Source organism: Miniopterus natalensis, chromosome 1, assembly GCF_054644295.1.
Source record: "Miniopterus natalensis isolate mMinNat1 chromosome 1, mMinNat1.hap1, whole genome shotgun sequence".
Taxonomy (NCBI): Eukaryota; Metazoa; Chordata; class Mammalia; order Chiroptera; family Miniopteridae; genus Miniopterus; species Miniopterus natalensis.
Window position 1 is genome coordinate 4,821,220 of NC_142081.1, and position 141,523 is coordinate 4,962,742.

The 141,523-nt window shown below is 52.8% G+C and overlaps 1 protein-coding gene across 1 annotated transcript; it reads left to right on the forward strand.

Annotated features, from left to right (window-relative positions):
• Nucleotides 1-938: 938 nt before the first annotated feature.
• BCL11B (BCL11 transcription factor B) lies at nt 939-89,218 on the forward strand. Its single transcript, XM_087818330.1, has 4 exons — nt 939-1,067; nt 14,224-14,592; nt 38,639-38,854; nt 86,581-89,218. The coding sequence occupies exons 1-4, from the start codon at nt 1,010-1,012 to the stop codon at nt 88,629-88,631; spliced, it is 2,694 nt and encodes an 897-aa protein (XP_087674456.1). The 5' UTR covers nt 939-1,009; the 3' UTR covers nt 88,632-89,218.
• The last annotated feature ends 52,305 nt before the right edge of the window (nt 89,219-141,523 follow it).

Consider the following 141,523-nt stretch of genomic DNA (forward strand, 5'->3'; position numbering starts at 1 on the left):
TTGAATTTTATCCCATTGTACAGAGGCAGCCCCAGCCATAGAGAGACCGAGAGCTCCCAGAGAACCCGGACTCCGCCATCTTCACGTTGCAATCTATAGCTCCCAGTCCGCGCCCGCACCGACCCAGGCGCACTGGGCGAGCCGCCCCTCGGCCCCGCTCCCCCCGGGCCCGCGGCGCCAGGGGAGCGCGGGGAGCGCTCGCGGGGACCCGGCCGCCGCTCCCGCCGGCGCCAGCCTGCCAGGTGAACTGGGAAGGAGCCGCTCCTGGAGTCCCCCCGAGCCTCGGAAGGGTCAGTCTCCGAGAAAAAGCAGGCAGCCCGCAGAGCGCCCGGCAGCCACCGAACCCGGGCAGTTTTGCATTGCTTTGGGTTTTTGGAGGGGGCGGGGTGAGGGGGTACGCGACAAGTCCCCAAGTTTTCTTTGCTTTTTTTTTCTCCCCCCCCGTTTCTTTTTCTTCTTTTATTTTTTTTTATTTGTTTGCTTTTTTTATTTTTATTTTTATTTTTTTTCCTTCCCCTCTCTCCTGGTAGAAGTGCGCTTTCCACCTACCAGAGCCTGAAAGAAAGTGTCAGGAGCCGGTGCAAAATCCGGTGTAAGTCCAAGAAGACGTCTGGAAGTCCAGGAGGCCAAGCAGTTTGAAGAAGTGCACAGGATTTTTTTTTTTTTTCCTTCTAAAGAATATATTTTTAAAGAAACCAGCCAGTCCGCGGCAAGCAACAGCATATATAAATATATATTTTTGGCCTCTTTCTCCGATTTTAGATCGAGGTTTTTCTTCTCTTTTTCTTTTTGCAAACAAAACAAAAAACAGCATAGAAGAAACTGCAAAATAAAGAAGAGGAGGAGGAAGAGAGGGCAAGAGAGGAAGGGGGGAAAAAAAGCAAAACACCAACCCGGGCGGAGGAGGAGGCGCGGCGGCGGCGGCGGCGGCGACGGCGGCTCGGACCCCCTCCCCCGGCTCCCCCATCAGAGCCTCTCTCCGGGCAATGCCAGAATAGATGCCGGGGCAATGTCCCGCCGCAAACAGGGCAACCCGCAGCACTTGTCCCAGAGGGAGCTCATCACCCGTAAGTGTCTGCGGCGTGCGTTCGAGGGGCCGGAGGATGGGGCTCCGGGCGCCCGGGGCTGGGGACACCGAGCCGGGCGCAGCCGGGCCGGGCACCGGGGAGGCCCGCGAGCTCTCAGAGGCGGCGGCGTCGGCCCAGAGCCTGGTGGTGGTGGGGAGGTTGGGGGCCATAGGAAAGTTTCTTTGCAGCCCCGGGAGTCGGGGCGCTGCGCGGTCAGCCGGGCCCCGGGCTCAGGGGCCTGCGGAGCGGGTGCCGGGCCGGGCAGGGGGCGCGCAGGCTGGAGGAGGCGCGTGTGTGCGCGCGGAGCCGGGCTGGACGCTCGCCCCTCCGAGCGGCGTGTGTGGCGGCGGCGGCGCTGGTGGCGGGGTTTGGAGAGGAGGGGGAGGGGGCTGGGGGAGAGAAGGGGGAGGGGGGAGCCGGGAAGTGGGGAAAAGTTGGCGAGCGCGTGGGTCCGCTCTGCTGGCGCGGGCGGAGGAGAGCGGGGTGCGCTCGGGACTGGGGGAGACGCTAGTCGCTGGGCGGCCGCCGGCTCCGAGTCCCCGGTCGCTGCGCTCGGCCGGGCCGGGCTCGGGCCACGCCGGGCTTGGGATTGCGCGGCCGCCTCTCTCACCCCTCCTCTCGCTATTTGCAAAAGAATCCAGCTGCGCGCCTGTGTGCCGGGCTCCTGCACCCCCCATCTCCCCACCTCCGCTGTCTCCTGGGATGATCTTCTCTTCTTCTTCCCCCCACTCCAAAAAAAAAAGGTGGGGGGTTTGGGGGTTGATGAAAAATCCCCGCCACGGGGGAGGGGGGTTGTCAGCTAGGAGTGGGGATCGAGGGATGTGCTTGTAAGATAGTAGTAAAAAAAAAAAAAAAAAGGAAGAAAGGAAAAAAGAAGAAAAGGAGAGAGACCTCTCAGCCTCTTACCCATCCCTCTATCTCAGCATCTTTCATCTGCTCCGTCTAAATAAACAAGGCAGGTCGCGGTGGAGATGCCTCGGCCGAAGCCGTGCGGGTGTGGAGCCCACGGCGGGCGGGCCAGGCGGGCGGCGGGCGGAGCGGCGGCAGCTCCCCGCGCCCGAGTCGGGCGCCCGCGGCAGGTACGGGCTTGGCCGCGGAGCTGCCCCGCCGCCCGCGCGGCCGCCCGGGAAGGTCGGCTCGCGGCGCTGCCCGCCCGCCCGGCCCGCGCTGCTCGCGGCGCCAACATCTATCTCCCTGCCGTCCTTTCCGCTCGCGGTTGCCTGGGTCGCTGTTGATTTTTTTTTTTAATTTTCTTTATTACCATAGAAATAAAACATCCTCTGGGTGCCATCGAGAGCGCGGGCAGGTTGTGTTCCTGCAGTGCTCCGGGCACCTCGCCGCGCTGGGTCCCGGCTGCCCGCGCGGCGCTGGAGAGGGCTGCGCGCCCAGCCGCTGCCGAGGACTGGCAGCGGGGCGGCCGAGAGCCGAATATTTATGTTATATTTTAAAAAATTTAAATAAATAAATAAATAAATATATAAATATATAAAGGGGTTCTCCCCTCCCCTGAATACCCAGCATAGGAGCCATCTGCTTGGAGCAGTTGCCGCTGCCATCTCTCCTTTGTTACAGCAGACACCTTAGTAAGAATTTGTGGATTTATTATTATTTGGGGGGGGGGAAGGAAATAGATGTTAAAGTGGGGTTCGCCTTGGGAGAGGGATGCCTTTGGAGGGAGGGCCGAGGACTTCTCTTTTATTTTGCACCATTCTAACGTGCCGGAGGACTCGCCGGTCACATTTATAACAAAATGTTTGGCAACCACGTTTGAGCCTGCTTTGACCCAGGTCCTCCTTTTTGCCAGTTGACCTTTCGCCCTTTACCAATAATCAATCGCTTATCTCCCTCACCCCCCACCTTTAGATGGTGGACTGGTTGTTAGAATGTCTGTACTTGCAGCCGCCTAATTTCTCCAGGAGGCAATTTGCCCCACGTAGCTTCTGTGTAATTGCAAGAGTTGTTTTTGAGGAGGGGAAAGTTGGGGGGGGGGGCGTTGAGGAAAGGGGAGTTGTGGGGGGTGCACTGCTAAGCTGGCAGCCTCAAAAAAGCAGCCAGGCGTGTTTGCAGTTGTGTGTCGGGGGGAAGAAGCAGGTAGGTTTGCTTGGCTTTGCTCTCTCCTTTTCTGGCATTCCTGGGACATCAGGAGAAAGCCCCGACCAGAAGGACTGGTGGCAGCTGGGTGTGGGGGTTGTGGGGTGCCTGGTGCGACATCCTCCCCTGTTTCATTTGTTCTGAGTCTCTCTCAGCCTTGCTCATTGCTCAGAGCGGTGTTGGGGAAAGCCAGCTCTGGAGCAGAGGCAGGGAGGGAAAGGAGAGCCAGAGGAGAAGGGAGGTGGGGGCAAGGAGACACAGGGCAAAGGGTATCCAGCCTGTCTCTCAGGGCACGGGGAGTCCAAAGCATGTGCAGGGCTTTAAGCGGGGAGAGTGGTCCAACCAGTTTCCAGACAAGGCTATTTATTATCAAAAAGCAGCTGGCTCTTCTGTCTGTCCTGTGTCACCCGGGAGGTGGGAGTGCAGGCAGGGGAAGGGCGAGATCTGGGTGCAGTGTAGGCTGCATGGCCTGTGGATGTGTCCCTCCAGGATGATGAGGGAGGTGTGGGTTGAAGGTGCTGTGGAGCCCTGGCCAGCAAAATGGGTGCTGTCACAGCCCCCACCTGGAGTTCACATTTTAGATTTTAAATGTGAAAGGAACCACCTACAACGTGGTACAGCTTCAGTTGGGTGGCAGCCCGCCGGCTGGGGAGCAGCAGCCTCGGGTTCTTTAGGGCTGATGCAACCTAGGATAACTGATGGTCTGGGAAACACCAAGAGCACAGAAATAGCCTGGACCATCTTGGGGCGAGGGGGGGGAGTCGAAGGGCTCCATAATGAGCTAGTTAAATTTACAGACGGGGCCAGTGAGAAGAAGAGGCAAGTATGAGAGTGTGGGAGACAGCTGGGGATGAAAACCTGGGCTTCTGGTTTGTTTCAAAATGTTTGACCCAGATGGATATGGCTTTTCAAACCGGAGGACAGACATAGCTATTAATAAAAACAAACACAAAACAACACGGTGACAGTAGCGAAGAGGGGAGGCAGAGGGGCAGTGATGACCAGGCAGAGGGAAGGGCCTTGAGCCCGCTGTGCCACATGGGGATGAGTGGAGAGGGGCAAGACACCAGTCGGCGAAGGAGTTGAGGCTTTCCGAAGAAAATGAGAGGTCCGTGGTAAATTACACCACCCCAATAAAGGTGATCTTTCAACAACCCACCAACAGTTTTCTTTGGAAGATGAACAGTTTCCCGGATGAATTCACGATTTTGCAAAACAACCAGAGACCCAAGGTTTGACTCCGGAGTTAGGCTGTGTTAATTCCACGGTTGCCTTTAAATTAGGTTTTGCTGTAGCTGTATGTTTTGAAGGTGGCTGTGCTCACAATTATCTTAACTCCCCAGGGTCTAGTAGTGTATCTCTAGTTGTCTACAGATCTTCCAAAATTGGGCCTCCGATAAATTTCATAAGATACAGGCCCCTCTTTTTTTTGGTAGTTGGTGAGGGGAGTGAAGCTTGTCTCCCTTCTGCACAGAAGGAAACCCCATATCATTAGAAGTGTGATATAAGTCAGCTGCTCTGATTCCACGGGAGAATAGAATGTGTTCACCAAAGGTGTTATGCCAGGCTGATTTTATTCATCTGTAATTCACACCTGAGAGAAAACAGCCGTGAGCATATTTTAACAACCCCTAATATTTTTAAAGGGTATTTTTTCCTTCCTGACTATTATGTACAGATGCATATTTCTTTTTTTCTTTTTCGAGGGGGACAGGTTGCTATCTGACCTTGGTCATTTTTGTCTGGTCTTCAAAATATTTCATAGCAGAAAACAAGTCATTTCTCAAGTGTGGGGGTGAATGCAGTTGCTTTGGTGAAACAGGCCTCGGGAACAGAGAGGGAGGCTGAGGCCAGGGCTGGATGTGCTGCTTTGCTGACCACTGTGCGGGACCCAATGGGCCCTCCTGACCGAGGCGACGGCCAGCTTTGGGTGCATTTGACAATGGTTAGCGTTGTGTCTCAGTGAGATGGGGCGAGCAACAGAACGGTCCCTTCACAGATGTCAGTCTCCGACTGCGGGGAGCGCGGGTTTCCAGCGTCTTATCAGAACCGAGCTCTTGGCGCTGTCTTTTCGCTTAGAACATGGCTCGCGCTGGCCGTCCCTCTTTCCTTTTCATCTCCCTTCTCCATCGCTTTGCAATCGCTGTTGCTTGTTGTGATAAAAGACTTTCCAAAATAAACTTTCAGTTGCATTGGCTTCTGGTGGATGGCGAGCCCGAAGCGCGGCGCCTGGCCCGCTTGGCAGCTAGGGGGCGCTCGGCGCCCGTGTCATGGCTCGGCGCCTTGGCCACAGTGGGCTAGGAGGGGGCTTCCTGGGCAGCTCAGGCCCTTTAAGGTGCTGCAAAATGTCTTAAGTGTGAAGTTGTAATATTGATTTTCCTGCAGAGATTCGAGCAGGACAGAATGAGAATATAAGTTTGAGAAATCTATTTTCAAGCTATCAGCATTGATTTACAAAGCCCTCCCTTGGCAGATGGGGGGCATTTTTCTTTTCTTTCTCTTAAAAAACGCACACAAACAATTAAAATGGTTAGTTGTGAATGGTGTGTTTCTCCCCCGATTAGCCTGTGGCCTGGACTTTCTGAAGATTCCTTTAGGCTGCTGAGGCACTCCTGACCCCGCCGGCGAGGGGGTCTGGGAAGAGCGTGCGTCGTTTTATCGCGTTCTGGGCTGCGTGTCACAGAGGCAGGGAACAGCCGAGGACCACTGCTTTGGGGAGTCGCGCACCTAAAACGGCTTCATGAATGGAAATCCTTTTAGCTCAGGTTTTATAACACTTGGATTCTCAAACTCCATTTATTAGGTAATGTTCCCACTGTCCTAAGGGAAATAGCATCCTTCCCCAAAGATATAAAGTGCCAACTCAAATAACGTGTGAAACTTTGTTTGGAAGGAGGGTAGCCTTGCCAGACCCAGTGCTGCGAATACGGTTCACCCCAAAGAGGCTCGCGATGGATGGCTTTTAACGAGACGATTTCTCCCTCACACGTGCAGCCGAGTGCTGGGGAATGCATGTGCTTTTGATCACAGCGTTTCTGGATCTACAGCGTCTTCTTCAAGTTCGAGAAATCTGGAGACAGCGCAGTTAGCCCTGAGTCTTGTGCTTGAGTTCAATGTATGGACAGAAGAGGCTGCCCTGCGACAGGAAAGTGCGCTTTTTTCTAACCTGAAAGAGAAATAAATTAGGTCAGACAAAAGCCGAGCGCTGCCATCAGCCGGAGGAGCCTTCCCTCTTCAGTGCAGAGGGCCGGCGATTTATCTGATGATTTCTCTACTTCATTTAATGTTTGAATCGAGCCAGTTGTAAGCATAGCTCTGCAGCTGGCTCATTTGACAACTCAGAGATGAAGTGACACTGTCACCTGGCCACCCTGAGCTGGGCAGTGGCCTCTGGCCTACAGAAAACCGTTAAAAACATCCACTTTAGAAATCCCCAATCCTCTGCCTTGGAACTTGGGGGAGTTTCACAAGCTGTAACTAAAACACAGACCACAGATATGACAAAGCTTGAAAAAAAATATATATGTATGGGGGAGGGTAAATAGGAGGTTCTTGACCTTTGGGGACTGTCTCCTGCATCTCCTGTGGCTCAAGGAAGGAGCCTCTGGCTGTCCGGTTAGGTCCTGCCTTTAGCTGAAACTCTCCAAGGACTTTTTGGCTCCTAGGTTTAATGCTGTGTCACATTTGGGAGAACAAGGGAAAATAAATGCTCTGTGGGGACTGTGCCCTGCTCCGCACGGTCAAGTTGTTGACGCCGGCTGAGCATCTTTCTCTGAAGGCGGTGTTAGCTGTAGGGACACTGACATGTTTTTTAATGGGGAGAGGGCACAGAAGAATACAGGGAATGACTGTTTGTGTCATCCAGCTGCCCTGGGGATGGCTTTGTCACTTCGAAGCATTTTTTATTTCCTGACGATTGGGCCTGGAGTCCTGTGTGTTCTGTGCACCCCCCCCTTCGCCCCCCTGCCCCCCTGCCCCTATGCCCCCTGCTCCCACAAATCTCTCTTTCCCAGGGAGCCAAACGTCATTGAGATCGGCTCCCGGTCTTCCCCTCCCCAAGAAGAGCCGTGTGTTGACTGCCTCCCCTGAGCAGGAGTTTTCCCAAGGCGTGTATAAAAAGTGCCGAGGCCGGGCTATTTGGAGACACATGAAAGCCGAGGGACACACTTCTTGCACGAGCCAGTGAGGGGGGCGAGGGGAACAGCATCGTTTTTACTGGCAAAAGTGACACCAGATCGGAGGTTTGATTAATGGTGCTACCTTCTCGGGGACTTTTCGTCCAGCATTTTGACATATGCAAGTCTTTTGTGTCGTTGGTGAAATTCAAGAAATTCATTTTTTTTTTTCTCTTTTTCTGAGGCAGCCGATAATCTGCTTGGGTGTTGAATTAGGGAGGCCGAGCTATTTTACTACAATGAAAGCCCAGACCACACAAAATTAGGTAACTTCAAAGTTAAAAAAAAAAAAATCTTGTTTTATATAACTTTTTTATGACCCCCTTCCACTGAACTGAAATACAGATACAGTTGTTCTAATGAGTTCTCTGCTAAAACGACACAGAAAAAACGGCGGCAGAAAGTCGAATGCTGGTGTTATTGCGATTCACGTGGGCTTCAGAAATGGAGGTGCTGCTAAGGAAAAAGGTGGGGTGGCCTGTAAGTGGACCTTGGACATGAGCTTTGGAAAGCAGCCCTGCCCCTGCGATTTCGGCGTCACCCTCAGAAGGTCCTCCTGCTGTGGGCTTGCGGTCCCTGTCCTGGATGGAGGGCCCTTCTTTCCCCCTGCCGAGCGCCTTTGAGAGAGCACAGCATCCAATAAAACAAACCTCTTCATTTGGCCGCAAACGATGCTTTTATATCGCATCCTTGTGAGCCCCGTTGTCGCTCTGAAGGTTTCAGGCATGTGCAGTTTTATAGGGTCTTCTGAATGTGTTTAGAGGGATTCCTACACATGGTGGTAAATCTTTTTTTTCTTTTTCTTAATAAATTAAATTGACTTTTATTTATTTATGAAAACGTAGGTCACTCCATTCTTTGGTATCGTGGATTTGGCTTTTTTTTTTAGTAACCTTTTAGTGATGAACAGGGCCTGTGAAGAACCCTGGGTGCTGTTTTCCTTACTCATTTGGTCCTTTTGAATGTGTGGGACCTGGCCTCCTGGGCCCCGTTTTGGGGGTTCTGGAGAGGCATATGTGCGGGGGGAGGGGAAAGGTTGGACTGAGTCTGTAGAGCAGGCGGGGGGGACTTCCCAGGGAGCTGCTTTGGACCCGCGGAAGTGTCCTGGCACCAGGGGGGGGGTATGTGGGGCCATGTGTGTATCTGGGGCTCCTCCCCATATCCTCACACTAGCCCATCTGGACCTGCCCTCGGGCTGTGAGGCTGAGGTTCTTCCTGCACCCCAAACCTCTTCTTGGATGGGGAATCCTGACTTCTGGAATGCAGGCCAGGCCCAGCCCCCCCCCCCCCCAGGGCCAGTCAGCCAGACCCTGGGTCTTCTTCCTGGGAAGGGAAACCCACATGGCAGATGAGGCTGTCTGTGGACTCGGTCTTCTGCCCAGATGTCAGAATTTTGAAAATTCCAGTTGGAGATTTGGTCGACATGGAGCAGATAGGGCCTCGTGGGGGGTAGTGGTCCGGTGTGTGCTGGTCTGGTCCCTCCAGTAATTTGAGGGTGGGAGGGAGGTGGCCTTTGGTGGGTCTCAGAGAGGCAAAGGGCCTGGACCACTAGTCCTGTGACACCTGGAACAGGTGGACACTGCAGAGCTTTTTGCAACAGGTCAGGTGGTCAGGGGACAGAGTCCATCGGTATGACATGTCCTGCTTCTGACCTGGCAAGCTGTGCTCTCCCAGGGTCCAGCAACAGCCCCAAGCCTTGCTGGCGGCAGGAGTTTGGTGGGCAAATGGGCTGGGTCCCGGGTTCCGGCCCCCACCCTCGGATGTCTCCTAACCTTCCGTGGCCGGCCCTGTGAGGACAGGCCTCCTAACGGGGTCCTGGCTGCGCCCACGGTCCCCTCTGATGCCCGTCTGCTCTGCCGGGCACTTTATCAAGCCTCTTGTTGTGCCTTAAAGCGTCATCTAGTCATAGATTATTTTCTTTACCCAGAATTGATTCCTCCTCTCTCCCCTCCCCCTCCCCACGGTTGTTATTTTCTCTTGGATCCAATAAATTAAAAATTGATGGCAGCTCAGAAAGTGTCGTGCTCTGTCGCGTGCGCCTGTTGGTTGCGTCTGGCATCGCCTGGAGCCCCGGCCCCTCCCCGAGTGTCCCCGGGAGGGAACGAAGGGGTCCCTGTGCAGATCCCGGGAGGCACAGCGGGCGAGGGGCGTCTTCGCAGGAAGCAGGTGTAACGTCTCCGGTAGGATGCGGAGCTCGCTGCATGGATGCCGCCGGCCCTCGTAAACACGCATCCACATCATGGTGGCGTCTGTGACGTTGGTGCCGCAGGATTTTAAGATCCCGGCACCCCTCCCCCTGCATTCTTCCCTACTCCTCCCCCCCGTCACTGAAACAATAATTTGTGTATGCGTCTCCCGGACTGTGGCTTTGCCGTGGAAGATAGAGATTTGGGTTTGAATCACTGCAGGGGACGCAGGGACTGTGTACCATGTGTGCGGCCGTGCTCCGGGGACAGCAGGCGCCCGCTTCGGGGCTGGAATTCCCCGGAGGGCAGGTGCAGGGGCAGTTGTTAGCGATGGACCCCGCGGGCAGGGGCTGCGGAGGGCAGGGGGTGCGCGTGTGGGCGCACGCAGGGTGGCGGGGGGCACTGGCCAGGTAAGGCCCTGCTAAGCCTGTGCAGCTGCTGGGGGCCTGTAGGCTGCCTGGCTGGGCCCGTGTTAACCATGTCTTTTCATTTCTGTCTTCTGCCCAAATTCCTTGGCAGCGGAGCTGAGGCATGGGAGAGTTTGTCTAGGGATCAAGTGTTTCTCCCCGCACTTAGCAACAATGTCCATTATTATTTGAGAATCCTGATTTCATTGCTTCTAAATGCATTCACCAGCTGGGAGGAGGCCCAGCCTTGTAAATAAAATGTGGTTTTGTTGTAAAAGAAAATGAACGTGTGCGTGTGTGTAAATATATATTTGTCCGAGCAGTTGAGGATTTAGCATTTCAGGACCCACCCCCGTCTGATGTGCGACTTTGGGACAAGTGGCCTGTACATTCATTCTGCCTCCTCCTAATGAATCAGACGGCGTAGCAACCTCGCCACCTTATTGGGCCCATAATAGTTACAGCAGCAGTATTTTCTAGGGCCCCCAGACACGGGGCGCTTTCCACTAGAGCACACAGCACCTCAGAGGGAGAACCTCCTCTCTGCCTTCTTGTCGCGAGGCCCGAGTTTGCCGGACAGGGCAGGGGGCTGGTGTGTAGGGCCTGGGAATTGGAAAGGCCGATGCTTTCTCGTCTCTGGGTGGCAGTTGGGACCGCTCTGCCTGCCACGCACAGGCTGCTTCTCTGCGGCTGTGCCGAGCTGCGCCGCACGGTGCCCGCAGGACAGAGGACGGGAAGCAGGCTTCTAAGGGGGCCAGACACGGCCTCGCCTCGCCCTCCCCTGAGCGTGGCCAAGTGGCGCTCTCTCCTTTGATTTCTTCCATCAGTGATACAGTTCTAAGAAGGGACACACACATGCACTCCACACACCCAGCTTGGTATCCGCCTGCCAGCGGAAATGAAACCACAGCCTGACTTTGGGGGTGTCTCCCAAGGCCTTGGGTGTGAGCTTTTTAAGGCTCAGTAAACTGTCTTGGTCCACGGGCCCTGACCCGGACGTTTGACGGTTTGGGGATTGGGGGTGCCGCCTCTGCTGCCTGAAGGTTGGGGGGTACCGTTGCCAGCGTCCTGGGAAGCCTCTCCTGCAGCAGGCCCCACACCCCAGGAGGGGGGGAGAGGAAACCCCATTCTTGGGGATGAGCGAATGCCCTCTTCATCTGGAGTTTTACTTTCAACACAACGTGGGGGGAGGGAGATTTCCTGGTGGATGTTTCCTTGCCTCCTGGCCTCCCTTGGAGGTAGTGAGCTGGGTCCTGAGTCAGGAGGCGGAGAGCCCAGTGGGGGGCTGGCTGGGGCAAGGCGGCGGGCCCGGCTGCCCAGGTGGGTTGGCTGGGGGAGCACTGGGGGCGGAACCCCGAACTGCAGCTCCGCCAGCGGCGTGGGATACTTTCAGACCCGGCTACTGGGGCTCTCGGGGCTGGCGGCAGGGAGCCTGTTCGATCAGGGACAGCTTACCAGATGTTACCAAAAAGAAAAAGATAAAAAGAGAGGGGCAGGGAAGACAGAGCTGGTGCGGAGTCCTCAGCCAGAGACGGGAGGGCAAGGGAGGCAGGTGAGCAGGGCGTGTGTGTGTGACCCTCGCTGAAGTTTAACTCTAGCTGGCGTTCCTTTTGAATCACAAGATGCATTTGAAATTGTGTAGCTGCAGACACCCCAGCAGGCAGGAGCCGCTCAGGCTTCCTAGAATCCGGCTCAGGAGAGCCAGCGACCGGGCTGCAAAAGTTCGTGGAAAGCAAAGCAACGCCGGACAAGCAAAGGGAAAGCGGAGGGGACACTGAACAGCAGGAGACGTCGCCTCGCCCTCGGAAACGATAACCGGGTCTGGAATGTGGACCGTCAGCCGTTGTCGCTGTTTATTTTTATCAAACGGCCTTACTGACCCGGCGGCGTGCCGGGCCCGCTGGGGGCGTGGGGGGGGGGCTGTTAGCGCGGTCCCGGGACCGCCTGCCCCTCCCGCCACGGGACTCACCCGTTTCATTTGAATTCTCAATTTTGTTCTGTCCTTTGTATGTTTTTTAAGCTCATTTCCTTTGTGCCTCCCTCTCTTTCTCTCTTTTTTAACAAAACAATATTTTGACACCCTCCCCCCATGTATGAGGTTCCTTCTCTGGAAAAGGCGCACAATACGTCCTTACATTTCTAAAGAGCTGTTTTCACAGCCCTCTCCTTTGGCTCTGAAATTATGTATATGTAATTGGTAATTAAAGGTGTGAGCTTTTCAATATAAACAGTATTGCTCAATGTTAGATCATTAAAGGGAAAAGAGGCTCCGAATAATTACCTTTTCCATCCCGACGAACGGTTCGCGGGAATCCGGTCCCCCCTAGAACCGCTGTTCCGCGCTGGCGGGAGGGCGGTGATTACGTTTTAACCATAGCAGAGCATCTTTTCATAAAATAAATTGGTAAATTAATTACGTAGCATTGTCTCCCAACTCCTTTTTAAGTAAACTCCGGTTTCTTCTTCAAGTATAATAAATGGTTTCTGGGGGCGGTGTTGTGAAAACCGTTTCCAGTACCTTCCAGGTTCTTTTTGTTGGAGGGAAGCAGGCCGCGGGGTTAGGATTTCCTCACCTGCGGGGTGTCTTTGTATGACCACGTTTCAAATGCATGTAACCCATCGAAGGCTCTCTCTGCTTTTCTGGAACCCCAGGCAGGATCTGAAACGCTCATCTCCCTTCTCACCTACACGTGGCCCCACACACTCATGTTCATACGTGTTCTCACGTGTTCTGTGTTGTGTACCGACGACCGTAGATTCAGCCCTGCTCTGGGACTGCGGACTCGCGCAGGCCCTGAAGAAGCCCGTGTTCAGAAAAGACAGAGCCGTGATTTATGTTCAGGATGAAAGATGCCACAGAATTTTTTCCCTAAATTATCTGTTCTTTGGCTCTGGCCCGCCAATAACTTCACTGCCACGGAATGTGTTTTTCCCTTGCCTTCCTTCGCTCTCTTCTGTGGTTCTCACCATCCTTTCCTAAACATCACACCACTCACCATTTACCTGCCGCCTCGGGTTCCCGACTCCTGACCCCGATGCCCCCGCCGTCTACCCGACCGCCGACATTTGCTCTCAAGAAATTCCCCCCGAATTCGCTCAGACCCTGAGGGAAGACGCGGACTCCTTGTCCACCTCCCTGATTTATGACACTTTCTGCTGCCGAGTCTAACAGTCTCCCCCGAGGGGTTGCTGCTTTTTGAGGTATTTATTGGTGTCAAAATATTTGGGTCCCCTGCCCCTTACAAAAAAAAAAAAAAAAGGAAGTGTGTGTATTGTTGCTAAAGAAATATGAAAACGTACAGCCCATTGAAAGTGTGGTTTGTCATCTGCCAAGAAATGCTTCTGGAGTCTGAAGGGTTTTTTCCCTTTTATTTTTCTGGGAGTGAGAGTAAAACCAACAAGCCCGAACGGACGGGACGGGTTGTGGCCGAGGGCTGGGAAGCCTGCGAGGCGGCGGGGCCTGCCAGGTGCGCCTTTCCGCCCGCAGACCGCGGGCCCCTTCCCGCGCTTTCTTCCTCTCGCTGTTTCTCTTGGAACCAGCGCTCACTTGTCGCTTTCTGAGCACGTGGGCTTCTTCCTCTCGGAAGGCCTGGCCCTCTGACGGCCGCCCGGGTTTCTGTTTCAGTGTCTGGTGTCCGGCCAGGTCTCAGGTGGAGGAGCGCACGTCGGACTCGCATGAGTGGGGGAGCCATGAGTGAGAGGTGGAGGCGAGGGGGACGGCAGAGAGAGCCCCAGCGGGGCCAGCCGGCTCCGGCTCCTGGCTCTCAGCCGTGGCTGCCCATTGGCATCACCTGGGAGGCTAACAACAGCCACCTGCTGTTTGGATCCCAGAGTCACTGGCCTGGGCATGGGAGGTTTTCCAAACTCCCCAGGTGATCCTCGGATGTTGCAGAGTTTGAGCGATGGGTCTCTAGCAGATACTGCCATGTCCCGGGTGGCTGAGTCACCTGTGAAACCAGGACGTGTGATGTACATGTGGACACGTGTGTGTTCCTATGCTACGGGTGGTGGGGGGATTGGCAGAGAATAAACCCAGAAAGCAGTAAGGTCAGCCCAGCGTAAGCCACAACCTCAGGGAGCTGTGACGTTGCTCCTGGAGTCTCAGTTTGCCCATCTGTCGCCCACTCGGGGCGTGGGGGGTGCAGCCCCTGCCTCCAGGAGTCCTGGGGAGGACTCGGTGACCAGCGCCTGGCCGTGGAGGGGCCTGCCTCTAGGTGGGGGAGGGTGGAGCGCTCGCTGGGTGCTCGAGACTGCCTAAGCCCATCTCTGTCTTCTCTGCCCCCTTCTCTCTCTGCAGCGGAGGCTGACCATGTGGAGGCTGCCATCCTTGAAGAAGACGAGGGTCTGGAGATAGAGGAGCCCAGCGGCCTGGGGCTGTTGGTGGGTGGCCCCGACCCTGACCTGCTCACCTGTGGACAGTGTCAGATGAACTTCCCCCTGGGGGACATCCTGGTTTTTATAGAGCACAAGAAGAAGCAGTGTGGTGGCAGCCTGAGTGCCTGCTATGACAAAGGCCTGGACAAGGGCAGCCCCCCGCCCTCCTCACGCTCCGAGCTCAGGAAAGTGTCCGAGCCGGTGGAGATCGGGATCCAAGTCACCCCCGACGAAGATGACCACCTGCTCTCGCCCACGAAAGGCATTTGCCCCAAGCAGGAGAACATTGCAGGTATGGAACGTGTCACTCGCCTGGCCCTGCAGAAGCCACCTCCTGCGCTCCACCCCTCGCTGTGTTGGGTGTTGGTGCTGGGATGGCCCGGGAGCTACCCGCTGGGCTCGTCCTTTCCGAGGGCCCGCTGTCCAGGTGACCCGCAGGAGGAGACAGGCTGGGGTTCGGGGCGGCTGGACTGGCTGATGATGGTTGCTTTGCTTTTGTCAATGGGATACCGCACAGATGTGGCCTAATGCACAGGGGCCGGAGCACAGAATGGGAATTTGGAGGTCTGGTTGGCCCTCACTCTGCTGGGGTTCATGGCTTAGTCTCTGGTTTTGGAGCCTGATAGTCTTGGGTTAGAATCTCTTCTTCACAGCTTGGCCTAGTCAGTTTCCCCACCTGCGAAATGGAGCCGTGACGCCTCTTTCGTTAGGGTTGTTGTGAGCTTGTGGGACTGCGTGTGGGTGGTCCTGGAAGGCACTTATGAATGGGGTCACTCATTTTCTCCCCCTACTCTCTCTGGCCTCAGTTTCCCACCTGTGCAAAGAGGCCCCTTCTGACACTGCCTTGTCCCTGTGGGTAGGCCTGGGGGAGGGCTTGTGGGCACTTGCTGGAGCACTGTGCCCCTTGGGGAGGTTGGATATGCCCTTTGACATGCCCACTCGGCTGGCCACCTGGATCACAGGTTCTTGCCACCTGGATAATAGGTGTGGGCTTGCGGCCTGCAGCCAGTCTGCTCACCACAGTGGGTTTGCACAGAGTCCCTCTCGCCATGGCCATGGCCAGTTCCTCTTCCACGGAGCCCAGGCTCCGTGCGAGCCAGAGTGTTTGCTTCGGTTTCATCCTTCTGAGCCCAGGAGGCCTTGGGGACAAAGGAGGGCTCTGGCCAGCCTGTGTCCCCTAGAGCGGCAGCCTGTCCTACAGCAGGACAGCATCAGTGTGCGTGCAGATGACGGTTTGAATCCTAATGGTTGACTTTGGACAAGTTGCTCGCTCCTGGGCCCTGCCTCAGTTCCCCCACCTGTCAGCAGGGAGTGATGACACCGGCAAGCCTGAGTGCTTTGCCAGAGGAAATTTTCTCTCTTGGGAGGTCCCCTCTGTGCCGCGGCGTGCACGGAGGTGTAGGTGGCCGGCTGGGAAAATGTGCGGAGACATCTCCACTGTGTTTTGGTCATGGAAGCTAGCGGGGATGTTGGAGGGACTGAGGCTTTGGTGCCCTTTGGAGGGTGAGCCTGGTGAACCAGGGTCCCCCACTCCCACAGGTGAGATGATGGGCGTATGCAGAGACCCCCGCCCCACCAGGGGGCAGTGGGTAGGGTAATACAGCAGCCAGGCTTCTCTGTGGCAGCCACGTGGCAGCTCTGTGATTGCGGGCCTCAGTTTGCCCATCTGTAAAATGGGATCAATGAATGAGATGTCTTCTGTGGAGAGGCTGTGGTGGTTTGCACTGGGGACGCTGGCCTGTGGCCTTGAACTTCTGGTGTGTGTCCCCAGCATGAGAGCTCTCAGGCTCCTAAGGTACCAAGGGCATTGAGAAAAATGACTCACGCAAACCCTGGTTTCTGAGTTTCTCGCAGATCTGAGTGACACTTCCTTCGTTGAGGCTAAAGCCTTCAGGCGAGAAAGGTGCTGGGTCCCTTTTGTCTGTATTGCTGGGGTCCCCACCCTTTCTTTCCTTCATCAGACTCACCGCACGAAGATTGTTTTCCTGGCAGTGTCAGCACCTGGCACCGGTGCACACAGACCCTTAGGGCAGCTCTGCAGTGGAGGGGCTTTCTGCTTTCCCAGAAACCCATCTGAGCCCTCATTTCCCATGGAAGGTATTTCCCAGTGAGAGGCTGCAGATCACAGAGGGTAGGTTTGTTTAAGAAAGCGACTAAATATGATTTCATAAAAGGCAAAGTGAAGCTCCAAGGCGCTTTGTCTCCCTCCCCCGCCCCCCTTTTGGTTGTAAGACTGCAAGAGCCTCCAGTATTTTTATTTTATGTGTGACGAAAGATATTCTTGGCCTTTTCTGTTCAGCCACAGGACGAATGGATTTCTTCATTCTTGAAGAAATATGTAAAATAATCCCTTAGAAGTCGAAAGAGATATGTTTGTTCAAAGCATTTAAAATGTTATTTTAATCAAAGGCACAGAGCGGTCTCCGCACCATGTCAGCTGAAGACAGTGTCCCGTTCGACAGCCCATCACGCTCTCCTCTCTCTCCTCCCCCCTTTTTCCCTTTTCCCTCCCTACTTTGGCACCAACTTTTTTTTTTTTTTTATTTAATAAAAAGGAAAGATTAGAGAATAAAACTTCAGGGGCTCACATGTATAAAGTAATTTAATATGGTGGGAGCATTAATTATTTTAGCTTAATTGAATTCTGAGGACTGCAGCGGTTGCATTTTTGTAGACAAGCCCTGTTTATTATTTCTCTGTGTAGATTAACAGTAAAGGAAACACAGATAACTTTCAGTTATTTATTGTAAAATAAATGTGTCAATTCATGTGTAAAGCAAGCTGCTCAAAGATAATTGAGTCTTTATATTTTAAGAGGGGACTAGGAATCACAGGCGATGTTCCGCCCGGGCTTCCGGAACCCGCACAGCTGCTGCCCACGCCGCTGGCACCACTGGCACCGCTGGCCGCGCCCAGGCCTCTCCCGTCCTGCTTCCCAGCCACGGCTGGGAGGGGATGCTCCAGCCCTTCTATGTCCTGCTGTCCCCAAGGCCGGTGGCTGTTAATTCTTGGGTCGCTGCCTCTGGCTTGGCTGTCCGAGGTGAGGTGCCTGTGGTGGCCAGAGGGCCATGCCTTACCTGGGGGGGCAGTCTGTGTGTCGTCCCCCTCGCTGCCAGGTGCTCCAGAAATGCATGGGCAGGGCTGGCCTGTAAATATTTGGGGTCACTCTACCCTGTGAGCATCCCCAACGAGAACTGAGTTGGGATTCTGTCAGTCATCACACCACACAGGGTGGGACCCCCGATCGACCGTTTCCTTGGGACAGTAATTCTGGAGATGGGTGTGGAAGGAGTAGTTACTATTCCTTTTTTTTTTTTTTTTTAATCGTAGAGGAATAGGAGAATGGAAGGAGGAAATTTCTGAAGCTTTGTCTCCTGAAGGGCATTCATTCATTCATTCATTCATTCAGCACCTGAGCAGCACTGCCCTTCCTGCGCCCCAGGCGTCCCCACCTGGCCCTCCCGGGTGATGGAGTCCTAGGTGCCGGGAGCGTGTGGCAGGATGGCCATCAGGGATGCTGTTCTGTCCCCCCTGGGGAACGTCGCCAGAGTGTGGGTGGGTAGTGTCCCTGCCCTTGATGTGTGTAGCTATAGGCCCAGGCTCTGCTCCCCGAGCATCCACTGTGGGCAAGGAGGTCCGTGGAGCCTGTGTCCCATCTGGGGACAGAGAGGTGGGGTTGGTCACAGGTAAGGGCCTTGGCTTAGAGGTCTGAGTCAGAAGTAGGCATCTGATTTGTTACATGTCCACCTATGTAGGAGTTCTTTCCATTCCTTAAGATCCCTTCCTATGGCCTCTCCCTGCTTCTGTGAGGTTTCTGATGGGGCTCAGAGCCCAACCATTGAGGGGAGAGGGGAGACCCCGGGAGAGGCCGCCAGGGGGTCCCAGGGTTTGCACAGAGCAGCAGTCTCCGCCGTTGTCTGGGGCAGGTGTTTGGAGGAGGGGCGAGGAGACTGAGGCTTCAGGGGGGTGTGGGGTTTGTGGCCTGCTGCCTCGAAAGGACCCAGCCCAGAATGTGCCACCCTGCTGCCCGCCAGCCCCGGACGGCGAGACTGGACCTGCTAAGCCGCAGTCGCCCCGTCTGGGGACATACCTAACAGTAATCGTGACGTCGTATGAGGTGTGCTGCGAATGTGAGCGCCCTCCCCGTTCCCTAGCTCCGTCATTTCCTGGTGTCACAGCGGGTCGCCCTGGAGTATCCCACCATGGGAAACAACTTCAGAACCACCTTGGTGCTGTCCTGTGTGTCCCCACCCTGCCAGCCCCCCTCTCGGTCGCATTACTGTCCTGTGGTGAAGCTCCCATGGCAGGTTGCCCTGGGGAGGGTCTTGGGGGGGCTGTCGAAGGAGACAGGGCTTGGGCGTTGGCTGGTCCCAGGCAGGTAGAGTCACTTTTCTGGGCCTCAGTTTCCGTGTCTGCACCTACTTCCCAGCATTAACGCCAAGTTCAGGCACAGGGTCCGGCGGGAAGTAGAGGACAGAGAAGTGGCAGCTTCGAAAAAGCCGAGCTTGGGCGGGCGTGGGCCCGCTCGGTACCATGAGGTGCATGCTCTCCTCGGCGAACATCCTGAAGGCGTGCCTTGGGTCTCCCAGCCATTTCCCCGAGATCCCTCCTTAGAATTCCCATTTTATAGCCACGGGAGGGGCGGCTCTGGATCACAGGTAGCTCGTTCTCCTGTGTTATCGCCTCTTCCATAACCAAACGGAGCTATAACGGGAGGAATGAGCCATCAGCTGTCACTCAGAGGTTTGCCTTTTGCCTTTCCTCCCTCCTCCCCCCAAACCCCAAATGTCAGATTTCTGGAGAAATGTAGGAGACAGGCAGCGGGTGACAGGAGGTGGCAGATCCCTCCGGGCTGGAGGTGGCAGGCAGTTCCTGGCTGCGATGGCTCCACCCGCCTAAAGTCTTCATCTGGAACCCCGAAGGGCCAGGGGTGCGCCTGGGGTGGAGGGTGGCTCATGTGGCAGGTGGGGCGCAGACGGGGCGGGGGGCGGTTTGGTTTAGGGTCCCGGTGACCCATGGCTGGACAAAATGCGTTGGAGAAAAAAGCACTCATCAGCTGAAGGATTTACACACTGCTCTGAGGCTGTTCGTTTCAGTCTTTAAAAAATAAACAAAGTAAATGGGAGAAAAAGAATATTAGCTTGGCCAGTGGCAGAAACGAAATAACTTGCTTGTGCTGGAGACTCGAGATAAACTCACTTGCAGGTCGTCTCGAGAAACTTGTATTTGATATATTTAGAGTTGCTATTTTCCCTCCAAATGAAGATTGGTTAAATCCATGTGTGCTGTGGCATGGATTATCTTTTTCTATTATTAAATCGTGACAGCTAATTATTAGCTCTGTCTACACCAAGGAAGAGTGGAGTGTTCCGTCTGAAGGATGTGGCCCTGGGCTCAGGCTGGGGTGCTGCTGGGTGTTGCAGGGCTGACCCCAGAGCTTGGGCAGGGCTGATGGGTGGTGGGGAAAAGGGGGGGCCTGTCTGGTCACCCACTTTTCTTGGGTCGTCTCACCTTGAAATAGATAGCAACATTGAAATGACACCTCTAACCCTCCTTTGAAATAGACATTTTTAACCCTACTTTAAACTGAGGTTCAGAGAGGTTAAGGGACTTGCCCAAGGTCACATGGCAAAGTGGAGTTAGACCGGGTCTGCTTGGCTTCCTGGGCTCACACAAGGTATGGAGACTTTTAGGGAGAGGCCGCAGAGCCATTGGAAGCAGGCACTATCTCTAGACTCCATCCAAGGTAGTCCTGGAGGCTGGTCCCAGCGGTGACCCTTGCCACTATGGCCAGGAGCCTGCTGGCTCCCAGAGACCTCCGCCCACACACAGTCTGCGTACTTCTGGTGAAAGTTTTGGAGAGACGGGGGCAGGATGGAGAGCGATAGAATGTGAATTCAGACGGACCTGCGCTGGGGTTTTGGTTTTGCCAGTAACTTGTCTGCCCTTCAGCTCTCCCAGTCTCGGTTTCCTGTAAAATGGAGAGAATCTCTCTCATCTCTCAGGCCTGTCACAAGATTTGATTTAGACAGCGTGTTCGTATACTAGGTCCCTGCGGATCGCCGGTGGTGAATAACACAGTCACCATGGGTTGCAGTGTGGGGTCCGGGCCTCCTGACCGGGGCTGGGAGGATCTCATCGCCACCCCTCCCATTCTTCCCTGTGAAAGGACTTGTCTGAGCTTGTGTCACTGTCACGAGCAGGGCCGAGCCCAGACCCCAGTGATGTTGAGTCAGGACGGCGACATTTTGCCACACGAGGCTGCCCACCCCTGTGGCTTGAGACAGGGCATTTCCCTTGGCAGGGTTCCTGGTTTCCTCACCTGTAACCGGGAGAGAAATGGATGTGCTGCCGGCCTCCCAGGGAGGCAGGCGACTGTTGCTGAGTGGCATGTGCAAACAGTGTCAGCAGCCACCGAAGGCGACTGTCACACCCAGTTGCATGAAAACAAAGACAAAGGTGTTGGTCAGCTAAAGGGTACTTTTTTACTTTTTAGGTTTGGGGCCTTAGGACCTGTGATGTAGGCAGGTGGCTGCAATTCCAGCTCAGGAAAGAGGAAGGGGAGAAGGGAGGAGAGAGAAAGGCACCTGGGCCCCCGTGCCCGGAACCTAACTGACAGTCAGCCTAGTTACTATTATTATTATTAGGGATTTTATTTGACAGTAAATAGTTAGCAGTTGACTTAGGTTTTTTATTAGGCATTGACAGCTGTTTTTTTCTTTGCTAATTTTCATGCCTGACTAATGCATACCCGCCAGCTCTAGACTCCGTTAGGAGTGGGCTCCGTGTCAGTAAGCCCGGCTGTCACCCCTGCACCCTTGGGCTCATCTTTTCACTGAGGAAACAGAAAGATTTTTTCATGTTAGGATTTTTCATTTTAACACATGCTTTTAGGGCCAGTCACTGTTTGAAGGGCTTCACGAATCTTAACGAATTGAATCCTCCTAAGAGCCCATGAGGTGGGTACTGGTATCAGCCCCACTTCGCAGAATGGGAAACTGAAGCACAGAGATGTTAAGTCACTCGCCCAAGGTCACACTGGTGAGTAGGGGCCCAGGGTGTCAACTCTGTAGTCACGCTCTTCTCTGCGGTGAGGCAGTGCTGCCCCGGTCCTGGTTCATCCTCTGTTCCCATCCTCTGTCTCTGCCCCACAAAGGTGGTAAATCAGATATGACTTTCATTTCACAGACGAGGAAACCGAGTCACAGAGAGCTTGAACACCTGTACCATCACGCTGTGACGGGCTCCTTCTGCTCCCAGCCAGGCAATGAGTGGTTTCAAGCTCCGTGATGGGACTTGGGGACTAGTGTGGGGTGAAAGAATCAGGACAGTGGCCTCCATCTGTCCTCCAGGCATCTGTGGATTGGCGTCCACGGCCGGTGCCAAGCCCATCTTGGTAGGAGCTGACTCCCGCTCAGCCCAGTCCGCAGTAACAGGCGGGCGGGCACATTGGGTGCCCAGTGGTGGTGGGGAGGGGCAGGCAATGTGGACTCGTGGACTCGCGCTCAAGACTTGGGCAGGGGTCCTTGCTCTTTGGCTGACATGCTGTGACCTTGAGCGGAACCTCCCCCTCTCTGAGCCCCAGCCTGCTGAGCGGAAGTGTGAGAAGGTGCTACCAGTGGTTTCCAATAGCTGGGAGAGCCTGGCAGGGCGTGGGGCCTCGGATTCCAGCTTCCCACCTAAATCCCCTTCCCACCCCGCAGCCCTGGCCACTCCTCATTTGTGACACATCGGGCCTAGGAAGTAAGTTTTCTTTGAAGGAATCTGGCTAGAAATGAAAGCTACTGTGCTAGAGGATACACAGCATCTCTTCCTGCTCCAGGCTGTGGAGATTCTTCTGGGAGGATTTGGTACACGGACCATGAGGTTGAGAGTTCAGGATCGGGGCCCCTCCTGTGCCCGGGCCCTTCCCACGCATCCCCCTAATATTGTAGGTGTGGTTCAGTATTTCATTTTTTTTGTTAAGAGGGCCCTCAAGTTCTGTAAACCTCAGCTCCCACGAAATCTACACCCACCCTGGTGCTAGGTGGCGGCCAGTGACCTAAGGGGGCAGGGGTGTCAGCCTTCCCTAATTGAACCCAGGAAGGAGCCCCAGATGGCAGGTGTGGTCAGGGCATAGAGGCCCCAGCTGGACCCAGGGCAACGGGAAAGGCCTTTAGGCCTCGTTTTGTTTTTTTCAGTGGGTTTCCTTAGGGCCCTCTGGCTGGTCTGCTGGTTTTGATGCGGAAGCCTTACCGGCTCAGGAAGGAGGAGTCTGTGCCAGGCAGGGAGTGGGGGTGGGTGGGTGGGTGGTGGGGCTAGGGGAGGGGTGTGAGAGGGGGAGGCCTGGGAAGAAGAGCTGAGACCCTTTGATGAGAGATGGGTCTGGGAAAGCAGCTGCCTACTGCTGCTCAGACAGCATGGAAACTGGGACTCTGGGCTCCTTTGGGTGGAAAATTGCAGCAAAATGGCCTTTCCTTGGAGGTGAGAAGTCAGAGTCCCCCCTCCTGGTGCAGAGACAGGGGAGCTATTCAGACGGACCACAAAGGCAGGTGAACTAAGTGGCCAGCCCAGGATAGCATTGTTCCAGTGGGGCTGTTGAGCCCCTGGGGCTGAGTCCTGGACAGCTTCCAGAGCCTTCAGGTTGCAGGTGTGGACATAGCCTTGGGCAGATGAACCGAGACTCAAACATGCAAACCCACCATGCAGAGTCCTTGGCCTGGCATCCCTAGTGCCCAGACTGCTGTGGGGCTCGAGTGAGGTTAGCTGTCCAACCCCTCAGTGTCCAGAACACGCAATACCACTTTTCTGACTTCAAAGAACCAAAAGGTCCTTGAAGGCAGTGGAGAAAGCACTTGCTTTGCTTCAAAGGCTTTTGGGGGCAGATTATGGCATCTGGAGAGTATAGCCCCCACCCCAGGGATTCCAGGGGCCCTCCCTCCCTTGGAACTGGGGGCCAGGGACTGCCTGTCTGGGGCTCGGTGTGCTGTCTGGGTCTTCCTCTCCTTTAGGGAGAAACAGGACAGACCTATGATGACCCCTTTCTACCCCAGTGGCTGGCTAAATCGGCTGAGGTTGGTAGACCCCACAAAACTAAGTTCTCCAAGGAAGCCGGAGCCGATCCCTTCCCTCTCCCACTGCGAGTTCAAAGCCGGCCAATTAAGTAACCTAAACAGTGTGGTCTTCTCCCTGCATCATTGACATCACTGGCTTGTAAAACTTTCCCTGCGAAGCAGGCCACTTGATGCTCTGGGAAAAAGAAGCCTGTAATTTTCCTGACCTGGCCTTTGCTTTGGAGAGAAGAGGAAGGAGAGAGAGAACTCATTTCCAGAAACAAAAGGGCCCAAGAGAGCAAACAAGGTCCATCCAGTGTGGGGCCCTGCGGTCTGGAGTGCCGAGGTCTGGTCCAGGGCACCGAAACCACGTGCTGTGCAGACAGAGGCTTGGAGGCTGCGGAGGGCTGGGGCCTGGGTCGGCTCCTTCTAAGACCCGGAGGGCGGGGTGGGGGTGGGGAGATGGACATCAAAATCCTCCCGACGCTGAGACTGAACCTCTCCTCCCGCTCCCATGAAACCACCTGCCTCACCACTAACGCGGTTTCCCCAGCGCTCCGACGGTTGCAACTTGCAAGACTCGTTTTGCCCCTGTCTGGTCTGGATCTCTAGCGACCCCTCCCCCTGCCGCCCGGCCCCCTCTTTTCCCCCCGACCTGGCCCACGTCCTGCAAATCAGCCCCCCCCTCCGCGGGAGGGGGCCGGGACTGAGCCCCTCCTTCATCTCTGGCGGGGGACTGAAGGCCCCGCCCTCTGGGGGCTCCAAGCTTGGGGTCCATTAGTCTCTCTCCGCTGCCAAGTCCAGGCACACAATGGCCTTTTCTGAGGCGGGTGGAGCAGAGCTCGGGCAGGGGCGCGGGGGCGGCCCGCGCCTCTCGGACCCCACGCGGGAAACGGGCAGACACCCTGGAAAACTTCGTGATTGCGCCGGGGCCTCCCCTGCGGTCCGTGCCCCTCCCCTGCCCGCCGGGTACCGCCGGGGCCTTTGGGCGCGCCCCGCACTCTGCGGGCTGCCGGCCTCGCCAGCCTGCGCCCAGGGCGCGCGGCTCTGCGGCCATCAGCCAGCTCCTTCCTGCCCTCCCGGCCCGACCCGTGCGCTGGATGATTGTGTCTCCCCGGGGCGGGAGGGCCGAGGGGGCCCCAGGCCCATGCATAATTCGGGGGCTTAATGGGCCAGCTGCCGGAGCGGGGCGGCGAGGGCGGGCGGAGGCGCAGCTGACCCTGCCGGCGTCTGGCCTCGCCGGGGAGGCGCGCTCCTTTCTTCCTCCCTGACAGCTCCCCTCCCCCTCGGCCCGGTCTGAGGACGGCTAAGGGGAGGGGGCCTCCTTCGTGCATCCGTGCAACTTTGGCTTCGGGGGGGTCGGAGGCGTGCAGTGAGTCGGGCCCGCCCCCGGAATGCAGGTTTCCTGGGAGCACTCCGCTGCCCCTGAGTTTTTAACCCCCGAGTCCCTTCCCCCCGGCGGCCCCCTGTCGGCCCCCAGCCCGGCTGCGGCCCCCCGAGCTCGCCCCTGGCCCCGGGCCAGCCCCCTTCCTCTGCCGCGGCGGAGATGGATGGAGGCGGAGACCCAAGGTCAAGGGCGGGGAGCCCGCCGTCCTGGGGCCCCTTTGTGCGCCCGAGGCCGCCCCTCCTCCCCCGCCGCCCCCTCCCGGGCTCCTGGGCGAGCGCCCGGGCTGAGTGACCGTCGCAGGCCTGGGGAATTGCATTTCAGGACCCTGCAGACTGCTGCCAGGGGCCCCCTCCCCGACCGCGCCGCCACGAGGGGCGGGGCTCCTCCTCGCTGGAGTGGCGTTCCCGGGTCCTGGGGCCGCGGGGGAGCCCCTCTGCTCCCGCACTGCAAGGTCGTGCCTGTGCCCCCCCTCTCCCCCAGCTCCCTTTGGCCCAGCAGAGCCCCGCAGGTCCCTGGATCCAGGTGAGGCCCGGTTGGAAGGAGCCTGAGAGTCCCCTTGAACATTGTGTCCATTCAGGGCAACAGTCAGCCCTGTCCAGAAGCAGTTTTCTTTGGAGTTGTCCCCCCCTCCCTCCTGCAGGAGAGGGAGGCTGCTTTTCTAGAGGGAATTCCTGGGGCTGGGATTTTAAAATACTCAGGAATATAAGTGTTTTCCCAATTGTGTGGGAATGGAACCCTCCACTAGAGTGCGACCCAAAACCTCTTGGGATTACAGGACATTAAAGTCAGTCCTTCCTCCAGCGATTTCTTTTACAGTGCCCTCCCTCCAAGAGAATTTGTATGCAAATGACCAAGTCTTTAAGAGTCTCTATTTTTGCTTCTTAAAAATTGGCCTCCAATTGTTTAAAGCACTCCAGCCAGCCCTTAAAGACCCAGAAAAGCAGGGGTTGGACGCCCGATGTATTTACTACAAAGCTCTGAAGGAAATGTTCAAACATTTTCCCAAAGCTGTTACTCTGGAAATAAAAATGTATGCTATTTGGCTATAGAAGATTAAAAGTTTACCTTCACTGTGACAGCTTTTCTAGGCTAGAATTGGAACCACGTCTCTATTTTTTCATTTTTCAGAAATTTGCTGTAACAAGAGTCAAGGTAATTTTAAAAAATATGCATGTACATATCTATTTATGATTTGGACTGACCCAAATCATAACAGGATCCTGCACTTTATGTGCTCTCAAAGGTATAGTGTTTTGTAACCAATGCCTTCGTGGCATTTTGAGTAAGAGTTGACCTTAAAAAAAATTTTCCGATTTAGTTAACCCGAACTTTGAGCAGCTGGCTTTTCTGCTGGAGGACTGAAGGTATTTGTCAATTTACTTTTTTGAAAGGCCTGTGGAAAAGGTAACAGATTCAACACTTGGGAACTCAAAGCTGCTGGCAGCCCTGGACAGGAAGGTTTTCCTATCTGCCTGGACTTGCTGGTTGGTTTCTCAGATGTCCATTTATAACAGTTCTAACAAGATAGAATCTGCCTCTGAATATCTGTAAATATGGGTAAAGATCACAATCCAGCTCTCATAATGGTCCAAGACTGAAAAGGCAGATCCCCGTGTTTGATTAATATTTATGTTACCGGATTCCTGTAGAGAAAGGAAGATAAAACACTGGTCACGTGTGCGTTCCAGGGGCCCCATCTTAGGTCCCTGCGGTTCCTTTAGAAGGATGTACGTTTTAGGATTTGGGGAGACAAGGTGTGTGTGGGGGGGTAATTGTGCAGGTTTTGCCTGGAAGTAGGTAACGTGTGGCTGGCTGACTTAATGGCTGTTACACGGCGGAGTAGGCCAACTTATCTCTGTTTTCTTTATTTTGATGATTCAACGGTGATAAAAATTACTGGTGATTTCTCCCTCTAGTTTTAGGTTAAGGCTGGGAGCAGAGTGGGGGAAGCCCCCCTCCCCCTTCTCTTGTTTCTTGGGCGGCACACACCTGGGTGTCCACGTGGCAGGGTGGGCTGCCTTGCGTGTGTTGTTCTGAGCCGTGACGAATCTGCAGGGCACAGGTGACTTGCTTTGTTCAGGAGCCACGTGTGGGAGATATCCTTGGGAATGGGGGATTTTGTCAGCTGCATCATGTTGAAATGAATACCAGTGGACTTGGTAGTCAGAGGGATCTCAGGGAGGCCTCCTTCGGAGGCGTGCGTAAGCATCTTCAGTTTTATTACTTTGAGAAATCTAGATGTTCTTATAGGGCTTTCTAGAAGCCTGGCCTCTCGGAGCAGCACCTGAGGCCTGGTGACGCCTTCTATCAGTACTTGTCGCTGGAGCAGGAGGGGCCCCTCGGTGCTGAAGCACCCATTCGAGATGTGGCCGCGCGCTGCCAGTCTCCAATGTGTTTGTTCCTAAACTGCCCAGGGCGGACCAGCTCATCTCTTAGCTTCTTCATCTGTCACATGGGGATAGTCAGTTGTGTACGCTCCTGCCAGCGTCCAGGTGCCAGAACAAACCCTTCCCTAGGAGTCGGGTAATTGCTGATTTCAAAGACATAAAAGAGTAGACTGTCATTGTTCAGTCCCCGGGGGCAGGGTGACTGGTTTGCAAAAGGGCATGGAGTCACGTAGCTACTTGTGTAGCAGTCATGTTCAGGGTAAGGGGTAAAAATAGGGGATTTAGGGGGTGTATAAGGGGGAGGACTTGGAATTTCGTTTTAGTGACCTAGTACCAATAGGAAACGCTTCTCCCCCATGCCCATTCATTTTAGGGGACTGCCTGCCCCCCAGCTTCTTGATTGGGGACTGTCATGTGACTCAGAACCCTAACACAGGCTGGGGTTGCTGTTGCCCTTGACCTGAATAGCCCATGAAAGTTATCTTTCCTGACATTTGGTGACTGGCTCCAGAAAGAGAGGACATGGGCAGAGGGAGTGCAGGCTTGGGCTCGAGAGGAATGCATACAGCAGGCAGCCTTTAAGTGCACAGTCTTGCTCATTGCAGGCGAGGAAGCAACTCGGTACAGACGGGTAGGAAATCCTTGTTTCGCTTTGCCGCCGCCTGTCGAAGCTAACAGAATTGGCATTTGTGCCCACAGAGCACACAGCTGGCTGCTCTGAAATGGTCCCTTCACTGGGGAAATGAGAGGCCCCCAGTGTCCTGCTGGGGCTCCGTCTTACTGTTTTGTTGTGTTTTTTTTCTTTCGAAGAGGCTTGGAGTCTTTTTTTCCAGCGAATGCTGAGTGACCTGAATTGGAGTTTTAATAGGAGTCACCTGTGGCGGGGCCCAGACCCTGTGGTTTAGACTTGCTACTTAGAAAATACAGATGCTTGCTTTATGTGTTGCGTTGGTTTCCCCTGGCAGGGCCAAGACCTCAGGCTTGAGTTTGGGGGTGGGGGTGGGGAAGTGTGGCCCTCCGCCTTCTCCGCGGGGGACTTGAGGGAGCCCTCGTTCCCTGGCATGGAGCTGGAGTGGGGTGGGGGGCACGGCAGATCCCCGTAGCCTGCATGGGTGCAGGCACGGAGCCAGAGGCTGTCTGGTGTTCCTTAATTGAATACAGATCTCCGCCAGTTCCATGTGGGCATGCCAGGATGGGCAGGGAAGGCAGGGGTAGTCCTCCCTCTCCCTCAGGTCCCGACTTAGAAGCTCAGACCCCCCACCTGAGAGGCCTCCATGCCTGTCCCCACACCCAGCCAACGTGGTTTGCAAAAAAAAAAAAAAAAAAAAAGGAAGGGAGGTGATGGGTGCCACGGTCGTGCAACGCCCATGTAAACACTGTTTGTATGAACTGGGTCTTCTCTCTTTTGTTAGTGGCAGCTCGTTAATTAACCAGCAGATTAGTGCAGCCTTCTTGGACACATGCGTGTATTTGGGGGCAGAAGATTGTCGTGCTCCCAAAACTCTGAGCAGAGCCGCTGAGAAAGCCCTCGGAGCGGCTGGGGTCCTCCCTGCTGTCCTTCCCGCCCCCTCCTCCCAGCCTTCCCCTACCCCGAGTGGGCTCCTACTTGGGTGGAGTTCAGGCTGCTAAATAAATCATGTTTACGCTTGGCGTTCTTGGTACTGAGGAATCTGTTGGCTGTTTTTACTTCCTTATTTCTCGGCATTTGCTTCCTACCTGTTTTTGAGCTCATGCCCAGAAATAGTAGTTTTGTCAAATGAGGGTATAATGCCAGCCAGCCTCTCTTGCTGCCAAGGAAGCTGCTGGATTTTGCAAAACAGAGTGACGTTTTTTTAGTGACACTGATGTTTTCTTCCCCCGAAAGAAATTAGGATGTACAATAAGGGTATGAAAATGCACGTAGGGAAGAAAAAAAAAACCCCCCACCCGTTTGCCCCGAGGCCCAGGGACGCGCAGGGAGCAGGTCTGGAGACGGGTCTCACTTCTGTCTGCACTTGGCAGCTCCGAGGGCAGGAGGCAGCCGCAGACCAGGAGACGCTGCTTCTGCCTCGGCCGAGAGCTGAGTCAGGTTCCTTCCTCTCGGCCCCGACACTTAAAATCCTCTGCCATCTTGGATGATTTTTTTTCTTCTTGCTGGTTGGTTTTGCGTCTGTTTAGTTTCTGAGGCCTCCGGAACAGTGCTCGCTGGATTCTTTCTCTGAGGATACAGATTCTGGTCCCAGCCGGGGCTTGGAGCACGTGGGGATCCAGCTACACGATCGTTGTTTATACGCAGAGCAGCCGGGGAGGTGTCGTTTTCCCTGCCTTTTTTATCCGTCACATTGTTTTGGGGTGTCTGAAAAGTCATTGTCATGATGGGGTGCTGGGCAGAGAATTACAGCCCAGTAGGGCCTGCAGGTTTAAACATTTTTTTTTTTAATGGTTTCAAAAACAAATAAGCGGCCCATGAAGGCGGGGCGGGTGCTCCTGCCAGGAGGCGAGGCCTGACTTCTCTGGAGCGTTTGCAGGGAGCAGCCGGCTTCCCGAGCGAATTCAGCCTGAGGTCGGGCGAGCACATCAGCTCCGTCTCGAAGGCAGCCGAGGTGAAAACTGACGGCGGGGCCCACGTCGGCGTGCTGTGACTCCCCCCGGTTTCTAAGGGGAACACTCTGCAGTGACACGTTTCCACGAGGACCCTGCTCCCGGTTTCTTTAATTACCCTAAACAGCGGTGTAAAAAGCTCAGCTGAATGCAACCTCTGTGCAGCGGCCGGGAGCTGGGCTAGACGGAATCGAAGAGCAGTGTTACTGGTGTTAATGTGCCGGCAATCTTTATTGAATTAATCCCGCGAAGTGTTAATTTTTACAAATTTTGTTGTGCACACACCGTGCGTCACCGTGGGTGCGTTAGGAGATGGAAATGGGTTTCACGTCAGAAAATAAGCCAGGAGGTGCCCATCAGACTGCAGCTCCCTTGGAAGAAAATTTGTGATTTTCGTCGTCAAGTGCTACCTGTGCTGAAAGGAAGGCTCACAATATGTGTATTAAATGCCATCTATGTGCAGAAAACTCAGAGAGAGTAGCTACTTAGCTGGGGGTGATTACAGGCCTGCTCAGGGCGTCAGTCAGTGACATTTCAGACCTGGCTTGGGAACAGAGAGACCACAGAAAGATTTTGTTCTTACGTGATGTAGAGCGTTGAGCCTCAATATCCTATATGTCTATTATAAAAGGTAAAAAGAAATGAAAAGGGGAAAAAAAGTCAACAAAATCCAGGGGAGAGTTGGATTTTTTTTTATTATAGTAGGAGACCAACTGCATATAACTCTACTAAATGTAACTAAAAACAAATAAGTGCATTTAAATTATAGCAGGGTCCCCTTTTCTGCAATTTGATTTTCTTTCTTTTTTTCCCACCTTCTACTGACCAAGTTAGAATTTTTTTCCATCTACAGCAAGGAGCCCTGCTGGCCCTGGGGTTGCGTGTTCCCCGACTGCCCAGGTACAACTTTATCGTCTGATCTCCGCAGAAGGGGGTGATGCTGGTGCTCCTCACATCCCTCCCTCCACCCGCACCTGGAATTGTAGTCACTTTTCCTGGCTGCTCCCGGCTTGAGTCACGGCAGTAACCTCCTTGCAGGGCACTGTTTCTTGGAGTTCTTTTTATTGGCCGGGCTGCGTTGTTTTCACTGAATTCTCCGAGGTTCTCCGAGTTCAGACTTCCTCCCTCTGTGTATGCTCCCTGCGTGCAGGGCGGCTGAGCCAAAGCCCTGTTGGGGTCTGTGGGACCTGAGGGCCACAGCTTCCTGAACTCACCCGATTTGAAACATGTTCTATAGAGAACCCGATTTTTAACTCAGCATCTCCAGGTCCCCCATTCCTCAGACGTCAGGCACTGTGGATGCTCGTGGGAAAGAAAAACGTGTCGTTAGTTGGAGTCATCTCCTGGTTTATTTCCCTCATGTGACATGTGACTTCAGCCTTGACTGTGGTCCCTCCCCAGTCCCCACCCCCACCCCCAACAACTATGGGGAAATGGGAACGTGTCTAAGGGATGCCCGGCCAAGCTGGTCATTGGAGTCTGGCCACTAAGTTCCATCTAGAAAGGGGCCCTAGGTTCCTGACCCCAAGTCCCAAATTCTTCACGCCTGGAACCCAAATGACTTATCCAGCTTTTTACTTCAGTTTCTAGGCTGCGCTTTTCGTGTAGGGGTGGGCCATGAAGACGCTTGTAGCCTAGTGATTGTGGGTCTTGATGCAGCCTAAGAAAAAATGATCGGAGGAGCTCGGATAAGTTTTCTTAGGGCAGAAACTCTGAAGGTCGAAGCAGATAAGAAGGCCTGAGTCAGAAAAGGGGCAATTTCTCTGCTAGGTTTTTGCTGGTGACATTCAGAGACTCTGTCACCTCCAGTTTGTCCTTGGCCTCTGGAGCTTTCTGGGGATGCAAGCAGACACTGACATGTCCATGTTGCTGATACATGTGTATGGGTTTCACCTTTGGCTTTCCCCAGCCTGCCCGTCCCAGGATCGGGGGCCCCAGAGGACTCATGTGTTTCCTGTGTGTGTCCGTCCCGAAGCCAGGGTGCAGAGGCCTCCGCAAGTATGAGGGGTTCTGTTTATTTGCATATAGTAGTTCAGAGACCTCCAGGGATTTCCCTGAGAGCCCAGCACAAGAAGAGAGTGGAAGCTTCATGTTTTCCCTGTAGGTGTCGGCTTGGAATGGTCAGCTTCCTCCACCCTCCCCTGGGTGGTTCACAGAGGAGGGTCCAGACACACTCTTCCTCCCAGCATTGCCTGAAAAGCTCTCTGCCACCTCCCTGGGACTGGCCTCAGGGGGTTGGGGATTTGGGATATAACCTCACCCGTCCTAGGCTCAGGGTGCAGAAAGGGCACCTGCTGCCCCAGAGTAGCTCAGCGACTTGCATCTTGAGGAAATTAGGGTTGGCAGCCACCGACCGAGGTGCTTTGGACCTCATGGAGGGGTGACCTGCCCTCCTGTTTCTAGTTGCAAGACGGAGCTGCTGGTGGGACATTCCCTTTTCAGCCCTGGTGGAGGGAGGAAGGCAGGTTTTGGTGGTGGTGTTGGGGGGCATGGTTGTTCTTGGGCCTCGCCTCTCCCTTTTCTGGGATGCAGTAAATGACAGCATGCTGGGGAGCAAAAATAGTGGAGATGGTGATTCACCCCTGACAGATCTCAGAGCGTGGGAGGGGAGGTGCCCAGAGGAGGGGGCCTGGCACAGGGTGCCTGGAGGGATGAGCTTCATGCCTCCTCTCGGTGGCCAAGGCTTCTCAAGAAGATGAGCTGTGCGTATCATATGGGCTCTCTGGGTGGTCATGGTGGAAGCCCACCTATCCCCTGCCCCTCCCTCTGTGCCCTCACCCCGAGTGGGCCTCTCTAAGCCCAGCCAGGCCAGGTGGTGAGGGCAGCCCAGCAGCTCCTTCGCCTGCATTGGAATCCCCATTCCCGGCCACCCGGACGGCTGTTTTCAGCAGGCAGTCCCAGCAAAGGCTCAGTGTGGATCTGAACTTTGTTTCCACATCTCCCCTGTAATGACCCTGAAGGAGATCTTTAAACATAGCCGTGCAAACCCCGTGAGACCCCACTTCCCCTTCCCATTGCTCTTCTGTTAAAGGACCCTTACACATGCACCCCCAAACTCGAACCCTTGGCAGCCAGGGCCCTGGAGACCGGTGATGGCGCCTGACTTGGAATGAGAATTGCAAAGTGAAAAGTAGACTTGGGGAGCCGCTCCCCTCAGAGGGCTTCTTGATTCCCCAAATGCTCTGCTGCCAGGAGCTGAGCCATACGGCATCCATGTGCCCTCTGGGCCTGCCCTGGGCCCTGTCCTGGGTCCTGGGCTTGCAGGTTTCCACGGTGACTTCAGGTGTTCACTCAAATGCTTGCATTCCTTGTTTGCTTTGTTTTATTATACATATTTTTATAATAGAATGAAAAACAAGTTCTAGTCTTTGCTGGTTCCCAGACCTTGGCAATTAAAAACGAAGGAAAAGACATGAAATAAGACCTGGGTAGTGAAGGAATTTATTATTTGAGTACCGCCTCCCCCTCCCCCCAAGACCTGTGTGGCTCTGAAATTGAGTAACAAAGAAGGTGCTTTAGACTCCTCCTCTGTTCCTGCTGCCTCGGCCACACCCCTGCCCCTGTCCCCGCCCTCCCCCCACAAAAAATTAAAAAGGGCAAGAGACAGATGATGGGTTAGGGCAGGACCTGTCTGGTGAGTACCTGTGCTGGCTCATTTAAGGTGGCACTCCACTTCTTTCAAATAGGAAATTGCCAAAATGGATGTCATCGGCTGCTAATTAGATGTATTTTAACTGTGGGATCATTTTACCAGCTAATACTATTATTATGTGCTTCCATGTGAGCCATGCTGGAGCTGCTAAAATAGGAGCCTGCAGCCCTAGCAGACAGCTCATGGAGCTGGAAGCCGGCGGAGGCTCCTTTCCTTGGTGGCAGCTGGTCCCCGTGTGTGGTTGGCCCTGAGATGGTCAGGCCAAGGTCCTCTCAGCTTCTTGACACACACCTTTTCCCATTCGACCGTCTTCTTTATGTGTCTCCACCAGGGCCTGAGTCCAGAGGGGGTGCTGAGCTCTCCAGATTGGGGACCCCCCAAATCACACCCCTCTCCAACAGTCACCATCCCCCCTAGAAGCAACACATGCCCACGGGCTGTGCATGTGCCCACCTCAGACACGCCGGCCCTGGGTTTCCAAGCCTGAGCTGGCTTTCCTCCCTCCTCTCTCTCTAGCAAACCGGAAAAGAGTCCCGATTTCCCGTCAGGTGCGGGGTGTGGGCTGGAAGGAGGGTAATGATCCTTAAATGTGAGCAGAGCCTGTGACTTCCCGTGATCTCTCTCTCCCCCCTCTACTGCCCCACCCCCTTAATACATAGCATTTTTATCACCCTTAAGACAAAGTAGCTGGCAAAATATTGAAGCCATCCGAAAGAAATGTTTTTATTTGCCCGCGTGCGAATTGGGTTATCTGCCTATCTTGTTTATAAATTTGAGGCTGCCTTTCCTGCGGTCTGCTCGACTCTCAAATCTTTCCCGGCTCCTATTTCCATATTTCTGCGTGCATGTTCTTTGTTAATCACTTGGCAAGCGCTTATTTGAATATTAAAAATTTCTTTAATCATCAAAGGCAGGAGCACAGCCTCATGAATATTCATATTTTTCCCCCTCCTCATTACCCTGCAGTAAAAGCCAAACAGCCATCAATCGCCCTCATTACGGGCTCTGGCGTTTTGATTGGCTGCCGGCTGCCCAGAGCTTTTTATTTTTTTATTTTTTCTCTTCTATGAGCTGTCTTGTACCTGCCAACAACCAAAAAAAAAAAAAAAAAAAAAAAATCAACAATGCAAGAATAAATTTCTCTGGTTGAAAAACAACTTTGCAAACTTGTCAAACAGTCCTGCCGCCAGAGTGGCCACCAGCGCTACCTGTGCCCCTAAAAAAAAAAAAGACCCAGGGAAAAAAAGGGGGGGAGGGAGAGGAAAAATTAAATAAATAAATAAAGAGGGAGAAACTTGAGCCTCGGCGATGAATATTTGTCAAGAGAGTTGACGTAAGTTTCATTTGCATAATGACTTTGTACTTCTGCATTAATAAAATTTGCATATGAAGCCATGTTAATTACTCCTGATCATGCTTTTTGCATTCATGCATAGTAATTTTCTCCGACTTGTGAGAATTAATGTCTTGGCATGGGGGGAGGGGGCGCGGGATTGTCAGGTTTCCTTGCCAGTGGCCCTCACTCCCGGGCGCTGGCTCCCTGTCTGTCTGTCGCCCTCCAGGATCTATGACTCATTTTTGCACTATCAGTAGGAGTTCTTGGCTTTAAAAAATGTATCAATTGAAAGGCACCGGTAGGGAGAAAAAAATATACATCTGCACAGTGTATTCCAGAGTCTGCAGCCCTCCCACGTGGGAGGGGACACCCGAGAATTCAGCCTTGGAGAGGCTCGCGATCCCCTCCGAACCAGGCCGGGCTCTTCCAGCGGGTTTTTGTGTCTACACGCCGGTGGGTGCGCGCGTTTGCCGGGGAAGTGCGCATGTGCCGGGAAGGAAGCGGCCCATCTGCGGGCCCCTCCCGCAGGGAGGCAGGTTAGAGACCCCCTCGGAGTGGATGCGCTGAAAATGACCTTACACCCTGACTGGGAGCTCAAGAAACGTTTTGGGGGTCTTCTGCTTGTGCTTTTTTGTGCCTCTTTGTACGGATGCACACAGCGAGGTTCTGGCCCCCGTGAGCCGTGAGGTCCTGGGCACCCGGCCTCAGTTTCCTCATCTGGGAGAGACAGTGCCTGTTACCTCCTAAGAAGGCTGCTGGGCTTAAATGAGATGGTATATGTATCCATTGTTTATTTCTTTCCCTAATGAAAGTGAGTTTCCACCATAAGCAATCCCGCCAGCCAGGGGTTTATTTTTAAGCCACCTGGATCCCGGTAAAGCTGGAATGGCGTCTCGGCGTCCCTCTGCCACATACCGCGGCACACGTGCGTCTGTCTGTTCCCGAGGGGACCCCCCTGAGACGGCCAGAGAAAGTGGTTTTTGCAGGAGTGCACTGCAGGGCTTCTGAGGGTGCCTTTCTGTGTGTGTGTGTGGGGGGGGAGGAACAATTCCAGAATGGAAAATAAATGAGTGATGGTGACCAGTTATTGAGTGTTTACTAGAAGCTCGGCTCTGGCCAGGCGTGTCCTGACTGTCCTTTAAAGGTGGGGCTCTGAGAAAGTGACTCACCCTGGGTCACGGCCAGGAAATGGCAGAAGAGAAATTGGAACCCGGGCTGCGGGCTCCGAGGCCTCGCTGTCTGAGCTCCCAGCTTCCCGTGCATGTGTCAGTCTCTTGTCACAGTGTCTCAGGCGCTCTGTCAGGTGTCCTGGGTTCCTTGGCTGCACTTTTGAAGGCAGACACCCTTTCCTTGAGAAGGAGGGAGAGCTGGGAGGTGGCCTGGGACAGGCACTGAGGCCAGAGACAGCCCTCACCTTGGCTTTAAAAAAAAAAAAAAAAAAATTGAGATAAGATTCATATAACATAAAATTCACCATTTTAACCATTTCAACGTATACGAGCAATGGTTTTGAGTATATTCATGATGTTTGAGTATATTCACAAGGCAGCCATCATCACTATCTAATGCCAGACCTTTTCATCACCCTGAAAGAAACCCCTCCCGCCCAAGAGCCCTCTCACTCCCCTCACCCAGCCCCTCAGTTACTCTGTCTCTTCGGGACTTGCCTGTTCTGGACTCTCCCTACATATGCATCATACGATAGGTGGCTTCTCTCAGGCCCTTGGGCTCTGGCACTAGCTTCAGACGAGGGTTTCTGGAGCTCCACCCTTGGGCAGGCTTAAGCTGCTCCAGCATGAATCCCCCGCCCCCCAGGATCCTTTGCAGATGGCCCCTCACCCTTGCTGGCCCCTCCCCTGCCTCCATTGAGCCCCCCTCTGGAGTAGGTGGACTTCAGCAAGGTGAGAATTCTTAATGAGGTGTGGAAGCCCCTACCCCTCCCTGTCCTAAGCCCCACTTTCCAGAAGGAGAGAGTGGCTGGACCTAGTCTGTGGTTCTTCCTTCCAACCATGGAGATACAGGTTCTGCTCGCTTCCGGCTTGGACTGTCACCAGGCCCAGGGGCTCTGTTGGTTTTCTCAGCCCTGGTCAATGCTGGTGGCTGTGTTGTGGCCTCACCCAGGACCTGGGGACCCACTCGAATTTGCTCTTTTGCTACCTCTGATGGCCTGACTGAGCCCACAGACCCTCAGGCCCCCTGCCCCACGGCCCTCCTCCTCAGGATCCTGGGGTGTCCTGGTCACTCCACCCCAGCTGCAGCCTGAGGGGGAAGCAGGGCACATCTAGGCTTTGGAGACACAACTGAGTTCAGGTTCCATACCTCCCTGAGCCTCAGTATCTCCGCTGTGGAGTGGGGATGATCTTCCCTGCTGAGTGGGGTGGTTGTGCTAGGTGTTCACACAAAGCCACTGTCACAGTAACGGCTGATCCCAAGCCTCCCAGGGTCTGTAGGCAAGGCCCCTGTAGTGGACAGGGTCACACGTGCAGTGCCCAGGGGTTTTCAGGCAAGGACTGGCCAGGACAGGCTTCCAGGAGGAGGCAGGTGGCACTGGCCTCAAATGCTGACCTTCCTTGGGGCCTGCCTTATATCTGGGGCATGGCCTTCTGCTTGGCATCTGTGGCTGGAACTGCTTATGGGGTCCTTGGCCGTGCCATTCCTGGGCTTTGGGCTTAGAAACATCTCAGGCCCTGGGCCTAGCCTAATAGGAGGTCTTCCTTGGCCCAGAGGGGCCCAAGTGGTTGGTGTTAGCTCTGGCATCCTGGCAGGACATTTGTAGGTCTTCTCAAATGCCCTGATGCCCTCAACCCTGGGTAACAGACAAAGAACCTCGGTTCTGGAGCCAGGCAGCCAGGGTTTTGGTGCGGCTGGCTCCTGGTGTGTGCAGCTTTCTGTGGCCACGTCATCAGTTTCCTGGTCTGTGCAATGGGCATTGTTAGCCCCACCCCATGGCTTATTGGGAAACTCACTGGAGGTGAACACTGTGGCTCCTGGCTCTCAGTGGGTTTGCATGGCCCTGTGGCTCTTCTGGATGGAGGATCCCGAGTGGGGCCGTGGAGTGGGCAGACCCCCCCCCCGAGACCTGTGTGGGGCGGTGAGCAGTGTCGGGTGGCCTCCCTGGCAGAGCCGGCCCAGGGCCCAGCTGCCTGTCGTCTTGTTGATGTTTTCTTTTTGTCTCTCTGATGCTTCCCTGCTCAATTATTTACCCAGGGAATTTGGGCTTCTTCACTTGTGGTTTTGGCAAGGGCTTCACACAAATGTTTTGCCCTGGTGGTCTCTTAGCCATTTAAGATAAACGGCCAAATCAAATGCAGGCTGTGCTGGGGAGCTGAGGCGAGGCAGGCCCCTGGCCCTGTGTCGTGGCCACCAGACCGGGAGGCGTTAGGAGTGGTGCTGGGCAGTGCCAGGGTTCTCTTGGGGAGTGTCCAAAGCCTTCTGAAAGGCCTGGGGGCTTGGGTTGCTGAGGAGGACCGTGGGCTGGAGAGAGGCACCGGCTGGCTGTTCGCCAGGCTGGAGGTTACCCAGTGCCCTGTGCCCCGAGGTGGACTGGAGGTGTCCCAGGCCTGTACAAACAGGTCGTCCCAATAGAGCAAGTGGTGGTGGCCTGGAGTTTCCTAGGGTGGGTGGCCCAGATTTTTGGGAAAGATGCCCAAATGGAGCCTGTTCCACAACACTTCAGAAGCCCCCGCGTGGGGGGACCTACCTGGGAGTGGGCACCCTGAGAGCTCCCTGCATTAGGCCCCCAGGGATGGGAGTCTGGCCCCAGGACAGCCCAACCTGGCAGCTGTGGAAGTGGCACCCCTCCGGCCTCTGCCTGTGCCCCAGTGGTCTTCCCTGCAGCGCCTGGCACCCTGGAAGGGTGGCCCGCAGCCCTCCGCCCCGGGCCCCTGCTCCGCGCCCCGAGCCCCGAGCCCCGTGTCCGGTCCAGGGCCCGACTGACCAGTCTTTTCTATTGTTTTTTCTCCAGGGCCGTGCAGGCCTGCCCAGCTGCCCGCGATGGCCCCCATAGCTGCCTCCTCCTCCCACCCTCACACATCCGTCATCACCTCACCTCTGCGCGCCCTGGGCACCCTGCCGCCCTGCTTCCCCCTGCCGTGCTGCAGCGCGCGCCCGGGCTCGGGTGACGGCGCTCAGGGTGAGGGGCACACGGAGGCTCCCTTTGGATGTCAGTGTCAGTTGTCAGGTAACAGACGCCGCGGTGGGGGGGCGGGCTCCCGGGGGTGGCGGGGTGCACCCCGGCAGAGCCAGCAGCTGCCTCTCACAGGTGGGCTGGGGCAAGGTGGGGACCCAGGGAGGCCAGGCAGCCCCTGCCCCAACAGGCGTTTTTGGGGGGGTCCCAGGGGAAGCGGTGAAGGATGCCCTCAGAATTGAGCACCAGTGTCAGGAGGTCCCTCACGCCTCCGCCCGTTCTGAGAGTCCCCCGGAATGCACCCCAGCCTTCAAATTCCATCTCTTTGGGCTGTTTAGCTAAAGCTTAATTGGATAACGCTTAACATCTGAGGTTTTCTTGTGCCCTCTCCCCTGCCACCCCCTCCCCCGCTCCTGCCCCAGCCACTGCCCCTTCCTCCCCTAAGTCGTAGCCAGGAGAAGATTCTGTGGTTGCCATCTGTGTACATTGCCAAGCCATCCCAAATGCGTTTCTCTTTGTGAGAATGTGTTGCCCATTAAGTTGGAGGGGGAAAAAAACACTCTAAAGGAGACTTTCAGGGGTATGTGAAACCTTGGGAGGTGTTGGGGGGCTGGGGCGGGGCCATACATTTACCTGAGGGGCTGAGCACCTACTGTGCGGCTGGCTTTCGGTTGGCGTGGCTTCCCATTTTACAGATGTGCACACACGGGCAGTGAGGTCGTTCAACCTGGCTACCATTACATCCCCTCCACCCCCAGGTCCCCAAACAGAACCCTAACCCCTGCTCTGGCCTGGGGCCCCTGGAATTTGCTGGCAGGGTCGTCTCATCCCGGCCTCTCCTGCCTGGGTTCTTGGCCAGGCCTGCCTGGTGTGAAGCACAGTGAGGCCACAGGAGCCAGGATGCCGACGCGCCAGGTGGTGGGAGCACCTGTCGTCTGGTTTCCAGGCAGGAGAGGAGAGGGTGGGTGCAGTGAGGACACATGGATTTTTCTTGACTTGGGTGGTGAAGGGAAAATGACTTTTATTGGGCAGAGTTTGCGTTTAGTTGTAGCTGTCCCTAGGGAGGGTCCCTGCTGGAGCCACAGCTCGGAAGAGGGCCACAGGCAGCCCCAGCTCCAGGGTCAGGAGCCCCCTGGGCCTTGCTGCCGGTGGCGTAGCCTGCAGCCTTCAGCATCTCTCTGTGACAGATGGCGTCATAGGTCCTGGGCTTATGCCTTGAATGCACAAAGCATAGATGAAATCGCCTGGGAGGGGGTTGCAAAGAAGCTCGGTGGCCTGGTGTCCAGGGTGACTGGGGCTCTTGTCCAGGCTCTATAGGTCTGTGCTGTGGTCCCTGCTGGCTGAGCGGCGGGTGCCTGCTTCTCTGGGTGGCTGCCCCGTTCTCAGGGCTTCCTGCAATTAGTGCTGCAGCCCCGGCAGGCCCTGGGCAGGGGGCTCAAGCTATCAAAGATCAGCTTGAGGGTTTATGACTCAAATCGGACAATTTATGTGGAGCAGAAACTTGATCTCCCTGGTGCTCCGGGCTTTGCTTAACCTTCGGCTGGCTCTGGCTCTGCCTAGAAGCCACTGTGCCATGTGGGAGCTGTTCCATCCCCATTTGGCAGATGGGGAAGTAAAGGCTCCAGCAGGGTGAGTGCCTGGGCCAAGGTTGGGGACCTGGAATTTGTTGTCAGGGTGCCTCCTGACAAGGCCACCCTCTTCCCCCTGAGCCAAATGCCGCTACCTACATCCAGGGGCGTTCTTCACACGCCTGCTCTCAGCCACAGTGCCACCTGCTTCCTTCTAGGGGCTGTGTTGAGGACCTACTGTGTGCTGCCTTGTGCTAGGCATTTTGTGTGCATGCGTGAATTTAATCCTCACAGCAACCTTAGGAGGTAGGTTCACTCCCCACTTTACAGAGGAGAGGATGAGGCTCAGAGACGTTGAGGCCTCTCAGTTCTCATTCATTCATTCATTCATTCATTCACTCACTCATTCATTCACTTGTCCATCTGTCCACGAAAAGCCATTTCTTGGGCACCTAGTTTGTAGACACTGTGCAAACAAGGCAGAGTCAGGCACGCAGGTCCCTCCCTGCCTTCCTGCAGCTTGCAGTCTGGTGGTAGGGTGGAGGGGAGGGAAGGGGGACCTGTACACCTATAAGGAAGGCCCTTCAAAAGGGGTGGGGGGAGCAGAGGTGGGATTTGTTCCTGGGCTGCTCTTCCAGCACCTCTTTCATCTGTGGCGTTGGCTCCTCTGTTTGGAGGCCTTCTTGGGTTTTATAACTTGATGCTATCAGAGCCTAGGAGCAGTCCCCACCCTTGATGTCAGTGAAGTGTCTGTGCCTGGGGTTCCTGGGACCTCTCCCCCTGACCGTCCAGGGGCCTGCTCTCAGCCTCCAGCGCTCCACCCCGATTCTCAGCACTGTCCCCTTTCATCGCTGGGTCCCCATTAATCAGCCTGCGCTGCGTAGCACCACCATATTTTCCGATCAGTTTCAACCTGGAAATATCCTATTCCGGTGGTGTTTGTCCCTTGTAGCTGCTGTCCCTGGCACCGGGCTGTTTGCATAAGTGTGTTAGTGCCTGTTTAATTAGTAGTTGGAATGGAGTCATTACATTCCCCGTTACCCATTAGGAGGAAGCAGGCTCTGTGCAGGTGGGAAGGGGCTGCCGTCCTTGCTTTGTCTTGTCCCTTTTTGGATCAGGATGCACTGACCCTATCTCTTCAAATTAATATGGAAAACCCTGGTGTAACCGCATTTTGCACAGGTTAATTGCATGCCCGGGACGCACTCGCAGTTATTTATAGAAGGGTGTGATTTCTTGGGGGAGAAAACACACAGGTACGTGTGCTGTGTGCCTCTCGGGCTGGCAGCACTCCAAACAGCCCCGCCTCCCGAGACCCCAACCCAGGCCTCCTGATGGTCCTGGTGGGAGAAGGGACTTCTTTGACCCCTGCTCATCAGCGCTTTTTGACTCGGCTGAAATAATGGGCAGCTGAGTCCAGGTGTTCCTAGGAAATGAAGTTTTATCCTGAGAAATTCCATGTAGGGACTTCTCCAGGCCGCCCATGGAGTCAAGAGGTTTGGGCTGTGGTCCTGGCCCTTACTGTACCTGGCCGGTGACCTTGAACAAGTCATTTCCCCCCCTCTCTGGGCCTCAATTTTCTCTTCTATAAAAGTACACACATATACATACACATATATCTGTGATATATACATAACACTTGAAAACGGAGCTCCTTGCATTGATCTCTGAAATAGATTGTATTGGTCTGTTTCAGTTATGGAGTTACTGGATGACTGGGTATGAGGCTTGGTGAGGGTCCCCACGGCAGGGCTGGGCTGTTCAGAGAAGAGTTTGAAAACCATTGGGCTTTGGCCTGAACCCTTCCCTGTTCTGAGGCTTCTGTGATTCAGAGGCAGACATCAGAGTGTAAGAGTCTGGGGTGAAGGCTGCTTTGTCCTGTATGACCTTGGAGGAGTCATTTTCCTCCCTCTTCCTCAGTTTCCCCACCTGTAACATGGAGTAATGCTAGTGCATGCTTTGAAGAGTTGTTTTGAGGATCAAATGATGTCATAGGTCAGGGGTGAGAACCATGCCAGGTGCCGAGCCCTGCAGACACCATGAGTGGGTGGATGGGTTTCTGAACATCACATCCTCCATGTCCAGCACCGTGTGGACTCGGATTTCAGGCTGGATCCTGAGTTTCCGACCTGAAAGCCATTTAACCTCTCGGCCGGCTCAGATCCTGTACCAGCATCAGGAGGTCCAAAAGGAAGCAGGAGACTTCGCCGCATATCTAAAAACCGCAAATGGTCACCCGCCGCGTTGATTAATACACGAACTCGGTGAAGCTCAAGGTCTCCCGCAAGATCGCGCAGGACCCCAGCTCGGGGAAGTGGAAGTGTTTGGGTTTAATAGGAGGAGTCAGCTGCTGCCATTAGTATCTGCTGAAGTCACAGGTCAACCCTGCGAAGTTAAAGCCCGTTGACTTTCCTCCTGAGGTTGTGCTTGCTGTGTTACTTAACCTGTCTGGGGCTTCTCGGCCTGGCTTAGAGGGAAAGTAATGATAAAAGAATACCTGTAAGTAAATAGCAGGGTTTAACGGTAGGATCTGTCGTCTTCTCCGTCAGTTATATCCCAGTGTTCATTGTGTGTTGGTTTTTATAACCGGAGCCGTCCAATGGGACGCCGTGGATTAGACCACCCGAGCTGTGGAAGCTTGGTGCAATTAATACAGTCTGTCTGGAAAGTGGCCTTATTTCTGGAAGTTTTATGTTAATGATATGGTCTGTGCTTTGCACATTTCATACCAGAACAAGAAGCAGGCTGCAGTTTCACTCCAGACTGGGTTTGATTAACACCGGAGGATCAGTGGGAAGCCGAGGGGTGCTGCAGGCCGAGATGGCAGTGCCCGCCCAGCCCCCGCTGCGCGCCGCCTGGATTCTGGTGCAGGGGCGCAGAGGCGCCCTGGTGGGGTGTGAGAGCCTCCATGGAGACTCTGGAGGGAGGGGTGAGTCCAGGGTGAAGGGGACGAGAGGTGAGTGGGTGAGCGTGTGTGGACAGAAGCGCTCCGGCGGGGGCAGGCTCAAGACATGCTCTCGTGCCTCCCTTTGCAAAGTCGCGTTTGTAGTTGGGTCTTCCTGGGCCAGCCAGGTCCCAGGGTCAATGGGGGTTGGCTCAGTGTAGAAAAAGGGCTCTCGGGGGAGTTATTAAAAATTTAGTCATCTGTACGCCTTGTGATTTCTGCATCGCCCAAAGGGCCGGAGGCCCAGCACATACCACTCGGCGGGGACTTCTGCACGCCAGTCCCTGGATTCTGCTCCGATGTCCGTCTGCTTCTGGGATCACACCGCCCTGGACCACCTGCCTTTAGAGCCCATAATTGGAGAAGGTGCTGGGAGGAGCCATGGAGAGCCGCAAGGCCCCCAGGGTGGAGGGAGCCATCTCTCCAGGCTGGTGGAAGTGGCTGAGGGCTTCAGGGCGTGGGTGAGCTCCAGAGAAGTCCCCTGTCTGATGACAGAGCCTGGGAGCCCCATCTCCAGCACCAGTGGGGGCTGACATTGCTGGGGAGTGGGGGAGGGGCGCTAGGAGAAGGGTCGACGCTGCCCAGTGGGGGGCAGGGGCACCTACCAGTGTGACTGTCCTTAGATAAAAGGGTTCCCGGCGACGTCCAGACAGAGACCTGCAGCCGGGCCGGATTCCATCCCGCTCGCAAGCCGGCCCTTCAGACGTTCTGAAAGCACAGCTAAATCAAAGAATTCTGTTCAAATCCGTACAAGATGTTGCTGTTTTTCCTGCTCTGACAGGAGAGGCATTTGGAAGTGCAGTTTCTTTCTTTTTTTCTTCTGTTTTTTTATAGCTGTCTTAAAAAGGAGTTTGGCTGTTTAGCACAGCTGGTGCTCATTACATTATGCACCGGCAGTAAAATAGCATGTGTAATTAATTTTTAATGCAGCCTGCATGCCGCACTTTAAAGCAGTTAGTGGATGTGAGTAACCGGCACTGGCCACCGACACCAGGATCTCCGAGCGCGGCCGCCATGCTCTGCGGCTTGAAGGGGGATCCGAAAGCAGCTCCACGCGGAGCCCAGTGGCCCGGGACCGCTTCACCTTGATGGCCTGAGGCTTGAATTAATAAGCTTTAATGATCTAGGATCGGGGTCCCCAAGGGATCATCTCATCCAGCCCCTTCATTATCTAGACGGGGAGACTGAGGCAGAGAGTGGGGAAGAGGCTGCAGGACATTTGTGGCCGAGCTGACCACACCCCTCAGGCCCTGCCCGCTAGACAGCACTGCCCCACTGAGTTCATATGGAAAACGGGAGGAGGAGACTCGTTGTCCCCCTGGGGCTGCGTGACGTGCAGTTGGATTGGGCAGCAGATAGTATTTGGATTGAGGAGCCCCCCATGTTCACCTTGGACACTGCTGGCACATAGTAGGCCCTCAGTTTTACCGCTGCCATTGGGACACGCTTTGATGTGGCCTCGACACGAGACGTTCTGTGGCCGCCCCGTCTCCTCTCCAGGCTCCGTGGCATGGATTCCTGTTGGGCGTGGAATGTCGTGCACACACGTTGGCGGAGGAGCTGCAGGCATCACGGGAGGCTGCAGAGACGGGACCGCGCGTGGTTCCCCTTCTCAGGGGGCATGGGCATGGGCATGGGCATGGGCATGGGCATGGGCATGGGCATGACTCTGTGGCCCTGGCTGGCCACTTCCTTTCTTCGGCCTCAGTTCCTCACCTGTGAAACCAGGACGCTGGAACTCCCTGTCATTATCCCAGCGTTGGGGGGCCCACTCGTCACCTGCCAGCTTGGGGTGGCCACAGCCTGTCACCAGCACGTGGGGCAGCAAAGGTGAAGGGAGGTGTGAGGGGCAGAAAGGAGGAAGCTGGTGTTGGAAAGCCTTGAGTGCCGCGTGCTCCGACGGTGACTTGGCATGCTGCCCCTCGTGAATGAAGGGGGAGGAAGGCCCAGGGCCATCACGGCTCCTGTGGTTTGCTGCTGTCTTCTACAGGGCCTACTATGTGCCCGCAGTGGCCGGGGCACCCTTCACACTTTGCTCAGGCACCTCATTCTCATGACACCCCTAAGAAGATGTAGCCCCCCACCTTTTGCTCATGAGGATTCTAGGGCTCAGAGAGGCCAACAACATGCCTGGTGTCACACAGCACACAAGTAGCAGAACTGAGGCTGGGACTCGGGTCTGGCTGGGCCTAGGGTCACACTCACAAGCTCTCCCCTTCCCCTTCCCGTTGGCCTGCAGGCGGCTCAGAGGCGGGCAACAGAAATGCAGCTTGTGCTTGGAAACCAGGCCAAGTTCCGACATGGGCCTGGGCGGGTCCCCAGGTCTTCCTTCATTCGCCTGGTGCCTGATCCTGGGCTAGACGCAGGGGCCCAGAAATGAGCTCAGGGGGTCCTTGCCCTAGAGGAGCTCACGGTGGTGGGGGCTGCACATCCACCGTGAGTTACACATCCCATGATGCTGTCCTTGACTACGACAAATGGAAGGACTGGGCTTATGGGTCTGGGGGGACCCGGGACATATGGGGATTTTCCTGCTGGGGAAGGAGAGGCTGGAGGGGGGGACAGTCTTCTTCCAGTGACAGATACGGATGTGGTGCCTTCTAGGAGGCGTCCCGCTGACCCACCCAGCTTCCACCAGCCCTGGCTGGCCCCTGAAGGGTCCGAGGAGTTAGAGACTTAAGGGGACACAGAGTAAATGACCCTCAGACCACGAGAGGGAAGGTGTGACAATGAAGAAGAGGCTGGGGTGTGGGAAAATAGTTTCTCATATTGCCCTAAAATTGGATTTTGGGGGTCTGGCCGGGAGGCAGGGACTCGGCAGCTGGCCCCACTCCAGCCTTCACCAGGTCCACCTGTGTCCCTGTCTCGGGCTTCCCGGCGCCCAGGCAGCCCGTCCCTGCAGGTGCCCAGGAGACGCGGGTGGACAGTGAGGACCCGGAAAGGTTGTGTTCACGTCTGCGAGGGAAAGCAGGACAGGCACACAGAATGCACTCGCGCCGCCTCATTTTTGTGCCCCGTCCCCCAGAAACAGTTCCTCTTTGCTTGAAAGAAACCAGCTGTCATTGTCCCTAAAGCTTGAGGTGTCCTCTGTCTTATTTTGGTGGGGGAACAAAATGTACTTGTCTTTTCCACCCCGAGGGCCGGGCAGGGCGGAGGGGCTGTGGACAGTGCATATTTCACAATCAAGCCCAAATAGTCTAAACCATGAAATATCGTTTATCCAAACATAATCAAGGCTGGCCAATTTAATCCAAAAAGCAGAGGAGAAACCTCTGGTGGGCAGGGGTCCCGCTGTGTGGGTTCCAGGTGCAGCCCACCCTGACACCTGAGGGGAACACAGCCTGCCTGTCATTTCAGTCCCCTCTCTGAGGGTTATTTAATGATAACCAAGAGCTGGGGGGCGACGTGTGACCACGGTGTGTGGTCAGTGGGGGCGGAAGCATCTACCATGGTTTCCTCTCCTGTCAGGGTCCTCCTTCTACATGGCAATGAAGCCACCCAGGCCACGGTCAGGTGACTATTTCTGTGCCCCCGCTGTGCGTCAGGCCTTCTGCAGGGGCCTTTTCAGACATTTAAGCTTCCCAGCAGCTTCTCTCTCAGGAAGGTAACCTTCTGTAGTTCACAGGTGAGCAGACTGAGACCAGAGAGGTGATGTGACTTCCCTGAAATTGCACAGCACGTAGATGGCAGAGGTGGGATTCGAACTCAGGTCTCTTTGGGTCGGGGCGGGGGCATAGCCTGCTCCTTCTTGCTTTCTGGCTCCCAGCTGCCCTCCCGCTGACCTCCCTGGCAGGTGTGAGTGGGAGCAGCTGAGATAGAGGAGTGAGCTAATAGATCACAGAGCTGCAGTGTGCTGGCCAAGCCAGGATAGTAAGAAGGCCTGTGTTTTATGATTTCAGCGAAAGGGATTAGAGGGCTGCACTTCTCTAAGGAGGTTAATGCAAAAATGGAGCGACTACCTGCAGAGATAGGGGCAATTAGAATCTTTTCATAAATCTGGACATTTTAAATTATTGCCTTTGTTAATAAAAGGTGAGGACTGGGTGGTGGGAGGAAGCCCCCTGGGCCACGAGCCGGGCCTGGGAGCCACGTTTAGCCAGTTCTTTCTGATGTGGGCTCCCTTCCTCATAATTCCTTGCATTTTATTAACAAGCACCTCACTTTATTCTTGATTTCATAGCAAAAGGAGCCATTGCTTGAGGGCCCACTGAGTGCCACAGCCTCTGTACGTGTCATCTCCACTGAATCTCACAGTGGCACGAGGAAATGCCGCTGGAATTGTTTTCTTTCTTGTGGCCAACTGCACAAAACATAAACTGACCATTTTGACAATTCTTCAGCGTACAGTTCAGTGGCATTGTGTACATTCACACTGTTCTGGTCCCATCACCTCCATCCATCTTCAGAACCAACTCTCTCCCCTTTAAGCACGAACTTCCCCTCTCCCTCCCCGCCAGCCCACAACCACCATCTACTTTCCATCTCTGTGAGTTTGACCCCTCTGGGCACCTCGTAGAAGTGGAATTATACAGTATTTGTCCTTTTGAGTCTGGCTTATCTCACCCAGCAGGTCCTCAAAGTCCATGCCTATTGTAGCGTGTGACAGAATCTCCTTCCTTTTCGGGGCTGAGTAATATTCCGCCACGTGAATGGACCGCATCCTGTTTGCCTGTTCACGTCGTGATGGACACTTGGCTGCGTCCAGCTTTTGGTGGTTCTGCATCATGTGCTGTGAGCATGTGTGCTCAGTGGTTTGTGATCCTGCTCTCAGCTCTCTGGGGTTTATACCCAGAGGAGAAATTGCCGGATCGTATCGCCGTTCTGTGTGTAACTAACTGAGGAACTGCGCCGTCTCCCGCCGTGGCTGCTCCGTGTTCCATTCCCACCAGCAGTGCCCAAGGGTCCCAGTTTGTCCACAGCCTCACCTGACCGTGGAGTTTGTTCTTAAGGACCTGAGTCTTAGGAATGTGGACAACAGTTGGCCCAAGTTAAGCGGTGATACTCCTGAGGGTCTGGATTCGAGGCGTTTGGTTACGGACATTTCATTTTGGGGCTACCCTTCAGCTCATGACATCCCTCTTGCTGGATTGTAGGCCCCTGCAGGGCAGGAACCCCAGTTTGGTGTTCTGTGTGAACTCCAGAGGCCTGGGGCAGGTTCAGGCACATGCGGGGCTCTCCCGAATGTGAACTGGGTTGAACCTGGAGATGGTGGCCGCGGGTTCCCTCCCCCAGGAACCCTGTGAGCCTCAGATGCTGCCTCCTCGGGGGAGCGCCCGGACCACCATGGCTCATGGAAGGTTGTGTGGCCCCCGGTCCTGCCCTGTGCCAAGTCAGAACACAATTTATTCACAGAGTGGGGTGGCTTTAAAAAAGCCTGTGATGATTATTATGAGAAAAAATTAGCAGAGTTGAGTAGGAGCTAAATATAGCTGGACACATACTTGCCTATAATTTTTTTTTTTAAGAAAATGTAATTATTTTTGTAAACCAGCTCTGAGAAGCAGGAGTATTTTTAGTCTGCATCTTCCAAGATGTGCATCTTTTCAGGAAGCAGCGTGGGGCCCACTGGAGTGATGCTCCCAAGTCAGGCTGCACAGGCCTGCGAGTGGGGTTGGGGTCAGGAGCCCAGCCCTGCACCCATCTCGCTGAGCATGGATTCGATGGGAGGATAGTCCATGAACAGCCTGACCGTGGCCTCTGTGGGTGCTGGTGGCCTGGGATGTCCTGGCCACGCCTGGTCAGGTGGTTGGTAGCATTGGGAGGGCTGCAGCTGCTTCAAGAGCTAGGAAGGCTGGGCCTCCCCCCCCCCTCCGCCCCGGTGAACCTGGCCAGACCCCATCCCCGCGATGAGCCGGGTCTGAGTGGACCTGTACGAAACAACCAGGATTTGAGGGAAAGCATTCCATGGCTTTTTCACTGGGAGCCAAACATTGCCTCATGTAATTTTCTCCCTGGTTTTTCCCATTGCCTCTGCCAGGGGCCTGGGGTCTGGCACAGACCCCATAATGAAAGGCCTTGTGGTTTGTGTGTTTATATGTGAGTGAGTGTATTTGTGTGTTCGTGCATATATGTGTACGTATGTGTGTGCATATGTATGTGTATTTGCATGTGTTTGTAGGTGATGTTTGTGTTTATATGTGAGTGTATATATTTGCGTGCATATGCATATGTGTATGTGAGTGTGTATATGTATATATGTGTGCACGTGTATGTGTGTACATTCATTTGTGTGCATGTGTGTGTATGAGTGTGTATATGTGTACTTATGCCTGTGTGTGCATGCACAGGCATGTGCGTAGTTGACATGGGGGAACATCAGCACAGAACGCCCCCACGCCCACGCCCACGCCCACGCCAACCATTGGGCATTTAAGGCAGAGGCACTTTTGGTGATTTTTCTCTGGGAACTTTGCTATTCTTCCTGCATTTCAGTGCGCGCCATCCTGTTTCCACGCCCAGGCCCCGGAGGCCCTTGAGGGCGCTTCTCTCTCTGGAGGTGAATTTACCTTCTCATTTTCTGGGGGAGACTTTGTCCCCCACCTTGCCACTGTCTCATAGGCCAGTCCTGTGTGTCATCCCCCCTCCACCCCCCAGGAATGTGTGCTGGGGAAACTCCAGCTTTGGAGGTCGACGACTGTGTTCAAATCCCAGCTCTGACATCTGTGAGCTCTTTGACCTTGGCGAGTGACCTCGTCTTTAGGAGCCTCAGTTTCCTCATCTGTCAATGAGGATGGCAGCAGCTAAGTGGGATGGGTAGCAATGAGGACAGGGAGCTTTATCAAATGTGGGCTTCAGTCTCAAAATCCCTCACCCTGAGTCTGTGAGGAAGGCACTGTTATCTGCATTGTACAGGTGTGGAAACTGAGGCAGTCTGAGTTCAGAGCCCTAAGCTGCTTTACTGTGCCACCTTCAGCAGCAGCTGGCATGAGGCAGGCGGTGAAGAGTAGCCAGGTATTACTGTAATATTTTCATTGTTGGTGTAATGATAATTATTATCATCACGATCATCGTCATTGCTGTTTCCCTGGGCGGAGGTGTCTGAGCGTCCACGTGGCTTTCCCCGCTGCGGCCGAGGCCTGCCCTGTGACCTCTCTGGTTTCCGGGCCCTTCATCCTTGTGATGGGACAGGCATTCTCACCTGCATCCTTGCCCCCTCTGCCTCACCTTCCCTCCTCCCTTTGGGTTGTGTATGTTTGAGGCCTCACATGGTCTTTCTGTCCTAATTGAGATAATGAACACAGTATTTCCAGAACCGCTGCACTAAAAGTCAAGTGCAAAGTGATGGTTTTCATTTGTTGTCCCCCCCCCTTAATATGCACCTCTTTACGGAGGGATTGGCTGAAAGCAAACAGCTAATAACCTATGGATTTATGGAGCCAGCGCGAGCAGGCTTAATAAGCTTTTGTACCTGGAACCAGCATTCTGTGCCTTTAAGTTGAAATTGCAACTCGCTCGGCATTTTACAGTGCCTGGTTTCATTTACGCTGGAGCCAGACTTACTATGTGAGAGCCGTCCGCATGCTGGAATTAGTCTTAAGCTTGCTTCTGTGGCGTTGCCAAATTCCATGTTTGTGTTTTATTTAGAATTCTTTTCACGGCCAGCCGATTCTGTTCCGGCGCACACAGGCGCTGCTGCGCCCCACGGAGAAAATAGGCAAGCTTGCGTTTTCTTTGGCAGGGGCCGCGGCCACAATAGACTGCGGTCTCCGAAACATTTTTTAAAAGCTATTTTAACCCATAACAGATGCATAAAGTCGGCACAGGCATGCCAGTTTTCTTAGTTTTAATTAAAAAATAATTACAGTCTAATGGGATGTTAGTGACACATTTGGATGAATGGTGGGTGACATTATCTGCAACTTATAAATGAGAGCCTCTCCCTTGGCCGGAGCAGGGGTGGGGGCAGAGCCTGGATGCCTGTTCTTCCCTGCAGGGTGGGGGCGGGGTGGCGGGCGCCGGCCTGGGCACGGTGGGGTCCTGTGGAGGCCTTGGCGAATGGCCTGCAGCACTCAGAAGGGACATCCCACTGTGGCCGGCCAGGTGTCATAGCTGCCGGGATGCAGCCGTGGTGTCCTAGAGCATCCCCCGCCCCGCGTGCTCATGGGAAATTCTCACCTGCGGGGGCGCGTCAGTGGAGGGATGGTGGTACCCAGATGCCATGGCCTCAAGCCAGCACCTGCTTCTTGGCCCCATGGCTCCTCCGCCCCTTCAGGAGCCACCCATTGGCTGGACGCCCAGGGGACCTGCCGGGGCTGTGTTAACACCTTGCTGACCGGCTCTTTCGAGCCAGAACTTGCCCGTGCTGCCGGCTCCTTTCAGTCACGTCTGGTCAGCAAGGTGTTTAAAATGACTTAAATTAATGTAAGTGCAGAGACGAGTTATCTCGTGGCCGGTCAGCAGCGTTTGGACACAGAAACACATGTATGCTCGTGAGCAGTCAGCAGGACGTTTAATAAGAGGGTGCCGCGGCCACGGTGAGGAGGCGGGGAACGCGCTGGCCAGCTGCTGCCGCTTGCGGGAAGCCTGCACCCCAGATGCGCCCCCTGGGATCAGTTTTTATGTAAAACTTGACACTCCTTGGGATTCAAGGTGGGCTGGGCTGGAGAGGGGACATGGACATGGGCATGGCGCCCTGCCTGTGCCAGGAGGGAGGGGTCCGGTTAGGGTCAGGCATTCCCGGAGCTTCTGTGATGTCTCCTCATGGAGGTAGGAACGGTGCCTCCACTAATTAGGCCGTTGGGAGTCGTGACAGCTTGTTGTGACCTTTGAACCCTGGTTCTGTCGGCCCTTCCTGGGGTGAGGACTGGACCTGGGCACAGGGAGGACTCAGTGTCTGGGGCTCAGTCTCCCAGGGGCCAGTCCTGCTAGGAGGCAGATGCCATAGGGTAGGGAAGCTGAGGCCGTCCCTGTGTAAGAGGTGCTGGGAGCTACGTCATCCAGAGCCTTCAGGGATCATGAGGAAGGTGCCCAGTCCAGCCTCATGTCCTGCCCGCACAGCATCCCCCGCCCAGGTCCCCATGCAGTGGTGCCCATGTGCTTCTAGGTGGGCACGGCCCCCCAGCAGGGCCCCAGAGACCAGAGAGACTGGCCCCAGGCCACTGGCTGAGTTAGGACCTGCCTGGTTGGCCTCAGACCCCGCGCTTTCTGCTGAGGCCTCGTGCTGAGGCCTGTGGAGGACCCATCCTGTGGACAAGGGGCAGGCCGGGGGGCCTTTATTTTCCCTTTGGGGGGGTGGTCCTCATTGTCGGCAGAGTGAAACGAGTGTTTCTCAGACAATGTTTCCCTGAGCCCCAATTCCTCAGAAGTGAAAATTAAGTTCCTCCATTAAGAACATGAGTCATACCAGCCCAGAGGAGAGTCGTTTTGGCGTTCCTCGAATTTTTGGAAGGGAAACATGGCATTCATGCTAATCCTTTCAATTATACCTTATTGCTGAATAATCCACTGGGCGCTTTGCGTGGCAACCCTCTGCAGTTGGATTCCAGGGCGGGCTCTGCGCTCGGCACCGAGGGGCGAACTCGGGCCCGAGCTTGTCTCCCTGGGCTCACCTGGGTCGGCAGAGCCTCGCTGTTGAGCGCCTCGGGGCTCCCGTCCTTCCCGGGGCTAATCGGATTCCCTCCGCGAGGTCTCGGATATCTAATTGCTGCAAATGATTAATGTCCAGTTGAAAAGGTTCCATGTCTGTCTTCTCATGTGAATTGGAAGCAGATGGGAGTGGGGTGGGGTGGGGTGGGTTCTCCACGGTGAGCTTCTCGCTTAGGTGAGGGTGCAGACAGCGAGGTGCCACTCCCTCAAAGAAACTGCTCTGTAGATTTGCTGTTACTATATCCCTCCCAGAAGCCTCCCATGACGAAGATGGGGGCCGTGCAGGGAGGCGTCCCTGGGGGAGGGGCAGACCCAGAGACTGCTGCCTGCAGGCCATGCGTCCTGCTTTGGGGGACAGCACCCGGGCAGGAGGGGGAGGCCGGAAAGCACAGTGAGGCAGGGCCAGTCCCTTGGCTGTGGTGTCCATACCTCACACTGTGGGCCCCACAGGGCCTGGGCCACCCATAAGCTGACCTTTGGCCCCAGATGCAGCTTGCAGGGCAGAGGGCAGCGAGGGAGGGATGTCCCCTGGGAAGTTTCTGCTGGGACCAGGGGGAGCTGCAGGTCTGCATGTTTAAGAAATGTGAGACTTGAGGCTCTGCAGGACGCAGCTGTCTGACCAACCTGGAATCTGGCACTCTGGCCTTGGGCATGCCACTGGATTGTTTGAAGTTTAGTCTTTTGGGGGCCGGGGGGGTCCCATTTTTCTTTCACTTCTCTGATTCGGCGGATGCTCCAGCCTGCCTGCCGCATCCAGAGGGTGAACCCTCTGGTGGGAGGAGCAGTGCCTTGGGATTAGGTCTGAGAGGGCAGAGGTGGGGGGCCCCTCTCGGGTGGAGGCCGGGAGAATGGAGGAAGCTCTCCTCTTTGGAATTGGACACTGAGAGTGGTTTCTGAGTTTGGAACTCTCATGTGGTTTTGGGGAGGTGTTTGGGGGAGTGGGGTGAGCAGGGGTTCAGGTCACTTACTTTGGTTAAGCTGAAGTTTCCCCTTTTTACGAGGAAGAAAAGCCCGTGCGGATGAGGAGGAGCCCAGGCTCGACAAGCTGGGTTTTTCTCCTCAGTAAACAAACAAGGGTTTAGAATGGAAGGACCGGCAGGGGGCCTCTGCAGGGTGGGGAGAACCTCTGGGTGGGAGATGCGGGAGTCAGAGCCGTTGGACCCCTGCATCTGCAGGTGCATTTGTGTTAAGGAGGTCAGATGTCGCCCTGGGGAGTAAGGGTGACAGACTCGACTGTGTGGAAGGAGGGGTATGTGTATGTGCATGTGTGCACATGCATTATGTGTATGCGTGTATCCCACGTGTGCATGCATCTATGGACACATGCATGTGTACGCATGTACCCCATGTGTGTATCTGTGTGAATATGTTTGCAAGCATGTGCATATGTTTGCAAGCATGTGCATGTCCCCATGTGTGCATGTACCTGTGTGCATATGTTTGCATGCATGTGTATGTGCATACATGTGCATGAGAGCGCTCCCACTGTCCGTTCAGAGGACCAGGCTCCATGGCCAGCTGCTCGGTGATGCTTTGTGAAGGGCCAGGAAGCAGGTGCACAGGACAGGGAGGGAGTGAGGGACCATGACTGCAGGCTCTCCTGAGGATCCGGTCCTTACTCTCCTGGGCGCACCATGGCCGCCTGATGCTACTTTCAGAGGCAGAGCTGGGCGGGCAGGGAATCGTCCTGGGAGCCGGTGCCCTGGCTCTGTCCCATCCTAACTGGGTGACCGTGGCCCTTCACCTCCATCTCAGGGCCTGGGCTGCTCACTCACTGAAAGGAGGTGATGGTGTTACATAGGTTCCAGGGTGTGCCCGGTAGTTAGTCCAGGGCCTGACACATGGAGGCCCCAGCAAACAGAGCTCTTACTGTTTGTAAGCAGAAGGGAAGGAGTCTTCTCCACCGTGCCCCAGGGGTCTGCAGCACCATGTGAGCTGAGGGGGTGGGGATGAGGGCTGTGTTCCCCAGTCAGGATCCTCCTGAGTCCTAAGTGTGAGTCCTCGGGCTGGGAGTGTCTCAGTCACCCTGTTACATAGTGCGAGCTGCTCTGTGGGGCTGCGCCCCTGGATCCAGCTTCTGGAGACCCCCTTGTCCCCAGTGGGACGTTCTGCCCTCAATCCCTCTCCTAGAGGGAGCCCCTGCCCTGTGCCTGCTCCCTGATTTTGCTGGACTGCCTCTCTCTCTCTGAGTGGCCCTCTGTACCTCGCCAGGGATCCAAACCTCAGGATGTTGGTTTCTTGGTCCTTGGGTGTGAGCTGCTTGGGTTCCTTTGGGAGCCTGTTTCAGACTCAGAACAAAGAGGCTAGAGCCTGAGAGGTGGCTAGCTGAGTAGAGATCTCTTCTTAGTTATTTCTCTCTGGAGAAAACCTTCTCGGTAAACACCTCTGTAGTCAGGATGGACTGGAAACTCGTGGCTAATAAGGCCCAGAGATTTATGAAATTCTGGGCAACTCTTCTTCCTCTCTGCCCTGGTTTTGACCATTCTGAGGACCAGCTGTCCGAGCTTTCTTATTTTCTACAATTCGGGTTCCATCTTTTTGTTTCTCCTAGAAGGAATGGGATGCTGTTGTCCAGAGGTGGGTTAGGGTCCTACACATGTGTAGCGCAGGTGGGCAGCCCCATCGCTCCTCCCTGTGCCTGTGGCACACATCACCAGTCGATCACAGCACCTGTCTTCTGGGCCCAGGCCTGGACACCTCAAGCTGAGGCAGCCACTAGGAATCAGCCACGCAGGCCCAGAAGCTGGAATTTCATTTCCATCCTGGCATTGCTTTCCTCTGGGGAAATGGTAGGAAAGGAGGCACCACATTGCACCATTTCCCTGCCACTAGGGAGGGCGCCTGGGGGCTTGTGAGTCTTTCTAGGTCACTGGACCACTGGGGGGAGTTAGTTGAGAGGCCTCGACTTTACTCCTTTGGTGTTGAGTTGTAAAGGTGATGGTTGTCCCGTGAGGGCCTGCGTATGCCAGAACCAGCCCGACCCTCTGGGGTCACTGGCATGTGTGTAGTTTTGAGGTTGAAGTGCAGAGAAAGTGAGGCCCCGGCCTGAGGTCACAGACTTGGAAAGAGGCAGACAGGATGGCTGGCCTGGTCCTTCTGCCCCAGGGGTCTCACCTCCGCTGAGCATCGCTCTTTGGGGCCTGCCAGCCTCATGGCAGTCTTGCTCTGGCTTGGCTACCTGGAGTGTGGGCCTGGCCCAGCCCAAGGCTGAGGCTCTCCTGGCGCCTGGTGATCTCTGTGGGTCGTGAAGGGCGGTATGGGATTGTGGCCGCCCGCTTCTCTCCTCTGCTGTCCCAGGTGCCACGGGCAGCTGTGGGCTGGGAGCCCTCGCACCGCCCCAGTCCTGGCCCTGACCTGGCCTGAGCCCAGCTCGTTCCATCACGTGGCCCATGTGGCCTCCGTGGTTTCCACCCCGGGGCCGCGGCTGCTCTCCGGCTGCCTGAGAATTCCCGCTGATGTCAGTGGAGCCTGTGTTTTGATCAACAAGCGCCGGAGTTTCGGGTCCAGTAGGACTGAGCTCTCCTGGAGAGAGACAGGGAGGGAGCTCGCCCCCTTCCCCCCATGGGCCCCGTCTTTACCGCCTCATCACACTCCCTGAGGTGGGATGGCCCCTCCCACCACGCCGATGAGGAAACTGAGGCTCAGAAGGGTCCAGGTTCTCCCACAGAACCTCACGGCTACGAAGTGGCAGAGGGAGGACTGTGCTGCGTCTCCGAGGCCCTGGCCCTGCTTTTCTCTCTGGACACGGTTTGAAGAGCAGTGCCTCCATCCCGTGCAGGGCCCTGTCCGCTGTCACCGTCCGCTGTCACAGTGCCCTGCCCCCTTCCCTGCAGCCACTCCCTCCCTGCTTTCCGGTGCTTGCTGTCCCCATGTTCCTGTGGGCTGCAGTGTATGTGCCTGTCTCTGTGTCCCCTGACGAGCCTGGACCTTCGCCGAGGTGGGGACTGGGTCTTGTGACCTGTTTCCCTAATGTGAGCTTCTGCCCTGCCCACCAAAGGGGCTGGTGTCTGGGGGATGGATGGGTGGGCACTAAAGTGATTCTTGCATCGAATATATCTTCATGCCCACCTTCTTGTGCCCTGGGGGACATTAAAGCCTCACAGGGGTGCCTGGCCGACTTCTGGGAAGGGGCTCTGCTCCTGCCTCCCTGGACCCGACGGAGGCAGCCAGCACCATGAAGTCGTGAGCCAAAGGCCACCTGGACCCCCTTTTCTCTTGTTACGGGCAAGCCCACGCTTGGTTCTGCGTCATTGAGTTTCCTGTCTGCAGTGGGTGGAAAGGTGTTCGGGAGTCCTCGGGAGAGCGAGGTGTAGGTGGTAGAGCCCACCAGGGGCCTGTGGGGGCAACTGCCTGATACACTTCAAGCAAATCATGCAGTGACTCGGGGTGGCAGCCTCTGTGGGGGCCGGGCCTTGTGCACACCTGGAATGAGGGCTCAGTGAAGTCCCAGGGCCTGTGGCTGTGGCCTGGCTGACATCCGGGTTTTTCCGAAGAGGGAGCAGATGGCAGGTCTAAGTGAGCTCTCGGTCAGACTGCAAGACAGAGTGGCAGGGGCTGGATGTCCAGCCCCCAGGTACCCTTTGGAAAGTAGCTCCTCGCTGCCGCATGCATGGCCTTGGGGCCTCTGGGCATCTCCCAGAGCTGCCCAGTGCTCCACTGCCAACCAGGCTGCCTGTCTTAGCTTCCACTGAGAAAATACCGCTTTGAGCCGGGCCTGTTATCACGTCCCCTTAAAGACAGCTGTTGCAATGTGGGTGTGAGGAGACGGAGACTCAGGGAGCCTCCGTAAGTCACTCCGGGTCACCCAGCCAGGACGCGCCTCATTTCCAGGTGCAGCTGTGGGACACGGCCAGGCCAGAGCCCCTGTAGCTCGGTCATCTCATGGGCTCCTTCCCGGGGCCCTGGGTATCTCTGCTCTTCGGAACCTGGCTGGCTCTGACCAGCAAGTCCCTCAGTCTCTCTGGGCAGCAGGGGTCCTATTTGCTCCCAAGGACCCAGCCCTCTGCAACATCTTCAGGAAACTCCCTCAGGCAGCGCTCATGCACACCCTGGGCAGAGCTGATCATGGGGTAGCCTTCCCTTGTTCAGTGGGAGGGCCCCTGGGCATAGATCGTGTTTTGCGTGGGTCTCTGGGTCTCAACATCCAGTGTAGGACTCAGTGCCTGGGAGGGTCTGGGTGAATGAGGGGTGTCTTTCTTGCCCACCAGAAGCAGGTGGGGCACTGGAAGTGACCAGAGCGAGTGCCTGAAGCTCGCCCAGCTTCATGTCGGAATTCCTAGTCTAGAGGACTCAGCTGGAGGGAGTTTCAATTGGGCAGGAAGGAATGGAGAGGTCTGTGCCCCGAGGAAATTCTGAGAGTGTGGTCTGCAAAGGCTCACCAGATGCAGAGGGACCTTTGGGCTGGAGTGTTGTCCTGTCCTGATGCTCTTTTTAAAAATTATTTAGGCCATAACTGCTTCCATAATAAAGGAGTCTGAAGTCTCTTACTTTAAGTAAATCGGTAACAGAAGCATTAAAACAATGGCGAAAGAATGGGAGTCAGACAGTTAAGGGATGGGAAAGGTCGTTCCAGTGACCTACACTGCAGTGGAGTACAGAAGTTAGCTCTGAGCTTCCTGGTAGCCTTGGCAAAAAGGGAAATATGGTGGATTCTGATTTGCTTATAAAAGAAAGAGTAGTGGGTTCAGGATAGAGATTTTTGCATCAACCTCAAGCCTGAGAGACTTCATGATTTTTCAGATAAGATAAGGCCTTTACCTAAGACGATGGTCCAGACAGTAAATATTTTAGGCTCTGTGGGACAAATGAGTCCCGTGGCAACTACTCAACTCTGCCATTGCCAGGCAAGGAGCATGCATGGACAATATATACCAAATGGGTGTGGCTGGTGTTTCACGAAAACTATTTACAGAAACAGGCAGCCATGGCTGACGGATCATTACAACATTGCTTCACAAAAACGCAGTCTTACATTGACCCTGGTAGAAGCTGAAGGTGGAGGGTCTGGTCCTCTTATTCTGCACCCCAGACCTCATTCTGCCCATTTGTCTCTGGAGAAAGAGAGAGTCTGGTCAAGGGGGCCATTAGGTCCAGGTGTTCCCGTCCCCAAACCTCAGCCTTTGGGGGGAGAGACAGCGTTGGCCCTGTGGGCTCCCTTCCTGCGAGACCTCCCGATACAGGGCTGTCCCTTTGGGTTGACCTTCCCTCAACAACTTGTTTCTGCAAAGGAAAGGTATTTGAAGCAAGGCCTAGGCTGGTTTTATGGCCCCACAATGGTTAAGAACTGAACTGTTCTTGGGAAGAGATATGTGTGCTGGTATTTCCTTTTAATTTTTGGAGGCAAAATATGGGAATGAGGAATTTTGTGAATGTTGCTCATTACCTTATTTTTAATATTTTTCTGTACTTACTCCCGACCTCATTCCACAAAGACTGGGGGAGGGGGAGAGCACAAAGATATGTGTGTGAGCTTCCTTCTAGTCCTCGCGGTGTGTGCGAGGCGGGCCCAGCACCCAGGAGCCGCAGGGGATCCGCCTTCTTCCCTCAGCCGCCAGTGTAGCCAACGCCTTGCAGTGTGGCCGCTTTGAACTAGCTGTCGGCAGAAGTGGGGTGCACAGCCTCTGGGAGAGTTCCCGGCTGTATAAAATGTAGGCGAGGGCTGCAAAGTGGGTGGGTTCTCCGCAGGCCCAGCTGGCCCTGGCATCTCAGTTCGAGGTGTCCCTGGATGCTTATTTTCAGGGTCTGGGGAACCTCTGGCCATGCCACCGTGAAGAAATGGCCAAGCACAAAAGCACCATCTCCACCAACCCCTGAATTTCCTCACCTGCCCTGGGTGGTCCTCTTGTTCCTTCAAGGACCTGTTTCACTTTACTCCCCCACCCACTGCTGTGAAAGGGCATGTTCCCGTTAGGTAGTGGTCCCTCTGTCCTTCCTTTAAAAGTCATTTCACTAGAGGCTCATGCTCTCAACACCTGCTCACAGGTGATCTGGAACCTGGCTACCTGTCCTATCTCAGATACCCCTTGAAAAGGGAGTGGCAGGTACGGGGTTGTCACACCAAGTGGGCTTAAATTAAAGTCCAAGCCAAGCAACTGTGTGTTCCTTCACCCATGTGGCCTCACCGAGGACAAGCTCATGAATTTCTTTAGGTTTTTAACATTTTTAACATTTTTGAACAAGGAATGCCCTTTGTGATGACCTTCAGAGACCCAAGGATGGGACTAAGATGCTGGTGCTCGGTTTTGTCTGACATTCCTTCCACCCCTCGGGCTCAAGCTCCACCTGCCTGCGCACAGGGAAGGAGGGCAGTTACTGGTAAAGGAGAGGGTTCTAGACCCCTGTCAGGCACATCTTGGTGCCCGGCTCCCAGCTGCTCAGCACTGGCCCGGCACTAAGCACACATTCAGTGACTGTGGGGTCGCTGTTGGGCATTGGCAGGGAGCCTGTGGAGCGGGGAGGGGCTGCTGAGTCCCCCACCCACCTATCTGTGCACTGACTGCTGGGGTGAAAGGCCAGGGCCGGGCAACAATCGTTCTGAGCCCAGCATCTGCCTCCCTGCCCCGGGCCCACCCCGCCTCCTCGCTGCGCTGTCAGGTGAAGTGCCCCTAGTTGGTGCAGACAGGAGGAGCTCAGGGCTCAGGCACAGGCCGGGGGTGCCTCAGCCTCTGTGCCCATGCCAGGGACAGAGACACCTTCATCCCAGACTCCTGGGAAGTGACCAGTCCCCAAGTTCACCAGGGGCCCACCATGTGCACTGTCTGCAACAGCCACCCGGACAGTCACTGTCCGCCTTCAGCTGCCTGGGCAGAGCCTGGGAGCCCGGGGCAGGGGCAGTGGCTGCGAGACCACAGGGAGGAAGCCTTTACAAGGCGCCCGGGACTCTCTGCGGCGCCCGTTGACTGGAGGGGGGGTGAGAGGGGCTGGGGTGGGCATGCTGCACAGGGGCTTGTTGGGCCCCGAAAGGCAGAGGTGGTTGCCTCCTGCTGTGCAGGTCCGATGATGCCTCCATGTGTGTGTGAGGGGGGGTCCCCTTCATAACTGCACCCTCCCCTGGCACAGAGCCTGGCACGGGAGAGCCGTGCAGTAGACCCATTCATGAGATCAAAGAGCAAAGAATAAGTGAGTGAGTGAGTGAATGAATGAATGAATGGGCGAATGAATTAGCTCCTCGAAGGCAGGGAACCTTGCCAGGATCCACATGGCACCCGGCACATAGTAGGTGCTTAGGAAATGCTGTTGAACAAATGAATACACAGAACCCATTTTGAACCCACCTTTATGAAATTAAAGCCACAGTGCAGTGCTCTGTTCTGCCCGCTGCAGACACGCAGGCCAGCGTCCCTGCTGCTTGAAAGGTGTCTGCGGGCAAGTGAGATCTTCGGATCACAGGAGTGTCTCTTGTCCTGAGGATGTGCCTGCAAAGGCGGAATTTACAGTCAGGGACCTGAGCCGGGTGGGGACCCTCGGGCTGGTGCCACTCTCGTAGCTGGCGAGGCCTGTTCTGCCCTCCAAGGCTGCAGGGAGGAGAAGGGGCCTGGTGGGCTGTGCAGTGGCCGCTGCCTCCTGCTCTGTGGCTGGGGAAGCTCCCTCTTGACTCCCAGCCTCAGTTTCTTTCTCCGGAAAGTGGGAGCTCATTGAGATAACATGTAGAAGGGCCCAGCTGGGTGCCCCGACATGCTGGGGGCTCGGAGGAGCCCCTGCCATGTGTCTGTCCAAGTCGGCTGTGGGTATTGAGCAGCTGAGGACAAGGACCCGGGGGCCTCTCCCAGGTCTCCGTGGGCTTGGCTTTTCAGTGGTCGCCCCTGCCCCAGAGCACCTGGCTATGAGGCCCTGGATTCCCGGGGGTGGGCAGGAAGCTCTCTGGCCTGACTCCCTCCCCACCCAGAGACCCAGGCCCAGTGCGGGGAAGGCTCTTACTCAGGTCACTCAGCAGGGGTGGAGCTGAGTTAGACCCCAGGCTTGTTCGGTCCAGCTGCCTCACCGTCCCCATTGTGACCTGGCCTGACCGATGCTGGGGCCAAGTTAGATTGCCCTGCAACCATGAGGGCCGTCGGACATGGGTTCCAGTGGCCAAGAGGTGGCCTTTCCTGTGCCCCCAGGGCTGTAGAGGGATGTAGACCCTGCATTGGCTGGGGGCAGCCTGCTGTGGGGCTCTTGCTTCTCCTAGGCCCTTGAGCTGTCGCAGAGTGCTGTGGTTTGAATGTTTGTGTTCTCCCCCCCCCAAGTTTATGTGTTCAATCCTAACCCCCAAGGTGATGGTGTTAGGAGGTGGGCCTTTGGGAAGTGGGTAGGTCATGAGGGTTAGGGCTTCCTGTCCCCAAGTCAGCATCCATGAACTAGGTAGGGAGTCCTCACCTGAATCTGCAGGCACCTTGACCGTGGCCTCCCAGCCTCTGGAATGGTGAACGTGTCTGTGGTCTATAGGTACCCAGCCTATTCTGTTACAGTAGCCTGAGCAGATTGACACATGGCTTCAGGAGGGAGCTGCCTGGCCTTTCTCTGTTACTCCAAAGCACATTTTCAGCAAATTACTGCGTGGCCACTCCTCTGATCAGCACACAGCTGACTGGTGAGCTGAGAAGGGGAGTGTCCGATCCTTCTCCTGGAATGGATCAGAGAAGAACTCCCAGGCTCCCACCAAATGTAAAGCTCTCACAAGAAAAAACAAGCGACTGTGGGCGTCCTATCAAAGGGTAGTGTGTCTGACTGATGCTGTGGATCCAGTCCTGCTGGTGCTTGAGAACCCCCTTGGCGCCCAGCCCTGTTCTAGGCACCAGGTTATAGAGACACAGGTCAGTCCCTAGAGGTCACCAGGTAACAGACGCATCCAGGGACAGTCAGGGGAGGCCAGGAGCTCTGGAAGGGGTTCTGAGCCTGGGTGCGAAGGAGGCAAAGACATTCCCTGGGGTACAGAGGTTGGAGGGTCAGTAATGTTGGGGCACCTAGGAGAGGGTGGAGCAGGCCACTGGCAACAGAGCAAGGTGAGCACAGGTGCCAGGCTGGAGCAGGGGGGAGGTCTGCTGTTTCCCCAGGGGCAGCCCTGTAACAGGAGACTGAGGGCTCCGAGCTGTGTGACCTTGGGTAAATCACTTCACCTCTCTGAACCTTAGTCATCTGTAAACTGGAGGCAGCACCCAGTGGGATGCTGCTGATGGTGATGTCTCCTCAGGTTGTTGCAAGGCTTAACTCAAGGTCTGGATTTGAACGTGCCCAATACAGGGGAGGGTAGCTGTCACCGTTTGCATGCCCCTACCCCCTTTCCACAAAACCCCTCTAGTGTTTGATGTGTTAATTGTATGTGACAGCTTTTCAACTACCGATCAGTTTTAGGCAGTTGCTGGACAGCTGGTTTTCCAGGCATTCTTTGCACTGTCTCGGTTTGGCTTCCAGGGAGAGGAATCCCTGGCTAGAGCTGCTTTTTCCTCGGTGGAAATATTTACACAGGCCAATGGCCACTTCTCCTGGGAAACTGGATGCTCTGTGGTGTAGATCCTGCCTTTAGGAAGAGGCTGGGGGCCTGGAAGGTTGGGGTACAGAGGGTGGAGGGCCATTAATGTCGATGAGTATCCACTCTCCAACCTGCTACAATGTCCCCACCACACTTGGCCTGGCTGTGCCCACTTCCCCATGACAGCTAAGGCTGGTCCTGGAGAAAAATGTCCGAGGGCTGTCCAGGCCTCTGGCTCTGGCTGGCAGACTCTGGGAGGCCTCTTCATATTCACTTTGGGTCAGCAAATATTGACTGAGGGCTGCACTGTGCCAGGCCTGGGGGGAGGGCCCGGGGCCCTAGTGTGAACTGCGCGCAGGCCCAGCCCTGGAGGAGTTCCCAGCCCAGGACACCCTGCTCTGATTCCATTCTGGGTTTGCCCAGAAGCGGCTGTGCCAGTCTCCTGCCCCATGCCAAGGGCATATAACCCGGGCGAGTGTGGCCTAGGCCCTGGGGCTGGCATTTACCGGAGAGTCCAGAGCCCTGGCTGGAGGGGTGACTATAGATGCCCCCCACCCCAGTGTCACGGGCAAGGTGGCTTCCCTGGGCCCGGGTAGGGAATCCTCCATCTCTTGGGGGAGCAGACAAAAGCACCAAGGCCTCCAGAGAATGTCATGGTTGGGGGCTTCCAGAGGTGGGGGCCCCAGCAGAGTGCTTTGAGTAGCCCTCTTGCCCCGATGGCTGATGTGCCCAGATCAGTCACCGCCTGCGTTTCCCTCTCTGACCGTGGCACTGGCCTTTCAGTGCTGGTCCCTTTCTCAGCTGCGGACTCTCTGAGCAGGGATGACAAAGGTCCACATGGGATTTCAGCCAGGCCACCTCCCCTGCCCACCGGGCCTGGGCTTGGGGCCAGGGAGGAGGGTGGGCTCTGTTCTCTGTGGCGTGGACCCCTTGGCACCCCGCGTTGCTAAACACTCGAGGGCGGGCCTCACGGGGTCTGGCCGCTGCCCCGCGCTGCGTGTTAGTGCGTTAGAGAGGCAGCCGAGCATCCGCACCGTGGAATCTGGCGCCTTCGGAAGCTGAGGATGGGGAAGTCAGGGGGAGCTCTTTCCCAAGAAATAGGCTCATGTCTTGGGATTTGGGAAAAGAACAGGCGAGGGTTTTTTTTCCTTCCCAGGCTCTCCGTATTATTAAGACACTCTGTCTTATAAGGGGTGTTGGATAATTAATCCTGTGCGAGGCAATAGCAACACGCCTCTGAATATATTTAAATAATGAGGAGGCGCTGCGACGTGGACCCGGGAAATCATCGCGGGCTGGTGGCGTGACGGAGAGAGGACCTGCATTATTGAAATGCACGTTTCCCCCCCAGAGGATGGGGCTTTTACACACGCACAGGCACGCACACACACACGCACACACGCACACACGCGCACACGCGCACACGTACACACGGAGCATTTAGCCAGGACCCTGCCATGTCCCTTCCCTTTTCAGTCGAAAATAATTATGCTGTGTGGTCGCTTTCCAAAAACCACTTTTGATGGTGTGATTTTGTTTCCGTCGAGGGTGCTCCAATCAGCCCCTCGGAAGCAAGCGGGGGGCAGGGGCGCCCCTCGCCAGCTCTCTGGGCGCCGCGCAGGCCCTCGGCAATTGAGAACATCGACAGCAATCAGGATCCCGCCGCTGTTGAAACTTCGCCTCTAATTGAACTGGGAAAGGTAAACCCAGATTCAGGGCTCTGCACGCCGTAATTGCAATAATTTAATTTAGCTATTTAACCTGTAATTCAGTGGTATTTATTAAGAAGCATGGGAGAAAATGAGGCCATTAGGAGCCAGAGATGAATACATTGAAATGAAAATGAACACTTCTAACTGCCAGTTGACCTCCGGTTTGTAGCAGTTTTTATTAGGCTGGTCACGGTAATTACCAGGACATGAATCAGGGGGGAAAGTGAATAATTCCGTAATGAACATTTTTATTCATTATCTCGCATTTTCAGGAAGCGGACAAGTATCTCGAGAAAGTATTGGCGGCGTGCTCTTTCTGTTTGTTTTTTAAAAAAATGATTGTTTGTGGACAGTGGCCCCATGCAGCGCATCGTCTCACGGGGAGGGACTTGGCATCCAGGGAGCGGGAGAGAGGAGAGCGGGTGTGTCATCGGCACTGGGCGCGCTCCTGGGTGCACTGGGAGACACCTGTCCAGACTCGGTAGGCGTCATCAGGTGGCCAGCCCAGCTGGGGAGGTTCTCCCCAAATCACCCATTAGATGGAAAGCTTGCTTGCTGTGTGCTGACCAAGGGTGGGGTCAGCCGGGTGCTCAGCCCGTTAGGTGAGCTGTGTATGGTACAGTGTTTGGAGGGTGGGGACACAGCAGGGAACATGTAGCCGGGTCCTTCCCACCCTCAGACCCTGCAGACTAACCAGGGACACGCAGAAACACATGCACCCTGGCTGGCGTGGCTCAGTGGGTAGAGCGTCGGCCTGTGCACCGAAGGGTCGCAGATTCAATCCCTAGTCAAGGGCACGTACCTGGGTTGCAGGTTCAGTCCCCATCCTGGGTGGGCTGCGTGTGGGAGGTAACCAGTCGATGTGTCTTTCACATTGCTATTTCTCTCCCTCTTCCCCTACCCTTTCCACTCTAAAAATCAATGGGAAAAATATGCTTAGGTATGCTGAGGATTCACAAAACAAACAAAACCGCGTGCACACGTGTACAGTGTCCTTGCACCAGTGGAAAGTTTGGGAGGCAAGCAGATCCCAACAGGAGAATGGTCCTGCCGTACGATGGAATTAAAATAAAAATCTCGTGGCGTGAAAGGATGTGGGGAAATGCTCCCAGTTAATATCAAGAGAGAAAAGCCCGAACCAAAGCTAGACAGTCAGAGCTCAGTCAGCAGATGCCTGTGTGTGTGCGTGGAAGTCCACAGCAGGGGGACCGGGCCCAAACACCGAAATTGTAACGCAGGCGACTTGGCTGGTTTCTAGTTCCTTCGTATCCTGGTCTGTTATCTGTAAAGTTTTCTACAAGAAGAAAGTGTTCCTTTAAAAAAATCAGAAGACGCAGCAATATTGATTTCAAAAGTTGTGACTCTTGCTGATTGGAGAGAGAAGTTTCTGGCCGGCCACCCTCCGGCGGGCTCTGCCAAGCTTGTGGTTTCATTAGCTCCTCCTTACGTTTCCCAGAAAACCATTCAGACCTGAGATGCAGCAGGGGATACGAGCTGAAAACACTGCCGTCAGCCCGGCCGTGATGGATGGCTTCCCAACACGGGGAGCCGGCACCCTGTGCCTCTCAGAGGCATCTTTTCATTGGCTTTATTTCCATTCCCTGCCTGTTGGTGCACATGAGGAGTCAGGGCTCGGATGGGGCCCAGACCTTCCTCCTCTGGGGCTGGGGGACGCATGGTCCAGAAGTGGGGACATCTGTTGAGTTGATGGCTCCAGTTTCTGTGTCTCCTCCATGCCAGCAGTCCACCCTGCCTCTAGTTGCCATCTTTCCATTCAGATAGAGACATAGAAAGAATTTTCTATTCATGCCGCTGGAAAGAGCGAGTGGGGTGTGTGTGTGTGTGTGTGTGTGTGTGCGCGCGCGCGTGCGTGTGTCAGAAGAACCTTATTAGATACTCAGATGCTATCCCCCCGCCCCAACAGGGTCTTCATTTCCTCCCTGGCGTGCCCCTCCCTCGCCCTCTGACACCCACAGGGGCGGCCTAGAGGACTGCCTCCTGGAAAAAAGATTACTCTCGTTCCAGTTTTTAATTTTCCAACCCCCCCCCTTTCTCTTTATTAAGTGCACTATGGTTATTGGGGAGAGAGGAATAAAATGACAGCTCTGCCCTGAAGATAGAGTCTGTGCCTGCTTTGCATGCCGACCTCGGCTGGCGGGCACGAAGGGGCAGGGGGTTCTTTAGGCCCCGGGGTGGAGCCTGGCACACGCGCCGGGCCCTCTGCAGATGTGCCCGTCTGCCAGGGCCCTCTTTTCACTTGTCTGCTCTCGTGTCTGACCTGCTGCCACCAACTGTAATCCTATCCAGTGCCTTAAAATGAGAGAATAGCTAGCAAAAGGCTGTTATTTAGCCTAAGAAGGGCCAGACCAGGGGGTCAGAGAGGCACTCATTTGACCTCTGGTTCAGAACCCAGGGCCTAGGTGTGCATCCAGATGTGAGAATCAAGTTCATGAGGTCATGTAGGCGAAACCTTTGGCCAAGTTCCTCGCACATAGTGGGCTCTTGGTAAATGGTCCTTCTGCCGCCTCCAGCCCCCAGAGCCAGCATCGATCTTAAGCGATCAGCATGAAAATCACAACACCCTCCTAACCACGAGGACTCGGTGTCACCTTGGGTATGGAGACACCTGGCTTATACCCAGTGCCCAGTGCAAGAGCTCAGCTCTCGGGGTGGCTGATGTGGCCTCAAAAGTGCTTTGATTTTTTTTTAGAGCGAATGCGTGCACATGCTCACGGCACACAGAGCTCCTGTTTCCTCGGCAAGAACCCCAAGAGCCTTTTTCTGTGCCCCCCCCCCCCAGATCCAAGGCATTCTCTTTGCTTAGACACAGTTCCCCAGCATTGCAGCTGACCCCACAGAAGCTCTGAGGCTTTAGTTCCCTGGTGTTTTGGGAGCATTTGTCAAAACAGCTGCAGGTGGCGACTGCTCAAGGGGGATGGATGGGCTTCTGCACAGAGAGGGCCTTTCTAGAAGGGCTGTGGTCTGGGACCTTTTGCTGCGGGCCTGCGGGTGGCCAGGGTTGTTGGAGACGACAGGGAGCTGTGTCCCTGTGTCCCTGCCAAGCTGGCTGGCCAGTGTGGCTGGGGCAGGGAAGGCAGGTGCCAGGGCACTTAGGTCTTCATGTTGGGTGAGCATCTAGGGTACCCCACCCCGTTTTTTGAGGCCTAGAAGAGGGTGTCGCATCGCCGTGACCCAGTAGCTACCGGGAGCAGGATGCAGCCGCCTGGCTCCTGTGGAGGAACTCGGGAACCTTTCCTCTGCCTGGTTGCCTGGTTACAAGATCTTCTGTCAACAGCTCAAGAGCGGGGGGCTTGGCTGGGAGGCATGGGCGGGGGTGGGGGGAGTTGGGGATAGTGTCTGCTGTTGGGAACGCAGTGAGTACATTTGATCATATCTAATTCCCATTTATATTAAGCCGGACAGCCCCACTGCCCAGCTGCCCTCTTGAAGACTCGGACCGCTGGGGTTTTTTTGATGCATGAATGAAGACTGGGAAGTGGGCCAGGTCTTGGCTCATGGGCTTCTTCATCATTTATTAGCTTCTAGTTTTAATTGTTTCCCGACTTCTTTCCAGATATTTATCTAGGAAGAATTGTCAGTTCTCGCTGCGCCGAGCAGACGCGCGGGGCAGGCGCCGACTGCAGAATTTCAACGGCTCTTCTGGGTGGCAGGCGGGGGGTGTATTTCAGTTCAGTACAGCAGGTGCTGGTAGAGGACCTACTATGTGTTGGATGGTAGTGCATGGGGAAGGGCTATGGGGATGGATGGAGCAAGGCTCCTGCTCTGGAGAGGCCTGTCATCCCTGGGGGTTGGGGCATGCTATCACATGGAAACTTATTTACATTCATTTTGAGCACCATCTGGGCTGCAGGCCCTGGATGGGTCTGAGCTGTGTGGCCTTAGGCAGGTTGCTTTACCTCTCTGAGCCATGGATTCTCCCTTTGGAATCAACGGTTAGTGAAGACAAGGTTAGACCCTCAGCAAGTGCTTGATGAGGGCAGGCCATTGTTTTTTGGGTTCCGTATCCCACGGAAGTGTTCTGGGTCTTGAGGTGAGGGGAATTGGGGGTGGGGGAAATGAGGACAAGACACCGGGCTGGAAACTGTAGGCTATGGGTGTATCATTTGCCTTCTGTGTTCCGGTCTCATCTATAAAATGGGGGTCCTACGAGGACCCCCATGGAGGACACATGGGCACTGTCAGGGGAGCCACTGGTGGCTTCTCTTCCTTTCCTTCAGGAACTATCCCGGGTCCCAGTGGACCAGCTGGGTTGGTGCCTGTGGTGTGTTTGGCAAGGGGGGCTTGGAAGGCTGGGTCAGGAACCAGGGCTTGGCTCACTCAACATGTGTGTGCCTTGGGAAGTCTTTCTTCGTGCTGGGTAGCCTCAGTTTCCCCATCTGGCTCTGTGGGAGGGCTGGATGACCTTGCTTGTTGCCGGCCCTTTGCTTCACCATTTGGGTGGCATCCTCAGCTGCAGGTTCATGCAGCTGTGGGATCGCCATAGGATGAGATGTTGCCCTGCTGACCGGTGCCATGGGGCGGGTCTGGTGGCTTCCCAGGGTTTGCTGACATTGAGGGCAGTCCCCTTGTGGTTAAGACAATGGGCTCTTGAGCCAAATCATCCAGGCCTGGGTCTCAGCTCCCTCACCTCACAGGCCCTCGGGCCAGCCACACAAACCTTCTGAATCTCACTTTTCTCGCTGAAAGACACACAGTAATTAGCTTCCTCTTGGCATCACTGTGCAGAGGAGGAATGTCACACTGAAGGACAGATGCAGAGAAGTTGAGCGTCCTGCCCTGATCACCCAGCTGAGAACTGGCAAGTCGGTGCTAGTTTGGAGTAGAAACCCAAAGTGTCTGGACCGTTGCTCAGGTGCATGGGGCCAGCTGGGCAGTGTCCTGAGTGGCCCAGAGGACAGAAGGTTGGAGCGTGACCCTGCTCGCTGGCCTCTGGGCTGGAGCAATTGTCCAGAAGGCCCTGCTCCCTCGCAGGCCCAGCCCACCAGACCTGGGCGAATTTTCAGAGCCCGTGCAGCCTGGTGGGGTTTCAGCCATTCACTGTCACTTCTGCTGCTGGGGACAGTCTGGGGCCTGGAGCATTTGCATTGTTTTCATGTTTGAAGGTTGGAGAACAGGTGACTGGTGCAGCAGCCCTGCCACTGGCCCTGAGCTTCCCTGATTTTGCTTCTCCATCGTGTTTGGGGGAATTATGATGAAGACCCGATGCTTCGTGTCCAGGGACATACACATGTCTTGTAGACTTCCCATTTTCTTGGGAACTCGTATTTATAGTTGGTGGGGCCACAGTGATTGGTGAAACCATCAAGGACCGTAGCACCCTCATTCTCATTGACAAGCATGGTGGCCAATGAAATGGCCGGATCTCATTGGCATAAAGAATGGATTTGGGTGCTCTAGCTGGTTTTGCTCAGTGGTTAGAGCATTGGCCTGCAGCCTGAAGGGTCCAGGGTTCGATTCCATCCAAGGGCACATACGTCGGTTGCAGGCTTGGCCCCAAGCGGGCACAAGCAGGAGGCAACCACTCGAAGTGTCTCTCTCACATCGATGTTTCTCTCTCTCTCCCTTCCACTCTCTGAAAAAGCAATGTGAAAAATATCCTCAGGTGAGGATTTTAAAAAAGAATGGATTTGGGGTGGCTGCCGGGAAGGCGGAAGTAACAAAATGCTCTGATTTGTCAGCGAGTGTCTTGAGCGTGAGGTTAAAAACCCGTTTCAGATCCCTTCTGAAATTTGGCCAAAATGATTGGAAACAAAATAATGCCAGGCTTGATTAGAAAGTGGTGATACCTAACTCTCTTCCCTGTCTGGACTGGATCTTCGGTGAACAGTGGGGTTTGTAAATGCGCATGTTTGACTATTGTTTCTTCCCTCAGTTACGCTCATTATGTTAGATTTGGGCTTAATCATTTATTTTATTTTATTTTTTAAAGGGAAATGTTTTTACAGAAGAGAGTGGGGACAGGGTTGCGGGGAGGCCGCCCCTCCGCAGCCGGAATCTGCCTGCTCCAGCACGTGCGCCAAGTCCGTGGTTGTTATTCCCCAGAAAATAATGTTCTGTGTTTTTTTGTTTTTTTTTTTTACTTGCTTTTAACATTCTGCCCTTGGCATCTGCTCAGGCATTGTGGACGAGCAGAGCCTGTGTTCTGACAATGGGTTAAAGCAAGCACTCATTGAAAAGCATTCTCTACTTAATTACATTTCCTTCTTCTGGAAGCTATTTTAATTTTTTTTTTATAATCACATGTTAATTGTGTATTAGCGGGGCCTTTCTGATTAGTTGAAAACATAATGAAACCTTTGTAAACAACACAGAGAGAAAGAAAGGAGAGCGTGTGAAGCAGAGACAGTGGGGATGAGCCAGTTCTCCAAGAGGCCGAAAAAACTACATTTCTCTTCACCGAGAAGGGGCGGAAATTGTACCTGGAAGTCCTTTTTTTTTTGAGTGACAACTCCTCTAATGGGGAGGGCGGGAGGACAGCTACAAATCAGTGAAGGAGAGGGGTGGGCTGTGAGTGGTCCCTCTCCTCCTTCCTAGCCCCACCCTGCTGTCATTCATTCACTCACCCACCCACCTACCTACCCACCCACCCACTCACTCACCCACTCACTCACCCATTCACTCACCCATTCATTCACTCACCCACCCACCCACCCACTCATTCATTCATTCACTCACTCACCCACTCACTCACCCATTCATTCATTCATTCACTCACCCACCCACCCACTCATTCATTCGTTCACTCACCCACCCACCCACCCACCCACTCATTCATTCATTCACTCACCCACTCACCCATTCATTCATTCATTCATTCACTCACCCACCCACTCATTCATTCATTCACTCACTCACTTTTTCACATTCTCAACAATAAATAGCTTCCTCTGTTGAATAAATAGCTTGTCTGGATGCAAGGCTCTTTACATGCTTGCTGTAGACCCTCTGTATAGGTGTTAAGCCCATTTGCTCAGAGTTGAGCGCACCCGTTCCTACTCAGCCAAGGCTAGGAGCAGGAGAATCAGCTGTCAGGCCCTGGGACTCAGCCGCACTGTGGTTCTGCAGCCCCCTTGTCCCTTCCCCTCCAAACTTCAGCGGGTTCTGGCAGAAGGAAGGTAGGCGGGGCCGCGGGGCTGGGCCTGTGAGTGTGCTGTGGGGTCGGCAGGCGAGCCCGCTGCTGTCCCCAGAACGTGCCGGCATTGTTTTATTTTCCGCCTTTTAACAGCTTTACTGAAAGCAGCAGCCCCGGTTTACAATCCCTATTGTGGGGAGAAGGCCCCCGAAAGCCCCGCTCTGTTCCCCATTCACAGGGCTGGCCTGACAGGAGCTCGCAGCTTCCAGGCGGTTATTAGGGAAGCGTGGCCGGGGCGCTCAGAATGAAAGTGCTACTGTGTGCAGAGCGCCAGGCTCACCGCGCGCTCCAAGGCAACGCCGCCAAGCAGCGCTGTGAACGGCCGCCAAGCCAAACACACGCACCCGGCCAGTGGAGCCAGCTCACTTCTGCAAATAGGGGAAAAATTGACTTTCTGATTTGGAGTGTTTCTACAACTAAGAAGAATCGCTCCAGTGATTGTTCTAAAAATATTCTGGAGGAGGCACGTTCTCGAAGGCCTCGGGATGCTGAGCGGTCCTTAAGTGTACTTTTTATGTAATCTCTCCGGATCGTGTTCAAAAAAGAATTTACTAAGGCTTGCGTGGTCACTCCCCCCCCCCCCATGAGTGTCGCTGCCGCAGAAGAGTGGCGTACGCAGCAGAATTCGTGTTTTTATCTTTCTGACTTCAGGAAGTACATTTGGGTTTTCGTCTCCTGCAGCCGCTGTTGCGAGGCTCACAGCTGAGCAGCCGAATCTAGGGCGGCCCCTACCCTCCCTGCATTGGCCGCTGAGCCCACTTCTGGAGGGAGGTGTCCTTCGCGGGTGTTTGGTGGTGGGCCCGAGAGGGGGCGTGGCCACAGCTCCTGCTCTCCGTGCCTGCTCAGGCTGGCATCCCCTGCTCAGGCTGGCATCCCCTGCAGAAGGCTCAGCTCCCTCGGAGCCCCAGTTCCACAGCTCCAGGCAACTCTGGAATTCACATGATTTCTATAATGATGAAATTGACGGGGATTCCACAATTCGTTCATTGCCAGAAGTAAATGATGTCAGCCCCTCCTCCCCTGTCTCTCAGTTTCTCTCCACCCTCCGTCTCCACTCTGGCTCCTCCCCTTCTTGCTCTCTGCCTTACCCCAGATTCCGAACTTTTCTCTCGCAGTCTGTTCTGCAGGTTCAAGCTGAAGCACCCACAGGAGAGCCCAGCATTGGGCAACCCCGGCACTCGACACTGGGGCTGGATAGTTCTTTGTGGTAGGATATCTAACAGCGTCCCTGCCGCTACCCAGTAGATGCCAGTAGCACCCCCTCCCAGGCATGGCAATCAAAAATGTCTTCAGACAGGGCCAAGAGTCCCCAGGAGGGGCAAAACAGTCCTCAGTTGAGAACCACTGGTCTAGCCTTTCCCTTCTCCCAACTTAAAACCAGAAAAAGGCCCAGAGAATATTAATATTAGCCTCTGTTTTTCGGCTGATGAATAACCAATAATATAGGGTGGAATCAAAGGACTTGGAAATTGAGAATGAATCCTCAGTGTTGAATTTTGCCCCCAAAATGTATTTTAATAATTTAAAAAAAAATTTAAAATTGATTTTAGAGAGACAAAGAAGGGAGAGGGAGAGAGAAACATCAATGAGAGAGAAACATCAATTGGCTGCCTCCTGCATGGCCCCCCATTGGGGATCGAGCCACAAACACTGGCATGTGCTCCGGCCGGTGTGTTTTAAAAAGCAGTCGCAGGACCATCCTGGTTGGAGAGTTGACCAGGTGTGGCCAGTGGGGGGTGGTGACCTGTCTGTCACAGTCGTACCTGTAAGAGTTGGAATGGCCAGGCAGGGCTGTGGCCAGAGCCTGCACCTTCCAATGATCAAGCAGTTTTCCTCGAAAACATTTCCTATGCTGAGCTTATGAGACAAATCTGCTAGAATTAGGCAAGTGATCTTATGGGTGAAGGGACAATTTTGAGGGATTTGCCAGTGTTTTTGGCCACGTATTTTTATCAGTTTTATTGCCATTCCTCCCTCCCTTCCCTTCCTCCTCCCCCCTCTCTCTCTCCTTCCCTCCCTCCCTTTCGCTTCTTGTCCCTTAGAGACTTTTTACCCCGTGTTAGGAACTGGACCTAGCCCGCTCACAGGCAGGCACCCTGTTTTGATGACATACGCTGTCCCCATTTACTAGAACCATGTTCTGTGGCTTTAAATGTTAACTCATCACTGGGGCACCCAAAAGGGTCAGGTGCCAGGTGTCATTTCACCCATCAGCAGACCCATCTTCGAGAAATCTAGAACAGGGTAGTCAGCGGGTTCTGTGCTGGGCTTTCTTGGAACGCCGTGTGGCCAAGTGTGTGCGTGATGGCGTGAGCGTGATTTCCTGGGCTCGGCCCAAAGCCCTGCTTCCGCTGGCTCCTCTCCGCCAGCTGGCCGGCTGCGCCAGCCTTGAGGTGCTGCAGCCGTTTGGAGCCCGCAGGACGCTGCCTCCCCTGGGGCCTGCCTGCGCCTCTCGGTGTCAGGTTCTCCAACTCAAACCGGGTAGCATGGTCCTGGGAGCCTCCCTGGTCCGGATCCTACAGCCAGTTTGGGCTGTGGCTCCCCATCTTTCATCCCCCACCCCCCTCTCCTCCTTGAGCTGTGCCCTCCTCTTTTGTTACCAGCTCAGCCTCCTGCCCTTTGGGGTCGCTGCTGCTTTCCTCTGCCCTCTGGGGTGGGTGGGCAGTGCCATGAGAACCAGCTGGCGCAGTCTCTGTGGGCCGTGGGCAGGAGCCCTTGGGCTAACCCGGACACCATGCTGAGCCCACTGGTGTTTGGAGGGGGGACCATGTTGTGAGCATGGGTGTGATTCTCTCCCCATCATCTGGTGTGTGTGTGTGCATGCGTGCATTAGCACACCCATGCACACACGCACCCCCCCCCGCCTTTTTGTGTGAACCGGGGCGGGGGTGGGGGGGTGCTAGGTTTCTGTTTCCTGTAACCTCCCATGGCTGCTGGTACATCTCCAAACGCTCCGATTTTCTAATCGCTGGGCCGCTTGGCCACGCGTCGGGCCCCGGAAGCCCAGGTGCTGTAACCGAGCCTGGCGAGGGTGACCATCTCCGGGCCGCCGGCGGCTGGAGGAAGCTGGCACCGCGGCAGAGGCGCAGCGCGGCGAGTGCCGCAGGTTTTTCATATGGAAATGTGAAATAATGGGGTGATTAAATAGAGCTGTATATTAAAGTACATCTGACATTAGAATTACCATAATGTGCTGTAGCCTTAGGCTGAGTACTTTATTTGCCATCTGCGTAGGCCCAAAATCCCCTGGGGAAGCGCTAAAATATTCTGAATAAACTCAGCTCGAGTTCTTATTGAGAGTAAAATACCATTTGTGGCACGTCGTATTGATTCGTCTTAATTGTGGTGCAGAAAAGAACATTCACTCGCTGATGACTTTTGTGCTTGGTGACAAGCTGGCTGGAGTTACTCTAGTGCTGCAGTTGGTTAACCTGGGCGTGCAGGCGGGCACCTCGGCTCTGATCGGGAGACGTGCCACTGTGGGCACAGCTGGGGCTCACTGCCAGCCCCCTGCTCTCCCCCGGGGGGTTGCCCATTGGGGGCATAGGAGGGACATGCTGTGCCTGCAGGCCCCTCCCTGCCTGGTCTCATCTCCCCACCACTGACCAGCTGGGGATGTCGAGGGGCCATGGCCTCTGTCTTAGCACTTGCAATTTTAAGAAAACCACACTAAAAAATGAAAAGGTAAACGGAAAAAATCCCACCCAGCCCAGCAAACCTAGGCTCAGTTGATTTCTGGTTAGTGGCAGTGGGACCTAGGAATGGTCCCTGCAGCCCTTTGGGGGGGATAGTGCTCGTGCAGTGCGTTAAAGATAAATGAGTCATCGGTGGGAAAACACTTGGCGATCCAGACCGCGTTCCCCCATTCACCAGGTCCAGTTTTCACCCTGTAATTGCCTATCATTATCCACAATTTAAATATTCAAACATTCTCCACAAAGCTTGGGCTAGCATGTTTTTATTACAAATTCAGAACAAGGGAATAACCTTTAACTTCAGAGACAAATGAGACAAATTTACAAGTGCATGTCTGCTGTTTTCTTGTGTTTTATCAATCCCCGCGGACCGGAACACTTTGGCTGTAATGCCACTCAGAACAATATACATATATTACTACTTGTTTGTGGTGCGTCAGTAACGAGTCCCCTTTGCATTAGCAAACCTATGGCGCTCGGGCGGAGCTCTCCATAACGTCAATTATCTCCTCCCAGCTAAACGTGCACTCCATTAATGCGAGATTTACTGCCCCTGCAGTACTTCTTGGGGTGGAATGGGGAGATTTGTGTGGATTTAAGAAAGGGAAGGGCGGAGGCCTGCCCGGGAAGGGAGTTGTGAGTGATGGGGGAGGCAGACTTCCTGTGTCAGCCGACAGGCATGCATGAGACCCACGGGAGGCGAGCACACGCATGCACATGCTTGCACATGCAGGTGCTTGCATGCACTGCAGCGCAGCCCTCTCCTAGCTTCTTTTCCCTGTTTATTTCTTATTTTACTCTGTTTTCCACTAAATGATAAGGGTGCGTGTCTCTGTGCTTCCTTTCATGTTCTCTGCTAAATTTCAGTCCCCAGAGTCCTAGAATCTGCCTTTCAGAAAACCCCATATTTGGGGGGGTGTTGGGGTGAGGGGGACAGAACCTCCAAAACCCACTGGAAAAGGTAGGCCCTTTATAGGGATGTCAGCAGATAGCAGGTTCCGGGGACTCTGAGGACGCATTCCTCTATTTCCAGCAGCTCTGAGTGTCTTATGCAGAGCGGGAGATTCTATGAAGATGATCTGGAGAAATGGGCCTAGTTTTCCGAGAATGTCTCGAGTTACCACATTTAAAGCTACTCCTTGCGTCCTGCCCCCGGCTCTCCCATCTCAGTGGCAAACACGGCTGTTCTCACCCCACCCCCTGAAGTGAGCCCGCGGTCAGCGATATTGCTTCGTTTCAGCCTGAGCTGCACACCTGGTCTGACCACAGAACCGAGCAGTTGACATCGAGACCGGGGAGACCTCGGGTGAATGCCGCCTGCAGCTGTAGTTCGGTTTTAACACTTATCTGTTTCACTAAGAAGCTGGACCGCCCTGCTCCTGAAGGTGGCTTCCTCGGTGATAGGACGAGAGGCTGGGTGGAATAGCTGAACTGACAAAGGGTAACTTAGAAGCCACCCTGGAGGGCAGGGATCCCTGTGGACTGGATTTTAAGGTCCCTCTGTGTGCTTTCCGCCCCCCAGTTTCATTTCTTCAGACGTTATGGTTTTGCAGTCTGGGAAGAGTGGATCTGGTCTGAAACAAAGCTCTCCATGGGGCTCACCTACCTCCTTCTGTTGGACTGAGATTTTGTTATACTGAATAGTCGATGACTCAAGTAGTCTTGAGTGTGGGCTTGAGAACCTTCATTTTTTTCCCCCCACTGTGCTACAATTGACAGCATTGGAATTTGATCTGTTTCCAGCCGAGTCTCTTCGCATGATTCCAGAGCCTCCGCAGACTAATCCCAACCCCCCTTTTCAATCCCTCCTCCAGTTCCTGCCCCCTGTGACTCTGGGACCCCACCTCTATGCCTCTGTTCATGCGGGTTCCCCTGCCAGGCTTCTTTCTGAACTCCGTCGCAGGGTCTCCTCCTGGTCCTCCCAGGCTGTTGGTCTCTCCTTCCTCTGGGTCCTAGGCCATGTGGCACACCCCGTACTAGTGACTGGTGGCCTGAGCTCTCACTGGATGTTTGTGGACTCACTAGGCTCTTGCCCTAGACCGCAGGCTCCATGAGGGCAGGTGCTCCCTCTGTGTCCCTGCGCTCAGCACAGGGCCTGGCCCAGAGCAGACGCTTCGTGGGTTTGTGGAGTCAAGGACAGAAAGGAGGAAGGAGCATATTTGTGACTGCGGTTGAGGAGGTCCTTCCACCTTTTGCTACAATGTTGCAATGGTTTCTGGGCGCCAGGATAGTGTGACCTCGGCTGTTGTCCTGGTTCGCTTCCTGGAATTTCTAGAAGTGTAAGGGCCCAGAGAGCCTGGCGGGTTCTTCACTTGGATGGTTAGCCCTGGGTTCAGGGATGTGCGTGGGGGTGAGAGGACAGCCCTGTGCTGGGAACCCGGGGAGTGAGCAGAGGCTGCATCGGGTGGAAACACCCCTCGTGAGTTGTTCCAGATGCCTCTGCTCGCACCTCCTATTCCCCTCGCCGGCCTCTTCCTGCCGCAAACAGAACTTGCTCTTCTGTGCAGCCCAGGTGTGCCGGCACCGTAAGTGTGCTTAGCCGGTCCCTCCACCCCGCCTTTCCTCCCTGATCGGGGCAGGTGCCATTGTTCTGTGTCTGTGTCCGGCTTGACCTCACTCCACCCTGCCTGCCTCCTGCCGGGTGCTCTGAAGTCACTCAGCAGGTTCTGCTCTGCCTTAGAATCCTCTGTATCCACAGCTAAACCTGCCCCCACTCCCAACCCCACCTGTGGCCTCCTGGAGGGGGCAGGGTCACGGCCCGCCCCTCTGCTGCAGCTAGTCCCCAGTACACGGTGACTGCATGGGTGAGTGAGTGAATGAATGAATGAATGAGGAAGGCATGTCCCTGGAGCATGTGGGACAAGATTAGCTCTCCTTGGGTCCACTCACTTCCAGGAATGTTTTTTTGGCTGGAAGCAGAATTCATCGTTGATTTTTGCGCACAGCTGGCAGTCTGGGGGGTGACAGGGCTTTCGGGTGAGGCTTCAATCAGGGCTCCCGCCCGAGTGGACTCCAGACACCTGAAGCATAAAGCTCACCTCTGCACACAGACACTGTTGGGTAAATGGACTGTCCACAAACACTGCGGCTAAGTGAGGTTTCTTCACTGTAAGGCCCCTTTATTCTCAGCTGAGGGACACATGGCGTTTCCTGCAAAGCCTGCAGCTGCCATCACTGGCTCGCTGGCTCGCTGGTGTTCACGGTGCACCTGGAACGATTTGCCGAGACTGGTTCAGGTCCTCCTTGGTGCCCGCTGTGGCAGTTTGCTGTCCCAGTGGAAGGTACCGCCAGGTGTGTGTCTGGACTCAGACCTGGCCTTGGGCTCAGGCCGGGTTGCGTGACCTTGGGCCCCTCACTTAACTGTGATGAGCCTTCGTTTCCTTTTTCCACAAAATTTGGATTCAAACCTGTTTCCCAAAGTCACTGTGAGTGTCCAGCTGACGTGCCAACACTGGCACGTGCAGGTTGGATGCGAGCTGAACACACCAACGTCCAGGGCAGAGTTGACGGTGCGTGTGGTGATCAGTACCCGGCCGCATCCCCAGAGTGCTGTGGGAGGAGAGGGGCTACACCCGGTCTGGGTCTAAGAAGATGTTTTGCAGGGAGGGAGGAAAGGCAGGTTTCTAGGCGTTAGAGTGGCAGGTGCACGGAAGTGTGAAAGTGTGCAGCCCTGAGGAGAGGACCAGGAGGGGGTGGCTGGGGCAGGGCAGGGCCGCGAGTCCGGCCGGATCCTGAAGGCCGCGTGAGTGCCCGGGCTTCCTCCCGGGAGCAGGTGCCATCAGCTCTGTGGTTTGGGAAGATCGCTGGCCTGCTTGCCCACTCTGCTGAGGGCAGCTAAATGTGTGGTGGTGGCATTGTGTGTCTGTCTGCCTGTGGTCACCTGGGATCTTGGCATGCTCAAGCGGTCACACAGCTGGTTGAGAGACTGGGCGTGCCGGATGGGGGTGGGGCCTGTGCCAGGGAAGTGGGGCCACTGGTTGAGAGTGCTGAGCTGGAGCTGCCTTGCCTGGAAGGCAGACTGTGGAGCTGGGCGGGTTCATCCAGACCTGGGCAGATGTCATTGTCCCAATGGCGATGACGTCAGTGTCGCAGACCGAGGGGAAGCAGACAGAACACACCATTCACACAGGCCACTGACAGTTCTGAAGGACATGTGCTGGTGGCCCGAGTCATAGCCGTGGACAACACCAGACCAATCCCCATCCTCAGGGAGCTTGGAATCCAGCTCAGACAATACATTTTAAATAAATAATCCAAGGCCAATAATGTGGCCTTGAGCAACTTACTTACAGTCTCTGAGTGTCCTTTATTGCTCCTGTAAGTGGTCACAGTGTACAGGGTTATCCCGAGGACTAAGTGGAGAGATGCAAGTGAGAGGCCGACCCAGGACAAGTCAAGACCCCCGAATCCTGCCAAGCCCTGCATTCCTCTGCCTGGTGCCCTGAACTGTTCCCTGGCAGCACTCCTCCCTTCCAGTAAACAGCTGAGGGGGGTATTGTGGCCTGTGCATTTGGACTGTGAGCTGCATCCCTGGCTACCAGCAGAACCCGTTTGTTCAATGAATGAATGAGCGGCAGGTGTGGTCATGGCTCTCAGCAGGACACACGCTGCTATCTGGTTTATTCAGCACCGTCTGCCCTGGTCCCCCATGTGCTCTGGGATCCATGGCCAGCAGAGACGGGAGGCACACCCCACATGGCAGTGGCTGTCTGGAGTGCAGGGCTCAAGAGGATTCTGGGCCTGGAGGAAGTGTGCGGGGATGGATTGGTCATGTCTGCCACAGGCACGGTTGGAGAGGCAGGGGCTGTGCCAGGTGAGGGCGGCTCAGCACTTCGTCACCAGAGAGAGTGTTTATTAGTTGTGATAGTGCTGCCCCCAGCACCCCAAAACCAGCACCCAGCAAAGTGCATCTGTTACTTGTCCAGGAGATAATCAGCACGATTTCAGCCATTTATTGCAATTCTGGCCAAAAGCTACGCATCGCCACATTTTAGTTAGCACGTGGGTCGGAAGCAAAGGTTACATATTGAGGCGCACACAACTACCCCGTACCCACCCAGGTCCCTGGGCTTGGGGGACCCCAGGTCTGCACACTTTTTCCTCTTGCCCAGGCTTTTACGGGGACAGCATAACACCCACAGCAGCTGTGTAGCCTCCGGCAAATCGTTCTCTCCTCCAATCCTCATTTTGCTCACCTGTGGAATGGTGCTGATGAGAGTTCTGACCTCGGGGTTGTCAGGAGCCTCTTGTGGGGTCAGTGGCACTTAGCCACGGGCCGGCTTGTGGTAAGGATGTAGTAATGGTTTACTGTTCCTGCTGACTAGGAGTCCCCAGTGCCACCTCTCTCTGTGAGGCTGAGCTTTGATGGAACGCATTCAGGGCAAGCAGCGATGGTCAGACACCTCCTAGATGTCTGTGTTCAGAAAAAACACAAATACAAAACTTACAAAGACTCCCAAGGTGGCCCCTTTACATTTCCTTTCTGGGGTCCTGAAACGGGAGACCATTTCTAAACTTTCTAGGAAGGGTTCTACACATCTAAGGGAGAAGTGTGATGACAATTATTGTCCTTTTGGGACTGTGGAGACGATCAGTGTTAGCTGTCATAGATTCCCAGGAGGACTGGGTGGTGGTTCAGAGAGCCCGGCCCTTTCCTTGGCTGCCGGACACCCTGAAGTCCAGCAAGTGGAAGGGGTCGCCATAGGCCTGAATCCAGCTTCCTGCTCCTGACCTGGCTGCCTGGCATCTCGTGGCTCCTCCGGCAGGTGCTAAGGGGCGTGCTGTCCCCTGTGGGCTCACTGGCTCTGGGAAAGGTCTCCTCTCCAGGCGCCAGGCCTGTGTGGGACCGGATTGGGTCTCATGGGAGGACAGCCGATGGCCCCTCACTGGTAGGACACACACAGTGTGGCAGAACATCTCTGGGCTGTTTTCACTGTGAAACAGGCCTGGACAAGTGTAGAGGGAGTGATCCGTCCCTGGGTGGGGCTGTGCGCCGTGAGGCAGATGGAGCCAGGGGTCGGGAAGCCTGACGGGGAGAGACCCTCCCCCTGCTGGCTGTGGGCCTCTGCTGCTCTGAGCTCTGTCACATGCCAGCAGGAATGCAGCCCTTGCCTGGCCTCCCTGGAGACCGTGCGAGCAGCAGGAAATGGCCTGTGCGAGAGCCAAGCCAACTATAAAGCGCCGTGCATGCTGCAGAGGCCCAAACCCGTTGTGAACGTCCCAGTGGCAGGACTCTCATCTTTGCCTCCAGCTTTTGGAGGACAGCGGCAGCATGTGACCCCGGCCCTGCTTGAACCGGGAGGTGGCGTCTCCTTGCTTCCTGTGAGCAGCAGGGAGCCACCGTGCGCTGCAGGCAGGATGGGCTTCCACTGGGAACGCTCGGCTTTCGGGGGAGACGGTGAAACTCGTGCTCCCAGCGATGGCCTCTTCACTGAGTAATAACTCCACTAAAGGTGTGTTTTTAATCGAACATCCCTGGTACCTTTATTGGTATTATTAGAGTCACCGGCATAATGAGGAAGTTATTTAAATGCTCATTTAAAAAACACCTTAATAGCAGAGGGAGAGTAGCGTTTCATTGCAGGAGTCCAGTCGCGTATCTGCTCCCAAGCGTCACAATAAAAAATGATGTTTCCTCAACATTTGCACGTTTCTGCTTCCCTGGGACCTCTCGTGCATTCGGTGGGCTGCACCAGAATTCCTCCAGGGTTCTGTTACTGCCAGAACTCCACGGAGAGGCACCCCCAAAACACCCAGGGCTGGGTCCCAGATGGACATTAAAAAAATGAATCCTGCAAAGCCTGAACCAGAGCGTCTGCAGGGCGCCTGCACTTTTACAGGGTGTGTCCACGTACAGGGTTGCCCTGGGTGCCTGGTTGTGGACACTCTACTGATGAGGAAATCAAGGCTCCGAGAGCTTAAGGACTTGGTTGACTGCACTGTACTGGGAAGGTCGAGACAGGGGTTTGAACGCATGCTGCCATCTCATCACCGAGGTCACAGGGAGGGTTTTGAACTTGAGAAAAAAACAGGGAGCTCCCTTTAGAGCTGGTAGAGCACAGAATATCCACTGTGGATCTTAAAAATGCCTGAGGAAGGTGGAAGGAAGAAAGCGAGCAAGGAAAGCCACAGGCCCTGGGCTCCGAGGTGCCAAGCCTGATTCCACCGACCCAGCAGTTTGGAACCTTAGCAGCCCGGTGGGAAGTGGATCCTGTCTGGGCCACGGGTGGAGTCCTCACCCCGTGGAGCCTCCAGTTCACCTCTGGGCAGGTGGCCCCGAGCTCCAGGACCGGGTGATAGCAAAGAAACCTCTGGTCCCAGGAAGAGGAGGGGGGAAGACCCTCTCACCAAGGGTCTTCCGCTGCAGTTGCAAATGAGCCGTCCATGACTGAGCGTGCCCCAAGTTTAAAATATTCAGCGAGTTTTCAAATAGAAAGATGTTCCAAGTGGCTCTCAAAGACTTTCTGACATTGTTTAGTTCTTAAAAGTGAGCAGCCCCAGTGCTCACGGCGATTCTAGGCAGAGATCACCATGAAGTGGTGAGATGGAAATGAACATTTTATTAAAAAAGGGAGGGGGGAGAGTGGAAAGAGAGTTGTCTAGGGAGGGCCTTTGAGGGCTTGAGAGTTTTAAAAATCGGACACTGTCAGATCCCAGGAAGGCTGGCGGGCGCCTGCAGTGAATTTGCCATCACTAGGGGAAGTCCAGGAACCAGAGGGGCCTGGGGGTTTTGGGGCGCAGGGGAAGAAAGAGTTCATCCCAGCATGACAAGTGGCCCAGAGATCCGATCTGAGGGATACACCTGATGGTGAATTCTGGGCAGGTAACTTCCTCTCCCGGCTCCTCTTGGTTAGAGATTTACAAGTGTCTTCCCCTCTTTTTTTTAAATGAGAAGTGGAAACATCTGAGCCGTTTGGAACGTGTAGCTACACGTTTCCCAGTAGCTGCCGTTTTGAGTTTATTTTTAAAAAATGTTTTAACCAGCCATTCTGGCTATAGGGCCGTCTTCGATCCTGGCCTGCCTGGGAGTTCTGAATTTTGTTTTGCCGGCCACAATCCCCACCGGCAATAGAACTTTCTAGAAAATGCATGGCCACCAGAACAAGAAACAGGAAGTGCTCTGGAGATACCCAAGGGAACGAAGATGATAGAAGAGGGTGCTGGGGAAATGGAGGGGGTCCGGCTGAAGGACACGCGGCCCTGGAGCACCCTTTAATTTGAAGGCCTGCGACCTTGTGGGGTGCGGCACTTCATTTGTGTGATTAGCTCCTGTGTCAGGAAGGGACTTTTATTTATCTGCTTTATTTATCACTTATTTATGCTCCTTGCCCCAGAAAAGGGGTTGAGGACCGTATACATCTGGCTCCGCGAGACTGTCAGAGGTAGAGGGTTCTGTTCCCCACGCCATTAATTAATAAGCCGGGGACAGGAGATCTGCCTCCGAGCAAGCGGCACTTTCTGTGCCAGCTGAGGGGCACGCAGAAAGGGATGGCTGGGTGCGGGTGAGGACTTGCAGCCCCCACAGTGAAACTCGTGCTGCCCGGGGCCTTGGGAAGGCCCCCCTGCCACTTTCCAGGTGGGGACAAATCTCCCTGGGCCCCAGCATGAGGAGCTGAATTGCCCAGACATCCCGAGAGAGGGAAGTTACCCAGACACCCGGAGAAAGAATACCATCCCGCTCAGAAGTTCTCCTTGAGCTGTTTTTAAAATAGAGGTGAAGCCGAGCTTCAGGGCTCTTTTTTCTTTCTGTCCCCCCTCCCCGGCGCTCTCTCACCACCACACACGCAGACACACAGAGACAGAGGGAAACGACCCCTGTAGGACGCCAAGCCGTAAGCATGCCTTAGTTTCCGAGGTGGGTGTTTTGGCCCCGTTGGCTCTGGGGTCTGGCGGAATCCACACCTGCCTCCTGGATGGCATCCTGCCCCCTGGATGGCATGCTTTTCTGTGACATCGTCCACCCTGCGTGGGTCGGGAGGCCCTGGCCCCTCGGGTGTCTTCAAGCCTAACCTAGCTGTGTGGGATTCGTAGCATTTGGTCATCAGGTTTTTATTTGGTCACCCGAGTCACTTGGTTTTTATTGCTAAGGGTGCAGCCCCCCAGAAATAGAATTCATAGGTGGAAAACAAGAAATAAATCTCTGTCCAGGATTTCAGGAGCCCTTAAGTGGACCGGGGAAAGGCCTAGATGGGGGACTGGCTTCTTTACTCTGCAACCCCCCCCAACCCTTGAATCCACTTACTACAGTGGGTTAGGGTCACCAGGGAGTTTGTGGCTCCTGGGCTTTATCAGTGTTAAGATCTCCCAGGTACAGGGGAGTTTGGAAAAACAGAAGGGCTTCTTCCAGATTGGGGCTGTGATGTGTTCCCTTCTCCTTCCTGGCCAGCAAGCAGATCTGATGGTGGAAGGCAGGGCCTGCCCGCACCCGTCCGGCTGACGTGAAGCAATAGGGAAAGCAGCCAGCTTCCCCCTCGGGGTTGAGGGGGGCAGCCACAGGCGGGCTCTGGATGAAACACCCAGTTCCATTTTGTGACTGCCCCAATGACGGACAAGACCTCAACATTTGGCTCAGTGCCATCAGTGTCCTTGACAGTTCGCACCACCCCATGTCACCAGAGCCAGTGTGTAACAAATCCACGCTTGCCGCCCTTGATCCTGAATGGCTCTGGCAGACTCAACAGGCTTCCGTTCAGTTAACATTCTGGCAAGGGTCTTCACGTAGGCCAGTGGCCCCCACCTCTCCCACCCCCTCCTGGGGGGGGTATCCGTGGAGGCCAGATCCCACACCTTGGCTAGGGTGTGTGTGGGAGGCCACCATGGGGCAGCTGTCACACAGCAGTGATCGTCATAACATGCTAAATTCCTTCTGTCCCTACGTATCCGTGTTTAAGTTTGACAGTACTTTCTGCACGGATGTTGAGACATGAAACCCTAGAATTTCCTGTAGCTGAAATCCCAAACGACGCAGCCATTTCTCTTAAAAAAGTGTTTGCAAGGTGATTCAGTTTGACTTGCTTTCTTAGAACCTGGAGCAAATATTGCCTAATCAGTAGGTGGTTCTCAAAAGGGGGGGCGAGGGGTAGGATTCGGTTTTGCCTCCCAGGGGATGTTTGGTAATGTCTGGAGAGGTTTTTGATAGGAGTGACGGGTGGGGTGGGGTGGGCGTGGGCATGCAGAGTCCAGGAATGCTGCCCAGGACAGCCCCATGACAGAGTTACCTGCCAGGTCTGAATGTCAGTCATGCCTTGGTTGATAGATAACCTTGTGGCCCTGGCTCTCCCTCACGCAGTGCGGCCGTGACACCATTTTCCTGCTACTGGAATCAGGCTTCCTCCCAAACACGTCTCACCGGGCTTCCGAGAGAGGACGGGTCGAGGATGCCTTTTCATTAGGGGCGAAAACCGAGGCCTGCGGAATTGGCTTAGCTGAGGTCCTGCGGCGGGTCCCGGCTTTGCCAGGGCCCCTGCCCGCCCACCCACCGACCCAACCACCCAACCAGACGGCTTCTTCCGCCCCCAGCCCGCTGAAGACGCACAGGGCCGGGCGCGAGGGCCCCGCGCGCTGCGGGCACGGGCCTTTTTGGAGACGCGCGCCCAGGCTGGTGGCCCCGCGGGGGGCCCGCCCCGCGCCGCTTCTCACGCTCTCTTCTCTGCCTTTCTGTCCGTCTGTCTCCCCAGGTAAAGATGAGCCTTCCAGCTACATTTGCACAACATGCAAGCAGCCCTTCAACAGCGCGTGGTTCCTGCTGCAGCACGCGCAGAACACGCACGGCTTCCGCATCTACCTGGAGCCCGGGCCGGCCAGCAGCTCGCTCACGCCGCGGCTCACCATCCCGCCGCCGCTGGGGCCCGAGGCCGTGGCCCAGTCCCCGCTCATGAATTTCCTGGGCGACAGCAACCCCTTCAACCTGCTGCGCATGACGGGCCCCATCCTGCGCGACCACCCGGGCTTCGGCGAGGGCCGCCTGCCCGGCACGCCCCCGCTCTTCAGCCCGCCGCCGCGCCACCACCTGGACCCGCACCGCCTCAGCGCCGAGGAGATGGGGCTCGTCGCCCAGCACCCCAGTGCCTTTGACCGAGTCATGCGCCTGAACCCCATGGCCATCGACTCGCCCGCCATGGACTTCTCGCGGCGGCTCCGCGAGCTGGCGGGCAACAGCTCCACGCCGCCGCCCGTGTCGCCGGGCCGCGGCAACCCTATGCACCGGCTCCTGAACCCCTTCCAGCCCAGCCCCAAGTCCCCGTTCCTGAGCACCCCGCCGCTGCCGCCCATGCCCCCCGGCGGCACGCCGCCCCCGCAGCCGCCCGCCAAGAGCAAGTCGTGCGAGTTCTGCGGCAAGACCTTCAAGTTCCAGAGCAATCTCATCGTGCACCGGCGCAGCCACACGGGCGAGAAGCCCTACAAGTGCCAGCTGTGCGACCACGCGTGCTCGCAGGCGAGCAAGCTCAAGCGCCACATGAAGACGCACATGCACAAGGCCGGCTCGCTGGCCGGCCGCTCGGACGACGGCCTCTCGGCCGCCAGCTCCCCGGAGCCCGGCACCAGCGACCTGGCCGGCGAGGGCCTCAAGGCGGGCGGCGACTTCCGCCACCACGAGAGCGACCCGTCGCTGGGCCCCGAGCCCGAGGAGGACGACGAGGAGGAGGAGGAGGAGGAGGAGGAGCTGCTGCTGGAGAACGAGAGCCGGCCCGAGTCGAGCTTCAGCATGGACTCGGAGCTGAGCCGCAACCGCGAGAACGGCGGCGGCGGCGCCGGGGGGCCGGGCGCGGGCGGCGCGGGCGGCGCGGCCAAGGCGCTGGCCGACGAGAAGGCGCTGGTGCTGGGCAAGGTCATGGAGAACGTGGGCCTGGGCGCGCTGCCGCCCTACGGCGACCTGCTGGCCGACAAGCAGAAGCGCGGCGCCTTCCTGAAGCGCGCGGCGGGCGGCGCGGACGCGGGCGACGACGACGACGCGGGCGGCTGCGGGGACGCGGGCCCGGGGGGCGCCATCAACGGGCGCGGCGGCGGCGGCGGCTTCGTGCCGGGCGCCGAGCCCTTCCCGGGGCTCTTCCCGCGCAAGCCGGCGCCGCTGCCCAGCCCCGGGCTCAACAGCGCGGCCAAGCGCATCAAGGTGGAGAAGGACCTGGAGCTGCCGCCCGCCGCGCTCATCCCGTCGGAGAACGTCTACTCGCAGTGGCTCGTGGGCTACGCGGCCTCGCGGCACTTCATGAAGGACCCCTTCCTGGGCTTCACGGACGCGCGCCAGTCGCCCTTCGCCACGTCGTCCGAGCACTCGTCCGAGAACGGCAGCCTGCGCTTCTCCACGCCGCCGGGCGACTTGCTGGACGGCGGCCTGTCGGGGCGCAGCGGCACGGCCAGCGGGGGCAGCACGCCGCACCTGGGCGGCCCCGGGCCGGGCCGGCCGAGCTCCAAGGAGGGGCGGCGCAGCGACACGTGCGAGTACTGCGGCAAGGTGTTCAAGAACTGCAGCAACCTGACGGTGCACCGGCGGAGCCACACCGGCGAGCGGCCTTACAAGTGCGAGCTGTGCAACTACGCGTGCGCGCAGAGCAGCAAGCTCACGCGCCACATGAAGACGCACGGGCAGATCGGCAAGGAGGTGTACCGCTGCGACATCTGCCAGATGCCCTTCAGCGTCTACAGCACCCTGGAGAAACACATGAAAAAGTGGCACGGCGAGCACTTGCTGACTAACGACGTCAAAATCGAGCAGGCCGAGAGGAGCTAAGCGCACGTGCGTGCGCGCGCAGCGCGCGCGCTCTGGCCAAGGGGGGGCCCCCTCCCCTGCACCTGGACAGTGGAACCGTTGCCAAGCGACAGAATGCTGACCTGACACTTGCCTCCGTGTCACCGCCGCTGAGCGCCCCGCGCGCGCCCCCCCGGGGGCCCAGGGGAGGCGGCCCTCCAACCTAACCTGTGTCTGCGAAGTCCTATGGAAACCCGAGGGTTGTTAAGGCAGTCAAAATTGTGGAGCCTTTTAACTGTGCAATAATTTCTGTATTTATTGGGTTTTGTAATTTTTTTTTTTTTTTTTTGGCATGTGCAGGTACTTTTTATTATGATTCTTTCTGTTTAAGTTCCTTGAAAAGATTTTGTTGGGTATCCATCCCTTCTTCATATATATATATATTTTTTTCTTCCTAAAACCCAGTAGTAGCCTGAGCAAATGACTCGCAAGCAATGTAGGGGAAGCATATCTTTTAAATTATAATTTGGGAGGGAGGGCGCTGCTTTTTTGAAATTTAAGCTAAGCATGTGTAATTTCTTGTGAAGAAGCCAACACTTAAAAGACTTTTAAAGTTGTTTACTTTTTTATTTTTTGGTCCTGAAATAAAAAGTGGCATGCATTTTTTTTTTTGTTTTTTTGTTTTTTGTTTTTCTTTTTTGGGGGGGGTGTACAGCGGATAACAATCTTAAAGTTGTAGCACTTTGTTTCAGAGTTGGAGTGGAGATGTAGCACTGATGATGTCCTGAGTAACAGAGGCCTTTTCTGTGTTGATTTCAACCTTCCCATTAATTACAGGAGGCGAACTTGGAGGGAGGGGGAAAGGCCCCGAAAACTCAGCACTGCCAGAGAAATAGGAGTTTTTGTGGGCTGCTGGCGAAATGGTCCCAGAGGATTCTAAAATTGTGAATTACCAGCAGATCCTGCCCCCTCCTTGAAACACAGGTGTGCCCTGGGATGCCGTCTTGGCTGTTGGCCGTAGAAGGGCTAATATGGGTTGAGAATACTTTTTTGGGTAGATGGTGGTGGCCTGCAGTGACACAGAAAGGAAGACACCAGCTGTGTTCTTCCAGGCTTCTTCTGGCTCAACAGCTCTCCTCTCTCCCTCCCTCCCTCCCTCCCTCCCTCCCTCCCTCCCTCCCTCCCTCCCTCCCTCCCTCCCTCTCCCTCCCTCCCTCTCTCTCTCCCTCCCTCCCTCTCTCTCTCCCTCTCACCCTCACCCCCACCACGGAAATCCCAAGTCCTACGTTGCTACACGGGATCATTGATCATTGATCATTTCTCAAGCAGACAAGTGCCCTGATGGTGAATAGAGGGAAGTTAGTGTCTCGCTTCACGCACGCCGATGACATTGGATGGATGGGGGGGAAATCTTGGGAATTTCTGTTCCCTTTTACCCGAAAAGCAGGGGAAGGGTCCCGCCCGAAGGTGCCCAGCGCTGCTTCCCATTTCTTCTTTTTTTTCACTCCCATTAGGTTGGAAGGTACTAAAGGTTGGGCTGTTGAGATTAGACGTTTGAATTCTGTTGACCCGCACTTTAAAGCTTTTGTTTGCGTTTAAATTAAATGGCTTCTAAACAAGAAATTGCAGCATATTTTTTATCTTTGGCCCAGAGGTGGGTTAACCTGTAAGGGACGGCTGAGACCGAGTGTCGGTGTTGCTAAGCGTGGCATTCACAATACTGGCACTATAAAGAACGAAATAAAATAGTAATTTATTGGACAGTTTTTCTACTGCCATTCGATTTGATGTGAGTGCCTTGAAAACTGATCTTCCTATTTCAGTCTCTTGAGACAAATGCAAAACTTTTTTTTTTTTTTTTTTGGAAATGAAAAGACTTTTTAAAAAAGTAAAACAAGAAAAGTACATTCTTTAGACACAAACAAAGCCACATTGACTTTAAATAAATTTTTTAAAATCCTGGTTGGAGATAGAGGACATGAAAATGCCATAAGACCCAATCAAATGAAGAAATAAACCCAGCACAACCTTGGACATCCCTTGTTAGCTGAACAGTCCTCAGCCCCTTTTTTGTTTGTGGGACAGCGCTGCTTAGATGTGGAGTGGAGGTGATTTACTGCTGAATTAAAACTCAAGTGACACAAGTGACAAGTTGATATCGTTGAATGAAAAAAAAAAAAAACACAATTCAGGAACAACGGCTATTTTTTTTTCTTCCTAAAGTTAAATTTAGTGCACTCTGTCTTAAAAATACGTTTACAGTATTGGATACATACAAGGGTAAAATAAATTGTGTGTATGTGTGTTGGAGAGATTTTTTTTTTTTTCAAAGTTTGCTTAATAGGTTATAAAAAGATGCCACAGTGGCTGCGTGTATATTGTTTTCTTTTGGTGACGGGGTTTTAGTATATATTATATATATTAAAATTTCTTGATTACTGTAAAAGTGGACCAGTATTTGTAATAATTGAGAATGCCTGGGCATTTTACAAAACAAGAAAAAAAAACACCTTTTTTCTTTTTCTTGAAAATGTTGCAGTACAATTTAAATGGTGGGTCTATAAATTTGTTCTTGTCACAGTAACTGTAAAGTCGGAGTTTTAGTAAATTTTTTTCTGCCTTGGGTGTTGAATTTTTATTTCAAAAAAAAAAATGTATAGAAACTTGTATTTGGGGATTCAAAGGGGATTGCTACACCATGTAGAAAAAGTATGTAGAAAAAAAGTGCTTAATATTGTTATTGCTTTGCAGAAAAAAAACATCAGTTCTGACCTGTACCTACTTTCCTCTCCCCGCCCCCTCTGGAATGGATATATCGGTTGGTTCATATGATGTAGGCACTTGCTGTATTTTTACTGGAGCTTGTAATTTTTTAACTGTAAGCTTGTCCTTTTAAAGGGATTTAATGTACCTTTTTGTTAGTGAATTTGGAAATAAAAAGAAAAAAAAAAACAAAAACAAACAGGCTGCCATAATATATTTTTTTAATTTGGCAGGATAAAAATATTGCAAAAAAAAAAATAATTTGTATGTTAAGTCCTATTGTACAGGAGAAAAGGGTTGTTTGACAACCTTTGAGGGAAAGAAACAAAAGGGAGTCGTGAAATGCTTTGGTTCACAATCATTTGAGTCGTGTGCGTTTTTGACGGAATTGGCCCGCACAAAGGAGCCTCGGAGCGGAGCCTCGCTCTGGACGCCGGGACCCCGCGCCCAGGCTCCCGGGGCGGCCGCGGCGGTCCGGAGGGGAAGCCCTTTATTCGCGTTGAGTGGAAAAATCAGTTTTTGTAAAGATGTCGGGAACATTTCACAGCGTCCCCCCTTTCTCTAAGAGGCCATCTGTAGGACGGCAGCTGTAGAGAGAGAGCATCTTCTCCGCTGTCCCCACCCTGGCGGCCACCACCGCCACCTCTCCCGCCTTCAGAGCAGAAAGGAATGCAAGCTGAGCTTTAGTCCTCGACAAAACATCAGACAGACAAAAATCGTAAGAAAAGGAACCGGCCTGCCAGCTGGGCACAGGCCACGCGGGTGAGGAGGGAGCCCCTGGCAGCCAGGGCCCCGCTGCTCCCCTCCCGGGGCTGCGTTCCCCGCGCTCCCCAAGCCGGGCCTGGGGCGGATTCCGTGCCTTCCCGCGCCTCTCCGCGCCTCTCCCCTCTCCCCTCGTGTTTCCGCTTCATCCCCAGCCTCTGTCGGTCCTTTATTTGGTGTTTTCATTTCCATTTAATTTATTTTCTTTCTCCCTCTCTGTCCCTTCCCTCCTATTTTTTTTTTTTTTTTGTAAAGCCAAGTAGCTTTAAGATGATAAAGTGGTAGTTTTTTGGATGAGGGAATAATACATTTAAAAAAAAAACAAAAACCTATATCAGGAAGCCATTTTTGATTTCAGGAACTGTAAGAAACCATTCTTTCAGGTTATGGAAGTATAACCAAGCATCCTTCTGGGCGACTCTTTACCAAACGCAGAGACCTTCCTTCCGGGAGCTTCTCTGTTTAACGTGCTCTGCCCTCCTAGCTACTTACCTTTGCAAAGTGAGAGGGAGGAGGAGGGAGTGGGAGAGAAAGCTGAGAGGTCAGTTCCCGCCTGCTTGACCCCGAGACCTGGGCTGTCCCCTGGGCTGTCCCGGGCAGGTGCAGCTGCAGGGCCTCCAGGGGGCTCCTCCCACAGCTAACACGTAGCCAGCTCTCACCAGCTCACACCCAGCCACCACAATGCCAGGACTAAGCCATCCTAAAGCACAAGATTGTGTCTCCGTCCACCGACGGCAGAGAAAAGAGCATTTTGCTTCTCTCTCCCTTTTCAAAAGCCAGCCCTGCAGCAGGTGACCTGGTGGGAGATGCCCCAGGCCGGGCGAGCCAGCGACCTCAGGCCGGTGTCCACACTGCCACAACTTTGTTCCAAGTTGCCCCCAATCCGAACCTGCCACTTGCCATTAGAGGGCCTTTGGTGGGGAGAGGAGGAGACTGACCTGTAAGGAAGGCGTGGGAGGTAAAGGAAGTCAGCCCCCCATCCTGGGCTCAGAGCCGGCCGGGCCCCGAGCCGGCCAGGCCCCGGCGCGCGGACAGGCCGGCCTGGGGATTTTGGTGCTTTCTACCCCAGCCCTGCACAGCCAAGTGACGTTGATTCCAGTTGTTTGCATTTGTATTGGCAAGGCGAACTATTTTTATTACCTTTTCTATTACTTATTGTATGCGCTTTTGTTGTTTACTTGGAGGTTCTGTCTTTTACTACAAGTTGAACTATTTATTGCTTGGTATCTGTGCTCCGTTTGAGAAACGGGCACTTTTTTTTAATTATGGAGAAAATGTTGAGATGACGGGAGGTCATTTCGATGTGGCTCAGTAAACTATTTATTGTTCCATTTATTCTCTGTACCCGATTTTGGGCCTCTTTTCCCCCCCGATGTCACGATGTTGAGTTCAGCATGTGTCTGCCATTTCATTTGTACGCTTGTTCAAAACCAAGTTTATTCTGGTTTCGAGTTATAAAAATAAATTGGACATTTAACTTGATCTCCGAACCTTGTTCTTTTCTGTGTCTTTTCAGGGCGAGGGATGGGCAGCTTATCTCCAAGGGTGAGTCGAAGGTCTTTCTCCATTTTCCTCCTGGCCCGAGGCCTGGCGCCGTATCTGGGGAGACAGGAGCTAATGGCACGAGAGACCGACAGTCCTCTTCACTTACCCCTGTGAGCGGCTGTGCTGAGGACAGTGGTCCTCGCCCTGGCTGCACGTGGGGACTCCCTGGAGCTTTTCAACATCTCAGCGCCTGGCCTCACCCCAGCCCGGTTTCTCTCAGAACCTCTGGAGGTGGGACCCAGGCATCGGTAGTTTGGAAAGTGGTGCAGGTGATTCTCATACACGGCCAAGTGTGCAAACAGGTGGTTTAGAAAAAAACCACTGAGAAGGACAAGTCTCAGGTCCAGTTTAATTCATCTAACATTACTGGAATCCCCTCTGAGAGCCATTGGGGCGGTATCGAGGGGTCAGGAATGAAGGAGACAGAGGCCCTACATGGCCCTGTGCCCTTACTCAGGTCCCCTGGGGTTTCCCGTCGGTGAAGAAAGGACGTTGGGCTAGACAGCATCCCTGACCCTGGTGAGTTTGAACAAACCCCGTAGGAGGACTGCCTTCCCTTCCCATGTTCTACATCAGGGGTGGGGAACGTCTGGCCCTCTGGCCCTATACGGCCCTAGAAGTCATTTGGTCTGGCCCTGCCAAGGCAACCACAGGCAGGACTCGAAATTCAATAAACCTAGGAGCTTTTTTTCATAGCTAATTTTTAAGTTGATAATTTTTATGGCCCGTGAATGATGTTATAAATATCCAAATGACCCTTGGCAGAAAAAAGGTTCCCCACTCCTGTTCTAGATGATAACAGATGAGAACACTTTCTTTAGGAATAAAGCCACCGATCCAGAAGCAGCAGCAATGTCTTTCAGAAGGAAATAGCCTTTAGCTTGGTATTTCCCCGTTCTGGACCCAGAGCCGCTGGCCAGATGGAGATGGGAGGAGGCAGACGGTGTTCCAATGGGTTTTGGCCACTTGGGCACAAAGTTTCCTTTGGTTTCCTCCTTGTACGTGACAGAGCCCACCCCTGAGTGCAAAGGGACCAAAGACCCACTGGGTTCTTGACCCCTCTTCTCATGTTTCCTGCTCTTAAAGGCACAAAGAACATTCCCCTCAAGTCACTTTCTGCAAATTCACGGGGCACCAACCATGAACCAGGTACCAAACTAGGCAGCCCAAGAATCTTGGCAAGGAGACTTCGCTAAAAATGGAACCACCAAGCCATGCTTGTTAAGATGCTTCGTCGGTTCTGCCCACAGAGATGGTAGGAGAAACCAGGGCAGTGTGTCCCTCCATATCCTGTCTTCACCCCAAACAAGCCCCCCTTCTCCCAAGGCCGTGTCTGACCACTGGAAGGAAAGAAGTGGGTTTGTATCCCGGCGCCAAAAGGGGGGTTGGTGCCGCTCAGGGGAAGACCTGCCCTGCTTCCTAGGGCCATAGGGAATGACTTCCCAGAGAGGAATTCTGTCCTTTCCACAGGGCCTGGGCCCCAAGTCTTTCCCTAGCTGGCTTTGAAATGCAGGTGTCTGAGCCTTTGGGTTTTTTCCCCGCCCAGAAAACTGTGCAAATGGAAGAACTGAAATGCCCCGTTGCTTCCTGTTTGGAATATACAGGGATGTGCTCATTTTGGGAAGACTCCCTATCTTTGGGTTGGGGAACAAACATCTAGGTGGAGTATCCAAAATTGCTTGGGATGAGTGTGTTAACACCAGTGAACGCCTGTCGTTCACACTCACAGCCTCTCCCTTCCCGCCATCCTTCTAAGAAGGCCAAATTCAGGGGTACCAGTGGGGCAAAGGAGAGGCTCCATTCAGTTCTCACCACAGTCCCGTCAGTGACTCTGTGACTTCAAGTCAGTCCTTTCCCTGGTCGGGGCCTCAGTTTCCCCATCTGTACAATGGAAAGTGAAGGTGATCGTAAAGGACTCGATCTGCCTTCAAATAGTCAAAACCTGGTGAGAGTGTCGCATGGGAACAAAGGAGCAAAATTTGATGGGAATGTTAATGTCAGAAACTTCCCCATTTGGATTATAAAAATCGGGGTGAGCCTGGGTTCTCGAACAGAAAACCCCATGTTCTTGCTGGTTGTCACTTGGAAGTCTTCCACCACCTTGCAAGCGACAGGGTGCCCACCTTGCCCAGACAGTCCCCGTCGTGGTTGGGGCACCACAGCAGGCTGCTGAGCCCCTCACTCCTGAGCTGTAAGCTCAGCAATTAAAGCTAGAAAACATCCCCTTCTGCTTTGGAGATAAAACGAGATGACTGGAACTTTTAAAATGTTAATGTGATGAGCTGTATAATGAAGCTCACGTAAGTTTCAAACCGGGGAGGGCGAAAACGCTGCCTGCCTGTGTGCAGGTAAAGTCTCCGTCGCTAATTGCCTGCTCTGTATAACCTACACGACATTTCATAGGATCCGAGCTACAGACCATTTAGGGGGCTCTAAAGATGTCAAAACAGGCCGTGCTCAGGAGCCTGTTTAATTCCCAGATTCAAGGCTGAGTTGGATGTCAGGGCCGGGCAACCAGGGAAGTCTCGGGCCTGGTCTTTGCTCTCAAGAGGCTCCTTGTTCAATCAGAGAAGTGCACCATGAGAAAAAGCCTGCAGGACGGGGCCATGCGGGCAGGGAGAGGATCCTGGAAGATGGAGCAGCTAGTCAGGGGGAGAGGGTCGAATAGGGAAATTTTGCTGCTTCTTGAAAGATGAGTAAAGGTTCACTCGGAAGGGGAGGGCAGGTGAGGAAGAGATGGCACGTCTTGCGGAGGGTCTGACATGGGAAAATGCGTGGGTGCTGGAAAAGCACAGTGAAGCCCATGGAGAAGCAGGGTCCTAGAGTTGGCTGGGACTCGTAAAAATCATCTAGTACAACCCCACCTAATATAAGACCCTCTCCCAAACCCTAATGTATAGCATATCCATCCATCCATCCGTCCTTCCATCCTTCCATCTATCCATTCATTCACGTATCCATCCATCCATCCATCCATCCATCCATCCATCCATCCATCCATCCATCCATCCATCCGTCCTTCCATCCTTCCATCTATCCATTCATTCATGTATCCATCCATCCATCCATCCATCCATCCATCCATCCATCCATCCACCCACCCACCCACCCATCCATCCATCCATCCATCCATCCATCCATCCATCCATCCATCCATCCATCCACCCACCCACCCACCCATCCATCCATCCATCCATCCATCCATCCATCCATCCATCCATCCATCCATCCATCCATCCATCCATCCATCCGTCCTTCCATCCTTCCATCTATCCATTCATTCATGTATCCATCCATCCATCCATCCATCCATCCATCCATCCATCCATCCACCCATCCTTCCATCCTTCCATCCTTCCATCCTTCCATCCTTCCATCCTTCTATCTATCCATTCATTCATGTATCCATCCATCCGTCTGTCCGTCGTCCGTCCATCCGTCCATCCGTCCATCCTTCCATCCTTCCATCTATCCATTCATTCATGTATCCATCCATCCATCCATCCATCCATCCATCCATCCATCCATCCTTCCATCCTTCCATCTATCCATTCATTCATGTATCTTCCTAGGGGAAGACTGGAGGTGAATGAGAGTTTTGGGGTAAGTGGGAAGGGGATTGGGTTCTCTCTGGTATGGGAAGCTAGAGATGCCTACTAGTTAAATGCTGATAATACCTATATCACCAGGTTGTCAGGAGGATTCAGGGATAAATATCTGCCACGCCACAGCACAGTGTAGTCATTAACAGCCCACACTGAGGATGCTGGCTGCCTGAGTTTACAGCTAAGCTCTGCCGCTTATGAGCTGTGGGATCTCAGTCCAATCACTTAACCTGGTTGTGCCTCAGTTTCCTCATCTGTAAAAATGGGGGTAATAACAGTGCCTACCAGCTGTGGACTGAATGTTTGTGTCCTTCTGAATTTATATGTTGAAGTCCCTCCCCACCCCAGTGTGATGGTACTTGGAGTTGAGGCCTTCAGTAGTAATTAGGGTTACATGAGGTCATGACGGTGGGGCCTTCATGATGGGATTAGTGTCTTTGTAAGAAGAGGCACCAGAGAGCTTGCTCCCCTGTTCTCCCTGCCCCCCCCGCCCTTGAGTGCACAAAGACAAGGTCATGTGAGCACATAGTGAGACGGTGGCTGCCTGCAGCCAAGTGAACAGAACTCAGAAGATTAAAACCTACCCTGACCTTGGATTTCAGCCTCTAGAACAGCGAGGAGATAAATGTCTGTCAGTCAAGCCCCCCAGTCTATAGTGTTCTGTTATGGTAGCCGAGCTAAGACACACCTCATGGAGCTGTGACCAGGAGTCACTTCATTACTACTTGGGAACGTGCCTCTGTGTCCAGTGAACCAACCCCTCAGGGGACTCTGAGCAACAATAATGGGGCTTAAAGTGTGTCGTCTTTCTCAGAGAGGACCAGCACTCAGGCTCCCGCTGGACGTGGACCACGCTTCTCAGTAGGGAGAGCCCGAGGGACCATCCAGCGGTCTCACTTCATTTCCAGGCAGAGCGTCACAGGCTGCACCGGAGAGGAGCACCAGCTCTGCTCCGCCCAGGTCAACACTAGGAGGAGGTTCACTGTAATATCATCTGCCACTTGTGGCCATTTCTAGGGCTGGCCACAAAAAGAATCATTGTCACCTAGCCATTCTCTCGACCATGGCCAATGAAAACAGAAAAGTTGTTAAAGATGTTTTCCGCTGTGTTGTCCGACACACATTGTGTTGTTTGTGTCCTTGGAGCCCAGCAGCTCTACAGTCTTGCTCAGCTCATTCCATTTGTCCAAGTTCTCTCCTGTGTCAAGGACTCTCCTGGATCTGACTCCTCGGTGGTTTGTGTTCAGATTGCAAGCTCATCCTTGTGGGTTTTCCCTTTCGGTGAAGTCTGATGCGTTTTGGTGATAAAAATGTCTTCAGTCGTTCAAGAAAGGAGAGTAGACCTGGATCCCGCACAAGCTTGGCCCCAGGCAGGCCCCGTTCCTTCATTGCTGCCCCGTGGGTGCAGCATTCCTCGTCCTGTTTTTGCTGATGGTTGCAGCTCTTCAGAATCCAGGTTCTATGTAAGAGGGTCCATTCCAGGTGCCCAGCCTCGCATGGACCGATGCCAGAACTCTGGTTGCTAGTTTCATGTCTCATTTGTGGGTCTGCGACCCATGAGCTATGGAGTCAGCTCTCACCAGTCTGGCTGCCATTTCTCTTGCTTCCAGGGATTCCCTTTCTTTAGACACACACACCCCACACACACAGTATATATAACTACATGCCATATAACTATATACTATAAATACTATATAAATATATAACTATATATAACATAAATATATACTATATAAATATATGCAACTAATATGCAACTAGTTACATATATAACTATGGTGTAGTTATACAGGCCTATATAGATACACAACTAAACTATTGCTGTACACACATATGTTTTACATATATAGTTATGTATGTGTGTGGGTGTGTGCAGCAATATAACATAACAAGCATTCATCTGGAAGCCTCACCCGTGATTTCTAGAACTTAGCATTGGGACATAACTGTCTCTCTTGATAAATTTTTTATTTCATCTTGTATTTGAACCATGTAATCATATAACTTATTAAATTTCCCTTTTTGCCACAACTGCCAGGAAGCTCAGCGATCAATTTCATGTTCAATCGCAGCATCCCTATTAGTCTGAGATTCTTAAAAAGCATTTCTCCTTCTATACTATTTTTGATTTTCTGTTTTGACAGCCTAATTGTATATCTGATTTTACTGTAAGCTCCCCAATACTTTTTAGAAGATGGTAGAGTAGAGGATAAGTAAAGCCATCCCTCCCTCCACCCCATGATGCCATCCCAGGGCCCTCTGCCCACGCTGCTCTGCTCCCCTCCAGACTCCCGCGGCGCCCGCACCCCCTGCCCGTGATCAGTCATGGTTACCTTGTAATGGCTCCGGCGTTGCCACATTGCACTGCTTAAAAAGGCTGCGTATTCTCTGTCCTTATGGACTTGGAAATTTTAGTGCAGTGGAAAGAATGTGGCATTTAAAACTGGCCGCCCTTGAGGCTCAGCAGGAATCTCCGCTCTGCCTCCTACCAGCTAAATGTCTGACCTCTGTAATTTCTCAGCCTCGGTTTCCTCATCTGTAATTCAGGACACACCTGTACATTGAAGAGCTGTTTCCAGGATCAGACAGGAAGATGTACCCCAGGCACCTGGGACACGGAGGGGCCCAATCCTTTCCTTTTCATTTGCTCCCAAGTTCCTAGCTAGTCCCTCCCCACCAGCCGCTTGCTCCCTGCCTCCCACCCCACCCGCCCCACGCTATGCAGAGGGCCCGGCAGCCTGTCACTCGCCTTGCCACGTTGGGTTGGACTCTGCGAAGGCTCACTCCATCCCGCCTCCCCACCATGTGTGCATTCTGGGGGCGTCTGGCCTGGCACAGTCACAGTGACACCCACTTGGCACAGCCCTGAGCGCCTGGCAGCTGGGCAGGGGGTGGCTGGCATGTGGGGAGGGGGCCAGCTATGGAGGTGGGGTGCTGATCTGGCCTGGTCTGCCCGTCGCTTGAGGGAGGGGCTGGGAGGCTTGGCAGATAGGAGCTACTCATGTCCCATGGTCTCCCTCTGTTTTCCAGTCTCTCCTCTCTCTCCCTTCACTTTCGCTGTCTGTGTGTCTCTGAGTCTCCCTGCTCCCCACCCTGCACTGCACACCCCTCGCCCCTGTGAGCACCTCTCTGAGCAAAGCCCCTGCTCCTCCCTGCCAGCACCCACCCCCGTCGTTTTGAGGGCTCCGGGACCGGTGACGCCATCCAGACGCCTGCTGCCTCCAGAGGAAGCCCCACAGCGCCCTGAAGATGTGGCGCGAGACCTGCTGGTCTGGGGGCTCCCACACTCTCACTAGGAGACTCATCACCAGCCTCTTAAACAGACTCCGGGTCACAGGCCGAGGCTCTGAGTCAGCAGCCTGGGGTGGGGCCTGGATCGTGCTTCTTAAATACAAATTCTGAGAAAGCCCGATGCAGGGGTTTCTTGGCCACATGCACGATGCCTCCCGAGGGTCAATGATGCTGGTGCCCGAGCCCGCCTGTCCCCTGTGAGCCCACCTGTCCCTGGCGTGTCCAGGTCGGCTCCAGCCTCGGGCTCCGTCTCTTCCTGGACAGGCCCGTCGTTTCTCAGTCTGTTCCCTGCTCTGCAAGCTGGGGTGGACAGGCAACCCCACAGTGTGATTGGGGGGGAATTAATGAGGCGACCCTGGGGGGAAGACTCCTGAGAGCTTACAGTCTGGGACGTGTGTCCAAAAGGGATGGATGTGTTACACAAAGGACCGAGTGAACGCTGGCCAACCCCAGAGCGCCCTTCAGAGAGCCCCCCACTGCAAGCCCTTCCCCAGACATCTTGCCTTTCCCCATGCTGTCCCCTCCTTCAGGAATACCTGTCCGCTCCCATCCATACCCTGGGGACCTCTTGTTCAAGGTCCCTTCCTGCCCCATCTCCTGGACTTCCCGCACCCAGACTGGGTGGGGCTGTCTCAGCCATGGGCATGGTTGTCCCGGCACAGTTTCTGTGGCTTTCGGCGGGATGGTGGGTACAGGAGGGCTTAGGGGTGGGAGAGGGAAAAGTGTCCCTCTGTGCTCCGTTGGGCATAGAACTCTGGAACCAACTGCTCCACCCTCATAGGCACCCATCCAAGCAGCTTGGCAGGAAGGAGTTTCATGCCAGGAACAAGAGCACCCGGTGCCTGGCACCTCTTTGCCATGAGCCTTCCTTCTCTGAGCGCCCTTAGATGGTAGGACTCTTTGGGGTTCATCTCCTATCCAGCCACCCCTTCATTCTGGGTTCCTGCCAGAACAGCCCTTAACTAGATTCTAAACCAACCAGGGTGGCAAGGGGTCCCAGAGTGGAATGGGGGCAGGGCCACTGCCCCCAGACCCGTGGCTGCTGCGGGAAGGGTGGAAGGAAGGTTGAGGAGACACCACAGAGCTCCCCAGGATGTCCCCCCGGTGCTGGGCACTCTGCCTGGCACGGAGGTGCAGATCCGACCTGGGCGTGGCTCTGAGTGGGGATCATGCCTGTGAGGGAGCAGGTCCCAGAGCCGGGCACACAGAGGGTCAGAGGCGGGGCCCCTGGGTGGGCAGGCGAATGGCACCGGCTCTCGGAGCACATCGCCGGGTCCTCTGGAACCTTGCTGGCCGATGCTGTGACCTTTCAGGTGACTGGTAATCTCAGATTTTCCGGCGGGGCAGTGATGAGCCTGCTGGCTAGTGCTCCCTCCTCTCCCCCTTTGATTCCGAGCCGCCCGGGCCTTCCCCCTCGGCCGCGCCCGCCCGGCAGCCCTCGCCTTCCCTGGTCCCCTCAGCGAGGTTCTAGCTGCCCAGGCACTTTTTCATTTCTCTCCCCGACATGAATGCAGAGTGCTTTACTTATTTATTTGTTTAGGCAAAGGCGCCCGAGCATTTAGCAGTTACCAATGATCAACAGGACGTTTTGCAAACAAGTAATAAATTTCAACAGCAATTTGTCTCTGAATTGTGACCTTTCGGTGATGTATTTGATTTTCCCCCAGAAGTTGAACTTCTTTGTCATCCAAGTTTGATTCATATTTTAATTTTTTTAAAAGCAAATGGTCTGTATAACACGTTGCAACGTGGAGCTGATTGTAAATGCTATTTGGGTAGCAGTCAATATGTTTAATTTATGCCGCTGGAGATACGCAGGGAGCCCCCCGCCCACTTTGCGAACGGCTGCAAATCCACACATCTCTGCCCCTGACATTTTAATACTCTGTCGTTTTCTTAATGTTGGATGGATTTTTTTTTTTTAAAGTTAGAATAACTTAGGCAGGTATCTTTTAATGATGCACATTTAACCAAAGATAAAGCAGGTGGGTGTGGTGCAGATCCCACCCTTTAGGCCTGGGGTTGCAGCTCATGTTCCTGTGGAAAAGGTTCTGGGCTCAGAGCCCCCCCCCCCCCCAGCCGGTGCATTACTTGCGTTAATTACCTGGGGAAGGGAGAGTGGCTCAGAAGCAATCATCTTTGTTAACACACCCTGGCTGTGCCTCCGCTCCCCATAAATAAAACATCACTGAGATTACAATGTCACGTTCACGGGGCCTGCAGCCCCTCCAAGGCTCTAGGACATGCACCAGGCTCCCCCCCAGCGGGCTCCCCTGCCACGGGGGTCGCCCGGCAGGGCCGCTCCTCATCCGCAGTCACCTTGCGCCCTCAGGCCTCACTGCTCTGCTGTCCCCGGTGTTCTCAGGCTGGGAGGTGGCGGGAAGCTGCTGCTCTTCCGAGTTTAAGGAGTTTAGCTTGTAGGTGCTCGGAAGGGGCCCGAGTGGACTAACAAGGTGCAGAGCTGTGCTCCAGGGTTTAGCAGGCACGGCTGTGGGAGTATCGGAAGCGACCCTCAGACAGTCGTGCATTTATTTATTCGTGCCAGTGCTTGGTTCCACACATACACAAATTAGGAAAAAAAAGGGATGGCTGATAAGAAATGCATTTAATAAGTTAGAGCAGTATAAATAATAAGATCAGAACAAAAGTCGATTTGAATGGGAGAATGAAAACATTCAAGGCAGAAGGTCCTAATGTTTGATTTGCGAGTTTGGCCCTGAGCTTCCTGGCAGTCAAAGAGAAAAGGGGTACAACGAGTGTCATCCTCAGGGTGGAAAGAACCGTAGCACTGAGGGAGCAGTGTGTTTCCTCCATTGATCTGGAAGCCGTTTCTGCAATGGATCCTTCCATGGAATTCTCTTTCTCAATGTGTGGCCCACCGGGGGAGGCAAGGGACTCCTGGAAAGCCACAAACTGATTAAAAACGCACATTCTGAGTCCAGTTCTTAGTAGTGAGTGAGGCACAGTCTTACTTATTTGTTGTTTTGGATGACTGATGTCTACTTAATACTTAACACTCATGGAGTCATTCCAAGTTACCAAACATACTCCTCATAAGTTACATTTAGTGCATTACTGGAGTTTATTAAGGGCTTCATTTTATCATTCCAGCATGAAGTCTGTCTTCCTGACAATATTGCAACATCCTTGCAGATCCAAAGAGTTGAGATCTCCTTACTATCGGGCAAGGACACTTTGTTGTTAGTGAATTATGAAGGTGGTCTCGAATTTAGGTGGTTTTCAATGGTTTCTAGTCTCCTATTGACAAATGTATTGGTAGAATAGCTTTGAGGTTTTAATTTTGCTAATCTTTTTTTCCCCTGGTAATTGCTTTGGAAAATGGAATGGGTAAGGTAATGAACTGCAAGAGCATTTGCTCCCCCTAAGTGGGCTGCAGACAGGAGTTGAGGATCACTTATCAGAGGGGCCGAGATAAGCCTCAGCAGCAGGCCCCCAGCAAGGTAGTTCACGAAGTGACGTCAGAATCCTGCCTGCCTGTGGACCTAATAACAGAGCTTTCAACCACATGTGGCAAAACCGATAAAACCGAAACGAGAAATAGACGAATCCATAGTTACAGTTGGAAATTACAGCGGCCCTTTCTTGATACTTGGCAGAAGAAATAGGAAATGAAAAAAAATGAAATGAAAAGACACCTCCACCCACCACCACTCAACTCGCATGACCCAGCTGGTGTCTAGAGGACACTCCAACGGCAAAAGCAAAGTGCACACTGTCTTCAAGAGCAGAGGGACAGTCACCAAGTCAGGCCATATTCTGGGCTATGAAAACAAGTCTTAATAAGTTTCAGTGGTTAGAAATTATAAAAATATGTTCCCTGACCACAGCAGAATTAAGCTAGAAGTCAACAACAAAAAGACCTGGGAACGTCCCAAAGTATTCCGAAAGTAAACATCACACTTTTTAATGATTCATGCATCAAAGATGAAATCACAAGGAAAACTTAAAACTATTTTGAAGTGAATGAAAATGTTAACAAAATATAAAAAATTTGTGGGATATAACTAAACAGTGGTTAAAGGGAAATCCACAGCCCTAAATTCTTACATAGAAAAGGCCTCAATTCAGTGATATATAATCTTCTATTTTATTTTATTTTATTTTATTTATTTATTTTTTAAATTCTCACCTGAGGATATTTTTTCCATTGCTTTTCAGAGGGAGTGGGGGGGGGGGGGAAGAAGGGGGTGAGGGAGAGAGAGAGAGAAACATTGATGTGAAAGAGACATCGATTGGTTGCCTCCCGCATGAGCCCTGCCCTGGGCCGGGGATCGAGCCTGCAACCGAGGTACGTGCCCTTGGCTGGAATCGAACCTGGGACCCTTCAGTCGGCAGGCCGACACTCTAGCCACTGAGCAAACTGGCCAGGGCTATAATCTTCTATTTTAAAAAATTAGAAAAAATAGAGCAAAGTAAACCCAAAATAATAATAAAAAGGAATAAGAAAGATAGAGCAGGAAGCATTAAAATAGAAGCAAGAAAAACAATAGAGAAAATTAATAAAATCAAAATCCAGTGTTTTGAAAGATTAATAAAATTGGTAAGTCTCTGGCTGGACTGATTACAAAAAACAGAAAAAGCTCCAATTACTGGTATCAAGAATGAAAGAGAAGACATCACTATGTGCCTGACCAATAACAATAAGACAATACTGTTAATACCTTTATGCCAATAAATCCCGCAGCTTACATAAAATGCACATGTTCCTTAAACTAAACAACCAAAGCTCACTCAAGAAAAAACAGGCAGCCCAATTGGCTCTATATCTATTAAAGAAATTAAATTTTGTAGTTAGAAACTCTCCCACAAAAATCAAACAAAAGAAAACATGGCTTCACTGGTGAATTCTATCAACTTAAGAAAGAAATATACTATTTGTACACCAACTCTTTCTGCAAATAGGAGGAAGGGATAATCTAACTTATTTTATGAGGCTAGTATGACCCTGATACCTGAACCATACAAAATATAGTCTCTTATTTGTGGTAGGAGGTAAGGGTTGAGGTTCATTTTCTTTGCATTTGGATATCCAACTGTTATTACAAGAAAAGAAGACTATAGATATATATTCTTCTTGGACATCTTGGACATAAATCCATTACACAACTTTAGCCAATTAATTCAGTAATATATAAAATGATAATACATCATGACCAAGTGAGTTTTATTCCAGAAATTAAAAAAATCAATTAATGTAATTTATCATGTTAGCAGACTAAAAAGAAAAATCATAGGATCATCTCGATAGACGCAGAAAATGTATTTGACAAAATTCAATACCTAGTAATGATTAAAACTCTCAGCCAACTATTTATAGAAAGGAACTTCCTAAGTTCACAAAAGCTTACAGCTAACGTCAGACTTGATGGTGAAAAGCTGAAAGCTTTCCCCTTAGATCAGCAATGAGGCAGTGACATCAGCAGTTACCGCGCCTACTCATAATTATACGTGAGGTCCTAGACAATGCCATAAGGTAGGAGAAAGAAATAAAAGGGATACGAATGGGAAAGGAAGAGGTAAAACTCTCTTTTCAGAGGATGTTATCTTCTACACAGAAAACTAAAAAAAATTGACAAAAGAGTTGGTAGAACTGACACTTAGTTTAGTAAGGTTGCAGGACACAAGGTCGATAGACAACAGTCAACTATATTTCTATAGAATATCAATGAAGAACATTTAAATTTAAAAAGCACCATCATTTACAATTGCCAAAAGAAGAAATTTTAAGGGGTAAATCGAACGAAATATGTGTGCATGTATACTCAATGCTACAAAACATTGCTGAGAGAAAGAAAAGAAATTTTGAAAAAATGAAGAGGTACAGGTCATTCTGTTTTTTAGATCGCCAGACTCACTCAATGTTATGTCTCCCTACATTAATCTATATATTCAAAGAATCTTAATCGAAATCCCAGGAGGGTTTCTAAAAATAGAAACTGATAAGCTGATTCTAAGATTTATTTAGAAATACTAAGGACCTAGAATAGCCTGTATAATTTTTTAAATTTGGGAGTATTTACATGACCTGATTTCAAGACTTACTGTAAAATTAGTGATCAAGACTGTTGGTATGGGACATAAAGGTAGATTTATAGATCAATGGTAGAGAATTAGCCAGAAACATGATCATACACACATTTTCACTTAATTTTAGACTATGGTCCCAGGGCAATTCCATGAACAATTGTCTATCCAAATGCAAAAAAAGGGAACTTCGACCCTTCCCTCCTGCTACAAAAAAATTAACCCAAAATGGATCACAGGCTTAAATGTCAGAGTTGAAATGATAAAACTTCTAAAGAAAACATAGGAGAAAATATTCATTACCTTGTTTTGATTAGGCAAAGGTTTTTTAAAAAACCCCAACATCTATGAACTAAAAAACAAAAACAAACAATCAGACGAGAAACAGTCAGTGAACTTCATATGTAAAACATTTTCTCTTCAAAAGGTCCCATGAAGGAAATGAAAAGGTAAGCCACAGACTGGGAGGTGATGTTTGCAAAATGTACACCTAAGAAAGAACTGATATCCAGAATATAAAAAAAGAGCTTACAACTCAATAATAAAAAGGCAAACAACACAATAAAAACAATAGGCAAAAGATATGAACGTTCACACTGTGCCAGGGAAGGTAAGAGAAGATCCACGAATGTCAGACACACACATGAAAAGATGCTCAGTGTCGTCCACTATTTGGGGAAGCGAAATGAAAAGCAGGGCGAGCCTCCGCTGCGGCTACCCGAAACCGTTAAATTAAAAAAGAGACAGTAACAAGTGCCGGCAAGAATGGGGAGCCCCCGGAACACTCACACATCGCAGGTGGGGGTGCAAAGTAATAGCTGGCTTCGAAAAGAGCTCCGCAGCTTCTCATAAACTTAAGCACACCCTTCTCATATGCCCCCCAAATTGTGTCCCTCGCTGTTTACCTAACAGCAGTACAACCTACGTTCGCACGAAGGTTTTCCCCGACGTCATTTGGGCTCACTAGGAAACAGATTCTCTTAATTTCTGAAATAGGGACCAGAACCACCTCCACGAACAGGACGTACGGCTGTAGCCTGGGATACAAGAAAACGCCTGGATCGCAAAACTGTCAATTCACAAATATTTCTATGAAGTCGCACTTGAGTAGGATAAAAATAAACGCTTGCGGCGGGCTGGGTGGGCTGAGCCAGTGTCTGGGGTCGAGGTGATGACGGACCCTGAACCCTCCTCCCCCTCCCTGCAGTGGTGACCGAGAAACGCACAGAATTTCCTACTCACTGGAAAAAGCCTGTCGTTTAAAACTTTTTAGGAAAATTACTGTTTTTATAAAGGATGGATGGTCATTATTGAAAAATTTTAAACAATATATAAAAGCACAAAAAGAAAAAGTCTCAAACACTACAAACTCTCCCTCCCCCCACCCCAATAAACATCACCGACGCTAAATGACGTTACCCGGGAATCGCCTTGTACGTGAGTCAGATGGAAGGACAGCGGGCCTTAGGCATGTGGCTTCTCGCCCAGAGGTGGGCAGTTAGGAGAGATGCTTCTGAGAGTCAAAGGAAAGAGCGGCATCCTTTCAGCCCAGTCGCTTCTCCTGCCTGTGGCTTGGTCTTCTTTGCTCTAAAGGGACCCGTGACACTTGTCTGTAGGGCTGTCATGAGGATGGAATGAGAGACAGGCAGAGCGCCTGGCCGGGTGTGGGCGCTCGCAGACTGGCATCCTTCTCTGTCAGGGTGGCAATGAATCTAGGTGGTAAGCGACGGAGGTCAGGTCCCGCTCAGAAGGGGTGGCTGGAGAGAGTTAAATAAAAGCTGCTTACAGAGCCGTGGGCAGAGCTAACTGAAGCCAACACCAGGGTTAATGAGTGCCCCACGGTAACACCAATGGTTAGCTCTCCCCCAGGGGCAAGTGGTGGCAGTTACTGGGACCTGGGGGCGGGTAGACAGGAGCCGTGGCCTTGAACGTGAAACTCCTGTGCCAAAGTGAGGCCTTTGCACATGCTGTTCCCCCTGCTCCAATGCTCTTCCCTTCGCCCCCAGGCTAGCCTCACCCAATGCCCTCCCTTTTCTGGACGCCCCAGCTCCCAGCCCAGTCTGGCAGGGCCCCTCCCACAGCGGGCCCTCCCCTCCCCTCGGCCTGCTCACGGAAGCCAGTGTCAAATCCACAGCAGAATATTCTAAAGCACAAAACAAGTTTATTATTATCTTTAAATAAAAGCATGACACGGCACCCAAGCGGAGAGTGGTTATTGGTGGACACTCACCGTATACGCCTGGAGTCCCGGTGCTCACCAGCCCCTCGCTGTGATGTGAGGGGATGAGGGGCGCCGCCCTGCCAAGGTCCTGAGGCTGGGCCTGGCCTCCCCCCCTCGGCTGGGCCTTGCTGCTGGGGCTGCTCCCCTGGCGGCGGGAGGTGGCGGGACCTGGCTCACGGTTGCTGCCAGGTTGGAGTGAGGCTGCTGGAGGAGGTGATGACGGAGCGGGTTTGTGAAGGATGAGTGGCACTTGTCAAGAGAAGGTGGGGGCAGACTGGGTAACGCCAGAGACACCTCAAGGACATGGCACCGTCAGAGAACGGCAGGCGCTTGTGTGAGGCTGGAACGCAGGGCGCATGTGGAAGGTGGAAGGTGGAAGGTGGAAGGAGGGCGCCTGGGGCCATGGAGGACCCTGAGCGCGTCTCCTAGGAGACAGGGTTCAGGCCGAGGACTGGAGCTCAGGGACAGACGGGCCAGGGTCAGGTGTCCCACTGCCCCGAGAACAGGATTTCCTCAGGAATCCCAGTGCGTGTTCTTTCCAGAACATTCTTGCCACATGGGTGACCCAGCGGGTGGAGGCTGATTGAGGCCGTCAGCCTGCCCGGTGGTGTGACGTCAGCGTTTCCTAGGTAAGGTCCTGGGGCTCCTAGTGGTCACCTGCTCTCCAAGGAGCCAGGGAGAGGCCAAGGTTCCCGGGAAGCAACGAGCTCAAGCTGTGAACTGTGGCCCTGTAATGAGGCAGGAATCGGGGCCCGAGGCCCGCTTCCACCCTCCGTGACGCCTGCACAGTTTACGGGAGAGGCCGTGGCTTACGACAGTGCACAAACCAGGTGATTGTTGAGCAGAATGAGCCTGTCGGACCCCAGCGACCCCTGGGAGTCAGGTCCGGGCCTGGTGTCTGCCCCGTAAGGAAGCCCACGCCTCTCCCGTTCCCCCAGAGCAGCCGGCTGGGGGTGCTGCTGGTAGGCTGCGGGCCGGGAGAGGCTTGCTCGGGTTTCCGAGGAATTCCAGAGTTAGGGGAAGATAAAAGGAGGCTGCTGAGACAGCCTTTGAAAGACCTTCAGGGTTTGGTCCGGAAGACCCCTATGACTGTAAGCTCCTTGAGGGCAAGGAATGTTCTCGATGCTGAGGAGCTGGAGTGGGGGTCGGGGGGGGGCGGGTGTGGCTCTGATCCTGGTCCCGCCGTATTTCCTACATCGCTGTTCAGTTGTTCGTAGCGTGTCTCGCACCCGCGAGAAGACTTAGTGAGGGAGGACCCGGGGGTAGAAAGGCCAGGAAACAGAGAAAGAAAAGCAGAGCGGGCCGAGCTTGTTCCGCGAGACGCCGCCGTGTGTCTTTTATACTCGCTAGAAATTTCCTCTGAGCTTCCCAGCTGCCAAGGCACAGAGGAGACAGTCATCCCCAGCGCAGAGGGTCCTTAAGCTTAACATCGAAAGTAAGAAAAGTGGCTCAGAGCCCGACGTTAAAATGCCATTTCAGTCCATAAATGCCATTGCACGAGGACAGCCTGGGGTGACGGGAAAAGCCCAAGTTCTCCGGCCTCACCCCTGAGTTTGAATGGCTGCCGGACACTCCCCAGCTGGGCGGCCTGAGGCAAGTCGCCTCACTTCTCTGAGCCGCAGGCCCTCATCTCCATGATGAAGGCACCGCATTTTGCTTTCCTTGCTGTAAAAGCTGCGACCCCCGTCTCACAACTCTGTCCACTCCTTTCTCTCCGAAGGAACGACGCAGAGTCCCCGCCACAGGTCGGGCGCTGTTCTCTAGGTGCCTGAATATGTCCCTCCTCGCGCAGTGGGCAGGGCCCCAGGGGCACGGGGAAGCCGGGCCGGGGGACGCTAGGAACATTCGAGTGAGCCGGGCGAACCGTGAGATCACGTGGCCGAGGCCGCAGCCAGAAGCCCGTTAGAAACGCAAACTCTGGGGCTCCTCCCTGAATGCAAGTCTGGGGTGGAGCCTGGGAACCTGCATTCAGCGGTCCCCCCAGGTGATCTGACACGGGCTAAACTGAGAAGCACTGGTGTGGACCATTTCGGGGGAAATGAAGATACCCCTGAATCAGCTGCAGGCAGGATCCTGAAGACAAGCCCTGAACAAATGTGGGTGCTAGGGCCTGAGTCAGACCTAAGGTCCCCGAGGCTGGTGGTGGCCGGGACAGCAGACAAACCCAACTCAAATGGGTTTGAACGAAAGGGGATTTCCTGTCCCATGTAACTGAGATGTTCACTTGAACCTTCAGGTTCAGCTGGATCCAGGGCCACGAGCAACGCCGTCCAGCTTCCTCACCTCTCACGCACCTCGTGGTCTGCTGGCCACTTCTTGGCTTCACCCGGCAGGTAAGGGGGTGCTGGCACCCCTCAGCGACGCCCTCCAATTTAGCAGTCCTGGCAGAAGCCTGCGATTAGCCTCCCCGGCTCATCTGTCCATCCCCGCACAAACCGCTGTGGCCAAGGGTGGGACGCTGGCAGCCTGGCCCCTGCGATGGAGGTGAGGACAGGACCCATCCTCAGTTGCCCCGCCGGTACCTATGGAGTTGGGGGTCCTCCCAAGGAACACCCAGGAGGGGTGGGGAAGGCGCTCTGTGGACCTGGCGAGAGCTAACACTGTTCACAGCACGGGCCCAGGCAGGCCCCTGGCTGCCAGAGGCAAGGTTTGGAGGTCCTGAGGGGGCCCGAGGTGAGGACACCCAGCGGAGTCCTGGCCCATTGAGACCTGTATCCACGATGTGGCACAATGTGGTCACACACACGACCTGCCCCAGGAGGCTGTTGTGGCGGTTGAGACAGTGAGGGCCCAGGAGCGAGGCCGGGCAGGGCAGGGGCTCAGGTCTCCAGGGGCCGCGTCCCTTCACCAGAGCCAGGGACAAAGGCCTGTTTGGTCACAAAGGTCTCTGGTAAAAGAGTAGATGCCTGAGGTCTAACCTACTCGTATCTTGCGGAAAGATGCCTGCAGAGCGTGCCCAGGGCGTGTGGGATGTCAGGCCGGGGCAGGAGGAAGAGACAACAGGGCCACAATGGGGTCCGGACCCTGGGCCCAGCTGCTGGCACTCGGCCAGGGTCCCCAGCTCCCCACCTCCCTCCTGGTGGCCCTCCTGGCACCTCCAGGCTCCGAGATAGTCATTCATCCCTCCTTCCACCCTGGGCCACAGAGGCAGTAACACCCAGCCCGGCCTTTATGGAGCCCGGCTGGGGACACGTCCTGCTGGCCATCCAGCCAGGCCTCACCAGGGAGCCTCTCCCCAGCTCAGGAACATCCCGCCCTCTGGGGACCACACAGGGAGCCCCCGCCCCCACAGGCAGCCCTGGACCGTGGGCCCTCCCCACTGGGCTCCCCTTCCGCAGCTTGGAGCAGAGGAGGGGCCTGGGCGGCCCCCGAGTCCCTGGGCGGGAAGCGATGCCGCCTTCTGTCTGCCTAACCAACAGCACAGCTCTGCAGTTCCGAGATTGGTTTCAATTAAAGATTTGCTACTATTTGATTAAGATTTATTATTGATTTGGGATTCTTCCAGGCCGGCCCAGGCCGGCTTCCTGAGGGGAAGGGTCTGGGATTAATGGGCTCCAGGTGGGCTGGGCGCTCGCGGGCGGCTGCACCAGGCTTGCTCTCTCCCACGAACTCGGGTGCGACCACATTGCTGCTCTGGCCAGCTTCACGGGGGCCCTTCCCGGTCCTGGGCTGGGGCCACCTGCACTGTCCCCAGGCCCGGCTCCCGCCCGGCCCAGCCTCCTGGGGCCCCTGCTCTCCGCGTTCCCTCATTCTGATCCTTCTGCCTAGAGCACCTTCCTGCTATCTCTCCTGAGGTCATTCCTGCTCGACCTTCAGGCTTTTAGGTAAAGTTCGACCCGCCCTCCGAGAGACCCCTGTCCTCCCAGGCCTCCTGTGAGTGCCCTGTCTTTCCAGCCCCCGGATGCAGCCCAGTGTGTGAATTTTGGGGGGCAGGAGGGACAGCGCCAGCACACTCTTAGGGAACCAGTGGCAGTTGTCGAGGACGATGGACCGTCCCCAGCCCGGAGGCCCTGTGGCACAGGCCAGCAGGGCTGCTGAGAGACTCAGAGGGCCTGCAGTCAGGCTCTGTGCTGAGCCTGAGGGGGTGGCACAGGCTGAGGGTGCCCTGCCCCATTAGGCCCTGGGTCCTCATTGCCTCACACATTGGAGCCACCCAGACAGTGTTTGTGGCATCGGGAGGAGCCCTCCTTCTCTTGGTGCTGGGGAGGCAGTGACTGTCCCTTCCTCGGTGACTGTGCCCTCCTTGGTGACTGTCCCCTCCTCCAGGCTCGCAGGGAGGCTCCCTGAAGCCGCTGGTGAAAACGTCTAGCCCGCAGCCTGCCCATGCCAGGGGCAGGACAGAGCATGGAGGGCTGTGCTCGAACCCAGCTCCCTCAGGTCTGAGATCTGCTTGGAGGGGCCGCGGGTCCTCCTCGCGCTCCCCACTGTCAATATGCCTGTCACGGCGCCTGCGGAGGAAATGCAGGTGCCAAGGCGTGGAGAGAAGGCCCCGTGCCGTCAGAGACCTTCAAGGCTTCCCGCCTGCTGGGAGCACAGGGCAAACGTGTGCGTGGGGCAGGGCTGGGAGGTGAGCCGCACCTGTCCAGAGGACACCGAGTCCATCTCCAAGGACACTGGGCTGTCCTCTGCAGGGGAGGGGAGAACGTGGCGAGGTGGCTGAGGTCCACTCATGCTCCTGCCCTGGCCGGTTTGGCTCAGTGGTTAGAGCGTCAGCCCGCGGACTGAAGGATCCTGGGTTTGGCTCTGTACCTCGGTTGCAGGCTTGATCCCTGGTCCTGGTCGGGGCTCGTGCGGAAGGCAACCAATCGATGTGACTCAGGTGAGGTGGCTCTTGGAAGAACTACATTTCCCAGAACGCCCTGCATGCAGGTATAGCCAGGTGACTAGTTCTCAATCAATCAGTGGGATGCAGGAGACAAAGCTGGGCCTCCAAAGAAGAGAAGCTTCATTACTTTTCCACAGGGAGCTCTCCCACTGCCCGCAGAGAGGCAGTCTGGGGCCTCGGGGGCTGCTGAGACACAGAAAGGAAGGAATGTGGGAAGGAGCGTGGGTTTCCAAACCCCACCTGCAGGAAAATCCCCCCCTGCAACCAGGCACGCTTGCATCGGACGCTCACATAGTGAGAAATAAAGTAGAAATGAAGTTCTTACATAATAAAGTTCTGTTATGTGAAATACAATTGTGGCCTGTATTTCTACCAGCAGTTGGCCTTGCCCTGGGGGAGACATGGGTCAGTAAGAGCAGGAAGGTCATTGGAGAGGTTGGGGGTGAGAGCAGAGCTGCGGGCTGATGGAGAGGAGTGTGGTGCAGGAGAAGTTCAGGGCGTGAAGCCAGCAGGTGCCTGGCGGGCCCCCCTGGCTGTGGACCTGGCTGGCTGGAAGGTGGGACCGGTTATTGAACCAGGAGAAGGGGGCAGTTTGGGGCAGTTTGGGGTGGGTGGGACCACAGTGACAAGTGTGATCCCGGTCACACAGAGTTTGAGGCACCTGGGGGCCATCCAATGGAGATAACCTCAGAGGCAGGAAACAATCTGAAGCTCAGAGGAGAGGCCAGAGGAGCTGGGGCTGGAGCCAAATATTGAGAGCAGGTGGGAAGCTGCTGAAACAACAGGCCTCGGGTGAAGGGCCGTGGACTTGGTCCCGACTCCCGACGGCTTTAAGGAGGCAGTGGCGGGCTTTGGGCGGGGAGTGCTGAGGCTGGAGTTTTGTGTTGCAGAGTTCATTGCGGTAGCCAGGAGGAGGCTGGAACGGAGAGGGGGGAGCCTAGAGGCGGGGAGCCGCCCTCCCCCTCGAGGACCCCACTGCAACAGGCGAGGAGATGGAGGTGGTGGGATGAAGGAGGGAAGTCCACTCTGAAGACCTGGCTTTGCTGTCAGGGCGAGGACGGGTTGGGATGGGGCGGAAGCTTCCCAGGGCACAGACTGCTGGGTTTTCAGCCCTCCAGGGGGCCTTGCCTCGGAGCCCGTTCCAGTGCCCTATGGGTGTTTATTGAAGATGGGTGCTCCCGGGCTCTTTGTAAATGTCACACTTAGCGCGTTTTGCTCCTCCCTCCGAATCATAAAGGCTGCTCGTCTCACGTGGGCAGAGCCGTGCCCTGGCACTGGCACTGGCACCAGCGCTGTGTGGCTCTAATGGCCATTACACCCCAGCAGCTGGTGGGGCCATGTTCTCTGAACGGCAAAAATAGCACACCCAGGCTCTGTCCATCGGAAGCAGCTGCGCGGCTCAGCTTCGGGTTTTAACTCTCCACCCCAGGTTATCAATTTGTCGGGCTCCATAGTGATTTTCCGCCCAGGGCTTTGGGGGCCGGGCTTGGTTTGAGATACAGAGCCTGCTGCCTTGGCTCCTCTGTCGCCCGCCGGACCTCAGGTAAGAAGATGCCACGGCCACCTTCCCGCCCCCACGACGAATCTCTTCATCCAGGTAACTCCACTGTCGTCCGTTATGTGCCTGGCACTGTCCACCTCCAAGAGCTCGGGGACCCAACCTTCACGGGAGGAGCAGGTTCTGGGGGCGGTCCAGCTGCATGTGGACAATAATACTGGGTGGCCTCTCAGCCTGGGCTTCAGCAAGGATGGCCCAAGGGTGGGTGGACCATGGCTAAACCCACACTCTGGGAGGAGAACTCCCCTTGGTTACGATGGCTCTAAAGGGGGTGGAGGGACTCGGGCAGGGGCTCCTTTCTGCCCTCATTGGGGAGCCGGCCGGGCCTGCTACCGCAGGGGCTGAGGACACTGCTCTGGGCCCATCCGGAGGAGCTCGGCGGCTTTGGCTGTGAGCTGATGGCCAGGGTCTGCCCTCAAGCCTTGGCTCCCCCGGCCCCCAGCAGCAGGCCCGCCTGTTGGACCCCAGGGTGCTGACCCCCAGGAAGCTTTCTCCCTGCTGGTGGCAGCAGGGAGAAGAGGCGTTTATCTCCCTTCCTGCTGGGAGTCCCTTCTGGAAACAGCCGCAGCTGAGCATAAACGGGGCCCCGTGCCTCTTCTGTGTGGCACTGCGACTGTCCCCCCAGGGGCCTCGTGCCCCTTCACGTGTAGCACGGTGAGCAGTGCCCCCCAGGAGCAGCGCCCAGGAGCAGCTCAGGGCCTGGCCGGTTCGGGGTTCGCGTCCAGGGCTGTGGAGCCGTGACTGCCCCGTAAGCTACACGCGTGCGTGCGGGTGCGGGCGCGGGTGCGGGCGCGCGGCTATGACTGGCCTCGCGGAGCAGGGGCTGGGGCGCATCTCAGGTGCGCCCCGCGGGGGCAGGCGCAGGCCAGGCACCTGGGGAGACAGGATGTTGTGCAGACATCTGGACGCGCCTGGCCCGCGCTGGGCGGCGCAGTGGCTAACAGCGGTGTCCTTCCCTGATTGAAATCATGTGGAGTCTTGCTTGGCGCCTCTTGGGAAACGCTGTCCTAGTTTGACTGTGGGTCCCCTCCCCTCCCCCGCGGCCTCCTTCCAGGAGCCTGTTTGGTAACAGTTGGCCCTGGCTCTCCTGTTCGCGCCCAGAGCGCAGCCGAGACTGTCATCCGGGAAACGGGGCCTCGGAAACCCGCGGCGGTGACAGGGCGGGCGGGCAGGGGGGCTGCGCCGCGGTGACAGCGAGGTCCCCCTCCCCTCTCCGCGCCCCCCCAGAGCAGCCGTTCCGAGGGAGCCGGGAGAATGCGCCGGGAGGAAGAAGCTCTTCAGTGCAGCTGCCACTTCTGGTGACGGCAAAGGCCACTGTTGGCGTCTCCCCTGTTCTTGGTGTGAACACGCTCTCGTGGGAGAAACGTGACAGGTTCTTTTTCAGTCCCAAGAGCTCCTCAGGCAAAGGGAGCCGCGATCATAGGCGCGTTTTCCCCAAATAAGGAGCCGCTTTGGGAGGAGACGGAGGGAGCGGGGAAATACAGAGGGGGCCTCACCTCGCCCGGCCCCTCCAACCCGGGAAGGCCCCACTCCCGGTCCCCACCGCTGCGACTCCCCACCTGGCTCCGTCTCACAGAAATGAGTAAGGACTTTTATTTCTGACTGCGGGCAAGGGAGGGAGGACTCCGAGGCCAGGCCGCAGCAGCTCTGCCTTCCTCTGTCACTCTCCGAAGCACCGAGTGGAGGGAGGGCTGGGACAGGACTTCGGGGGTGGACTTATGGATCTGAGACCTGCCAGGACCCTGCCCTGCGGCTGGGGACAAGAGAGGGGTCTGAGTCATGGACCTATTACTGTGGTTTTATTTTATCTTTCTGGGGAGAAGTAGAGGGGGGTGGGGAACGGCCTGAACTGGGAGCTGAGAGAACGCGCTTCCCTGCTACCCGGTGTGATCCTCCCTCCCCGCTTCCCTGTCTCTAGTGGGGATGCGCCCAGAGCCCGCCTGCCTCCCAGCAGGCTGTTGGGATAAAAGAGAAAGATCATTACATGAGGCATCACCTGTGTAGGATGTGAGCCGTTGCTGTGAGTCAGATCCCGAAGCCCAGAGACTCTGCTGTCACCATAGACTCATCCTGATGGGTGGTCTCGGGAAGCTCCGAGGTCTAAGCCCTTCTTTTCTGGGGGGACACCCTGGAGGGGTGAAGGGACCCGATGGAAGAGACTCTGTGGAGCAGACAGAGGCGGGCCTAGGATCAGAGGCACATTTCCTGATTGTAGTTTGCTTTTAGGCCACTAGACTCACATCTCACACACCTTCAGGAGAAGGGAGAGGAACCTTACACTGCTGGGCACCGCAATGTATGGGCTCTGAGCTGGCCATTTGATAAGCAGCATTTCCCTGAACATTCGCAACAGCCCTAGGAGATCGGTCCTAGTTTCACCCCATTTTACAGCAGAGAAAAGTAAGGCTCAGACAGAGCAAGTGACCTGTTCAGGCCAGTGCGGGCAGGGCTGGGATTCAGGAGCAGGTGTTTCTGACTGACAGGGGTCGTTGACACACAGTTCTCACTCCTCCCTCTCCCACAAGGTCCGCTTTCAAGCAGCTCCGTCCAAGGGGCGCCCGTTAGCCTCTCCCCGCTCGCTTCCCGACCGCCCGCTCTGTTTATATTGTAGTGTTCTTGTTTACAAACCTTTATATACTTCGATTATGTTATACATAAATCTTTATAAATTATGTATATATAATTTCATATGCTCACAAATATATATGTTATATATAAATTACATGCAAGTCATATATCATATAAAATATGGATTAGATATTACATCACATATGTGCTACATATGTTCTTATATATGTTCTATAATATACATGTTAATATTATATATACTGAGATATATATTTTATATATTTTATATGCTTTTACAGTTTTAAGTGCTTGAATTCCAACTCTGCTTCTCACTAGCTGTGTGTCTCTGGGAAAATTACTTAACCTTTCTGTGCTCAGGGCACAGAAGGTATAACAAGCTTTTTCCTAAAGTAACAATTGAAAAAAATTCATGATATTCATTTTAAAAACCACTGAAAAATCTCATTGTGATACTCACTGAAATATTCGTATACTACCCATTTGTTGTTATTACCCATTCACTTATTACTATGTCCCGGCACCAGGCACAGGCGGGATCTGCTTTTCTGTCCCACCAGAAACACGGGAGCCTGCACTCCCCATGCTCCCCTTCCCAGGCTGCATGTTAACAATATCTTTAATTTTGCCAACTCTTGAGGCAAAAAGAAGCATCTCCGCCCATGTGGCAGAGGAGCTTTTCTAGAACTCTCTATTGGCTTAGCTCCTGACGTTGCTCTGTTTGGGGGTGAGGGATAAGCGAAGGGAAGACAGTGGCGTTTACTGAGCCCCCGCTGTAACCCAGGAGACAGGCAGGGAGAGGAAGGGAGAGACCAGCGGCCGAGCCAGAGGCCGAGCGAGCTGTGGGGCAGGCTCTGCCTTTCTCACATCAGACAGATTCACCTTCAGTCCAACAGCCGGAAGGGGCGGAGCCTGGGTGCGAACTTGAGTCTGCCTGACTCTGAAGTCCCACAGTGGTAGGGACCAGGAAAGGAGCAAATGAGGGGCCACCTGGAGGGAGACCCGGAGAAAAGGTGAAATCAAGCCAGGGAGAGAGACAGAGCAGACAGAAACCCAAAGGGAAGAGACAGGGAAGACAGAGACTCTTAGAGAGACAAAGGGAGGGAGACACAGAGAGAAAGACGTGCTAAGGTAGAGGAAGAGGGGTAGGAAAGAGAGGGGAGAGGGCAGGGGAGGCAAGGCCAGGGCATGGCCAGGAAGGGAGGGCGCAGGCCAGGGACCGCCCCGGGAAGAGCCTGCAGTCTCATCTCAGCCTGGCCCACGCCTCTCCGGTGGCCTCCTGTCTTCTCCTAGGAAGGCGCCCAAGCTCCATGTGAGGCGGCCTCCTGGGGAGGATTTCGTCTGGAACTGGAGCTCGGGGAGCCAGGAGGGAGGGTGGAGTCCCAGAAAGCTGAGCTCAGTGCCCCAGGTGGGAACCCGCCTGCCCGCCCAGGTTCACGGCCTTGACCAAAGCCGCTCAGCTTAAACTGACCAGGAGATCCAGCCACAGGGCCCTTTGGAAAGAGATGGGACAATGATTACACTTTACAGGTGGGCTTCAGCACTCACAACGAACCGCAAAAGCCAACTACCAATAAAAGCCACCAAACCGATGTCCCCCTCAGCCCAGCCCCATGTCAGAACTTCCCACTGTGTCAGGAATGGAAGGAGATCCTGGTCTTGAGCTCTTAGGAGCTGAGTTAGAGGAGCAGTGGGCCAGGAGTCAGCAGGCCTGGGTGCCTGACCTCCCTCACCTGGTGGACAGACAGGCCAGGATCAGAAAGGCCTGGCTTTGGTTCTGCCACCTCTCAGCTCTGTCTGTGACTTAACAGGCAAGTAACTTAACTCTCAGCGTCCAGGTCCCCCCATCTGCCTAGTGGACACCTGTCTCAAAGGACTGTCTGCCACAGGAGTCAGGAGGACAGGCGATATCGGGGAACTCGGCACACCGTAGGTCCCAGCTGGGCACTCCTTTCCCTGTTCCCCTCAGTGTCCTCATCTGTGCAGTGGGTCTGCCTCGCTTCCTGGGCTCTTCGGCTCCTTTCAGCTCCAGCGATTTGATGGACCTCAAAGCGTTTGCTGGACCAGTTCAGCTGCGGCTCTGGGCCCGCCTTCACCCTCACACAGAGAGTGAGCTCTCCCGTGTCTCTCTGCTCATCAAACTTCCTCACCTTTAGCACAGCAGCTGGGAGGGGCCCAGGGGTTTCCACCCCAAGGGGCCTGGGAATGAATGTCAGAAGTGAGGGGAGGAGAGGGAATTTCCTGGGCAGTCTCTCCGGGAAGCATTTCTCCAGGTTAGGCCTGACCCCTGACCCTCAGCAGTGATGTTCCAGGCGGTGGCTCCTGGTACACCCCCCCCCCCACACACACAATGTGAAAAAAAAGCAGGTCTCGGTTTCTAAGGCCATGGGAGACGGCAGGCGGGGCTTTTCTGCTGTTTACCTTGGACGGGCTGGAGTTGGAGTTAGCGGGTCCCCCCTCCCTGAGCAGCCCGGGTGCTCCTAGGCTGTGCGCTGGGAAGAAAGGGGTAAAGGACTCGCTTCCTGTCCTGTAATGGGGTGGAGGGTGGGGGGAGCTGGAGGGCAAGTTGCAACAGCGACGTGTGTGTGAGCGTGTGCGTTCCGCGCGAGCTGGGTGGCTGGCTTGGCAGGACCGGCGGCAGCATCACTGGAGGTCTTTGTTGATCCTTCCACTTTGGGAAACAGTGTTCTTAAGGCTGATTGTGTGAGCTCAGGTTTCTCTTCCTTCTACCTGCTGATCGTGCTCCAAGGCAGCCTGCCAGAGACTTCTCTGCTCGAGGGGAGGCCCGAGCGCCAGCAGCACAATCAGACTCGGCCGTCAAAGTGTGACTGGCAGCCGCCAGGCCAGTAGGTACCCAGTTCCCTAGTGGCCACGAGGCAGGTCTCTCTTCTGGGCCTGCAGCCCAGTGGCTGCGAGCCTGGTCCTTCCTTCACTCGCCAGCTGTGAAATCCTGGGCAAGTGACTTAATTATTTGTGCCTCAGGTTCCTCATCTGAACAGCAGGGCTGGTGGCGCTTGAGCCATTCACAGAGAAGGTTGCAAGGACTGCTCAGTGGGTACTGCGAAGGAGGCCGCAGCAGTCTGCCCCTCCTGCGGGTCTTTGCTGGGAGCACTAGCTACCGTCAAGTGCAGGCCACGAGGAAGACAGTGGTCCGTGGGCTCTGAGGCTCCCTCTACTTCACATGAATGGAAAACGGGTGCTGGGAGGTACTCGTCCAGCTGGTGGTGGTGGTAGGAAGTTCCTTGTGGCAGGAGGTAATCAATGAAGAGATTCACACCCATGTGAACCAAGTGGCCTTTGAGCGCCACTCATGCTGTGCAGTGCAGTGATGTGTGGGGAGGACTCAGGAGAGGGGGCCAGCTGACTGCATCTGCAGAGTGGGTGAGGGTAATGTGCTTATGCAAAACCAGTGGACCAAAAATACAGACTGAGAAAACCCAAAGGCCACACGATTAGTAGTAAGAAACAAACATGCTATTTTCTCCCACTTTTTTCCCTGCCTTTGCCATGAGGGGTTTCCTCTCATCCATCAGAAGTCAGAGCCTGTGACAGGCAGACCTCCACAGGGCCTGGCGCTGCCTCTCACTTGCTGATTTTGAACCCAGGCTGGTCTGGCTGAATTCACAGCCCGCGCATCATAACTTGGAAGTTGTCACTTCCTCCCCTGCCTAGAGCACTGAGGTATTATAAGAATCAAATGAGAAATGTGGGTGTGAGAGGACTTGGCAGATGTTTATTGTAGGCTTTCTATGTTTATGGCGCTGTGTGAAATGAAGGCGATTCAAAAAAACCAGCCAGCCAACCAACTAACCAACACACCAATCAACTTACCAATAAATTCACCAACCCACCAACCGACAACCATCCAACCAACCAACCAACCAACACAACAACCAACTTATCAATAAATTCACCAACCCACCAACCGACAACCATCCAACCAACCAACTAACCAACACAACAACCAACTTACCAATAAATTCACCAACCCACCAACTGACAACCATCTAACCAACCAACTAACCAACACAACAACCAACTTACCAATAAATTCACCAACCCACCAACCGACAACCAACCAACTAACCAACTAACCAACACACCAACCAACTTACCAATAAATTCACCAACCTACCAACCAACAACCAGCCGACCAACCAACCACCCAACCTACCAGCCACCCTGCCAACCTAGCTTAGCAACCAACCTACCAACAAACGAACCATGCAACCACCCAACCTACCTGCCAACAACCAACCAACCAACTAACCACACAATGGAGGCAACCATGTTGTTGGGGAGAGACTGTCATTGAGAAGTCCCACAAGTGAATGTGAGGGCTGGGAGGCAGAGGAACGTGTCGCTCTGGGAACTTAGAGCACAGGGCGCTGGCCTGGCTTGGAGGTCCTGCAGGCGCTTCTGGATGTGAGGCCTGAGCCGGGATGTGGTGGAGGAGGGGCATGTTTCCGACCTTGTAGCCTAAGGGAGAGCACCCTGCTCAAATGCTGGATTTAGTTTAGACCAAAGGACACCAGGGCAGCGGCTGCTTTGAGGAAGGACATTAATACAGAGACTGAAACAGCCTCTGTTTCCTGAGCACTTACTCACAACAGCACCGGCAGGTGGGTTCCATTTTTGTCTCCATTGTGAATTGGGGAAATTGAGGCATGCCTTATCCAAGGTCCCAGGGCCAGTAAGAGACAGAGGGGGATTTGAGCCCAGGTGTGGCCGGTGGTAAGACCTGGGCTCCCAACCACTTCCTGCCCAGGGAGCAAACTGAGCGACGGAAGTGAAGGAAGGGGTGCTTTACTTTTGTCCTTGAGCTCTGATGGGGCTGGGTAGATGGGGGCTCCATTCATCTTGGCACCACGAGGCTGGGTGCTCAGGTGGGCACCCAGCTCTACCAAGATTGTCAAAGGGCCTACTGAGCCTGTGCTAGGAGCCAGGCCGTTCCCTGGGCACTGTGGGAAAGTGCGTTGGGGTGGGTGCATTTCGGGCTTCACCCGTCCTTAAAGTTTCCATTCAGGAAGGTATTTACTGATGGGCAAGCTGTTGGTTGAATGTTTATCAAGAAGAGATTTATTGGGGTTTTATAACATGATTACTAGTAATCAAAGCCCAGAGGTGGGTTTTATTTATGGCCATTTTACAGATGGGACAACCAAGTGCAGGGAGAGCAATGCTGAGGGGACCCACGCCCAGCTCACCGCACCTCCTGGAGCCTGGGCCCGACACTGCCTGTGTGGAGTGTGTGTTTTCGCCTCATTTTAACTGCATGCAGCCTTCCGAGGGGGCTCACTGTTTGCGAATGTTGGCTGGGTGCCCGAGTGTGCTATGAGATTCGTTCAGACTCAGGCAAATTTGATTTTTACTGAAAATTACCCATTTCTTAACATTTAAAATGTTATCGAGCCATGTGGCCATTGCTGTCTTGGGCAGAAAACATCTTGGATGAATTTGCATTTTCAATTCTTGGCATTTTTATTTTGCTTCAGTTCCCAAAGAGCATTTTTTTCTTCTTTAAAAAAAAATAAAATAAAGAGAGAAAGCAGCCCGCAACAGGGCCAGGGTGGCAGAGAACATAATAACAGCAGTCATGTGTGTTCCCTCACTGCTAATTGCACCAAATTTGCCCATGTGCTCAGCAGCAGGGCCTGCCTGCCTCTCTCCACCCAGTTTCTCCTGCGGCCTCTAACGGTGGGGAGATAATCGCTCCCTAATGGGCCAGCTCCTCCCGAGGGTGGACTTGCCTGGCCGGTGCTGGGAGGCGGTTCCAAGGGGCCTGTGTTATTTAACTGCATAATGTGCTTTCTAGTCTCCTTTGCTTGGCTCCAAGGCTGGCCCAGGACTCTCATGGGGCTGGAGGAGTTGGTCCAAAGGGTGTCATAGCTGCACTGAATTTTAGAGACCCATGGACCATGTGACAGATGGGGAAACAGGCTGAGAGCAGAAAGGGGCTGAATGAGGGCTCTATTACTCAGTGATAGTTTCTTGAGCAGCTATTATGTGGTAAGGAGCAGAGGAGAAGGCCTGCATGGCTGTGCCCTAATCCTGGGGCGAATACTTGAATGTAGAGGGTCACGTGCCAGGAGCTCGGACACGAGGGTGTTATGTGAGGTCAACAGCGAGGCCCCACCCCGGCACCGCTCCCCATTTCCCTTGAACCCTCGCACAGCCCTGAAGGCAGGTACTCGATTGTCATTTTACAGACAGGGAGGCCCAGGCATGGAGGTGGGTATTAGGCTCAGCTTAATTAGGCTCAGGCCGGGGCGGGGGGGGGGGGGCGGTGGCCAGCCCCTGCACCCCTATCGCTGGGAATATGGTGGTAAAGAATGCACCCCGAACCTGTCCCTTGGGAACCAATGGTCTGGCGTGGGGAACAGAGACCACAGACAATCCATAGGAAGACGACTTCAGATTCGATCAGCGCGCAGGGGAAAATACAGCAGGACCGCGTGGAAGGAGTCGTGGAAGCTTCCAGAAAGGCCTGGAAATGAGCTCTGTGTATCTTAGGGATAGAATGGCCCAGGAGGACAGCCAGAGGGGATACCGACTCAACCCCACTCCCTGCTTGGGATCCGCATTCTGCTAGCTGTGTGGCCATGGGCAAGTCACTCCGCCTCTCTGGGCTCCTGTCTCCACGTCTATGTAATGGAATAGCAATAGTGTCTAGCACTCAAGACTGTTGTGCAGGTTAAAGAAATTATGCACGCATGCAAAACCGATTATACACACACACACGTCGCCCTAGCCCCGTGCCCCGTGCCCGGTGCCCGGTGCCCGGTGGGTGGGGTCGTCCTTTCACCTGTCCCAGAGCCGCTGTGCAAACCCCGGGCTGCGCCAGTGCCTCTCTCCCTGCAGCGAGTCTAACTTGTGGGCCGCTCAGCCTGCTTCGCGAAGCCAGGAAGCCACATTTGAATTTGTTAAAAAAAACCCACCCAAAAACAAAAAACAACAAAAGCCCCAAACCAAACAAACACGGCGCGACACGGCCGCTGTTTCCTTCAGCCGGCGCCTTGCACAATATGGTGCTGCGGCGGGAAGCTCGCCCCAGATGGCGCGCTTGGTACCAGCCCTGTTTGCTAAATACCCGGCTCCTCAGTGTAAATGGTGCCGCTCAGACACATGCTGCCGCTGGCTCCCGGGGCTCCTGCGACACGCTTTTCTTGGCCCGGCGCCCCGGTCCGGCTTCCTCCCTCCAGATGGCAGGCACCGGCATCCTCCAGGACACGGGCGCCCGCGGGCGCTCAGGTGAGAGGCAGGCCCTTTGGGCCGTCGAGGGGCCGTCCCGTGCAGCTTGCTGTCCCACATGTGGCCTCGTGGCACGACCTGGAAAATGGGGTGCACGCAGGGGCACCTGCGGGGAAACCTACAAGTGACGTCATGGTGAGGCTGGGACTCGAACCCAGCTCTCCCGCAGCTGTGTTCTTGAAGCTTGTCTCCCTCCCAGGAAAAGTGTGCCTCCTGGGAGGAATGCACTGAGCACCCACCTGAAGGGCGGAAAGGAGGGGGGGTGGGGCAGGGGCGCCTGTCTTCCCCCGGGGAAGAAGCCTCCAGGCAGCCAGCTAGTGCGGCCTCCCTGCACCCTTGACTTTGAAATGCTCCTTCACTCAGCATTAGCCTCTCCAAAGCTCGCTTGCTTTTTCTGCAAAATGGAAATAATGTACCGAGGGCAGGGTTTGGGGGAGCAGGCAAGAAAGGGATGCGTCCTCTGCAGGGAATTTAAACAAACATAAAACCCACTCTGACTCAGGCTCAAAAACGAGTTGTCTTTTTTTACACTTTGCACTGACAATTCCAAACAATGCCGGGGGTAGAATCCTCCTCCTGAAACAGTCTTTTGTTGGTTTAAATTTTTAATCAGTGGCTGCACTTAATGGTGAGTCTGAAGATCTCCTTCAGCATCAAGTTCGCAGGTTTTATTACTTATCCGCCAGTATCCATTGTGTTCTGCGTGGAGGTTATACCATTGGCCTCCACCCTTGATGCGTGGACTCAACCGCATGCATGTCCTCAGGGAGAGTCCCCAACAGCGTGGAGCCATCCGGACCTGTAGGGCACCCGTGGGCCTGTATCTTTCTGTAATTAAGCAGGAGATTTGAAATATAACAACAACAGCCCAGTGTTTGGAAAGACAGACACAGAGCTTGAGGTGTTGGGATTAAATGACAGCGCATGGGGAGTGCTGTCACCTGGAGCTCGGCTGTTGCTTAATCAGTCGGAGTTACCTTTCATCTGGAAATTCAGGCCCTATCTTCTGTAAAAACGGGCATAAGAACATCTTATGGAGTTTTTGGTTCAAGTCCCAGCTTTCCTAACTGTCGGCACATCACGAAGGCCACGAGGTCTAGTTTCCTCCTCTGAAAAATGGGGGTTGCACAATCAACCCCAGTGGGAAGCAATGGGCTCACTTCCACAAAGTGCCCGGCGAGGCCATGGCTGCCCGGTGCGGTGCTCGGGCCTGAGCTGGCTCCGCTCGGCCGCTGGCCCTGGCTCCTCCCCCATTCCCGGCCTTTAGCCTTCGGGAGTCTTCTCGGAATCTTGGCTCCAAGGTTGGCTCTTCTGGAGGACGTGGAGTTTCACTCCCTGTAGTAATTCGGGGTCTTGCTTGCAAGAAATAGGAACCCCTTAGCTAACCCAAGCGAGGGGAGCTTTGCGGGGAGGATACCGAGGGGGGCTTGTGCTGGGGATGGAGGAAGAGCTCCTGAAAGGGGTGGGAAGCCCTGGGCTTGGACTGGGAATGGGCAGGAGCCAAGAGAACTCAAGGAGACAAAGCAGAGGAAGCAGGAGGCCCAGAGGCCACTGTCACCCCTTTACAGCTGCTGCTGCTGCTGCAGTGGTCCCTCCCCTCCCCTCCCCTCCCCTCCCCTCCCCTCCCCTCCCCTCCCCTCCCCTCCCCTCCCCTCCCCTCCCCTCCCCTCCCCTCCCCTCCCCTCCCCTCCCCTCCCCTCCCATGTGATGATCGAAGATTCAGACCCTGGAAGGAGGGCCCCGATGGGCTGAGCTTAGGCTGTATTGCTCACCCCCTGCTCTACCAGGACAGACAGTCAGAACCTGGTCCTTACGCTTGCAAAGTGGGAGGCTTGTTCTTGAATGACTATCAGAGAACACGCACTGAGGAAGAGCTAGTTTCCCCAAAGAAATCGGGTATGCACTCAGGAGGTGTGTGTGTGGGGACCAGATACAGGGCAGCAGACTACACTGAGCCCACCACACCCACCCTTGGCTCTTTCTCCTTTCCAGCCCTTGGCAGGGCCCTAGCCAGGTCCCCCCTTGGTCCGCCCAAGAGAGGTTCTAACAATTCCCGATGGATTTGAAAACCTTCACTTCTAGACCTAGGCCTGGGATGGATATTGCTTCCGTCTGAGTAACAGAGAGACTAGTAGGAAGTAGGGGTAAAGAAAGAAAACTTGCATTTAATCAACTCCATGTACATGCAAGGGGTTGTACTATATACTTTATATTCATTTATCCCCTTCTAATGATAACTGGAGTCCTTGGAGGTGTATGTCATTCCTCCCATTTTGCAGATGGAAAACCGAGGCTCAGAGGACTCGAGAGGAATTACTCATTGCTTCATTTAGGGTTGTTGGATGTGTCTATCAGAAAGGGCCCAGAGTTAAATGAAGCCAAAGGGAAGGAAACGGAGTGAGAACTGGTAGGATTGAGAGGAAGCAAATGAATTAGATTTGGACAAGACAGGAATCGGGAACTCCCTGGTGACACAAGTAGCAGAAACCTATAGGGAAAATTGGTTCCAGGTTTTCCCCAAATCCACGTCATTGTGGTCAAGATTTACATTTTTTGGTAGGAAGAGCCTGATTGGGTTAGATTGGTGAGTCTCCCGAGCGTGTAGTCTGGGCTGTCTCACACAGCCCTGCCCTGAGAAGAGCCCGGGAGTTGCTTTAACTCCTGCTGTTGCCATATGGAAATTCTTAATAATCGTTGCACAAGAGGCCTCACAAATTATGTGGCTAGTCCTGCTTCGGTCAGGAGGGTGCAAGATGCTTTGATTGACAGTCCTATCAAGATTGCATACAGTGGTGACTAGGTAAGTTCCTAAAGCATTATTGGGGGATGCTGCCAGATGAAGGGGGAGATGGGTAGCAGGCAGGCAGGCATGCAGGCAAAGGCAACAGGTGTTCCCTGCGGCCCATTTCTCATCAGCCCAACATCCCCTCACACCTTTCCCCCATACATACAATTTTACCCTGCACCCAAATTCCACCGACCAGAAGTTGCCATAGGACCTGACTTAACTGCAAAGGACACTGAATGATGAAGTGCTCAGGATGCAAAAATGAGATTAAAGAGCATCTGTGTCTCGGCCACCCCAAATGATATATTATGTATCGTATATTACATATTACAAATTAGTGATTGTCAGTGGACGAGAAAGGAATGGTAGTTGAGATCAGGAAGGAAAGAAAAAATAAGTAAGAGCCTTGCATAAACACATGATAGCAACCTGCTTTCAAGTGAGGATTTCTGTTGACATAGCTCTCTGCATCTGAGGTAAAAAATAAATAAGAAATTGAAATTGAAAACAAAACCTCTCAGTGGATGAATAAGTCATCAAACAGACCCAGATGATAAAAGAACAAGTGAATTAGAAGACTGACCTGATTAAGTCTTCTGGACTGTAGTATGTAGAATTAGAGATAAAAACTACTTAAGGCATGAAAAATATAAAAGAGAACTTTAAAAAATTTGAAGACAGAATGAAGTACTTCGGCATATGACAGAATGAAAAATATGGAAGAGATGGCAAATATGAAAGAAATGATAATTATGAGAGAAATAAAGAGACATGGAATATAGAATGAGAAGCTTCAACATAAATCTGATAGTGTATAAATTATTGAAATAGAAAATATGAATGAGCCCGGCCGGGCATGGCTCAGCGGTTGAGCATCGACCTAGGATCCAGGTGATCGGGGTTTGATTCCCGGTCAGGGCACATGCCCGGGTTGTGGGCTGCAGCCAATCAATGACTCATCATTGATGTTTCTGTCTCTCTCTCTCACTCTCCTTTCCTCTCTCTGAAATTAATAAAGATATATTAAAAAAAAAGAAAGAAAATATGAATGAGAATTTAAGAGTTATAGAAGACAGAAAATGAGCATCATATGTGGAGAGAGAGAGGAAAAGAGAGAGGAGATAGGTAGATGATAGATAGATGATAGATAGCGGTAAAGACAGCAAGGTGGTACTTAAAACAGTAATATTTGGAAAATTTTCAAAAGTGCAGAAAGTCCCATTAAACTCCACACTTAGAGAATTCATAGTGAATCTGCAGAACATCAAGGAAAGAGAGTATCCTAAAGGCTACCAAAAAATAAAACATGGATTGCCTTCAACAGAACTCTAATCAGATTAGTAGCCCAATGCTCATGAACAACAATGTATGCCAGAAAGAAACAGAATAATACCTATGAAACTGAGAGAAAGATAATTGTGTAACTATAATTTTATACCCAACCAAACTAATCTAAGGGTGAGGCTGACAAAGATATTTTTAGAAACCAGAACATAGAATAGAAACTACATGCAGATGCTCCCTAACATAATTATCAAATGAATTACTTAAACATAAAAAAAATTCCAGAAGGAAGAAGTGGGATGCAAAATAAACAATATTAAAATTTAAGGATAAACACTAGAATGATAGAATGCATGACTTCGGAACCAGTAGTGGAAAATAAAGGAAATGTAAAAAGTCTGATCAATCCAACAAAAGAAATAAAAGGAGAAAAATGAAAGAGGCAAAAAGAGAGCAAGAAGGTAGAAATAAGTCTACATATATTACTAACCACAATAAATGTAAATAGGTTAAACTCACAGTTAAAAGACAGGGATTCCAGGTTAGATTTAAAATATAACAGTATATGATAATGATAATAGACATACTTAAAAAAATTCAGAGGATGTTTAAAAATTAGGGCATTTAGAGAAGATATGCCAGACATTTACTAACCAAAAGGAAGCTAGTGTAATGTTCTTAATAACAGACAAAACAGAATTTAATATGAATAACATTACAAGTAGTATTTAAATTAAAGAGGGCTATTTCACATTGATAAAAAGAATAATCCACCAAGATAACATAATCATTAATTTGTATATACCTAATTTACACAGCCTGCAAATATAAAGAGCAACAACTGTCAAGACAACAGGGAGTAATTGTTAAGATCTGTGACCATGATAGAAGGTTTCATACCCATCTTCTAGAAAAGGATTCATCAGGCAAGTAAAGAATACATAAATATATTGAAAAACAAGCTTTTTCTGGCAGAAAATATATAGAAAGTTGCTCTTCAGAGAACAAATATTATTTTCAAGCACTCATTGAATATTTACCAAAAATGATAAGTTAGACATTAAGAAAGACAAAACTCATTCCAATAATAACCATTATACAAACCAACCACATCCTCTGACCAAAATGAGGTAAAATAAAATATCGACAATAAAAAGAAAATTATTTCCCATGCATTTGAAAACATTAAATGTAGAATCTAATTACTAAACAATCCACGAACTAAAGAGAAGCCATAAGGAAAATGATAAAACATTGTAGAACTGAATTAAAATAAAACCATATATTACAGGCTGGGAGATGCGGATCAATTTGTCTTTAGAGGAAAATTAATAGTCCCATGTGCCTTTATTAGGAAATAAAAGAGTGGAAATAAATGAGTTAAGTGTGCAGTTTAAGAAGAATACCTCCCCCCCCCCAGTGGTCTTTTGTGAGGAGACTAGCAATAGTTAATGCAACTGGATTCATCGTCTGATTAAGTTGATCTAAATCCAGTGTGCTGGATTTCATCAGTTTTGTGTTGATTGAAACCGTAGAATTGAACATGAGTGTGATGAGAATTACCATCAAATGTTTGATGATTGCAATTCTCCCAGGGATGTGGCCTTTATTTTTATTCTTTTTGTTTTGAAATAATTTCGAACTTATAGAAAAGTTGCAAGATAGTATGAAGAAATACCCCTGAACCATCTGAGAACAGGTTGCTCACGTTATGTCCCATCACTGACTATTTCAGTGTGTATTTCCTGAAGAAGAAAGGATATGCTTGTACAGAACCACGATACAACTGCAGAACCGCAGTACAGCTATCAGAATCAGAAAATCATTTTTGATACATTGCTACCATCCATCCAGAGACCTCATTCAATTTTGCCCCAATAATGTCCTATATAGCAAAAGAATCCATGATCATGAGCAGTATTTAATTGTCATGTCTCTTTAATTTCCTTAAGACTGGAAAGGTTTCTCAGTGTTTCCTTAACTTTCATGACCTTGACATTGTAGAAGGTCGTAGACCAATTATTTTGTATAATGTCTACACTTTTGGATCTGTCTGATGTTTCCTAATGATTAGATTCAAGATATGCATCATTGTCAGGAGTGTCACAGGAGCGATGCTCTCTTCATCTGTTTTCTCACCGTATTAATCTATTTGGGCTGTCGTAACAAAATACCACAGACTGGGTGTCTCAAACAAAAGGCATTTATTTCTTGCAGTTTGGGAGTCTGAAACTCCAAGACCAAGGTTCTGGTCAGTACGGTTCCTTGGCTTGTAGACAGTGGCCTCCTCACTGTGTCTTCACAAGAGAGAGCTCCGATCTCTTCCTTTTCTTTAAGGACATCGGCCCTATAAAATTAAGGCCTCACCCGCATAACCTCGTTTAACACTTATCACTTCTTCAGAGGCTCTATCTCCAAATACAAGATTTAGGGCTTAGCATATGAGTTTTGGGGGAGGCGCAGACATTCAGTCTGTAACGTCCAGCTTCAATGTTTCTCCCCTGACCTACTGTGGCCTCCTACCCGATGCCCCGCCTCCACCCTCTGCCCAGTAGCCCATCACACGTGTGCTCAGGTGGTTGGCTTGATAAGTCCCATTCCTGGCTTCGTAAACTTCTCGCTGGTGGTATCTGTCAAACTTCTCTCTTGCAAAGTTCCTCTTTCTTCTTTTGTAATTAATAAGGACTTGGGGTGGGGGGAGTACTTGGAAACTATGTAACTATCCCACACCTCATCAAATATTTATTACAAGTTTTATCATCTACCGATGTTTCTTGGCTGAATTAATTATTACTGTGTTGACTGCCAAATGGTGATTTTCTAATTCTATCATTCCTTGTACATTTTATTAGTTGGCATGCTGCTCTAAGGAAAAAGCTTTATTTTCTCCCCATTTATTTATTTTTTATTCACAGAGGGGTAGACACATGGATTCTATTTTATTCAATGGATGTAAAGTGTTAGTATTATTATTTGTATTGGTTCTCAAATTGTCCCTTTTTTGGTCTTTCCCTGAAGGAATAATTGGTACTGGATTAGCTCTCCCACCACAACCAACCAAAACATGAGAGAAAGTGTAGAAAACAACACCTTCAGATTTTCAACAGCAGGCAGAGCAGGACTATGTTCATTGGAAGAAGTCAAACAGACAATATGAGCCTTATTAGTACCCCAGATTTCTTCCTGGAGGAATTTTATGACCCTGATGCAAGAAAGTGGAGCTCCAGGTGAGCACAGCAGGGTTGGTGAGGTAAGGGCAACACTAATCAGAGTTTAAGGAGGACTGATATGGTTACAGTGTGTAGAACAGAGGACCGGATGGAAGGTAACTGCATACTGAATGATTTGAAATCTTCAGTCTCATGAGTTTTGATTGAATGCTCTTCTATGTATGCCCAGGGTGAGATGCTATGAGGCAAAGAAAACCATGGGAGAAAAAACAAACTGTAGAGTGGTAAGCCAAAAAAAATTTGCCAGCTCTTACACAGAGTGGTGAATCATTCAGGTTCTAACTAATGGGAGTGGAGGGATTTGTTCAATACTGGGGAATTCAGTAGAGAACCCAGAAAGGCTATAGCTTAAGAAGAGGGCAACATGGACCATAGCATGAGATCAGCTCTGGGCTCACTTCAGCACAGTTTTCTAACATGCTTCAGAGGGTGATGCTGATGTGCAAGTAAATGAACCACTTGCTAGAACAAAGTGCAGGCAGTCAGCAAGGCAACAGCCACAATGTCCAGCATCTAGTAAAAAATTACCAGACATGTGATAAGGCAGGAAAAATGTGGCCCATAACCTGGAGAAAAAAACTGAGATTCAAAATAACAAAGGTAATGGAATTAGAAGGCAAGAAGTATATGAGCGCTCTTACAAATGCCTTCGAGAATTTAAAGGAAACAAATGTAATGAGAAGAAGTAGAAAGTATAAAAGGGAGCAAATGGACCTTCTAGAGCTGGGAAGTGCAATCTACGAATTTTAAAAAAATCATTGGATCAGCTTAAAAGCATATCAGAAACCGCAGAAGAAAAGATTGAAGACATAATTATATAAACCACTCAAAATGAAGACCAGGAAGTTAAAGGCTGAAACATGAACAGAGTCTTAGTGGCCTAGGTGCAATGGCATGCTGTCTAACATACATGTAATTGGAGTCCCAGAGAGAGAAGGGAGATGATAGGGCAGAGAGAAGATTTATAAAATAAAAGTCAAAATTCCCCCCAATTTTGTAAAAAACATAAAACCACATATCTACCAGTCTCGATGAACTCCAAGCAAGATAAATAAACAAACCTCATCAAGGCACTTTATAATTAAATTTCTCAAAACCAGTGACAAAGAGAAAAATCCTAAAAGTCTCCGGGGGGGGGGGGGGAGGGAACATATTACATAAGGGGCAACAGAGATAACAAACAAACAAACAAAAAACACCCAGCAATGGCCTCTGGCTTCTCAGAAATAATAGGAGCCAAGTGACACTATAAAGACATCTTCAAAGTGTTGAAAGGGAAAAACCCCACAACACTCTGGCCACCTAGAATTTCATATCCAGCAAATATCCTTCCAAAGCAAAGGTGAAATAAAAACATTATCAGTAACTACAACAAATGTAAAATCAAGTTTTTCAGACTGAAAGAAAATGACTCTATGTCAAAACCCAAATTTACAGAAGAGAAAGGAGTGCTAGAAACATCAAACAGAGAGATCGAAAGACATTTGTTCAGTTTACATTTTAGAGAAAAGATAATTGACTGTTTAAATAAAAAGATCAACAGTACACTGGGATTTATAACATATAGAAGTGAAATGTATGACAAAGACAGTCCAAAGGAATGGCGAGGAAATGGAAGTCGACTGTTAGAGGTTCCCACATTACTGTAAAGCTAAGTGATGCTACCTTAAGGTAGATAGTGATTGGTTAAATACACACACTGTAAGATCCAGAAAAAATAATAAAGATAGATCAAGGATGTGTAGCAAATAAACCGATTGAGTTGATAAAATTGAGTATGAAAAACACTCATTAACCCCAAAAAGACATGAAAATAGAGGAAAAGGAACTAAGAACAGATGGGACAAATAAGAAATAGCAATATAGTGATTTAAATCCAACCCCATCATTAATTATGCTAATTGTAAATGGATTAAATACTCCAATTAATAGACAGATATCTTACAGTGAGTTAACAAAGGGCATCCAACCATATATGCTGTATACAAGAAGGACACTTTAAATATAAAGAAATATGTAGGCAAAAGTCAAAGGATGTACGAGGTATTACATACAATAAAAGGCTCATAACAAGAACACTGGAGGGACTATGTTAATATCATAAAAGGGATATTACCAAAGATAAGGAGTGACATTTGCAAATTGTAAACTTCCAATTCCTCAAAAAAACATAGCAGTTCTAAACGTATATGGACCTAAGAGCAGAACTTCTACAAATATGAAGGAAAATGGAGTGAATTGAAATGAGGAGACAAATCTATAACTTTAGTTGCAGATTTTCAACACTCCTCTCCCAGTAATTGACAGAACAGAAAATAAACTAGTAAGCTAAATAAAACTTGAATAACACCATCAACCTATTCGACCTAATTGACATCTCCAGGCTACCACACAAAACTGGAGAAAAGAAAATACATTCTTTTAAAGTGAATCACTCATTATGATAGCCCATATGCTGGGACATAAAATAACTCTCAATAAGTCTAAAAGATTGCAATCAACAGAGTATATTCTCCAACCACAATGAAACTAAATGAGAATAAAGTTATAAAAATAAATCTGGAAAATCTCCAAATATTTGGAAATTAAACAAGACACTTAAATAACCCATGGGTCAAAGAAGAATCATAGAGGAAATTAGACAATATTTTGCATGGAAATAAAATAAAAAAGCATCAAAATTTGTGACGTTCATATTTTTAGAGGGGAATGTTTATCTTTAAATGCTTGTTTTAGCAAAGAGGAAATGTTTAAAATAAATGATCTAAGGCTCTATGTTAAGAAATTAAGAAAAGAAGAGCAATTAAAATCCAAAATAAGTAGAAATAAGGAAATAAAAGTGATAAAAGCAGCAACTAATAAAATTTCAAATAGATAAGCAATAGAGAAATTAATGAAACTCAAAGATTATTCTTCAAAGAGTTTTATTGTTTGATAAATTTCTGGATTGACTGATCAAGAAGGGGCATCTCTGAATGTCAATATTAGTAATAAAATAGAGGATATTACTATAGATTCTGCAAACATTATAAGGATACTAAGGACTTATCATGAAAAATCTTTATGCCACTAATTTCAACAACTTAGAATGGACAAATTTCTTGAATGACACACTTATCAAAATAGACACAAGAAAAAATAGAAAATAGTAATAACCCTATAGCTATTAAAATTAAATTAACAGTAAGTTAATAATTATTAAATTAATAATTAAAGACCTTCATGCCCACATAGTTTAACTGGCAAATTTTATCAAATATCTAATTAAGAACTAATTATATATTGATCAGTCAATCCAGAGGTTTATCAAACAATAAAACTTTTTGAGGAATAATCTTTGAGTTTCATTAATTTATCTATTGCTTATCTTTTTGAAATTTTATTAGTTGCTGCTTTTATCATTTTTATTTCCTTATTTCTACTTATTTTGGATTTTAATTGCCCCTCTTTTCTTAATTTCTTAACATAGGACCTTAGATCATTTATTTTAAACATATATAATACCAATATTATGTTAACTTTTTCATAAAATAGAGAAAAAGGTAACATATCTTAACTGATGTTGTGATGCCATGATACAAAAACAGTATAAAAAAACAGTACAGACTAATTTACTTCATGAATATTGAAGGGAAAATTCTTAACAACATATTATTAAATCAAATCCAAAAATATTAACTGGGTATTATTAATATGGAAGTTTGCTTTGCCATTCAAAAAACAATCAATGTATTCATAATCTTACTACAAAAAAGTATAATAATATCATTATTTCATAGCTGTATAAAAATCATTTGACAATATTTGACATGCATAGATGATCAAAACTATCAGAAAACTAGGAATAGAAGGAAGCTTTCTCAATGTCATAAAGAGTATCTATGAAAACACACAGCTAACACCATACTTAATAGTAAAAGACTAAATGCTTTTCCTCTGAGATCAAGAAAAGACAAGTATGACCATCCTTACCACTTCTTTTTACTGGCTACAGGTTATAGCCAATGCAATAAAGCAAGAAAAAGAAATAAAAGGCATAAATATTGGAAATAAAAAAATAAAACCATCTTTATTTAGAGATGACAAATGAATCTTCAAAAATGCTACAAGGTGAATAATTTTGCAAGGTTGCTGGTTACAAGGTCAATATACAAAAGTCTACTGTATTTCTATGTACTAGCAAGAATAATTGGAAATATAAAATATTCAGCACCAAATTTAACAAAGGTGATACTGAAAATGACAAAACGTCTCTGAAGGAAATTAAAGAGGACCCAAATATATGGAAAGATATACCAAATAATGGAGATATATATGGCAAGACTCAGTGTTGGTAAAGTTATTTTACCTTTATCTGAAAGGTTATTTCCTACCCTGACAACACCTGTGATGCTAAATGTGTGGGGTTTTTCCATAGCAACTCTCCAGCAACCAGGTGTCAGACAATTCAATTCTGACAGCAACTCCTGGAGTTAGAGCAGACCACACAGGTCAAGGGCTCAGTCCCACAAGGTTGCCCCCACTTCAGATGCCAACTGAAAATGGGATGTCCAAGCTACCCACTTTCTGCCTGGCCAACTGCAAATTTGGGGGTTCCCAGAACCCTTTCCCAGGTTTGATAGTTTGCTAGAATGACTCACTGAACTCAGGAAAACACTTTACTTATGTTTATTGGTTTATTATAATGGATACGATTCAGAAACTGTCTAGGGAAGAGATGCACATGGCAAGGTATGGGGTAAGGGTGCAGAGCTTTCATGTCTTCTCCAGGTGCACCACCCTCCAACCACGCTGATGTTTTCACCAACCTAGCAGTTCGCCAAGTCTCTTTGGTCAAGTGTTTTTGTAGAGCTCAGTCTCCAGCCTCCCTTCTTCTCTCAGAAGTCAGTGGGTGGGGCTGAACTTTCCAACCGTCTAATCACTTGGTCTTTCTGGTGACCAGTCCCACCTTGAGGCTATCTAGGTGGCACACCTGAAGTTATCCCACTAGCATAAACTCAGATATGACCAAAAGGGGCTTGTTCTGAATACTGAAAAACTTCTACCACTCAGAAAATTCCAAGGGTCTCAGGGGGTCTGTGACAGGAACAAAGACCAAAGACATTTCCTATTATACTACAATATCATCTCTACCCAAATGAATGTATAGATTTAATGTAATTCCCGTAAACATATCAGTAGGTTTCTGGGAGAAATTGACAAACTGATTGTAGAATTAATATGGAAATACAAAATACCTAGTGTAGCCAAAATAATTTTTAAAAAGTAGGGCAAATTTGGAAGGCCTATACTACCTATTTCAACATCTATAATGCAGAACCACACTATTCAACTCAGTGTACACATAGACGTATATATTAATGACATAGATTAATGGAGCACAGTCATACATACATGATTAATTGATTTTTAACCAGAGGCAAAGGTAATTTCATGGGAAGATGATAATCTTTTCAGTAAATGATTCTGGAACCCCTGAAAATCCACACGGAGAAAATAAGGTTGTGCTGTGTCTCACAACACTCACATCAGTGAACTTCAAAAAGATTATATGATTGAGCACAAAGGCTTAAATGATAAAACTTCTGGAGAAAATGCAGGACAATGTAGTTTCAATCTTCGAGTAGGCAGTGGGTGCTTAGGACACAAACAACACAAACCATAAAATAAAATGTGATAAAATAGATTTCAAAAAAAAAAAAACACTTCTGCTGTTCAAAAGACACCATTAAAAAATAGAAAGCATGTTACAACTGGCAGAACATATTTGCAATACCTGCATTTGACAAAGAACTTGTACCCAGAGAAATTCTTACAACTCCATAATAAGACAAAGAACCCAATAAATATGTGCAAAAATTTGAACGAGTGCTCTGCCAAAAAGCAATATGAATGGCCAATAAGGTCATGAAAAGATGCTCGACAACATTAGCCATTAGGAAATTCAAATTAAGGCCACAGTGAGATGCCACGAGAATGGCTAGAATGAAAAAAGCTAAACTTAGGTATTGGTGGGGATGTGGAACAACTGGGACTCCCAAACATTGCTGGTGGGAATGGGAAATGGGGGCAATCATTTTGGAAAACAGTGAAAAAATTTATTATAAAGTTAAAAATAATGTTATCCTAGAACCCAGGAATTCCACTTCTGGGGAATTATGAATACATATATTCACACAAAGACATATATGTATTTTCAAGACATATATGAATATTCAAAAGAACTTTATCTGTAATATCCAGAAACTAGAAAGAATATAAAAAGGGAATGGGTAAACCAAATTTTTCATAAATTGGAAAACTACCTGCATGGAAAATGAACTAATTCCTGATGTGCACAGCTATATAATGAATCTCAAACACATTATGTTAGCAAAGAAAGCAGGCACCAAAAGATACATACTGTATAATTCCATTTATATTATGTTTTAGAAAAGGCAAAATTAGACTACGGTGACAAAAGTCAGATCAGTGGCTGCCTCTGGGGACCTGGGCAAATTTTTAGGGTGATAAAACTGTTCTGTATCTTATTTAAAGTGGTGGCCACATGGTTGTATATATGTATATATTTGTCAAAACTCATTGAACTGCAGTTAAAATAGGTGCACTTTGTTGTATGTAAATCATATCAGAATAAAGTTGATGACAAAAAATTTATTTCCAATTTTGGACAGTGTGTCCCTGCTTAAGTCCGTCTCTGTTCTTACATGTTCCCACCATGCTTGGGGCACTTCCTCACTTTCTGGCAAATGGTGTTTCAGGTAACATCTTGTAGTTTCTCTGTCCCACCCCTGAAATCATAGGATTCTCTAAGGAGTTTTTGTTCCTTTGAGTGGAAAATGATACTTAGAAGCCAAGACCTGGACGCTAAGTGTGCTCATCGCTACGGGGTGTCCCTGCTCTCAGATCTTCGCTGTGAACACACACAAACACACGTTCACATCTATGGTCATATCTCTCTCTTCGTACTGAAAACCAACACGTCCAGTTCTAGTCCAATCTGTTTTGTGCCAGACCTTCATTGCTCCCGTGGCTTCTCTTTGAGAGTCCTGACTCCGAGTATTGCTTTCACCTCTACGCGACATTGGCTATGAGGTTCCCAGTCCGAATATAGATCAGCGTCCTCTTGGCCGGATGGCCACTTCAATGTACCCGACATTTTCTTGAGTTTCTTTTACTTGAAGATTCATCTCTGCTATTGACTTCTATGTTGGTGATGGTTCTTTGTTTTCAAATCACATCTCAATTTCTGACTACCTTGAGCAAAAAGAACATTGATTGGAAGGCAGGTGGCTCCCAGAATCTAAAGGAAGGCTGAAGAATAAAAACTGTGAGTAATGAGGAAGCAGAGGAATCCTAGGGATCGAGAGGCAGAGCCATTCCGCCTTCTCATCAGAGCAGCACAGTGGGGTGAATGAGCTTCCAGTGTCCTCTGTCCTGTATTCCTTTCCTCAACACGTACGTGCCCAGCTTGGGTCTGACAGCCTGCCTTGGGCCGTTTACCCGTTTCTTTGCTGGATGAGTCGGGGCACCGGGACTGATCACCTACCAAGACTATGCCATGGATGTGGGGCTTGGCTGATGGAAGGACAAGTGGGTGCTTGGCGGGCAAAGTAACAGGTTCCCAGGATGCAAACCCTTTCACTTCCTGTACCCCGTGCCCGGGATGCCCTTTGATTTCCACATTAGTCTCAACTTTCAGGTTTTATCTCACATTTCACTTGGGTCATTCAGAAGGGACCCCCTCGATGACCCGACCTGAAGTCGGCCTTCTCCAAGCTCCCCCCTTTACAGCTCTGCCTGTTTCCTCAGGTGGAATGACCATCTCACCGCCTTGCTCTTCCCCGCTCTGCAGGGCAGCCCGCCCCTGCGACGGCGCAGGCTCCTGCGAGCTCTGTCGTCTGGTTCCTCTGTGTGCCTGAACCCAGACCCACGGCCGCCTAGGGCCTGTGCTTGATGGGTCTCTGCTCAGTTAAGTCAACCCATGAGTGCCCACGGTCGCATCCCTGCTGAGCGGCAAAGCGGGCTTCTTACCCAGGTCGGTGTGACCCCCCGGCCACGCCTTTCCAACTGCATCCTGTCTCCTGACGGGACAAAGGAAAACAAGCCCCAAGGACCCGGCTGGCCAACCTGTCCCTCAAGGAAATGTGCACTAGTCGTCTAGAAGCCAGGGACAGGGCTGGCTCTAGCCGAAAGGGTTAAACAGGAACAGGAGAAGCCGCTGGACTTTTTTTTTTTTTGCAGGAGACCTAAGTTTGCATCTGCAGAGCTGTCTGTGGGCTGGGGCTGGCGGAGGAGAGCTGTGAAAAGAAACCAGAAAAGCTTGCTGACAAAAGACTGAAATCCCCGTATCTCTTTTGTTTTCACCCGAGTCTGCGGCCACTGACATCCCTCCTTTACTCCGCGGGTGGATAATAATTCCCCTTCTCGGGAATCGAGCGCTCTTATACATTTTAATGTGACCTTAGCCAGCGCTTTTCAGAAATCACAGGCCCATCTGACTACACTTGAGGTTGAATTGAGCTAATGGCATTCACCTCATCTTTAGATGCAAAATTGGAAGATAAAAGACCTTGATGTGCAAAGGGGGGGGGGCGAGGGGAGTAGGAGGTGGATGAGTTTGGGGGGGGTAGGTGGGGGGAGGAGATTAGAGATACTGCTTTAAAAATCTCCTGATTGCCCCTGATAGCGAAATGTCTCCTCCTTTTAAACCCCCAGGGCTCAGAGATGTCCTTATGCCTTTATTTTTAATGATAGAATCTTTTTATTATTCTTGGACCAGGGAAATTTGAATTGCTGCATATGTGGTCAGGAGATACTATGACCTTTAGCAAATCTTATTTAAAAAAAAAATCAGATGGAACAGTTACTGCAATATTCCAGTCCAGTAAGATGAAAGACAGAAAGAGACAGGGAGAGAGAAAGAGAGGGAAGGAGAGGAAGATTTTTTCCCAGGCAATCGGCCGCGGATTAAATTTATTAAGACGCCACGTCTCCTTCTAAGTGACTTACGACCCTCTTTCTAAACGATTAAGAGCGGGCTGGAGATGTGGCCCCTTCTGATTTCATGTTCAGATCACAGTGAAAAGTCTTCTAAAGTGGGAGGAGACTTGGTTCCTTTCCTTCGCTCTTGGGCTGAGATGTGGTTCTCAGCAGGAGCTCAGTGCATTCGGGGCCCTA

What these genes read in the sequence shown, in the direction of transcription:
- BCL11B (XM_087818330.1), top strand. Translation starts at nt 1,010, where the DNA reads ATGTCCCGCCGCAAACAGGGCAACCCGCAGCACTTGTCCCAGAGGGAG. An exon ending in CAAGCAGGAGAACATTGCAG is followed by an intron (nt 14,593 to 38,638) that starts GTATGGAACGTG and finishes TTTTTTCTCCAG; the next exon opens with GGCCGTGCAGGCCTGCCCAG. An exon ending in ATGTCAGTGTCAGTTGTCAG is followed by an intron (nt 38,855 to 86,580) that starts GTAACAGACGCC and finishes CTGTCTCCCCAG; the next exon opens with GTAAAGATGAGCCTTCCAGC.